General features: G+C 41.2%; 2 protein-coding genes across 3 annotated transcripts; one reads left to right on the plus strand and one right to left on the minus strand.

The window, feature by feature from the left end:
• Positions 1 to 963: 963 nt before the first annotated feature.
• On the minus strand, positions 964 to 74,289 carry msh3 (mutS homolog 3 (E. coli)). Of its 2 annotated transcripts, none has more exons than XM_041238148.1 (24): positions 73,795 to 74,289; positions 72,597 to 72,720; positions 71,198 to 71,421; positions 70,369 to 70,581; positions 69,713 to 69,829; positions 69,159 to 69,276; positions 67,262 to 67,410; positions 64,493 to 64,659; positions 54,160 to 54,275; positions 45,816 to 45,930; positions 44,038 to 44,122; positions 41,765 to 41,874; positions 40,107 to 40,239; positions 38,649 to 38,836; positions 37,879 to 38,047; positions 36,849 to 36,913; positions 32,867 to 32,983; positions 31,776 to 31,883; positions 30,601 to 30,715; positions 29,182 to 29,339; positions 15,176 to 15,362; positions 14,018 to 14,147; positions 6,822 to 6,996; positions 964 to 1,236 (listed from the first exon to the last, which is right to left on the minus strand). In XM_041238148.1, the coding sequence occupies exons 1-24, from the start codon at positions 73,957 to 73,959 to the stop codon at positions 1,155 to 1,157; spliced, it is 3,330 nt and encodes a 1,109-aa protein (XP_041094082.1). In that variant the 5' UTR covers positions 73,960 to 74,289; the 3' UTR covers positions 964 to 1,154. The 2 variants fall into 2 exon arrangements, with proteins under 2 accessions (XP_041094082.1, XP_041094081.1); XM_041238147.1 differs by having other exon boundaries at positions 70,369 to 70,584.
• Positions 74,290 to 74,384: 95 nt separating this feature from the next.
• dhfr (dihydrofolate reductase) lies at positions 74,385 to 98,155 on the plus strand. Its single transcript, XM_041238153.1, has 6 exons — positions 74,385 to 74,506; positions 74,799 to 74,848; positions 76,938 to 77,043; positions 78,306 to 78,432; positions 96,245 to 96,360; positions 97,375 to 98,155. The coding sequence occupies exons 1-6, from the start codon at positions 74,415 to 74,417 to the stop codon at positions 97,457 to 97,459; spliced, it is 576 nt and encodes a 191-aa protein (XP_041094087.1). The 5' UTR covers positions 74,385 to 74,414; the 3' UTR covers positions 97,460 to 98,155.
• The last annotated feature ends 6,086 nt before the right edge of the window (positions 98,156 to 104,241 follow it).

The following is a 104,241-nucleotide window of genomic DNA, read 5'->3' on the forward strand; positions in this document are numbered from 1 at the left end:
TTGTCAATAAGCAGATTTATTGATTCTAATTTTTATTTGCCACCTGCCGGTTGGCCTCCCTAACCCACGGGGGCGCCAGAGCCTATGCTCCTCTCGGACTCCCCAGCGAAAGCCGCGTGGAAGTAGTACAACCAAAAGAAAATAATTCTGTTGACAACAGAAAAAAAAAAAAAAAAAAAAACAAGCAAGCTATTTTTTTGTTTGTTTGTTTTAAAGGAGAGGAGCTGGTTTTTGGATAGTTTTGAGATTCATAAGAGAGGACTTAATGCATTATAGATTGTGGAGTAAACATGTCCATTAAATAGCAGTGCTTGCTTAGTGATTTAAAACAACAGCTACATAACATGTCTAAATAAGTGAACAAACGAATGAGAAACGTTTTCCAAATATAGTGATTTTATTAATATAGATGTTACCAAAGATATAATTGTTTTCCTGAAACATAATTATTTAGTTTGGACTCTGTCTGGGCAATTGCAAAAGATGCTATTAACATGCAACTTGAATGGGCTACCTTTACACAGAAATGTTTTGTTTTTTTTTTTTTTTTTAATAACAGATTAAAAGAATTCCTCCAAATTCACATAACTTATAACGGATATATTACATCACTACTATAAGCGCCAGTACAATATGTGTGAATGTAGAGTATGAACCAACAGATTTGCAAGGAATAGAGGAAACTCCATGGAGTACTGTAGTCATTCCACTCAAGAAGATGGTTGAATAACCCAAAGACCTCATTCATGAGGAATGGCAACACAGTTCAGGATGCATTGTGTTTCTGTAAGCAAGTACAATACATTGAAAATGTTTACACACCTGAATCAGCATGCAGGGTATTGATGGGAACTCTGCGATTTGCTCAGTCATATCGTTGTATTTGAATCAATGCAACGTACATTCAAAAATGAAATCCACACCCGGTAGCATTAAATACAAAACAAGTTATTCGACTCTAGGTCAGTTTCAGCATGTATTGTTTAATGTGCTATATTCACAATTATCACCGTCATTCAATGGCAATTCATATGCATTTGAGGGGATTATTTTAGCATGTTGCTGCATAAGCCAGCTCACACTGTAGATTCAAACCTTTGCCAGTCAGATTTTTAGACAAAGACAATTCCACCAAATCCTTGGAAGGGAATGATCTATGTATTAAAATGTATCCAGTTCTTTAATGCATTGCTGTCACATATATTCCAGGCTTCACAGAATGATGTCATGTATCTCCTGAAAAGAGATTAAAAAAAGACAGTCAGGTTTGTTTGTTTGATTTAACTGAAGTATGAATATCTAACAACATAGTGAAGGTGTAAGCTCCCAAATGAACACGCAGCATTCCTGCTACAGCTGCCTCCTGTACACGGTATATAGATCATTTACTTTTTAAACAGTCATGATTATTTTCATGTTTATTTTCACTTGTCAGGATTTCAGCCACAGTAATTCTACCACCCCACTCGATTTAGTGGGGCACTTGCATTTCCATGGAACGAGAGCCTCTGTCAACCCTCGAAACAAAGAAAAGAAAGTGTAAAAAAAATACTTATTCACACAAAATAGCAGATAGGAAAATGAAGGTGCTCCCTCAAAAAAACAAAACAAATGGCAGATAGTGAACTAGACAGCTTTTAAAATACATATTGTACATCTTTGTACACAAAGTCATCATGAGCATGAATTTTAACAGGAAATATAAAATCTAAAAGGCAATGAATTTGCCAACTTGGAGATGACGTCTTAAGAACTAAATTCCAAAATTAAAAATCTTGCTAAAAATTATCAGTGTTGGGGGAGGTTGCTTCTGTTACAATTACAAGTTACTTAAATCAAATTGTTAAACTAGTTAACAAAAATAATTCAAAGTAATAAAGTTACTGTAACTAGTTACAATGTTGTTCAAGTTACACAGTTACAAATAGCAGCTTCTCAGCTACAGTTTATTTTGTACTGCAGATGTGCTTTCTGGTATTAAAGTGCGCTCATGTGAGGTTTGTACTGCGGGGGTGCTTTCTGGTATTAAAGTGCGCTCATGTGAGGTTTGTACTGCGGGGGTGCTTTCTGGTATTAAAGTGCGCTCATGTGAGGTTTGTACTGCGGGGGTGCTTTCTGGTATTAAAGTGCGCTCGTGTGAGGTTTGTACTGCGGGGGTGCTTTCTGGTATTAAAGTGCGCTCGTGTGAGGTTTGTACTGCGGGGGTGCTTTCTGGTATTAAAGTGCGCTCGTGTGAGGTTGAGGTTTGTACGTACTGTACTGCGGGGGTGCTTTCTGGTATTAAAGTGCGCTCGTGTGAGGTTTGTACTGCGGGGGTGCTTTCTGGTATTAAACTGCGCTCGTGTGAGGTTTGTACTGCGGGGGTGCTTTCTGGTATTAAACTGCGCTCATGTGAGGTTTGTACTGCGGGGGTGCTTTCTGGTATTAAAGTGCGCTCGTGTGAGGTTTGTACTGCGGGGGTGCTTTCTGGTATTAAAGTGCGCTCGTGTGAGGTTTGTACTGCGGGGGTGCTTTCTGGTATTAAAGTGCGCTCGTGTGAGGTTTGTACTGCGGGGGTGCTTTCTGGTATTAAAGTGCGCTCGTGTGAGGTTTGTACTGCGGGGGTGCTTTCTGGTATTAAAGTGCGCTCGTGTGAGGTTTGTACTGCGGGGGTGCTTTCTGGTATTAAAGTGCGCTCGTGTGAGGTTTGTACTGCGGGGGTGCTTTCTGGTATTAAAGTGCGCTCGTGTGAGGTTTGTACTGCGGGGGTGCTTTCTGGTATTAAAGTGCGCTCGTGTGAGGTTTGTACTGCGGGGGTGCTTTCTGGTATTAAAGTGCGCTCGTGTGAGGTTTGTACTGCGGGGGTGCTTTCTGGTATTAAAGTGCGCTCGTGTGAGGTTTGTACTGCGGGGGTGCTTTCTGGTATTAAAGTGCGCTCGTGTGAGGTTTGTACTGCGGGGGTGCTTTCTGGTATTAAAGTGCGCTCGTGTGAGGTTTGTACTGCGGGGGTGCTTTCTGGTATTAAAGTGCGCTCATGTGAGGTTTGTACTGCGGGGGTGCTTTCTGGTATTAAAGTGCGCTCGTGTGAGGTTTGTACTGCGGGGGTGCTTTCTGGTATTAAAGTGCGCTCATGTGAGGTTTGTACTGCGGGGGTGCTTTCTGGTATTAAAGTGCGCTCATGTGAGGTTTGTACTGCGGGGGTGCTTTCTGGTATTAAAGTGCGCTCATGTGAGGTTTGTACTGCGGGGTGCTTTCTGGTATTAAAGTGCGCTCGCTTTCTGGTATTATGCGCTCATGTGACTGCGCGGGGTGCTTTCTGGTATTAAAGTGCGCTCGTGTGAGGTTTGTACTGCGGGGGTGCTTTCTGGTATTAAAGTGCGCTCATGTGAGGTTTGTACTGCGGGGGTGCTTTCTGGTATTAAAGTGCGCTCATGTGAGGTTTGTACTGCGGGGGTGCTTTCTGGTATTAAAGTGCGCTCATGTGAGGTTTGTACTGCGGGGTGCTTTCTGGTTTCCATGTTATGCATTAGCCATAGTACTTTTTATTTATTTAAAAAAACATAACACGTTTTTTCACATACAATGCAAAGTGTTATCACTTTTAGTTACCTGCCTGAAAAAGTACCTGTTAGTTACATACAGTGCCTATAGAAAGTCTACACCCCTTCCAAAATTTTGACCTTTTGTTGCCTTATAGCCTGAAATTAAAATGCATTAAAATAGTTTCTTTCTTCATTTATCGACACATCCTACCCCACAACTTCCAAGTGAAAAAAATATTCTAGAAATTTGTATAACATTAATTAAAAATAAAAACTGAAATAGCTTGGTTGGATAAGTCTCCACCCCCCTTGTAATAGCAATCCTAAATTAGCTCAGGTGTAACCAATCCCCTTCAAAATCACACACCAAGTTAAGTGGCCTCCACCTGTGTTAAACTGTAGTGATTCACATGATTTCAGGATAAATTCAGCAGTTCCTGTAGGTTCCCTCTGCTGGGTAGTGCATTTCAAAGCAAAGACTCAACCATGAGCACCAAGGCGCTTTCAAAAGAACTCCGGGACAAAGTTGTTGAAAGGCACAGATCAGGGGATGGGTATAAAAAAAAAAGGCCTTGAATAACCCTTAAAGCACGGTCAAGACGATTATTAAGAGGTTGAACATGTATGGCACCACCAAGACCCTGCCTAGGTCAGGCAGTCCCTCCAAACTGGATGACCGAGCAAGAAGGAGACTGATCAGTGAGACTACCAAGATGTTAATGGAGACTTTGCAAGAGCTACATGCTTTTATGGCCAAGACTGGTCAAAGTGTGCATGTGACAACAATATCCCAAGCACTCCACAAATCTTGCCTGTATGGTAGGGTGGCAAGAAGGAAGCCATTACTCAAAGCCCACCTTCAATCCCATTTGAAGTATGCAAAAAACATGTGCCATGTGTCAAAAAGTTTTGTGGTCGGACGAAACTAAAATGGAACTTTTTGGCATAAATGCAAAGAGCTATGTTTGGCGCAAACCTAACACAATGCATCACCCAAAGAACACCATCCCTACTTTGAAGCATGGTGGTGACAGCATCACGTTATGGGGATGTTTCTCATCGGCAGGGACTGGGGCACTTGTCAGGATAGAAGGGAAAATGAATGGAGCAAAGTACAGAAAAGTCCTTGAGGAAAACCTGCTGCCCTCTGCAAGAAAGCTGAAACTGAGATGGAAGTTCACCTTTCAGCATGACAATTACCCAAAGCACACAGCCAAAGCTACACTGGAGTGACTAAGGAATAAAAACGTAAATGTCCTTGAGTGGCCCAGTCAGAGCCTCGAAAAAATCCAATCGAAAATTTGTTGCATGACTTGAAGATTGCTGTACATAAATGCTCCCCAAGGAACTTGACAGAGCTTGACCAGTTTTGTAAAGAATGGTCAAATATTGCCAAATCTAGGTGTGCAAAGTTGGTACAGACCTATCCCAACAGACTCACAGCTGTAATTTCTGCCAAAGGTGCTTCCACCAAGTATTAACTCAGGGGAGTGGAGACTTATCCAATTATGATCTTTCAGTTTTGTATTTTTAATATATAATTTTTTTTCTCAATAAAAACTTTTTTCCCCTTAACAGTGCGGAGTATGGTGTGTAGATAAGTGGAAAAAACCTCCATTTAAATGCATGAAACTCTGAGGCACTGACACAACAATGTGAAAAAAGTTCAAGGGGGTGTAGACTTTCTATAGGCACTGTAATGCGTCACCCCCCAACCCTGGCTTTAAATGATTTGGGGAGAAAAACTAGAGTGTGTGGGGAGCAGATAGGCGGTTATGCATTGGAGAATTGTTCATACAATACTTGATCAACCAATATGAATAAAACATGTATAATCTACAGAGATCTGCTTATACAACTATACAAGCATTTAATAAACAAATAGTCCCGGTCTCAGAAATGGTATCGTCATGCTGGCTTCCAGAAAGCATTTCCTGATATTCTGTATATGTGGAGATATGTTTCTTTTCAAGGGATTGAAAATGATTTGATCTCGTGCTCTTCTGACAAATCACACACAAGAGCCAGGAGGATAATTGCTTCCTCTAAAATTCTCTCTGGAAACATTGGTGTCTGTTATGCTATTAATTATCTTGAATAAAAATTGACTTGGTACACCCTAGAGGTTGCAAGAACTGCATTCTTTCAGAAATGTTCACCTAATATAATCAAATGTCTGGTGAACTTATCTGAGCAGCAGATTTCATTAAAAGAATACATTAATAAAATGAATGATAGGTATACTCACTCCAGACTTGGACTTTTACTGAACAATGCAAGAGGTGATTATTGTGATAATCTGTTTTTCATAACAGAAGGAGACAGTGTATTCATGTAGATAGTTGTCATGTGTATCACAATTCTCACTAAATCACATCAGTAAATAAGTGAGCACATGAACTGGAAACTCAGAATGTAGCCTGCACTTTTTTTGGCATGTCATGTTGTTTTCCATTGTAAAACCCTGCATTGGAATCTTGTTTCCTGTGCTGGACTGTTGTTGCTATATAAATAAAAACTGAAAACAAAAGGACAGGTTAAATATTCAATTTGGTGTAGCTCATGCCTGGGTGCAGACACACGGCTGACACACACAGTACAAGTGGTCCATGCAGCAGGTACTGAGTTCAATATCATTTCTAGGAGCAGCATGCAATATAGATGCAGGAGTAGTTCATCAAGGTCCTTGGTCATCCTCCAGCTCTGAATCAATCTCTGTTGGTAGACACAGCTGCTGACCCTTATAAAAGTTTAGTGAAGTATTTTTGCAGTTTAACCATGCTTTTCCTGTGGTTATACTCTGCATTTACCAGAGTTTAGCCTGCTTTGCTATTTTTTTTTTTTTAATACGCTTCACCTTACCTTGCTGGCTTTTACAATGCTTACCTATGTTTTCAGTGTGCTTTACACTTTGCTCTGCTTTTACTATGATAAACTTTTATAAGGGAAGTACTCAGCAGTGGCAAAATACAATCCCTCCCCACCTGAAGACACCCTCAAGAAAAAATCCAGAAGTTAAAATGAAGCGACAGTAAAGGGAGCAATATAAAACCGTAATAAAGGACTCAATTTCAGGTCAGTAAAATGAAAATCAATCAAATTAAACACAGCTCTGCTGACAATGGGTATGAATTAAGAACACAGCACTTCAAGGCAATGCAACAATTCAAGATGAACACACATTATACTGCCTTGGGGACAGTAGGAGCCTGGGAATGCAGTTCCTGCGAGCAGGTTATTCATGTGTGTATCAGTAACCCGGTAAAACCAGCAGCACACCTTCAAACTTTCTTACTGTACCTCTTTGCGTTTACTAAACCCTCCAGCTCTTTTGATTTGCGAGCAGCTTTCCTGAGGATTTCTTCGGGGATCTCAGCCAGTTTAGCCACGTTGAGGCCGTAGCTCCTGCCAGCCGCTCCCTGTGTCAGCTGGTAGAGGAAAGTGATGAACTCAGGCTGCAGTTCAGCCCCGGGACCTGCAGGATTACAAGGGCAGAGGAGTCGCTCAATCTCATCATCGACAGCAAGACCAGCCTCACAGCAGATTAACATCTGGAATATTACTGACATCTCATGGAAGATCTAGTGCTGAGGGCAGCAAGGGCTGTAATAGTATGACATCACAATAAAATAGATCTCAAGTGGTCCCATGTGTTTGCTGCAGAACAGGAAGTGTCTGCAGCAGCATACTTTTGCTGATATCCCATATTTAACATATATAAGCCACAAGTGTTTGCTTATATAAAGTATACATCTACTTAATATAAACTTAATGTAGATATTATGCTAATTTTGTGGCATGTATACTTTGCAGATTTTTAATTAATCACAAAAAAAAACAACAACAACACAGAATTGGTCACAAATCCTGTTTTACAGTACGGTTCTTTTGAAATGCCAGATACAAATCGCTATGCTTCTGCTTAGCTCATTATTTGAAATAGGGATCATTATTTCAAAAGCAGATTGCGAGACAAGTGGTTAGCTGGCTGGTGGGGAGGGAGAACAAATACACTTGAGACTGATAAAAGGACCCTACTGTGTTTAGCAGAAAGCAATGACAGGAAATTGGCAAATTCGGTCAGAAAAGATTAATTAAAAATTAGGGCGGACGGTGTACGACTCCAATAATTTAACACATCAATGATTCAAATGAAGAATAATATTAATTATTTTCTTGTTTCAGTCCACACAGGTGAAGCGTGGTGCACTGAAGCCAGGGCAACATGGATGTGCCTCCTCACTCTTATTTTCCAAATAATACAGAATGCAGTTTGAAATTCAAAGTATTCTGATAAAACAATACAGTGTAATGAATAATGAACTGTGGATACAGAAGCACCTGGCAATACACTGTCAATTAGAAATGGCATTGTTCCCACCTGCACTACGACACACGTCTGTATTCAAGTAAGAGTCTGTGCTCAACAGAAGAAACGATATGTAACAATCTTCTGAGCTACAGCATGCCAGCCTGTTTTACACTCAGTGAGAACGCTGCATTAACTATCATTATCCTTGTACAAACATGAATGTATTCCCATGCAGGGGGAGGGGAGGTCGATGATGAGAACTGCGTGCTCTTTGAGAATGGATTCTGGAAAGGGTTTGGGGCGTTGGCGAGTTTTTGTTTTTGCTATTCAAGAATCCTTCCAACAGGCTGTCAGTTCCTCTAAAACACAGAGCTCATTGTGTTGTTTCTTCTTTCTAAACAGTTATATTGCATTACATGCTTCTCATTATGATGAGACAACACCACCAAACCAATCTACAGAACAGCTTATATTCACAACATACCCCCTGCAGTCAGCAGGAAATGCAAATTACCAGACGTGGCAGGGACAATAAAAACAACGGCATCAACTGTAGCGAAGAACAACGGGCAAATATTCAAAACACCCTGCGTGTGTCGCAAGGGGAGCTGTAGGGATTTCTTTTCCCTGCAAGTCCTTTTTGCAAAAAAAGTAGAGCTTCTGAGTGAGATTCAAAATAAATGCTGCGTTGGAAAAAATGGGCTTGCCAGTTCTGTCACAAGTGCTTTTCCCTCAATCTTGGGGAGATGTCATGAATAATCCCGCAAGTTCACCACCACAAGCAAAATTCAAAAGTTAATTTGCTCTCAAATCACAATGTTGCATGGAAATCACTTAAGACTGGACACTCTTAATTATTTCGCAGGAAGTACTTCAGGACAATCTCTTTTTTTATAGTTAAAGAGTGAACATTGCTTTCATACAGCTATATTTGAAAATGATTGCAGAGCAACAGAAAGAGAGGAAATATCATGTGGGCAGAATATACAGACAGCGTATAACATTCCTTGACTTGTCTACTGAAGAGGTCCTTAGTCAATGTATACTTTGATTAAACATAATAACATTTTGGTTTATTTCCAACTCAAACATTTTATTTATTTATTTGTGGTTTATTTTAAACAATACTAAGAAGCGCACATTTAAAATTATAAGGATCGCAGTAATGGACAAGATGTTCCAAACCGTGGCCAGTGAGAGAGCGCATAAAAAACTGTTTCCACACAACAGACAAGTCCCAGATTAATCCTGGGACTAATTCCCTGTATTTCATGGGCAGAATTCACAGAAGCGATCAAGGAAATTAGATCCCTACAAAGCTGTCCTTGCCACTTCCTGCTGGAGCTATGGTATGCCATTTGGCACCCCTTCCTGATGGTGAGATGCTACAGGGCTGTACCAATGTCACACAATGCATTTTGGCCTGAACATAAGATGGGTTTCTACAGGTTGTAATTTTAGTTCATTAACATTACTGTTAATTGTCGCAAATAACGCTGAATCAGCTAGGCTGGTCAGTAAAACATTGAATCCTTTTGTATGGAGAATCTCAGTAGCTAAGGCTCACGGTTCATCAACTGATTCAGATTCAGCTGTATTGAGTTTGCCCACTAATGATGATAAACAAACTACAAGTTAGGTGCCTGCTGATATGAAAAACAGTAAGTTTTGGCCCCCTACTGTATTCTGGATGAATGGCATCCCTTCTAAAGTGACCTTGTGTGAGCAGAAAGAAGTGTACAGTAACAATGTGTACAGATCCAGAACTATTGTACATGGTGCAGAAGTAACCCTGACACATAAATTAAAACATAATCCTCTTATTAATTGTGTATGTAATATGTGCCAAAGCAAGTCATCAGTGACTGGGCTCAGACTTTGTCCGGCATGCAGTCATTTGGCTAAACACTGTAGAATCTTGTTTGAATGCAATGATTCTGTAGGTGTTTCTTTCTCTCATTTAAATGTAAACCCAAAAAGATATTAAGAGGATTGAATGCATGAGTTGTGAAAGGGTCACTTAGTAAAATGGGCGCATCTGGGAAAATTAGAATGTGAGGAAGGTGTCCCTACTAAGCGTGTACAAGTGTCTTGTAGGTACAAAGTCAAGGCCATGGCGACTCACACCTGTGATGCAAGACGATGGATTCGAGAGCCTATTGTCGTGTTCACTGAGCCTACCCGAGTGGAACCTGAGACCGAAGTGGAGTCCTGCTGGGAGCGAGCTGAAACCCCAGATTGGAGAATTTAAAATGAAATGTATTAATGCAATAATATGTGTTATAATCCTTTGTATTGTTTGTATAATCTTTAGTTTGGAAAATTGTGTAAGTGTGTAATCAAAAGTAACGCGTAATGCTGTTTTAGTCAGTAATTGTGAAACTTATGTATTTTCTTTATATAAAATCATGCAGCAGAAGCTGGTATAGTTTGATACAAGTGGCCAGTTTTTAGGCAGTTTCTTATCAAGATGGGCTTGATTCCCAGAATTGAAAGCTAAGTTTCTGCAGCTCCCTTTTTAGCTTAAGAAAATGTTGTTAAATGTTGAAATAAGGTTTAATATGCTTGCTTTTTACTATAAACTATTTGTGCATGTAAGACCATATGCTTAACACTGCCTGTTATATACATTAAATTGTTTCTCATCAAGATAGGTTCGCATTTAAAATAGTTAGTAATCGTGTTCTATGGGGAGTAAACTGTCTAGTTTGACTCTGAGTTAAAAGATGATGCAACATAAACAGATGTTGTTTGAAATATAAAATAAGAAGCTTAAAAAATAATTAAGAAAAAGAATAGAAGATGGGTTTTAAGAAAGTAAAAACTTTATAACTTGCTGTGAGCCTGTCTTAAAGTCGTGCCAGAAAGTAAAGGGATAGTTGGCATGAAGAGTGGAGTTCTCTTATCAAACAGCGTCAAGGTTAGAGTGTCTTCTTGCCATAGAAAAATTGGAAAAAACCTTGATTATCGCTGGAAATTGGAAAGCTAAGCGCACAACTAGAAAACTGGTTTTAGCTGGTTTTTGTGCAGCTGAAAAAAATAGGAGGTCGTCCACAGTTCAGCTGAATTTGTGCTGTTAGGAAACTCATATGACAGAGACATTACAATCTTACACTTAAATAAAAAACAAATAGATCATCCATGAAGAGAAACTCTATATTGGGAAAAACATAAGATGGAAGTTCCCTATAATATCTGTTAAGCACACGCCTGTAAAGAGAGAAGGAAAACTAATTTGAAGAATAGAATGGTATGAGGGAATATTAGACATTAATACATATAATCAATATAATCATAACTAATAGTGTTGTATATACTTTAAACAACACTCATATATTCAAAATAATATTATTTTCTTTGTTTCACCTAGCTTTTTAGATAGAGGAGGGGTCGAGAAATGAGCGGGTGAGATCATGATCGGATGTGTAGACCAGGTGTTATATTTTTATTAATTGTTGGCACAAGGCTCTAAATTTTTAGGCTTTTGTGTGCCAAAGAGATAAGAGTTAGACTTGATAAAGATTCTCCATGTATTCCTATGGAGACGAATCCTATAAAAACTCACACTTTTCGCAAAGGGGTACCACATTCAAGACCTTTGCTTGACAGGGTGAAGTGGTCCATCACTTGCAGATCTCCACCAGACTGATTCCTTTGTTCACGCTACTTTTCCTTATAATAGGAGGTAAGCATATTACTAACATTATTATATCTTACATGTATTGGTTGCATTGCTATAATGTTTTGAAACTGTTCTGGTTTTAAGAGAGTGTTATATTGAATGAAACTGAAATGTAGACTGCATGTGTTGGAATTTGGAGGTCTGATCAACCTACCTTTTTCCAAATATTAAAAGCATTTTAATAAACCGAAGGAGCATTGCTCCGATTCGTAAAACTTAAAATGACTGAGTCTTGAGTGTCTTTCTTTTCGATTAAATAAAGGTTATATGGACTTACTTACAGCTCGTCCAGTGCTCGAACATAAAACCACTAGGAGTTTATAACATCTCTGTCCTCCTAACGTCTCCCCTGAGTTAAGAGTGTGCAGAGTGAACAGAAAATAAATAAGACCGAATAAAAAGAGTACGTGAGAATCTGCAAACGCAGCAGACGTGGCATAATATGCATAAATACTCTACTCTGAAGCATTATGAGCATCAACAATTTACTCAAAGTCTCCACTAGTGTTTTCTACTTTTATAACAACCTTGACTTGCATAAAGAAGGAAAAACACTAAGTGAACTAGCTTGCATCACTTGATTTCACCGTGTAATAATTTATTTTTTTTTGTTCCTGGGTAGTAAGTGATATTTCCTAATTGCTTATGCCTCAAAAGTATAGAAAATGGCTATTATTCCCCACAAACTTTGCTTTTGTGACCAGGACAGTGATATTTCAAAATATCACTATTTCCAATGAGAAAACGGCGAATGTGTCTTTTCGTTCACATAAAGTCAGAAAAAAACAATATATGAATCCAAATTAACATGTATTTATACTAAAGTAATACAAAAATGACTACAAAAGATTTAGAAGCGAGTAGTTTTTCGAGATTTACAATTATACAGTAAATACAGTATGTCCTGAATGCTGCCTTCCTCCAAATGCATACGCCTGTTGAATATTCTCTGCCTCGTTAAAATAATGGAATATGTTTGTACCAATATATAAAAATGAATATCTCCAATGAGTGCAGGAAAGTCTCATCTGTGTAACTCTCTATTAAATGATGTATGTGTGGTATTCTGTATGTTATTGATGTACCTTCTAGTGTACTACAAGTTTAATTTTGTTTGTTTAAATGAAAGGAATGATATCAATAATTGCCAATTTGTCATGAAAGGTGCATGCATTTAGGAATCAATTATCATTGCAAGACAGGTGGGTAATCAATATAATGTTTACTTGAGAAAAATGTAGCACTGATTAAAGAAAGAACCCTAGCCCACCATTCAGGCACATTGTAATCTTTTGCCCCATGACTGCTTTCCAGCTGCAAATCTGATTCAAAATAAACAAACAGACAGAGGCTGGCAGCTCGCTGACATGCACTCTCGAGCCAGAGCCGAGGGCTGGAAACATTTGTTATCTTAATCATTTGTCCCCACTGAAGCAGCCTTAATGGGTATTTTGGCCCAAAACCAAACCTACAGTGTGTTCTATTAATATTACTAGTTTATTTGATTTAGTTTATTATTATTATTATTATTATTTATTATTATTTATTATTATTATTATTATTCTTCTTATTATTATTATTTTATTTAGTAGATGCCTTTATTCACTTTCTGGAGAGTCAGCAAAGAAAATGAAAGGCTGAAACTCAGAAACATTTTGTTCAGTGAATAAACTGTATTTTGTATGATGTATCCAGTGCTTAGTACTACAATACAATTACAATGTGGAGCTGGGTTGCTAGTTGCTAGTTGCCAGTGGAGCTTGTGCATGCAATGTATTAAAACAGGACTGTAACGGATTCAAGAAGTCCAGGTCAAAAACAACATTTGCTTTAGTCTTGGTTTTATCTGGCAAAACATTGACGCTTTCCATTTATTTGCTACTATATCTTGTCAGCCTTTGAGTCATTAATAAAGCTGGGGCGATGGCTCCTTTTTTTACCATTGGAAAACAATGCATCAATGCCATGGAAAAAAGCAGTCATATTTAGAGCTACTGATAATACACTTTTTTGATAATATATAGGACTTATTTTCGTCTTCATTGGTGCCAAGTGTTAGTAAAAGCACAAAAACAAAAACATTCAATTAAACAAGTAAACCCAAGTAACGGTTCATCTTTCAGCAACAACTGAACTTATTTACAAAAACAGTCCTGTATCTTAGTGTCCATTCCTTATATTCTGTTTTTGTTAAGAAGCAGGACAGCATCTGTATTGTTTGTGTATAAAGAGGAACGGAGCTCATCTACAATCTGCCCAGCCTTGCTGAAAACCTGCTCGCTGGAGACTGACGTTGCTGGGATGCTTAAGATGCTTCCGGTCAAGGAGGCTACTTTTGGAAAACGATCAAGCGAAACCATGGATCAATGTATATATGCACCACCGCAGCCTTTGTCACTGACAACCCTTTTGATTCACAATGTGTGTTTGTGTTCTTCTGGTATAAGAGAGGCTATTTCAGTGCGCAAGCCTGTACAGCATTTTGTTCAGTACGTGACCCACCTTTGTTGTGGTCGCTCTCATGTTGGTTCAGTAGGAAGGCCATGTGGTAGTTCCCCACATGCTCTGGACACAGTCTCTCCAGCTCACACAGCAGAGGGTAGTGGGTCACAAACAGGGTCAAGGATTTCACCTTAAAAACAGGAACAAAAAATACAAGACGGTATACTTTAAGCATTACAATTTTGAGATTTTAAGATTAGCCTTTTCCTCAGTTTTCAGTCGTGTTAGGGGCTTTTCCAAATCAGTTTTAATCAAGATTGCTTTTTACAAACTTTGCACTAAATGCCTTTAGTAACTGAAGGTGGTGAAAGTTTGCTTCTTTTGTCCGCAAACCTCTGAATGAACAACTAAAACCCGATTGGGGGGGGGGGGGGGGGGTTTGAGGCCATTTTAGCTGCCATTACCTCAACTCTGATTCAGTCTGAAATAAATTTGCAGACGACCGCATGTCATAATCTCAGGGTATGTGGAGGCTGTCTGTGGGTCACTCTTACATTTTAACATGCATTCAGGAGGTCCATGTGATGCAACTTGCAAAATACATTCCTGAGTATCATAACCTGGGGGTTATTGAGGACACGTTATTAAGAGTATCAGAATACGGGAGCACAGAGAGAGGCATCCTGGCTGTACGTCACGGCTCCAACTGGCTCACTTTCTGGACCACAACAAGTGTAACCAAATGGGTCAGTGTTATCGACTATGAAAAGCAAGCTGAGAGAAAGAACTACTAACTAGGGACAAAATCACAATTAATAGAGGTTAAAACATGATTTATGATAAACTGAGATCATTTTCAACCGATAATCAAATTGAAAATGGTATTACTGTACAACAAATAAAATCTTTGATTCAAAAGAATTAATCCAGAAATGACAAAGACGTTAAAAAAAAAAAATGCATTATGAATGCCAAAATAGCATTCATATTTCAATGTGCTTTCTGTTAGACCTTTATCAGCAATGAAAGCACAGACTAGACATTTCCTTTTAGCGTCTAAACAGTTTTTCCACTGATGTTTTTGGTCTGGATCCTTTTGGTGCGTTGTCATGGAAAAGCAACAAAGTACTATTACAATACCCACACTCCTATGCGTCTTCTGAGCAGGAAGACAATTCGGGAAGCAATCCACACTGTAGATGTGGCACGGGTACTCACGTCTCTGATGAAATACTCCAGCGTGGCGTAGGCTATGGCAATGCCGTCGTGAGTGCTCGTCCCGCGGCCCAGCTCGTCTAGAATGACGAGCGACCGAGATGTAGCTTTCTGAATGATCTCCGACGCCTCTGTCAGCTCCTCCATGAATGTGCTCCTGCCCTTGTAAATATTGTCAGAGGCTCCCATTCTGGGAAACAAAGCAAATTACATACACAAATATATAAAATCCGTACTATGGATATTCTTTTAAAACTTGTCTGATATTTGCTGTGTTGTTGGCATATTTAAATTCGAAATTTCAACCGAATCAATTCAGACGCCAAAACAACTGCTGGACACATTAGGTGTTACTACAAAGCACTTGAAATAACATGCTGTCTTTGCTCTAGTTCTCAAATCAATGAATGTAAACACATAGCCAAGGCCACTTTCTATCTGCCACTGTGATGGAGGAAAGTCATTTCAAATCAGCCCTGTTTGTTGCCATCAATAGCAAAGCAAGGTCAAATGGGTTTGAGTTGGGGCTCTGTCAGCTCTCTAACTCTGAAGGAGGACGCTATCTACAAAGCGTCCAATGTGAAGGACACAAGAGGGCTGTCAATTAATACGACTATTAGAGAAATATTACTTGCAGATCAATTCACTAATAAATAGTAACTAGTGATATATGAAGGTGGTCTTTATGTAAGGTCTGGCTGCTAATTTGATTGCAGACTGCAAATGGAACAGGCAGCATGCAGGCAGCCTGAGTTTCATTGCCGTTTTCCACACTGGTTTCACGGTGCAGCTAGAAACACAGCTAGAAATCGGTTGAGAGTTATCAATACAAAGTGAAACACAAGCAGCTTTCAAAGCAAAGCTTGCACCACATGTTTGGACAGATATTCTAATATCCTCCATTTAATTTAGCTCTGTTGAACTGAGGATCGAACTGGCTTCATTCATGAACATTCACTTATTACAGACTGCTTATGCTCCTGTCTAAGTGTGCAAGGGGGAAAGTGAGATCGGTGTTGGATTTCCTAAACAGCCGCATGCTCTCCCACAATTCAACCATCAACTCAAATCTTAAATCTGTGTCGCGTTCAATACACAGGACTTGTGGATATTTTAATCCAGCCTGCTGTAGAACTGGAAAATCAGGAAAAAATATTTTTCCTATAAAAAAACCCCCAAAAAACCTAGATTAAGCGGCCCAACTGTATATGCTTCAAGCAAACCCAATGAGCACTCGAGCTGTCAGCACTGCCAAGTCCCAATCCAGCACCATTCATCTTAGCTGTAGCTCCCTTATGATCATTATTTATCTGTTTATCTGCCTAGATTTCCAGTTTTATTAGAGAACCTATTATATTGTAGCAGCGAGAGGACAAGGAGTTCAGCTGTATAATGAGCTAGAAGAGGCTGCAAATGCTCTTCCACTAGTGAACCAGAGTTCTGCGGGCATCTACAGAAAGAACATGGTGATATTTAATAGCCCACATACCGCTACTGACTATCATGCTCAACACATTATTATTTATCCATTTTTATTTTATTTTTTATAAATTAGACCGATAATAAATCTGTATAATTTAATTTGATAATTCAACCAATTTGTGCCGGCCCAAAATCCTAACCTAGCCCTATATCTCATCCAGCCCTGGAAATATCTGGAGAATACCTCAAATCAACTGTGCCAGAGGGAAACATAAATAAGGCTACAGTAGCGTGTGACAGGCTCAGTGACATAAAACTAATCTCTCTCACACATAGAGAAGTGACCGTTATCTGCTTTACTGAAGCCAGCAATGCAAATATAAAAGTGTGTATCCTATCAGCCAGTGCACAGCTACAGTATGAGCACCAAGAGGAAGCAGAGGTGCTGCATACAAATACACATACAGAGAGCTGTTATAATGTTACTGGGGCCTAAACAGCAACGGCGAGGGAAAAGTATTTGGTCTCACACAGCACTGAAATCTGGTTACTACTGATGTTTTCCACATAGTGGCCCATAGTGAGGGCTGTGCATTCTCTTCTGATACAGTGCTCCCTTGTTATAAGGCGGCTCTTTATAATGCAGAACAGGTTGTAAGGCAGCATAGCCATGGCTTATGCTTGTAATTACACTGGCACATTCCCGTTATAAGGTGGAACACAGACTGCATGGTCTCTTACCTATGGCTACCAAATACAGCATTATAAAGAAGGAGCTGTTATTGCATTAGCTACCATCAGTGCTTAAACACATATAGGTTAGTCATGTCCAGCACATGACAATCTTGGAATAAGCAGAGCACACCTTTGCAATGCCAATGAGAGCAATGATACTGCAGCTTCTAGAGCTCATCGGCAGGAATCAAGAATGACTTGAGACACTTGCAGTGATGATGCTCTGCTCAGCTGCTTACAACATCCTGCCAAGAATGTAACTGAAGCAAATGAACATCTGTGATTGAAGCAAACCGAGATCTGTGATTGAAGCAAATGGACAAAGCAACTAGACTGAATCTGCTGAATGGTGGAAGACAGCACTTCCTACAGGCCACATCGTGTCTCAGCTTTACATGCTAAATTCCAGTGCTCGGGGACTACAACCTCTTCTCATGACATGCTTATTTCTGGCAACAGGTAAATGGGCTGAGCCACTGTAGATCTGTTCACAGGGGCGGCTCGACTTTACCATTCAGAAACAATACCACTATACATGGAGGAGCTTTGTTACAGGCTGCAATGGGCAAATTCATCATGTGTGACCCAGGCTGCTCTTGAACCCAGAGGGCAATAGCTAATGCATTAATAAACTGCGCTGTCTAGTCTCCAAGGTCAAGCATTACAAAGTACTGCAGAAGCACAGCAATCAGATGAAAAGGAAGCTACCTATAATGTATTGATTATTTTACACTGTGAAAGACCGACCAGATGGTTGCCACTTATTGGACCTGCCTGTCATGTAGCTTAGCAACTCTTACTTTACAGTCAAGAGAGCACTACATGTTGTCAAGGGCAACAGCAAATGGATTTTCAAAACATTCTATAAAAATTAATCAGAACTGTTCAAAAACAGGTTTCACTTGGAAAATGAAGATGGCCATCCAGACTCAATCCTTCCTCTCTAGGGTGGAAAAGGGGGTGCACATGTAGCGGAAATGCATGTAGGCTTCTCCACACTGCCCCACACTGAGCTTGTTTCAAGACTGCCCATGTGGGAGGTTCCTCTGACAAGGATTAAGGTTAGAGTCCTGGATTTAGCAGCGTGGCTTTTTGTTCAATATATTCCAGAACTTTCAAACTTAAATAGCAACTACTTGGCATAGCTATGAAATTTCACAGCTATTTTAACAGATGTATTTCAAATTTTATGTTATTTAGATTAAATTTGTATCAATTTCTGCTTCAGTCCTCACATCCCGGTGTTTTAAAAAGTTTATGCATGCCTATGGCCCATGTCCCATGTTGACCCAGGTGGTTTTGGAACACCAGAGTGGAACCCTTGTACTGGTCCGCCTGCAATACCCTGCCTCTGGTGGTCTGCAGCGTGAGTTTTTAGTCTGCCACTGTGTTGTGGTGGCATCATCTATCACACAGTGGGTGTGTTACATAACTGAGTCGCTCAGAGAAGCTCAGTGCAAGAACCCACTTAACGGTATGTTCAGATCCGCTCCTCCTCAGAGCACAGCAGAGTAGGCTTCACCCGTGATCTGCGCAAGCAGAAAAAAATCTCCACGATCGCTTACTAACGGCATCCACCATCTGCTGTTGATTTCTACATACCCAGTGACTGAAAACTAAATTTCATTGATAGCTTATGAAAGGCTTGATGGCTCAATGATGCATCGGGGTTAAGCAGAGTACAGAGGAGCACAATGCCGTGATCATCAGGGTAAAGCAGAGTACAGAGGAGCACAATGCCGTGATCATCAGGGTAAAGCAGAGTACAGAGGAGCACAATGCCGTGATCATCAGGGTAAAGCAGAGTACAGAGGAGCACAATGCCGTGATCATCAGGGTAAAGCAGAGTACAGAGGAGCACAATGCCGTGATCATCATGGTAAAGTGGAGTATAGGGGGCACAGTACCATGATCATCAGGGTTAAGCAGAGTACAGAGGAGCACAATGCCATGATCATCAGGGTAAAGTGGAGTACACAGGAGCACAATGCCGTGATCATCATGGTAAAGTGGAGTATAGGGGGCACAGTACCATGATCATCAGGGTTAAGCAGAGTACAGAGGTGCACAATGCCATGATCATCAGGGTAAAGCAGAGTACACAGGAGCACAATGCCGTGATCATCAAGGTAAAGCGGAGTACAGAGGAGCACAATGCCGTGATCATCAGGGTAAAGTGGAGTACACAGGAGCACAATGCCATGATCATCAGGGTAAAGTGGAGTACAGAGGAACACAATGCCGTGATCATCAGGGTAAAGTGGAGTATAGGGGGCACAATGCCATGATCATCAGGGTTAAGCAGAGTACAGAGGAGCACAATGCCATGATCATCAGGGTAAAGCGGAGTACACAGGAGCACAATGCCGTGATCATCAAGGTAAAGCGGAGTACACAGAAGCACAATGCCGTGATCATCAGGGTAAAGTGGAGTATAGGGGGCACAATTCCAGGATGGCACTTGTCCAGGCATGTGGGATTTTGCTTGGCTTATAATATATTTAACAAACCAAAAACTCCAAGAGGTGCAATTGTAAATGGAAATTAAGAAGTCTATCTAAAAACAGAATGTGTACACAAGAACACCCAGGACACTAAACATAATCAATCCCTCAAAAAAAAAAAAAAAAAAAAACCTTAAAAATACAAGATGGGTAACAAACAGTAATGACGTAGATGTGGGGGAAAAAAGGAAACAAAACTGCAGCACCTGAAAAGGTATAAATAGGATATCAAACGTTTAACAACAAATCAAAAGTTTAACAACAATCTCTTAACACAGAGAAAGGTGAGAGAGCAGATTAGAAACATATAATCTATGGCAGATAAAGATGAACCACCTGTGCAAACATGTACCTTACTGGATGTACCTTACTGGAGGAGCATGAATGTGTGCATTACAGTTTGTACACTCATGGGGGCGCTAGGCATAAAGGTGCTCTAGTTGGCTTTGGGGCCGATTTGTTCAGCTCCTGGTGGGTTTTAGAGCATTTTAAGGCACAAGTGATGTAAAATCCAGCTGTGGTTTAACCAGCACCTTATTTTCTTTGATGTTGTACTGAAGGTTTTGGGATTTCTAAATATCTCGATACGGTACAAAAGCAGCAGGACTAAGGTCAAGTAGACAGTCTATCACCAACATGTGGAAAACACACAAAATATGTTCAAAAACCGTACAAAACCTGCAAATCAGTTTGAACAAACAAAACCTCAACCAACAAGGAAATCAAAAGAAAATTCACAGCAGCACTGAATTTAACTGAAAGTCAATATTCTGTTTCTGTCACTGTTCAAAGATGCTTTTAGTGTGAAAACAGCTCTTTTTTTCTGTTGCATCAGTTAAACAAAAACTCTGTACACATGCAGAAGATAACCAGCACAAAGATACCTTATAACAAAACCCTTTGTGACGAACGAGAGTTATTTATCATTTCTAATTCCACCCTCCTGTGAGATCTATGCATTTTCCTCAACACTCCCTGTGATTATATCAACCACAGGAAGGATTCAAATCCCTTTAAATTGTGTTTGACATAAAAACAGACTGCACATTGCCAGCAAATATGTAATGAAAACTATGCATTATGAAGAGGCTCATTGAAGTCAAATCAAAGAGCGGCACTGCAATGTTACATGTAGCATGCTGACCCATTTTGATTTGATAAACCACCGCGGAGAAGCACAGCTGAATTTCTTTAAAAGATGTTGTGCATTTTTGAGCACTGGGTAAATCTTAAAGCATATACAGATGCATGACTCTATAACCCTGAACTATTTCTTTTTCTGGTGAGTGGCAATGGCATTGTTTTTTCAGTCCATACAACATACTGAATTGTACACCTCAATATCCATCAACAGAGATGGAACCAAGACTCCTGCTGCATAGCAGTTTCAGCTTTATTACAAGCAGTGTATAGATAACAAGCTTAGGTGTGTCCCATTAAACTCATAGTAAAACCAGGAATGCATCAAACTGCTATGCAAAGGGAGTCTGAATTCCATCTACAGCTTAATTTTCTTGATAAGTCCAGCACGTTTTCTAGATTACTAATGTGGGAATCTGACTGAAAAGAAACTGAAGAAACTGTGCATATCCAACCTGAAATGAAACTTCAGACTTTAATGCTCTTCAATGCGAGCAGCAGCTGTAATAATGACATTGAGTTTTGCCAACAGTCACTTTGGCTCCAGTGCCCGCTTACAGCAGATGAAGCCCTTGCACTAAAGCCCTTACACGAGGATATCATATCCAGCTGCACTGGCAGTGGCAGGGGGAAGGCAGGTTGTGCTAAGCACTTAACCCTTTCAGAGCTACCAGAAGCCAAGCAAGGTATCATTTTGTTTAGTTTCGTTCTGCTATTCATTTAAATATCGACCACAAATGATGCGTCACTGGAAAAAATAACAACAAACTGCGTGAACAACAAAACAAGCTACCATGCCATAGAAACATCAGAATAATAACATGCATGAGACGCGCTAATACTAGGTACTGTGAGAAAAACTAAATACATTTAAAGACCTGTGGTTGCATTTAAAAAGTGTTCTTTCCTCGGTCAATAAAAAATACAAAACATGGAGGCTGTAATCTATTCCCACATTGCAAGAGGGCATCCATATTTTGGCAAACTAACTGCAGCCTTATCATCGTCAGGTAAAGTATTCCATAAGCTGGGTGCAGAATATCCAAACGAGAGAGCACCAATGTGATCTGAATTCAGGGACAGTGCAAACACAGCTGTCCGCTGATCTAAAGTAATATGCTACAGACCTTGTAGTCATAAAATAGGAAAGATATTGCGGAGAAAGACCATTTAAACACTTATAGCAGAACCAGCAGGTGATACCCTTTTCTTCTTCCAATCCAATGAAGCCATGACAGAGATCAGCTCACCATGACACGTTAATGAGGAAGGGGAAGTTCTTTTACGGATCAGAAAGTAACTGCTTTTCACGCATACCTACAGAGATTAACCAAAGCAGCCACTATACAGGTGTTCCATACAAGCTGTACTGCCTCTTCCAATTAAGATAGAAATGCACTAAAACTACCAGTCTAGTTATCGCCCCCCTGCTTTAACTATCCTCACTGAGGTCTCGTTTGTGTTCCAAACCCTGCAAGCCCTGCATTCAGATCACTCCCCCCAGGTCCGCCGACAGTCCTGTCTGGGGCTCCTGGGTAGACACCTGGGAAGACAAGGCAATTGAATCCCGGCTGATCAGACAGCGTTCTCTCAGCAGACAGGCTCCATTGTTTGTTAAGATGGCAGTGTGGGTGAAGCCATTCTCTATCTCTGAACTTATCAGAGTGTGTGGGCAGTGCAGGCCTCACAACACAGGCATTCATGAGTGTTCCAGCCAGGATCTCTGCTGCTGCTGCTGCTGCAGGAGTAACAAATACCACTCTGATGGGGTTTTCAAGTTTGGCTTTATTTTAGCCTTGTCTCTAATAAAACACACATGCAATAATTCATCATTAGACAGAATGTAGCAATTTTTTATTATTACTATCAGTATGTTCTTTTCAGAAAGCTACAGCAATGGTTGCTCCTCTATGGGACAGTGTACCTTTAAATCATGCAAAAACTACTATCATGGGGGTGTCTGTATGTCTGTCAGACTACCTGTCTGCTGAACAGTATGTCACAACAGATTTGATTTTTTTTTTTTTATCTACAGAATTCTTTGTACAGTTCTAATGAAACACGCCAAGCACATTCTTAGCACACATACATGAAGGCCGTCTGTCTGTCCTTATGCCTGCCTGTATCAAACAACAACTACATACAGCTGTAATACTCCACTCGTTAAGCAATCTTCTCAGATCTCTAACGAGCCTGCTGATCTGGCACAGCGCTGCCTCAAAGTAAATGCACAACAGTGCTAATCTGTGAGGAGACTGTAATGCCTGTTAAACACAGAGCAGCACCAGTGCCATCTCAAAACTGCTCCTTCACTGACCTGACACGTCGCTGACCCCCTCAGCCTCCCGGTCATGTCTGGGATACAGAGACAAGCCACTCTGAGCAGACAGGACACATTGCGCCAGCCCAACACAGCCGTCTGTCAAGCTCTGATCCTGCTGTGGCAACATGCATTTGCATTTGCTTATCTGGCACTTGTCTCTTAATGTTTAGTGGTTTCATGTCACTAGGAAAGAGTATTCCTGATCACCCAGATACCTGCCAAGGTGCCATCATGAGACCCAGTTCAGTTAACAAGATATACTGTATTGCATAAGTTCATGCACTAAATAACAGAAACATGGAGCAATTGTGAATTGTGATTTGCTAAGAAGATAAGCAAAGAATCTATATAAAATTGTCGCTGTCTGTTGCATCAATTTATATCATTCACATTTTCTTCCCCTGGCAAACAGTTAACTGATGTCCAAATCACTGGCCTGGAGTGACAGTAGTGACTAAGGACTGCTGTTCTATGCTGTATGTTCGAATGCCACAATGTTTCTGAACAGATCTACTAGACACACACACGCACAGCTTTCCAACATGAAATCACACGTAGATATATACTGTATATTTTAATATTTACAACGTAGATAAGATATTGAGTGGCACAGCTTTGTAAGGATAAGAGAAACTCAGCCCACAGCTGCTCAGTCCCTTTTGTAATAACAGTATTCCATTGCATGCATTCTCTTATCAATCTGCCAAAAGGGACCTTACCTTTCTATGCAATCTGACTTTTTATAAAAACCTCACTGAAACGAGCTAAACAGCAGTTATTCTATAGTGTCGGAGCCATGGTAACCGCGGAATGTACCGACCACAGAGTGACAAGTTAAAAGGCATTGGAGCGCCTAGTGGGATTGTTTTAAATGGCCCAATATTGCCCGAAGGAATGATTTAGCTGAACACACACACTATAGAAAACTCAGCACACTAAGAGGCTCCTGCTGTGCTGGTATCTCTTGCTAGTAATTTATACAGTGCAGTCAAAACATAAATGAAATGAGACTGATCGGAAGATGCTGTGGCTTGTACAATTCTCATTTTGTTCACATGGAAATTATTTTTTCCAAACCAGTTTTACTTCAGGTACTTGTGGAACAAAGTGCAAGTTGTAGTTTATTAACACAAAGCCAGACAACCCTTTTTTTATTGAGGACCATTTATCTTACATTTTGGAGCTAGATGTTTGAAACCTTAGTAGACCTACAGTATGTGCCAATTGGGAATGGTGATTTTAAAAACACATGCCTGGTTTGACACAAGAGTTCACTTTACATATGACAAGGGATTTAAGAAAACTACCTTATTTAAGCTGGGTGATGCAGAAAGGCCAATATACTTCACCAAGGATTGCACATCATTGTTTGTATTGATCTGCAAGTCCTACTATTACTCTTAATATTAACAATCATGACATAAAGCCCCATTAAGTTCTGAAGGTTATTAAAATCAATCTGAAGTACCCGTTATCAGTTGAGGTGAAACAGCTAGATTACAATAGAGACGCACAGAAGACTACATTACACAGCGGCACAGGACAGTGGGCAATTCAAGAGCAGATGGAAGGGCATTCCAGATAGGTGTTGGTAATATCAGTAGGATTGCTACGGAACTAGGTGGCACAGTGGGTGAAAAGAACAAAGTCATTCTAGTAAATCTTATCAAATTTAAAATTACTGCGACTGCGCAGGTCTGACATTTTCCGATATGAAAAGCTGTTTTGCTGTACCTCTGCCAGCTGTCCCAGCAAAACCTTGAAAACTTGTCTTAACAGTATTTCATTTTAGTTAGTGCTCATGATGAGGATTACCAGAATAGGCAGAAGTACTACAGAAACACAGCAACCTCGTTGTGATCCTGAGGTTAGGAGCTGAACGCTGGGAGCCAGAAGATCTCTTTTCTTCCTCCATGTTATTTGCTGTATAACGCTCGTTTCGTTTTGATGTAAAAACTGTACGTCAACAGCACTATAAAACAAGACAATAAAGTAGGGTTCCTATTACAGAGCATGTTCCCGAAGCAGAGGGGTTCAGGGTCGGTGTGCACAGAGATGCAATGCTGAAGTGAGTCAGGCTCTCTATATGCCAGAGTTCACATTCTGCAAGACAAGGGGTCTTTTCAGATCAAGTAAGTGGATTGTAGCCTGTTGCTTTCACTTCCATCCCAAGCCCGGGGGCATTATAGTTTACCCATGGCTAAGCTCAAATATTGAGTGGTTTTCATGCCAAACACAAACCTGATCATACCTGCAAGCAAGAGAAAAAAAATTGGAGGGAGTAGTTAATAAGGACTGTATTCACTGAATAATAAGATAAGGAAAAGCTATTTGACAACTGAAATAAATACAATTTGATACAAGGTGGGGCTGTTTTTGGTTACCTCATCACTACGACCCATTTACAGACTACAGAGGACTGAAAATAGGTACCAAGCTTCTAAACTCTGGAGGCAAGAGCTGAATCCGACTACTCTCTTACTGACCAGTAGGGGTCGCTTTAGCATAGCGAGGAAAACTAACTCCAGCTGTTTTTCTCCCCTATACTACATTGGCCACTAGATAAAGGCAATGCAGTGCCATATGGGTCCCCAGCCCCGGTGCGAGCAGGATTTCAACTTTAAAGGCATGTTCAACACAGTACAAAAAGCGTATAAACTTCATATAAAAAACTTTGATCAAAGTTGTGTTACCAGCAAAACTTGTCATTGGACGCTAAATGTAGCGTATAGATGTACAGTGAAAATATCAAAAATGAAGCCAAGGCATGCTCAACAATGGGCCATTGCAGGAGAGGACGTGAAGTATAAAAATGAACTCATTCTGAAAAAAAGGCACGTGTCGCAGAAATATTGCAATGCTTATATTTAATATTGTCAGCAGTTTGATCAAATGAATAGGAAATATCTTAGCTATGTAATGTAGGAAGGGAATCCATTAAAAAATGGAAAAATACAAACTCACAGGGTAAAAACAGGCAAAAAATGAATGTTATGCCCCTAGAAGCTGGAATAATTTCAAGAAAGTTAGTTCAGCCAATTACATTACGAATGGCAAAAGTTTATTATTTATTTTTTTTGTTAATTTGTTTTTGCCCTATCTCTGATATTCCAGCTTCTCCTACAGAAATGAATATCTCCCTGCTGGTTCTTATCAAAACGAATATCAACACTAATGATTGGTTAAGGAGAGGCTAATAAAGAATGCACAGGGAAATGAAAAATAAATAAATAAATACAACAGGTGGGTTTTAATTTAATTAACTTTATATTAATTATAGGCTTTCCATCAAAATGAATGCTTTTCCTCCCCAAGGAAGGAGGATATCCTTTGGACTGTGCTAATTAAAAGACCGCTCTCCCCTCTCAGTCTGGGTTGTAAAGTCTTAGCGAAGAGGCTAGCCATTAGAGTGCGAAGAGTGCCTGGTTCTTGACTTACTGAGACTTCTGTAGGATGTTATACAGCAAAGTCACCTTTCTAATTGTAATTTTCACAATAAACCATACTACAGAAGGTAAAAAAAAAAAAAACCTGTCCATCAGATGGACAGGTTTTTTTTTTTCATCCTTGAGAAACAGACAGACCCAACCTAGTTGTTATTATGTTGTGTGTAGGATGTCTCTTATAGTGGAAGAGATACTGGGCTCTTGTTCTTGCTGCTCAAACCATGAAAAAAAAAAACACAACACAAAAAACCCTACAATAAACTGATGTAGCGGAATTCTGACGGTGACTGGCGGTTTACTAATACATGATTTACAGTTCAATTTCTAGTCTGACTTGTAAACTTACCTGTATCTCTTCTTCCAGATTTCACACTCTAATAACCCAATTAACTTTGATACAAGCAGTTGGAATTAACACTATCTTTACGCTGTGGAATCTGAACTGAAACACCTTTTAAAAAGCATCCCAAGCTATTACTTTAACACTGATAACTTGTATTCCAAACTTTGCACTGGAGCAAATACTTCACAAGACATTTACCGTGGCTAACCCCAGCAGAGAGATCCAACAATGTAATGACTGGTTTCCAGTTACCGCTGGGATCGATCTGAATGAGTCTGTGGCTGAACTTGGTCTGCCACCGTTTTCAGCAGCAAGGAACAATTCATATACCCCTGGATTTTTACCAGTGGGTTGTGAAATAACCACAGCACTCTAGGAGCGTTCATGGAGCATTCTGTTCATGGAAGTATCGTTTATCCAAAATAAACCCTATTTAACAGCTGAATTTGCAGGATTACTTTCGCATCTGCTTAGCAACGCAATGCTGTCATTTGGAATAGCGCTACACATCCTGGTTATTCTGCCATTGTCATTGTAAAATAAATTGAAAGGAGCTCAACAATTTCCAAAAGGCCTGTGCTGCAAGTGTTAAAGACTGGGAAACAAATAGCCCCAAAGACATAAAAATGGAAACAGGAGGAATCGATAAGGAACTTAATTTACATTGTTCATATTATTGCCTCTTTATCATGTTCCACATTTTTTATTGTAATTACTCAAATGTTGGTGTTTAACTGAACTTTACTGTGTTACAGGTGCTTTGACCGAGTTCAGAACCTGCTGTTGACTTGACGTAATCAGATTCTCTTTCACCACAGGCCAGATCACCAAAGTGTCGGTTTAGGGTTAGAGCTAGCGCCATCAAGAGAATCAAGTTCCCTTATGCGTTGCTGTCAATATGCCATACCTGTTAGCTGGAACGACTGAAGAATAACGGAAATTTAATTTGAAAATCTTTACTCTTTAATAAAGACATCAAAACGCCTCCTGACGAGTTAATGACTATGATCTGCAAGGCACCTTCATTTAACTTCACCAGTGCCCTTTAAATGTCACAAGCACATTCTGTCATGAGTCACACTGTTAAATACACTCCAGACATCCCCTAAATTAACAGTGTCGAAATGGTAGTAAATTGTTGAAATTGCAGATATTGATCTGCTGGTGTTAGATAGTCCTCCATTACCGGTGACAGGCAGTTTTCACCTCTGTCAAGGAAGAGTGGAAACATTATTTCCTTTCACAAAAGTCAAAATAGACACAACACACAAAATGTTTGATAATTATGTGAATTGAAAACATAAAAACAGGTGGTTCTAAAATAACCCTTCAGCAACATCGTAGACGGCAGATCCACGGTTTGGTTTGGCCACCTTCCTCTCTGTCTGAGCTGGGATCATCCATATGAATATGTTATAGGGATATGCAGATCATTTCATTTTTCAAGTATCTCTTTTTAAAAAAAATATTTTAAAATTACATATACCGATTTAAGAGCTTCTCACTCTGACTGAATCATCTACCGATGGTAAACACCAGGAGATGCATTTGTCTGTTGAGTTTAATCTTACTCAGGACTGCTACCCTAATTCAATGCAGAGTGGACACATTCATGAAAATGAGAAGAGGAACTGAAACGGTTAAAAGAAAGGGGCAGATCAAATTTTGTTTTCATCACAACAGGTCACTATATATAAATTACTGTCAATCAAAAATTGTGTAGACAGAAGGCAAACGAGGGAAAGTATGGTTTTGTGTAATTAAGAATTTTAAGAGGTTTTATTCTCTTTTATTAATACCCAACAAACTTATAAACATTAAATGCAGTCACTCAGAAACCCAAGTATCCACACACCCCTAACATTCTTACTGTGCACAGACCCCAACAAGAACGTTCCGCTTGACTTGGACAAGCGCTCTGTGTCGAATTGGAGTCGGCAGCAATGAGATGAAACGAGTTACCTGGTGAAGATGCCATCCACAATCCCAACGACAGCCTCGTCAGCAGCAATGAGATGAAACGAGTTACCTGGTGAAGATGCCATCCACAATCCCAACGACAGCCTCGTCAGCAGCAATGAGATGAAACGAGTTACCTGGTGAAGATGCCATCCACAATCCCAACGACAGCCTCGTCAGCCGGCACGAAGGAGCCTATCTGAGCCATCATGGTGATGAGAGCCACTTGTCTTATATAAGAGCTCTTCCCGCCCATGTTGGGTCCAGTAATGATCATCACCCGCTTACCATCCCCCTGCGTTACAGGAAAAGTACCGGCATTACAATACAGCTTACACTGTGCCAGCAAGGTGCTTATTAAACAAATAAGAAAGACAGTTTAATACATTCTGCATCACACTGTCTGCTACTAAATCCAATGCTGTAAATAATAAGAATATATATACATACACTCAGCATTGGTGTAATTACTGTATGATCATTTACTGGTTTACACTACCAGGGTTTGCTTCCGATCCTCATGTTATCTCATTTTATTTCATTGCATTAACCCCCAAGCATTAACCTAATCGGTATTAACAGGAAAAATTACACCATTACAAACTGATGTATAGCGGTGTAAACAGCACTGTATGTTGTGGTATTTTGGTTTATTAGCAGTAAACTATGGTCCTTTGCTGATCCCAGAGCCTGTGCAACGCTCCCTTCAGAATCCCAGCACAGACTTCACACAGTCAGAATGCAAACCAGCACTGGATGACTCGCCCTGCACGCCACACAGCTGTGCTGTTACCAGGCGAGCCACTCGGGGACCCCGCTAAACTATGGACAGGACAGGTTTGGCTGTAAATTAGAGCTGCAGGAAATGATTATTTTGATTATTTAATTGAAGGAAATAGCTGCTTAAATGTGTCGACTGCTGCTTTCCACAAAGCTGTCAGCTATTCAAAGCCTCTGTGGAGAGCAGCAGGCTGAATCAGCACAATCCACATGACCGACCCTCACCTGGGTGTGATCACTGCTTGCTGTGGAGGAGGGCTCGATCCGAACAATCAGATGATCAGTTTGCACAACTCTACTGTACATTGTTTGAAGAATATAAATTTCAGTAGCTTCTTTTTGTCAAGAGCCATTTCAATAGCAACGGCTCATAACTATAAAAGAAAAACATTTTCTACATTTGTAACAATAGGGCGAGGCAATCCACACACAGACGGAGAGCGGGCACGAACCCGGAACCTCTTGGACTGAAGTATAGCGCCGATACCGCTGTACAAAAGAGCCGGCTCCTTTGTAAGGAGCGTTTATCAGGCTTATGTCTTTGTATGTGATTATGTCACCTACCAGCCCCTCCTCAAAGCTCAGGACAGAGTTACAGTATAAAAGAGAAATATTGTTTTAGGCCTTGGATAGAATTCATTATTCAAGGCACGCATTCCGGATCAAAAAGAAAAAAGAGTCTAAAAAGATAAAGTCTTCCAATGAGAGCAACCCTCGCACACTTCTGAGGAAATAACGCATGACTTGCACTCCTTCATCCCCAGTGCAATACTCACGAGGAGTTCAGTGCTGTTGGGTACATACTGGTCCTGTTCTCCCATCAGTACATCAATAGCAGGGTGCCGGCCATTCTTTATTATAATCTGCCTCTCATCGTCAAGCACCACCGGTCTAGAAAAAAAAAAAGATAAAATAGCAAAAGAATAACTGATGCAGGAAATCAAAAGCCTCTGTATGAAGTAACTTGATGTTGTAGGGGAGAAAAAAAAAAAAAAAGCACTCAAGCATGGAGCCACTCCCCACTATGAAGTGTGCTGGTCAGGCTTTCAAGATCGATTTGACATTGTCATTTCATGAAGTGTTAGGACCAATAACTGCAGTTTCCACAGTTGTGGTTGTTTGATACTTTTTAAAAGCGGCTATTAGGATAATCCAAGGACAATTCAAATTGCCTGGCTGCTTTGTTTTCACGGACCCCAATACCTGCTTTAAGACAAGTGGCTTCTTACTGTGGAAGCTTTCTGAGAGTTCTTACCGCTCCACATTTTTATACTGAAGAGCTTCCCTCTGCTCTCCATTACACGACACAGGCTATCACACTCATACACTGGTGCGCAGGGCACGACCAAAAACATCTTTAAACTACAAGCAAAACAAAAGCTCTGTATAGTTGTCAATATGGTTATGCTCATTAAAATAACATCAGACGAAATCATAGAAGTTACATTTGAGCATTGCTTTTCATTAATTTAGGCAGGAGCAGGTAGATGAGAAGCAAATGGGATGTGCTATTCCTGTACTCTTGTTTATGGTCTTGAATGCTGGGAATCTGGGAGTTTTTTATTTTTGTAGTCTGCTTTGACTTTTGGAGGCCCACCTTATCACATGCCCCCAGTATTACAGTGATTACATCCCATAGGTTACCAGTGAAGAAGCATACAGTAATTTCTTTCAGCCAAGCTTTTAAAATTGTGATAGATAGATAGATAGATAGATAGATAGATAGATAGATAGATAGATAGATAGATAGATAGATAGATAGATAGATAGATAGATAGATAGATCCATCCATCAGGATATTTGAGAAGACTTTTGTCAGCAGGCCACTCTGTCATGCAAGCATCTTGCTAACGGCTGTGTGTCTTTAGAACACTACCTCCAGAAAGTTCTAGAATGTCACAGTTGGTCAGTCATTAACTGAACGAGATAGAATCAAGACTTAATTAGTTACCTGCAATAATTGCTTTGCTTAGCAACTTCCGCCAATGAGAAGATGCAGTCAACTGTTGCTAGGTGACAAACTGCTTTCCTGATTGTGTGGTAGTGCTCACCAAATTCGCTGTGAAGGGAAAGAACAACAGGAGTAATATAAAATTACATTATTGAAAGCAACTGCATGCAAGCATTCCTAACATATACATTTAAATTATAAAAATACCTGTAAGGTTGAAAAGTAGCCTTCATAATAAACAAAATCCAACATGCCACTGACTTTTCTATGTGTCACTGCTGTGTTCTTTCCTTTTGCACGAACCAGCCACCCATCCATCGTAACAAGAGCAAACTTAACACTGCAAATAAGACTCCAACGGTTACTAAATGCACACACCGCGTAGTAAACCAATAAACAATGTACATCACCAGACGACAGCGGACTTCGTCAATAATACGCAAGCATAAATAAAGGGCACCAGTCAGAAGCACAGCGCCAGGTAGAAACATTGACATGCCAGGATACATCACACTGGTCTGACCAAGTTCCATCACTTTGGGATAAAGGATCTTATATTCAATAAGTTCCATCACATTGGGATAAAGGATCTTATATTCAATAAGTTCCATCACATTGGGATAAATAATCTTAAAGTTATTCAGTCAGGGGGGGTTTTAAAGTTTAATGAAAAAACACAGAACATGGGAACCCAGGTTAAAATATGCTAAATGCACAGAACATGGAACCAGGGATAAAATATGCTAAATGCGTAGAACATGGAACCCAGGTTAAAATATGCTAAATACATAGAACATGGGAACCTGGGTTAAAATATGCTAAATGCATAGTGTATCCATTGGAAAGGCCTGGTAAAACAGCAGAAATACCACGGTAAACTTTTATAAGTGGAGGCGTTACAAACGGCAAAACCCTTTTGAATGTTCAGATTTGTACTGGGACCAGCCCTCCCATGGTTTGAACAGGGAGTGTCCCGGGAGTGCGCAGACGTACTGGAGGAAGCAGTTTGAACAGGGAGTGTCCTGGGAGTGCACAGACGTACCGGAGGAAGCAATTTGAACAGGGAGTGTCCTGGGAGTGCACAGACGTACCAGAGGAAGCGGATCCACTCGCTGCAGCAGTCGAGGGCGAGCTGTTCACGCAGTTGGCCGAGGCGCCGGCTCTTCTCCACTATAAAAGGCGTGTGGAAACGGCCCACTACCTTTGTGCTGCAGAGAAAACGGAGGCAGGTTACTAGGCAATGAGCAATGTCATTCTTCACTTTATTATCAACCCGCCACCGAGACCTTGGGATGAATGAAACCAAAAATTAAAGTGCCATTAATATAGAAACTCTGTTTGTTTTCAGCGCCGACAGATTAGGTTAGCACTTGGTTACTAAGAAGCTGGCACTTGAAATCCAGGAGAAAAGCATTCCTTTCACATAATGAGAATTCAGTATGCAAGGGACACACACTACTGTGAGATTTCTGATCTGAATAAACAGTAAATCCTTTTGAAAAACACAGCTCGTTAACTGTGGTTTTTGACAGCTTCTAATGCAGTCTTAATTATTTAATGGCTATAAAGCAGCTCAGAAAGACAGATTTAGCAATCATGCGTACAGTATATTGGGAAAGGTTCATATTTTTCTGCAGCAATAAATGGCTAAAAATAACTGAACGACACAACTGCTACAGTGACAAAGAGACCGATTAAAAAAATTATTAGAGACCAATTAAAAAAAGGATGATAAAAAGACCATCTTAAAGATATTCTAATATAATGCAATCAAACCAGGTTACTACCACCCTCTGCTTAGTGTCACAACAAATGTCTTGGCCAGGATATAACTGGAGTCAATGGGGTTACTGTCACCATGGTGATCATCACACTCGGTTGTATGACTGTTTAATTGTGAGTGATATTAACCAAAGTTCCACTTAATATTACTTTGAGAAATAAAAGTGTAAGAACAGGAGGTTTACAAGTACAGTGCTCCCCCTTCATAAGGCAGCGCGTTACCCACAGACCAAAGACAGCATGGCCGTGGCTCCCATGTATCCCACAATCCCATTCCACTAGCACTTGTGAAGATATGGTGGCACGATACAGCACAGCGAGCACAGCAGAGTGTGTGTTTACAGCTTTGTGCTATACATGTTATGAATAACAGAAATTGTATTAATAAAACTGTGTTCTTGCTATAGTTGTTGAAAGTCAACATTTACACCCCGTCTCTCAATTTATATTAAAAGTGTTTGACTGCAGTGTGAACCTCAATAGTACATATCCTTATGAGTGACAGGTGGCAGTATTTCATACCTAGGGGTAGGGGGGTCAAGTTTAAACTGCGTGATTTAGTTTAGTTTACTAAGCTGAACTCTGATATCAGTCACTAAAAATATTCAGTGCGCATTTGTTGTTACTTCAGTTTACATAAGTACATTCTGTACTGCTTACAAAATAGGAGTTCTGTTTTAAAAATACAGCACAATGTTAAAAAACTAAGGAGGTGTTTTATTGGTTCCAGGTAGTGGTCTGGTTAACTGGCAATACAGTTTATAGACTGTATCATTGACTTTCACTGTACACAACTGTAAAAGTAGAGCTGGGACAAATATTCAAACCACCACAGGAATGACCACGTTCACATTCATTCATATAACAAAACATACGATGACTGTATCAAAAAGATGAAAACCAAGGCATAAAAGATGCTTGAAATAAATAAAACGCATTGTACAGTACCAAAGAGTGCACTGTAGGTAATTTACTGTATTATATTGTATAAATCATAGTGCTTTTGTTTTCCAGCCCATTCAAAATATCCATAGTTTAAAACAGTTCCACTGATGGCCCCCCCCCCCCCAACAATACAAAAATAAGAAAGAGGCGGTGTGTCGGCCCTCCCTCACACTAATGTCTTATTGCCAAAAACACTGGTTTAAAACATATTTGTAGGGCTGCATTTGAAGATAAATTCTAAATCTCTCTTAGATCAAACTAGGGCTTATTCAACAGAAAACACAATAAACTAGTACAACATACTATAAACATATATTTTCTTTTCATCTAAAAAAAAAAAAAATCCACGTAAAAAGGAAACAAATGAATGAAACTACAGTTTAAAAGCCATCGAGTTCCTCTTTCACAATAAATTCCACCCAATTCATCCCTCCCACCTCGCTTTCACTCTTTTCTATAGTAAAAGAAAACAATCCCATTTTCCATTTCTCTCCGGCACTGAAATCAGCTCAAGCCAATGCCACTCCATTCAGGCACAGTCCATAGATCCGCCCCCTCCCTTCTGAGTAGAATCGAAATTCCGTCCTCCCACACATTTCCCACAGTAGAGGATATAAAGTGTACGACGACACACTCCTGAGTGAATGCGAGGCGAGCGAGATTACGGGAAGCAGCGGCGGGGCTGAAGGTCAAGGCTTGAAGCTTAAAATTTAACCATTTCTTGTGCTGAAACTCTGCATTTCAAATACATTCTTTGATGGTTACAAAATGCTCAGAATCTCGAAGGCCATTGCAATGAGAATACAGAGGATATATAATGGGTCTCAGCGATGTATCATATCTTACTAAATGTCGGTTTTAAAATCCGTCTTGTGGCTTGTTAAAACACCATCACGTTTATAGTTGGGCCCACAGCCCCTCGAAGTTCTTAACCACTGTCGGTCATAGCAACAGCACACACAGTTTTTCCATAACAGCAGCACATATTCTCATAGCGGGTTTTCCTCAGATTTCTGAAGGAGCTTCAACAAATTCTAAACAAAACGCTAAAAACAAAGTCTACCGTCATCTTTGAGCAATATCTCCCCCCAAAAAACACATACAGAGATTTCATATAGAAAAAACAACAAAACAAAAATTGAATGGAGAAAAAAAAAAAAGGAAAAAAGAAAAGTAGATAAAGCTGTTTTTCAGTTTATAAAACAAAAACAGATACTATAATCCCCAGTCAGACATCACATCCTTCTTGGGACAGTAGTTTTCCACTATTCACTCCAGCCCATATTTGTATAATATTAAACCCTTCGATTCCAACTCATACCCTCATTGGCTACTGCAGGGCCCCATTGTAAAGAATTGGTATCCGAGTACATTGAACTGGCTGGACCTGAACCACCACATGGTTCAAAGACGATTGTCTCCCATTCAGCTGAAGAGCAAGCTCTGTAGCCAAGAGGGAAGTATGTGTCTTATGCCGATATCAGTATTATTAACTCATCAGCCACTGAACGAATCCCAGAGACTGGGTTTCATTTCATCATTTACTGCACTACGTCTAAATCCCAGCAGCTTTGGAGAAACTGGGAAAAATCAATTTCCATCAGCTGCAATCACTACCTGTTCTACTCCAGTCTCAATACACATACACCAGCATGATACTGCTTTATAAACAGCAGACAATAATTCAAATTCTCTACCCCACCAAACAGATACTGAGCTGAAAAGGTAAAAACACAAGAACTGATGGCCCAGCTTAAAACCCAATAACCCTTTAGTACAGAAAATATGGTACCAGCAGTCCCAGACAGAGGCGTGCTGTTTCAGGATAGCTTTGAACTGATGAAGTGTGTGTTTTTTAACCTCCCCATTCCGCCTGACCACAGGTTAAAACAAATACGGCTGTCCGGTAACAAATGTAATAATATTATTATTACTGCAGTCGAGACAAACGTGACAGTCGAGTGACAAATGTAACAAACAATAAATACAGTGTCGTGTGTGTGCGTGTGTAGTTACAAAGATACAAACACTGCCACTATATCCCCTCATCGTCTGGAATATGCACCCCGACGTGGGATAAAAACTGTCCCTAAAGTTCTGACTATAATTATGGGGGTATTACAGGGGTAATAAGGTACCTGTGTCTCTATGGCAGATGAATGTAGAGTACGTGCAAACCTCAATCATTTAAATGCATCAACAAAAAACATGATTCTTCTGTCAGTAGCAGAAATAAAATAAAAAATTCTTAGAAGAGCAGCAGTCATTCTAAGTAAGGGTTTCTTGTCCACAATAAAACAGTGAAACAGTTTGGTCACACAGAAAATTCACACACATTTCAAATACCTGCTAATTTTGACCCAGTCAGCTGGTACTTTTGACATCATGTTGTTCTTGATCTCGATAAGAAACTAAAAAAAGAAAAGCACTGGTAAATGAAGTTTCTCTACACATAATATGATACATACAATAAACTCACTTCAGAGAAAACAACATTAATCTCCTGCAACTTTACAGGCCTGTCCAAGACATCTCAAAACACAATGGCTTTTAAAAGGCAGACTGCTAAAACAAAGGCGGATATCCCTTCAAAGGGAGCGAGCGTAAAAGACAGTGAGCAGAGCCGACTGGATACACAGGCAATACACAAGGCATGTACACACAGAGTGTGGATAGAACAAGCATACCATTTACTGCATGGGTTACAGTAGCAGTGCAGCTCAATTAAAAACATGACACGTGACACTGTACACATACCGCTATAATCAAACCCCAGGTTTGCATGCCATGCTGTGGAGCCGTACTTTATACTCTGAACATTTCAATACTGTACAGCAACTTACTTCTAATTGTATATTTCCATTGCTCTTATTGCCCATGGCATGGAAATCAGATAAATGTGATGGATATTAAAAGAGATATGATCTGGAGCATGATCTGGACCACTAATATCCATTACATTCTAGCTGTGACATTTCAAATAGGTGATAATATGTGGAATGGGACATTTACAGGTAAGCCAATTCCTATCAGGCTGAAGGAACAGCAATTAATATTTGAGTAACATAAGGCAAGGAAGCACGTTGTGAAAGAATTGATTTACAGGCCCTGTACCCCTCACCGCTTCAATGTGGAAAGGGGTACCAGACACAGGACGTTTTGAAATACCGGCACCGTTTCTCCTCAGTTCGCTAACCAGGTCTCTCTCGTTTTCTCAGCAGTCAGAGTATGCCAGCTAGCTGCTGATTTGATTAAAATCCTTGAAAATGTGAAAGACTGCTCCATCTAACAACAGCACAGAGCCCTATATCATGATCATATACTGGATCATGCAGCCTCAGTGACAAGAAGAGGGTAGCTGGTTCACTGCTGGTACCTGCTGGCCTGACACAGTCACGTAATCCAGGGAGGGGTTTTTCAGAATGAGCCGGATCTCTCGCCGGTGTTCCTGGATCTGGGACAGAACATCCTGGATCTCCTCCTTCCGCTCTCGGATTACAGGGAAATCTGTCAGGTCCGCAAACAGCTCAGTTTTATCTCCAGTCCTAGAATCAAATGAACCAGAAGCAGAAGCTAGTATCTCCTGAGTGTTTATTTCTGTCCATAGTGTTATTGACATTACATTCTGCAGGTTAACTTCATTGAAACATCATTACAACCCATTATACAACCCATTAATTGTGCAACAGGAAATCGCCTTGTCTGAAACATGTAGGAAGCCCACTAGGTCCTGGGATACTCATTTTATTTTTTTTATTTTTAAGATTTATACATGAGAAGATAAACTTTTAAATCAAATAATTGCAAATAAATATGTGGAAGTTCATATTTTGTTTTCCATCTCAGGGATGGAAATTAGACTCCAATTGCATGACAGTTTCACCCATTTCAGGTTTTACTTTGATCCTGATTAGCCACAGTGTATAGGTAAGACGCTCAGGTGTGTCTTAATAGTAAAACAAGGAATAGATCAAACCGCTATGCAATGGAAGTCGTATTTCCACCCGTTAAATAACGATTAAGAGGAGGATCTGTAAACCACTGCTCTAAAAAAGGCAAGTAATTCATTTTGTTGCGATTTCCTCCAAAATAAAGAAAAGGGAGTAACCCTTCAGTAATAAAGTTCAGAGCAGTTGTGATCCTCACTTGGCTGCCTTTTCATTGAGCACCCTGAGGTAGTGATGCACTGGGGCCAGCAGCTGTGGGGTCTCCAGCAGGAGATTTCTCAGCAGGACCGACTGCACCTGGGACTGGGCGGCGGGGAGCAGAGAGCGCAGCTCCACCTCCAGACGGGACAGAACGCTGGCAATCAGGAAGAACTCCTGCGTGGAGCACTGGAACGCAGAGGGAAAGAGCAGCACAACGGTTAGACACACACTTGCTCCTTTTACACCTCTGTCCTTTCAGGGCCACTGGAATAGATCACTTAGCTTTTACAGGAACACGCAGCCGACTCTATTGAAACCTTTTAATCTTGCAATGGGTTGCAGGGGCTTTGCTACTTTAAATCACTGCAAATGAAAGCGGGGTCCACTATACATGAGGGTTTCTTATTGTTGACTTTGGATACCTCACGATCGCTGCCTCACTCATCATGGTGTGTCATCAGTTCAGCTGGTCAGTGCAGGTTTAAAGGTGTTTCAATGGAAAACGCCACCCAAACATGTATTCTAAAAAGATGAGTGATTTACAACATACTTTGTGAAAAATAAATATAAACGTTGAGAGGAAGCAAGCCTAGCTATACAATATGTTCATTCACCATGTAACTTCCACCTGTAGGATTATTTGGAACTGTGAAAAGGGGGGTTGTGGTATCCACTGACAAACAGAGTGGAACAAGAAACTATTTATAACTGAAATGACAGGTAGCTGCTGCTAGGGTACCTGCGGGCAGGGTCAGAGCAGGAGCAACCACGTGACTGGACCAACAGTGGAATAGAGCACAGGAAAACACACACAGACACGCAAGCATAGATATACATACACATAGGCAACAAGAAAAAAAAATTAAGGCAAAATAAAAAAACACAGTGGGAAACTTCTAAAAGCCTATAGTTACTAACTGCACAATCCAGATCACTTGAAACACCCTCAGCTTTTACTAGAACTAGCAGTATTGATATACACTTATTTATTTATTTTTGGACAAGCCCCGTAATGTAAGCTTATTGTGAGAATTATAGAACACAAGTGTGTACCAACAGTAAAGAAACAAACCTAAAGCACGTGAATCTGTCCAAATGGATTTAGAGGTGAAAACAATGTGGCAGGGAACCTGTTCATTACAGCACCAGTAATTGAACCTTATTGAGACAACCATGGAGTACAGTGGCTTAAAGCTCTGTGTTATACAATATTTCAGAGGCTTTTTTCATGTACCTACCAGAAGCCAGTGTCTTTACAGTTGTTTGAGTGAGAATGCAGGTCCACTAACAGCACCTGCACTGCTTTGTGGATTGACAGAGACAAACCATGATGTTGATAAAGAGACAGGTGACACAAAAAGACTGAACAAGCTGAACTTTTCTTAAAAGCATTCAGAGAATGTAGAATATAACTTGGCACAGAACGCAGGCCTGTTTTGTTATTCATTTGCTTTACCTTTTTATGATAAATGCTACAGATGCCTCTCTCCAAATCAGGCAGCTTGCCGAGCAGGCTCTGCGTGGGTGCCAGGACGCTGGACTCCGAGGAGAGGATTTCAGCCACTGCGTCCTGACGAGTCTGGATTTCCCTGAAACAGCACAGAAGCTCAGCATTACAAAGGCAAACAAAAAACAACGAGGAAAGGACTGGGAAGCGGCGCGAGGTAAGAGCTGGCGAGGCCGTGGCACAGAAGAACCTTAACCCAAACTCCCTATTGCTATATCTCCAGCCCGAAACACTGTAGCTCTGCTCACGTCAGGAGAGCTATGAGCCAGAGTTCTCAAATTAAGGAGTAGACTTCCAGGCACGGTTTATTTATTTATTTATTTATTTATTTATTTTTTATTTCATCCCTGTGTGTCAACTTTTTTTTTTTTTAAAGTAAATCCAGTATTTACAGATTCCTCAGGGAGTGTTGCATTGGCTCTGGCGCTCCTACGGGTTACATCAGCAAGGACAGTTTCTCCTCAGTTCGCTACAGTGGACCCTACTGGCCAGGTGGCTAGTGCGCTCAGGCGCACACCTGCAGCGCTGGCCTTTGTCCTCCAGAGGCCGGCAGCTCACCAGCACCCGCTCGCAAGCTCCTGGGTGTAAAAAGGCAATTGGCCTGGTCGTGGGATCGGGGGACGCACTCAGTTCTCTGTTGTGGGGGGATTGCTGTGTTGAGGAAGCATAACTGGGCATTCAAACGTGAGAAAAAAACAGGGTAAAATAAGGCACTCTAAACTAAATTTCTTAAAAAAGGACGGAAAGGGTTAACAACTAGAAGTATGGGCACTTTATATAACATTTCTGTCAAACCGAGCACACTGTCAAAACACACAAAGGTTACGAAGCCCAGCATGTGCATATTTTGCATAATTCCAGCTTCAAAAAGTTAAGATGTGCTTTACTCATCTTCGCATATGGCTATGTGAGCCCTGGTAATTCGTAGGCAGAATTGCCAATCTGGAATAATCCATAAAAGCTGATGAGTCAGGAAAAATACCTCAGGACTGAAGCCTCACTTAGTGTCATATTAAAAAAAGACCCCAGCTGTGACAGAGACAGAATGAATCTTTATGATAAATCTCCCTCCCGACCTGTGAGGGTGCTGTGTAAAGGGAACAGAGTGCCCTGGACTGGATGACCTGACACTTCATTCCCAGGGTTATGCAGAAGTCACTAATCTAGAAAGGGGGCACAGCTGCGGTACATTAAGTCATCGCTCCAGAGGGAAAGCAACGTGGCAACCGTGAATTGGAGAAGCGGCTGCACTCGCTAACCAAGAGGCGTAACTGAAGGTACAAAAGGGGACATGGCTAGGTAATCTGTTCCTTTGTAATGGTTAAGAGAGAACCGCTAAAATAACAGTGAGTGTTTTGTTTGTTTTGTATCGTCGAATTGTACTGTTTGTTATTATTAGACAGCTAACATGATCCGGAGTTGTCGCTTATCACATTAATTGGATCAGCTGCTACCAAACAACTTCTTTATTTTGTGAGTAATGCATACTTCAACTCCCCATGTCATATTTCTGAATTATTCAATGGAACTTTATGTGGCTGATATTGTCAAAAATTAGATTGTATCTATTTTCTGACATCTCCGTGTTTACTCTAAAGCAACCTCACCTTGCCGATATCAGGGGCTGGGTCACCCACTTCCTCATCAATCTCCGGCCAAAGGGGGTCTGGGTATGGTCGAGGACCCACAGCAAGCTGCCCTTTTCCCTACAGTTTGTCTATATAAAAAAATTAAATAACAAAAAAAAATTAAATATCTAGGTGTGCAAAGTTGGTAGAGACCTATCCCAACAGACTCACGGCTGTAATTGCTGCCATAGGTTTTTCCACCAAGTATTAACCCAAGGGGGTGGAGACTTATCCAATTATGATCTTTCAGTTTTGTATTTTTAATATATAACTTTTTTCCCCTTAATGTGGAGTATGGGGTCTAAATAAGTGGAAAAAAATCATCATTTAAATGCATGAAACTGAGGCACTGACAACAAAATGTGAAAAAAGTTCAAGGGGGTGTAGGCTTTCTATAGGCACTGTATCTGCTTGGGGATTGGTCAGTGTTACTAGAAGGAGGGACCACAGCTGACACTTCTAGTCAATGCAGATTTCAAGTTCAAACAACATGTTTTGTAAAAGACAGTATTTTGGGAATTTATATATATATATATATATATATATATATATATATATATATATATATATATATATATATATATATATATATATATATATATATATATAGTGGCTCTCAAAAGTATTCACCCCCCTTGGAATTTTCCACATTTACATGACATGCAACCAACTGGTACAACATGGAATCAAAATGGATTTAATTAGGAGTTTTTGCCAGTGATCAAAACAAATTGTTCTAAATTAATTACAAATATAAAATAATTGATTACATAAGTATCCACCCCATTTGCTATGACACAACTAAATAAGCTCTGGTGCAACCAATTGTCTTTAGAAGTCACCTAATTAGTTGAATGGGTCCATCCGTGTGCAATTAAGGTGTTTCACATGATTTCAGGTTAAATACACCTGTCTCTGGGAGGTCCCACAGTTGGTTAGTACATTTCCTAACAAAAACTACATCATGAAGACGAAGGAACATTCAAAGCAAATCTGGAATAAGGTTCTTCAAAAGCACCAATCAGGGGTAGGATATAAGAACATTTCCAAGGCATTGAATATCTCCCAGAGCACAGTAAAGTCCATTATTAAGAAATGGATAGAACATGGCACATCTGTAAATCTGTCTAGAACAGGCTGTCTTCAATAACCGAGTATCCGGGCAAGAAGAGCACTAGTCAGGGAGGCCACCAAGAGGCCTATGGCAACTCTAAAGGAGTTACAGTCTTCCACGGCTGAGCTGGGAGACACTGTGCATACGGCAACAATAGCCCGGGTGCTTCATAAAACTGGCCTTTATGGGAGAGTAGCAAAAAGAAAACTATTGTTGAAAAAAACTCACATCAGATCTCAGCTAGTGTGCCAGAGGCATGTGGGAGACTCTGAGACCAAGTGGAAGAAGATTCTATGGTCTGATGAGACCAAAATAGAGCTTTTTGGCCTCAACGCTAAGTGCTATGTTTGGCACAAGCCTAACACTGCACATCATCCTGAGAACACCATCCTTACTGTGAAGCATGGTGGTGGAAGCATCATGCTATAGGGATGTTTCTCTGTGTCAGGGCCTGGAAAGCTTGTGAAGATAGAGGGCAAAATGGATGCAGCAAAGTACAGAGAAATCCTGGAGGAAAACCTGCTGAAGTCTGCAAGAGACCTGGGACTTGGGAGAAGATTCATCTTCCAGCAGGACAATGACCCCAAACACACAGCCAAAGCCACACTGGAGTGGCTTAAAAACAAAAAGGTCAATGTCCTGGAGTGGCCCAGTCAAAGCCCAGACCTCAATCCAATTGAGAATATGTGGAAAGAGTTGAAAATTGCTGTTCACCAAAGGTCCCCATCCAACTTGACGGAGCTTGAACAATTTTGCAAAGAAGAATGGGTAAAAATTGCAGTGTCCATATGTGCAAAGCTGGTAGAGACTTATCCAAATAGACTCATGGCTGTAATTGCTGCCAAAGGTGCCCCTACCAAATATTGACTCAAGGAGGTGAATATTTATGCAATCAATTATTTTCTGTTTTGTATTTGTAATTAATTTAGAACAATTTGTAGATTTTATTTTTCACTTTGACATGATGGACTTTTTTGTGTTGATCAGTCGCAAATCCATTTTGATTCCATGTTGTAACACAATAAAAAGTGAAAATACTTTTGAGAGCCACTATATATATATATATATATATATATATATATATATATATATATATATATATATATATATTTTAGCTTAAACACAGTAAGTCTCATACCTGGTTCTGCAAGATCTCCAGGTTCTTCATGGTCGTAGCACTTAGCACCATACACTCAGCTTCATTAGAGAGCTGTCTGAATGCGCTACAATATAAATGAAGACATAGCATTATATTATTAAATGCACTATGCAAGTTTCACTTCTGGGTCTTCATTCTCAAACATTTTTGATGATAAAACCGCCATGCATCAGGACAGGCCAATCACAGCAAAAGTCTTTCCATTCATTTATATCAGCGGCAAAACTGCGTAACAAATGTGAAATCAGGGCTGCTTCAATGACCTGCTGTTTGATAAAGGGATGGACTCAAAGTGGGTCTACTCCAAGGTATTCCACCTTTACTGATGCAAATGAAGTATTTCCACTGGTCTCTCTCACACACACACACACACACACACACACACACACACTAACCCCCAGTGCATTGCAATTAGACCCTGAACTCTGAATGGGTAATGCAAGCTGTTTCTTCTGATAAGTTCCCCCTAAGACACACAGATATACAGTGAACCCTACCGCACGCTCACACCTTAAAACCTATACACCTGATCAAAATGGGTCAAACCCCAAATAAACCATTTAGAGGTATTTTTTAAACAAAGACACAATAAGATAATTAGAGCATTTTACTACACTATGTAACACAATTTTTGTTCCTGGGTAGTAAGTGTTATTTCCTAATTGCTTATGCCTCAAAAGTATAGAAAATCGCTATTATTCCTCACAAACTTTGCTTTTGTGACCAGGACAGTGATATTTCAAAATATCACTATTTCCAATGGGAAAACGGGCAAATGTGTGTCTTTTCGTTCACATAAAGTCAGAAAAAAACAACATATGAATCCAAATTAACATGTATTTATACTAAAGTAATACAAAGATGACTACAAAAGATTTAGAAATGAGTAGTTTTTCAAGATTTACGGTTATACTGTAAATACAGTAATCATAAATCTGGAAAAACTACTCACTTCTAAATCTTTTGTAGTCAATTTTGTATTACCCTCTAAAACAGGACAGTAAATGCCACTCCCCACTCTTCTGAATTAATAAGAAATCCCTCATTAAAAAAAGAGGCAGTTAGCTATATCAGGGATACCAGCATATTTACACCGACGAAGGCAGAAGCCGAAACATTCGTCTATGGAACTTATTTATGGAAAGTTTAATCACAGAATCTAGGACTGAGTGTTTCTGAGGTGTGGAATCTGCCATTCCCTTTCCCTGGAACCAACAACAAAACAATGCAGGACAGTTTGGATATGCAAACGTCGGGAGTTAGTTGGTGTCACAGTAACAGCAGCCTGTTACCTAGCCAAACAGGGCAGCAGTTACATTACTTTTGTTTTGAAAATCAGGACCTTAAAAACAAGAGACTAACAACTATAGGCCACTTCGAGAGTAGTTTGGAGACAACAGCCTCCCTTGACTCCGACTCCAATTCTATCCACACTGAAGACTGTGCACTCGATAAGCACTGTACCACACTGATGACTGTGCACTCGATAAGCACGGTAGCTACGACATACAACATATTTAATAAGCAGTAGGGGGAGTGGGGTTGAACAGAGAACTCCCCCTGACCTTGTGAATTTGCTTATCTAGCGCAATACTTAAATTCATCTCCACTATATCGCAGTCCCCAGCTGGGTTCAATAATGACTAGAAGAAAGGCGTGCAACCCCAGAGTGCAGAATGCCAGGACGCTAATGGACTGATGTATTGAGTGTGTCCTCAGAGGACGAGCAGCCAGGTGAATTGAAATCCCTTACTCACCCGGTACTGAGGAGAACCTTCTCCAGATTGAAGCTGGTCAGATATGTAATAACCCCCGCCAGGCAGCACACCACCGGCCTCTCAAGACCTATTATACTGGAGAGCTTCTGAGAGCCTGCAAAGACACACAAGGGAGCTGCACTTCATAAAGGTTATCAGCACCGCTTCGGTGCACTTCAACAGCTGCAGGATTTTATAAACGCTGGCAATCTTCTACCATCCTTTAAGCATATTTTATTACAGTTAAAGCCAATATACTGTGTGTATGAGGTTTCTTACATAAGGGAATACGTACAGTTAACCACCCCCCAGTCTCTTATGGTTTACAAGTGTTTTCTCGTGAGTACGTGTGCAAGAGTTAATGCCGTACCATGATTCCATGATTTATCCATGATTTATCATTTTAAAAGAGAAGGGAGTTTGTGCAAGTTTTCTTTGAGATTCTCTCTGCTAAAACCGCAAAACAATATCTGTTTTAATAAGACATCCTACACACAACACTTATTATAAATCACAAAAACAAAGACTGTGCTATGAAACATAAAAAAAGGTGGCATTTAATTTGAGAATTGTGCAGCGTGTTCTATGCACCGGATGACATTTTGACTGTGATTAATGGATCTCTCATATTTGATTTATAGTTGTCCACAAACACACACAAAACAAACAAGAACACCAAATAAAGTAAAATTAATGAAGCAATCACTTGCTCTTGCCAACCAGTAAACCCAGGCAGGAACTGGCAACTGCTTAAATAAGGTTTCACTGTTTTGAAATACAGTTCAGTATGACCTTGTTCAGATCGGAGAGGGTTTTTTTTGTTTTTTTTTTAGTGATGCTTACTGCTGATGAGACCATTTGGTCTTCCTCTATCTGGGAATGGAAATAAGATTTCTATTCCAGGTTTTACTATGAGCTTGATTAGCCACAGTGCAACAGTGTCTTATTAAGCTCATAGTAAAACCAAGAATGGATCACACTTCTATGCAATGGGAGTCTTATTTCCATCCTTGCTTATCCAAGGTCAGTACAATACACAGCAATGGCTATCCTTAAACATGACTTTCACTATAAACACACTTTGCTTTTCACTTCTCGGAACACGTTCTGAATGGCTTTCATTTGTTGGCCATGTGGGACAGTGTTGCAGCTTAGAACTGCAACTTGCTGGTAGAAAACAGCCACTGGAAAAGCCGCCTGTTAAGAGTTGATCAGGTCATATTCCAGACACAATGAGTGTTTGCTTTTTATTGGTTGCAAGCGGTTACGAAAGAGCATGTGCATGCTTTATACATAACTGAAAATGAGAGAGAGAGAGAGAGAGAGAGAGAGAGAGAGAGAGAGAGAGAGAGACTAGTAAATGCAGGGGGTGTCAAATCTCTGTAATCACAAAACCCTCTATTGTGCAGTGAAACTGGGAGTTGAATTATATAAGACCTTGACATATAATTAGGAACCTACACAGCTATTTAATTACAAATCCAATTCGATCTTAAAGTGGTGGAATAGAATAGTTCGGTATTTTGTTTAGATACTTTTTTATTATTTTGGAGGCATAATAAAAACAGTAAGATTTTAAACCACAATCTTCTTAAACATTTATACATCACCAGTGTCGACCAGCAGATTAAATGGAGTCATTCATACTTTGTGTGTCAGAAAGCAAAGTGACTGCATCGGATTATTGATTCAGAACATGTGAATACAAATATACAATATCATGTGTTTTTGATAAATTCTTGGGCACTTAGACCAAACTACAAATTGTCACTTTTTACAAACCATCCGAGCTGAACTCCACCGTACAGAGATGCTTTATATGCTGCACTCCAAAGCCGTGGCGGCGACTCCAGTGACTCCCGGTGGTATTTTGAAGGGCTGAGTAAAGGTTTACTTTAGAAATCAGGCATTTGGATGAGAGTGTATTTCTACAAGCAGAAAACCTCTGCATTTTTTTTTTCTGTCAGTTGTATAACATTTTAAATCACATCGCTTTTATAAAACACTGCTTAAAAAGGAATAATTTATGCCCTCTGAATCTGCATAATATTTAATTTCTGATCGGTTTATTATTCCATGACATTTGCTCTTATTCCTAATTTATTACCTATCATAATCACCGGTTGTGCAGCGGGGGTAATGCGGCGGGGTTGTGCGGCAGGGGTTGTGCGGCGGAGTTGTGCAGAGGGGGTTATGCGGCAGAGTTGTGCAGCGGGGGTTGTGCGACGGAGTTGCGCGGCAGAGTTGCGCGGCAGAGTTGCGCGGCAGAGTTGCGCGGCGGGGGTAATGCAGCGGAGTTGTGCGGCGGAGTTGTGCGGCGGAGTTGTGAGGCGGGGTAGTGCGGCAGGGTTGTGCGGCGGGGTTGTGCGGCAGAGTTGTGCGGCGGGGTTCTGCGCGGGGTTGTGCGGCAGGGGTTGTGCGGCAAGGGTTATGCGGCGGAGTTGTGCGGCGGAGGTAATGCAGCAGAGTTGTGCGGCGGAGTTGTGCGGCGGAGGTAATGCAGCAGAGTTGTGCGGCGGAGTTGTGCGGCGGAGGTAATGCGGCGGAGTTGTGCGGCGGAGTTGTGCGGCGGAGGTAATGCAGCAGTTGTGCGGCGGAGTTGTGCGGCGGAGGTAATGCAGCAGAGTTGTGCGGCGGAGTTGTGCGGCGGGGGTACGGGGCGGGTTAACGTGCGCGGGTGGTAATCTCAAGACGGAGGAGGTAATGCGGCGGAGTTGTGCGCCGGAGTGTGCGGCGGAGGTACGCGGCGGGATTGTGCGGCCTCAGGTTGTGCGGCGGGGTTGTGCGGCGGGGGTTGTGCGCCGGGGGTGTGCGGCGGCGGGGGTTGTGCGGCGGGGGTTGTGCAGTGTTAAGCTACAATACAAGTACCAAGCTTGCTGGTTCTTGCTCCGGAGCTACACCTGGATTTCTGTTTGTCCCAACAACACTAGAGTGAAGCTTGCGATAAAGGGTCTCAAGATGAATCCCCTGGATCATGAGGGTAGAAACACCACAAGGTAGCATGGGTCATATTCACAAAACAACGGCCATCAGTGAACTTCCAAGCAGAAAACAAAACGCTAATGTTACAAAGCCTAAAATAAATAACTCTAGATGTTAATTTAAGAGCTTCTACTGTGTAATGGCAAAGATACATTATGATATTTTTATTCTCATTTAATATGTACTTCATTAAGTGCAGCAGATATGAAATGTTGTGCCCTATACAGAGCTATGTTATGACTTAGTAAAAAAAAAAAAACAAAGACACTACAGCAGATACCAATCCCAATTATGCAGGACTCGTGTATTGACTCGTACCAAGTCCCCTGGTTCTCCGGTCTCTGGTTGCCAATAAAACAAAGGATTGATTTTTAGTTTCTACTGACTATGTATTAAGCCTAAGAAGGCTGAAGTCCAGCATACATTAGGGAGTATTCTATGCTAACAGGCAAAATTCCACTGCACATAGCCCTTGAAATGCACCTTGTTCTTGCCAATAGTTTCTCTTCAATGTTCTTTAGCCCTGAATACAAGTACAAGTTGTGGATAAAAAGAGGCACTAAATGGCTGTTCCATCTGCAGCAAAGATGAACAGAAGGAGACGTGGTCTTCAGTACCACTCGCTAATGTCACAATTGTCACAGCCAGCCCACGGCCGTATTATTCAGTAATATTCATTTCGACAGCTCTCAAAAACACAGACAGCCAAAGCAACAGGAACACTGAGGTCTGTAATAGAAGTCAGAAGCCTGGTAAACAAAACTCTTCAATGCTCAGAGTATCTTCTACTTCTAACTGCTAAAGAAACATATTTTAAACTTGACATTCAAGGCTGCAGTGTGCTTAACAACCTCACAGAATGAGGGGCCTCATTTATCCACGACAGTCCAGAATGTAACAGGCAGCACACAGTCGGAATAAACAAGCCTGTCAGTGACGCACACACCCTGCCGCGGCTCCATGGCTGAGAACTCTAAATCAGAGCCACTACAATATGAACAACATGATGACCACATGGTACATCAACAGTGTGTAGGGAATTCTATAGACATCTGCAAAAACGGAAGCGCGAGATAGAGTTGGGTGGGTGTTTGGACAGACAGACAGACACTGCCTCATACCCCACAATATACTTAGAACGTTAACCCATTAAGATTCAAATCCACTTTTCTTTAAAAAAATCACAAGCTGTATTTCTGTCATTTGATACATTACACTTAGACTTCCCTTTTGCGGTTAATAAAACTAGAGTGAGTTACCATAATAATATAGTTAGAAGATTTAAACAACAGGTCGATGCCAGTTAAATGCTCCAAAAAGTGACAGACGTCTGTCCTCTATGAGGACAATGGCGTTCAATGGGTTAATACCAAGTTTAATGACAAGCTGATAACCAGGGGCCCGATTCATAAAAGCGATTTGCGACAACTCGCAAACAAAACATTGGGTTTCATACAACTTTCGCAGTGCTGCAATAGCCAGACAGCAGCCGTCGCAAGCAGCAATTTTCATCACAGAGCCTATTAAAACAGACAATGGCGCTCACACTGCTAGCTCGTCGTCTACATGGTAGAAAAAGCCGAAGGAAGAGTATTGAGGGGCCGTCAAATTCTCATGATGCATACACAAAAGTACCGATTGCCAAGAAGCGAGACAACTAATCTTAGGGTGGTATTTTTTGAAACAGAAACAAACCTAAATTAATTTTATTATTTAGCCTAACCAAAGATATTTGAAATGTACATATGCTGCATTTTGTAATGCGTGAGATCAAGAAATTTGCCATAGATGAATCTCAAATAGCAATTGTGTGCCCTGCTGTGAATGAGCACCTGTATATACAGGAAAGGTTTTAATTCTGTTACTATTCAAGCCGTCTGTGTTAGAAGCTGCTATCTGATACCCTGGGTGTACAAACAGCAGTTTCATTTGGGCAAATTGTGACATTGCCGATAGCTTTGCTAGTGGAGATCCTGGTGATGAGATATTGGGAGACAGTTGGTAAGACAATAATAATAATAATAATAATAATAATAATAATAATAATAATAATAATAATAACTATTTCTTTTCATTATTGCTTACTGTAGATGTTTTGGTTTTTTTTTGCTTTTTCCAATCCTCTCTCGATACCAGCAACAGCTACTTTAATTATACCCTCTCAGCCAAATGCTTGATTTCAAAAGCAAACCTTTACTCAGCCTTTCCAAATACCATGTGGTGTCACTGCCCTGGAGTTACACGGCTTTGGAGTGCAATACTTTTCCTCTTCATTTGAGGTCTTTCTCATCGCCCTTCTTTTAATTTAGTTCTCCTTGCTAGCTCTATCAATTTCTCTTATTTCAGGAACCGTTCTCTGCTCCACCCCGAGAGCATTTACTGCATCCCTGATTATCTGACACTTTTTTTTTGTCTTCGTTAGTTAAACTTCCAGACAACTTGCCAAATTGAACAGATTTGTGTTGGCCAACCATTTATATAACTTAGAACAATTTGTTTTCCTTTGCACCCTGCCATTTTGTAATTACCTAATCGGTCACTGTGCTTTAAAGTGGATTACCGAGTTACAAGTTTGTTTTTGTTTTTTTGTTTTTTAAGCGCAGATCACTAAAGAAGGATTGCAAGCGACAGCACTTGCAAAGTGCTTTATGAAACGCACGCAGTCACGACCTCAGCGATCTCACAAGCTCACCGTAACCACATTGCAATCGCAGGACTTTCACGAAACAGGCCCCAGGTCTCCGATATATGGAAATACATGAAGTGTGACATAAATAAAACCGCCTGCATTTCAGTCACCTGCGGAGGATAATAAACAATGCAAAAAGCACAGAAATACTTTAAAAAAGCAATATTCTGAGGTAAGATAGATACTGTACAAACAGAATCTCACCGCAAAGCCTAACCAAAGCTGTCCAAACAGTAAGATTACTCACTGGCCATATAAAATGCTGGTACAAGCCATCTGTGGGAGAGAGTGGCTCAGTGAGGAGTCATTTCTATATTTCCTGCAGTTATCCACAGTAAATGTGAACGGTAAATTTTGCAGATTTCACCATGGCTATACTAAGCTGTCACCATAGCTCACCCTGGTTTTCCATGTTTAATAATATGCTTTACCATACTTCGCTTCTTTACAATGTTTACCTGTGAAATAATGTAGAAAATGGTTACATTTAAAAAACAACAGTTTGTGGCATGAGGTGGTTGTTGTTTTTATTTTTGACCTCATCAAATGAATGTGGCCTGGCTGACTTCCAGCTGAACCTTCACTGTGCTGTCATGAGCTCATTAGAGCAGAAACGCAGCACAGGAACCTCCCCACACTTCACAACGAGAGGCCCTGTAACCGTGGCCAACGTGTTTCATGCTAAACGCAGAGCCGCTGCCCCCTTTGCACTGTTGCCCCGTGCTGTGCTCCAGAGATGCCTAATGATACAGCTGCAACTGGAATTAGTGCCATACAGCACGATTCATAATTCACACAATTCGCAATGCCAATTATAATTTGAGAAGCCTATTTTCACAGAATATTGCTAATTCCAATTCTGAACTGCAAAAACTGGAGGGTAAGTGGAGTATGAAATACAAAGAAAAAATGTCTGACAGGCGCCCTGCAACACACCGTTGGGCCACTAGAGGGTCGTTCAATAATGTCAACGTTTAAGTAGAACTGAAAACAATACAAAACAACAAGGTTGTGAAATATGAATGAATCATCCTGTATACAATTATTAAATAAATAACCTTCTAGATCATTAGTATGCATCTTCTGTACAGGTAACTTGCAATGAAGGCTCACAAGAAACCCTGAAACGGCTCAAATGGCTGTGCAGCGGGAGTCTGAAACGATACCTTGTATCTCAAGCTGAATCTAAGAAAACTGTCAAGGAGATGGTTCCTCTGCACGTTTTATTTGGTTTTACAGATCAAATTAAAAAACGCATTCCTGCCAATACACAATAGAACAAGCATGCGGCAAATTCAACTTGAGTGTGAATGAACTATAAAGGACTGATTACCATGCTTGATTATTATCCATATTTCATTTGGTGAAAGCACTGGTCAATCATAAAGCGGTTTAGCAGCATCCCAAACCAGAGCAAGACCACATTCTACCTAGGGAAATAAAGATCTCCCACTCCTTGCATTCAGTGTCGACAGATCTGTGTCAGGGCTTTAGGTCACATATAAAGGCATTGATCTGGACCTGTGCAGGGTTTCAAGTTGTATCTTCCTTTGTACTACGGAGTATCATATACCATTGCCCACAGAATAACCACAATACCCTGGTTTACAAGCCCTGCTGCACCAAAGAGGGGAAATCAATACCCTGGTTTACAGGCCCTGCTGCACCCAAGAGGGGCAATCAATACCCTGGTTTACAGGCACTGCTGCACCCAAGAGGGGCAATCAATACCCTGGTTTACAGGCACTGCTGCACCCGAGAGGGGCAATCAATATCCTGGTTTACTGGCACTGCTGCACCCGAGAAGGGCAATCAATACCCTGGTTTACAGGCACTGCTGCACTCAAGAGGGGAATCAATACCCTGGTTTACAGGCACTGCTGCACCCGAGAGGGGCAATCAATATCCTGGTTTACTGGCACTGCTGCACCCGAGAAGGGCAATCAATACCCTGGTTTACAGGCACTGCTGCACTCAAGAGGGGAATCAATACCCTGGTTTACAGGCATTGCTGCACCTAAGAGGGGCAATCAATACCCTGGTTTACAGGCATTGCTGCACCCAAGAGGGGCAATCTCAGCAGCATCACAGCAGAGAAGGGGGGGGTGAGGGGAGGGGGTATAGGGGTATTAGGACCGGCTGCAGTTTACATCTTTAAAACATAGAGCCCACTATTTATTGTTTAGAGAAGATTAAAATGTCCAGTTATTTGTAAATCAGTGAATTAGCACAATTATCCCGATTTGCACGTTAACAAATCAGACGATGTGAACTCACAGTGCAGTAGTGTCACGAATTACAGCCACAAGCCACAGCAGACTGGGATTCTGTAAAACAGGGCCTCCCAAACAAGGCCCCATCTCCATTAGGACAAGTGGAAAAAACTAATTAAACGTCTTCACTCATTACCAGAAGTCCCCCGATTCCCCTAAGGCTGCAGAGTGGGATCAGCCATTTAAAGGTTCGTCAGGAAATGAACGTGATGGTTTTTCAATGAAATGACCTTCCCTGAAAACTTTTAATATTTAATTTTAATTCAAACTGCCGCTGCCTTTACAAATCTAAATTAAAACTCTTATTTATTAGCACCAGCGCAATGAATCCATCTTCATTAAAAGGCAGTCTTCTACAGTCGTTGGCGTTTTTATTTCTGTTTCTTCCCGTGTGTTTTACCTGCCTCACCAGGGGCGGTGAAGGTGTAGAAGTCAGAGACAATCTTCAACGCATTGCTGTACCCAAAGTGTGAGCTCTCCATCCTCTCGATACGGATCCCCTCATCATCTTGCATGCTGTAAAGGGATCACACACAGAGAACACGTGAGCTGCTGAGGCACAAAGTTTACAAACAAACAGAACTTGGACTTTATTAAGCTTCTGTTTCTTGTGGCACAGAGTTGAGAGTGGAAGGCTGATGACATCACATTTGCTTTGCACTTCAAGTCCAATAGAAAGACAGAAGCATTACTTAAGCAGTTGGGGATGGAGGGGAACACGGTCAATAAAAATAACAGTGCAGAAATCTAGCTCTCTCCAACCGTTCATATCTGACAGTTAAATATCTTAAGCACAGCAGTAATTCAATGTGACGTTGCCACGGGAGCTTCATTTAGTCTGGCTGCATTCAGACATTTCTCCATTTGCAAGGACGTGTCTGCATTGTGATAGTTCCACTGTTACCAAGATGACAGAGATGACAGCAGCACCTCCAGCCCTGCTTCGCACAATGGCAGGGAGCAGGCACAAGCAGGAAGAGCTCTCGTCAGCAGATCCCATTTTTTAGCTCCCAGGTCCTGTCCCATTTGTAACCAGCCTCTGCAATTCCTTTCACAAAACAACTTGGATGCCAATGAAAACAACCCCTTGATTGATTCAAACAAACTGCTGGCTGTAACCTGTCAGCAATTCAAAGAGTAGAAAATGTCTTTACCTTTTAAGAAGTTGAAGTGGCGGCATCATGCGGAAATGCAGTCTCTTTTGAATAATGGACTGCACTTTCAAAGATTTTACTGCAGTCTTGAGTTGGCTCCTACTTTTTTAAAGAGGCAAAACACCCATCAAATTTTACAAATCAACCATGTTATAGATTTCAAATCCTCTAAAGGATTCTCAAGGTGTTTTGCTATTCATTTTGTAACATTAACATGTGTGATACAGGAAGACCGATTTTCTGCTTATATTTTTCTTACCAAAACTGGATGGTTGCAATAGAAATGTAGCCAGGAATTGTGTTACTCTTAATAAATACACATGCATATTTACAATCCTCAAAATACATTTCATATCGCTTTAAATCTGGTTACAAATATTTTATCCATGAATATTTCTGACCCTATCGCTTTAAATCTGGTTACAAATATTTTATCTGTGAATATTTCTGACCCCCTCAAGGGGCTCTCCCAGTCTATAAGCCACTGGAGTGTATTTTGTCTTGTCCATGACAACCACTTTAACAAATAAATAAAAGCCAGTGGGTTCTAACCCTCAGTTTAGACAGTGCTATCTTTTTTCTCTCAATCTGATTGAGCTGGAGAACCGTAAGTGCCAGGAGTGAACAAACTCCATTATTCTATTCTAACAACATCAGCTCTGCCAGTGCCACCAACGCTCTGCCTATCTAAATGGAGTGTACATGGATACACTCTCATTGTGCAGCAAGGGGTTTACAGTCAAGGCTGCAGCCATCAAGACTCCTTCATAACGACAGTGCACTGCCTCACTGATTCCACAGGGGGTGGCATGTTCTTAACGAAACGCTAGGGCCTGCTGCTTTGAAAACCAACCCTTTATCTGGGTGCCCCCTCGATACGGGCTCTGGTTTCCAACAGCAAGAGAGCCATCATTATAAACTGAATGCAATTCCCCTTGTTAGATGGTGCTCATTTAACTATGTGTAGACCAGGCTTGTTTGCCTGACCGCTGTGTAGGTCCCTTCTTTCTTACAGGTTATTGGTTCATGACATTCCAACAAGAAAAAGCAGGTAGCCGGTCCAACTGAGGCTGAAATGGAGTGAAACATGACAAAGGCATTGTCCACTATTACTGTTGAATGCACAGGGCTGGAGAGTACCAGTGTCCAATTTCATCACAGAGAAACCAGAGTGTTTGGGCGATTCCCGTTGAACTGGACCAAATATTGAGGTGGTGTTTCCTCTATTTTTGGTTAATGATCCACCCATCTTTAATGGACACTGGGCAGCATAGTGTTGCACACAACAGGACAGATTTCTGAGGGGAGCTGTTTGGAGAACACAAGTGTTTGTGAAATCATAGTTCAGGTAACACAGGTTTTACTGTACCTAACAAGCCCCATTTTAAGACAGCACACTAAAATGTTTCTCAGTGAGTAACATTCCTGTTACTCTGATATTAATAAACCCTTCAGGAATGAACCAAGGGAGCCACAAGTGAAGCAAGGAGTCTTCACAAGTGAAGCAAGGAGTCTTCACAAGTGGCATATGCAGTAGCTGCAGCTTTAATTAAAAGGCAGCATAGCAACAACATAGCAGTTGCTATGCGAACACTTTAGCTCACCTATGAGGTTTAAAGAAAAGCTACAAAACATGTACAATATTTTACAAAACATTTAAAAAATGTATGAAATACAATATGAAGTGAAGCACCACAGTAAAAGTGTAGCAAAGTGTAAAAGAACAGTGAAAGCATTGTAAAACGTAGGGAAGCATTGTAAAGCGAGGTAATGCAAAGCATATTAATAAACATAGTAAACTATGGTAAATGCATAGTATAGCCATGGGGGGAAAAAAGCATGGTACCACTGCAAAAACATCATGGTACACTTTCATAAGGGACAATAGAACAGCTTTATCGTGGATGGGGCTCCCGAGTGGCACATCCGGCAAAGGCGCTTCGCGTGGCAAGCCCTGGAGAGCCTTCTGCAACTTACAAAACCGAGTACAATGAACACAGTGATAATTTACACGAAACACTCCAGCTGACAGGCACGCAGTGTCCCAATCTCACACCACGCTGCCAGTAACACCTCTGCTATTAAATTTATACTGCGATTTTGTTAATTGCACCGTTTAATTACACCGTGTAACAGATTTTTTAATTTTTTTTGGTTCCTGGGTAGTAAGTGTTATTTCCTAATAGCTTAAGCCTCAAAAGTATAGAAAATGGCTTTTATTCCCCACAAACTTTGCTTTTGTAACCAGGACAGTGATATTTTGAAATTTACCTATTTTCCAGAACACTCCAGATAGATTCAGTGCTGAGTAAACTTGGAGTAACTTCTAGAACTTTCTAGAACTTTCCAGTAATATAAATAGTAGTATAAATACAGGGGCCTTAAGCCCACCAGTTCAGTTTAGTTCCAGCTGCCTAAGTGGATACATATCTGCATTTTTCTGAGATGGCATCAAGAGGCTGCAAGCATCCGGCAGTCGCAATTTGCTATGTCTGCGGCCAATTTATCAAGACGAGCGAAAAAGTACTCCGTGGAAGCATCTGCTAAGATGTGTGAGGCCTACAAGGCATATTTCGGCATGCCTGTCGGGGATCAAGACAAACTCTGGGCACTTCATTTCACCTGCGAGCACTGCAAAAAAACTCTGGAAGGTAAGATGGACAATTGTTGCTCAGAATTTTATGTAAAAAAAATGTATTAATTGTTAAAATTGTAAAAGTTTTTAATTTTAAAATGTTTTACAATTTTCAATGTTATTGAAAAAATATATCATATATGAAATGTTGCGAGAATCTCTTACACATTCGTCATGGGTGAAATAAATGTATTTTTGTAGGATGGTACAGAGGGGAAAAGAGAGCCATGAAGTTCGCTATCCCAAGAATTTGGCAGGAACCCACTGACCACTCAAGCAACTGCTACTTCTGCATGGTGGACCCTTCCAAACGTCAGACTGGCAAGAAAGCACCTGCTATCACGTATCCAGACCTTCCTTCATCCATCGTCCCGGTGCCACACTGCCATGAGCTCCCCGTACCCACTCCTCCGGAGAGAGAGCAGCCGTCTTTAGAAGAGAGCAGCAAGTCAGAGAGCGAGGAAGACATTGTAGATCCAGATGACAATTTCAGAGGTGGAGCTGAGGAGAGAAACCCTTACTACCCCAACCAAAAAGACCTCAACGACTTGATTAGAGATCTTGGTCTCACCAAGTCCAACGTCGAGCTTTTGACGTCTAGGCTCAAGCAGTGGAACTTGTTGGATGAAAGTGTGCAAGTCGCAGATCAGAGGAAGCGTCTCCAACCTTTTTCCAGCTTCTTCACCCGTCAAGATGGGCTCTGCTTCTGCCACAATGTGACCAGTCTGTTCGAGGCAATCAGAATCGCCTGTTTAGGCAATTATGCAGTGTTCAATTACAATGATCCCAATTATACCGTTGGTGGAGATAGTATTGTATCACACATGATTATCTGCCTTTGCAAATTCAGGTCGCCCATGCGTTGCAGACAGGGCTCTTATGAGTACAGGGCCCTGGTGTTCACACAGTGTCTGCACTGACTAAACCGTATGTGGAACACACCAGACCTGCCAGCTCATGGAAACAGAAGAGTGCCTCCTTCCATTCAAGTCCTAAAACAACAGCACTCGCACTGGGGCGCCTGTCTGTATTAAAATCAACAGCACTCGCACTGGGGCGCCTGTCTGTATTAAAATCAACAGCACTCGCACTGGGGCGCCTGTCTGTATTAAAATCAACAGCACTCGCACTGGGGCGCCTGTCTGTATTAAAATCAACAGCACTCGCACTGGGGCGCCTGTCTGTATTAAAATCAACAGCACTACTGGGGCGCCTGTCTGTATTAAAATCAACAGCACTCGCACTGGGGCGCCTGTCTGTATTAAAATCAACAGCACTCGCACTGGGGCGCCTGTCTGTGTTAAAATCAACAGCCGTTTCAGGAGGGTAGAGACAATCCATTTTTTAAAATATAAAAAATGTCCAAAAATGCTCATGACCAAACAAAATTGCTTCTGGATCCAGTCTGAAGATGCAAACACTACAGGGATATAAATAAAACAAAGACGTTTCCCCCCATTCCAGGTTTTACTATGAGCTTGATTAGCCAGTGTATAGGTAACAAGATCAAGTGTGTCTTACTCACAGTAAAACCAGGAATGGATCAAACTGCTATGCAATGGGAGTCTTATTTCCAACCCTGATAAGTTACAGTGAAGCTGCCCACTGTTGTCTAGTCTAACATAGCACACAGTTTTTAACAACAGTCTACACACTGTATTAAAGCCAGGAAAAGAACCTATTTTCACAATTATAAATCATGATACTCTCAGCCTGTCAAAATGTCAGATTTCAGACAATTCTTGTACATCTGATTTGGTCATAAGTGTCGACTCACCTGCAGCAGAACACCAACTGACAGAAATTGCAAAGAGAGTTGGAGTGTAAGCTGGTTGAACTATTGGAAAGGTATTTGGATTATGATTTGGTTTTCATGACAAGGTAACAGGCCAAGCCTGCCTTGTTATTATTTAGGGAAACGTTTGTTTAGTTAGGGCCCGAGAACGGGTTAGGTTTTGTTTTGTTTATTTTTCTTTTTTGTAAACAATAAAAACACACGCTACAGCGTTTCTTGGCATCCTGGGTGTAAAGCGTTTATTTGAAGAAGGAAAACTGGAGACTGTGACTGGAGGGCAATCCATCACAAATATATATATATATATAAATCTCTCTCTCTCTCTCTGTATATGAGCGAGAGAGAACCACTCATCCTATTGTGATGAAACTTGGCATTCTTTTGCACTAGTTATTAAGAGCATCTGAATCTGGGGTATACAGCGGTGTCTCACTGTCTATATATTTACAAGCGATTACGGAAGATATAGGTCATGGGGAGTTACTTTTTCTTGACACTGAAATGTGTCAATAGTTTAAAGTTTAAATGTTTTCTGAGTGTTCAAAAAATGATATTTACAGCAAAAAGTAAATCAAAATACCATAACGTTAACGGTTTGATTGAGTATATTTTTGTACACGTGCAAAACTGTGCTAATTGCTTGCAGTTTGCGAGCTGGTTGAAAATAGAAAAGCGTCATGCCTCTTTTGTGCCGCCCTGGCCTTGGAGAGACAAAGCACACATGCATTTTTCATTTCCTGCTTTCTATAGAAAACAGAACAAATAGCTATTCACAGCCTCATCAGCACTCGCTACCTAGACAACTAAAAAAGTGAATTACCGAGCAACAAAAGCCTCTGTTAGGAAGGGAGCAAACACACTCTTCAAAGACTTCTGAAGTGAGGGCAAGGGAGCACTTGACACCACGGCTGAACCGGAAAAACATCCAAATAAACCCCTAGGGGCATGCACAAACTCGGACTCGTGCAAGGAACTGCCTTTAAGAAGCATTTATATGCACGGTATTCAATAAATCCATTCACTAATGTGTTGATTTCAAGACAAGAAACACTGTCCTACCCTCATGTTTACAACCGAGTACCAAACAACGACAAAACTTCCGCATGGAGTGTTTTAAATGCCAGTTTACAATGAAAAGCCACCGATTGGTACTCAATTGTAAACTGAGGGAAGGACCATGGGATAGCAATCTCCAGTTGTCGTACAATTTTTGGATTTATTCTACGCATAGGTATTGGATAACAGGAGTAGATTTCAGATCACAGGTGCACAGCTCACTAACAGGAGAAATGAAGAGGAGCGCTGGGACACAGCGGAGAATGAGGACGACCAATCCCTACACACCTTGACCACGAACAATCCTAACAACCTCCCAATAACGGTGCTGTTGCATTATTGCTTCATAGTCATCCTGCTTTGTAGTTTTCCATATACTTAACGAAAAACTGAATTGAAAAAGTGCCATTTGAAATCTAACATTTTTTTATTTATTGCATTTATATAGCACTTTTTATACAAACGTATCGCAAAGCACTGTACAGTACATAGCAGAAAAAAAAAAGAACAAACCATAATGCATTTGTATAGCATGTCACACATATAACTGCCACAGTCAGCCCATTTAAATAACAGTATACACAATACAAAAGCAGCAACTTTAAAGTTACATTAAAACCCACTAAGATTTAAAAAAAAAAAGCCATTTTATAAAAGTGCGTTTTTAGTCTTGACTTGAAATTTGTAACGATCCCAGCTTCCCTGACCAATGAAGGCAGCGCATTCCATAATTTAGGAGCTCTACAAGAAAAAGCCCTCCCTCCTCCCGTGTTGCTTTTGTTGACCCTCGGAATAACCAGCAGCCTCGCATCCTGTGATCTCAGAGTGTGGTTTGGAAGACACGGGGTCAGTAACTCCTGCAAATAACAAGGTGCTAATCCACTCAGGGCCTTGTAAGTTAACAGCAAAATCTTAAAATCAATTCTATACTGCACAGGGAGCCAGTGTAAAGAGGCCAAAACAGGGGTGATATGTTCACTTTTCCTGGTTTTAGTCAGAATTCTAGCAGCAGTATTCTGAACAAGCTGCAAGCGGGATACCACACATGTTGGGACACCAGAAAAAAGTGCATTACAATAATTAATTCTAGATGAAACAAAGGCATGCATTAGTCTCTCTGCATCAGATATGGAAATAATTTGTCTAAGTTTGGGTATATTTCTCAAAAGGTAAAAAGGTACTTTAGTAACTTCCCTAATACAAGAGGTCAGGATCAAAGATGACCCCTCTTAATTTCTAGTTTAAGTTTTGATGAGAGACTGCAAGGGTTAAGCTTATGTAATCCCACATTTCCTTTTAATTGGTTCTGTGAGCCCACTAGTATAACCTCTGTTTTATCTGAATTCAACATAGGAAAATTATGTGACATCCAATGCTTGATGTCTGTAAGGCAAGTAGCTAATAACACCCAGGCAGAAGAAATTCCTGGTTTTAGGGACAAATATGGCCAGGAATCATCAGCATAGCAATGGAAATTCACTCCATGTCTGTGGATAAAGTCACCTAACAGTAGCATATATAATATAAACAGCAAGGGACCAAGAATGGAGCCGTGTGGAACACCACACACAGCTTCCGATAATGCTGACTTTACCTCCCCAATAGAGACAAACTGAAACCTATCAGAAAGATAAGACTTGAACCAGGACAGGACAAGGCCAGACAGTCCCACTGTGCTTTAAAGATGATCGAGTAGGATGGAATGGTCTACAGTATCAAAGGAAGCACTGAGATCAAGAAGAATTAATACTGATGGAAAGCCCGAGTCAGAACTTATCAGCAGATCATTCACAACTAACAAAAACAAGACTGAAACTTCTCCAATATACTGTACTACTATCATGGCTTCCGGTAGACTTTTGCAATATCATTTTGTAGTTTCTTTGATTACATGATGTACATGATGAATTTTTTTTTTTTTTTTTTTTTTTTTTTTTTTTTTTGTTCTGTTTTATTATACCTCAACTCTAACATTCTAGTTGATGCTAAACTGCTGTATATGGAACAGGGAACTGTGAGTCTGGGTCAGGACTGAGGTGGCCCGACTCGTTCTCCTTCACCTTTCAAGAGCACCAATTCACAAGGTTAAAGAGCAAAGCTGGAGCTGTGTTATTTTGGGTACTACTCTGCAAAGCTCACTTGTGCACTGGTCTTCCTATGAACCCCCTGCCTTGTGCAACATACTGTACTGCAGCAGTTTGGACATGAAAGAGCCTGCTGTACGGTCGAGTGGCAATTACTTCAGCACCTCTGAGTGGAGAGAAGAGGGTGAAGCAGGACTGGAAAACGTATTGTGCATAGCAATGTATGTGTGTGTGCCTGTGTGTGCGTGTGTGTGTATGTGTGCGTGTGCGTTTGTGCGTGCCTTACTTGATTCTTATTCTTCACTCCCCATTTACTAAGCATCTGAGACGTTACAAAATAAAACATGTGCCATTACCTTGTATAATAGATTGTAAAATACATCCGTTCACAAACTATTATTATTAACAACAACAACGACGGTGACAAGAATAATGTTTATTTTGTAATAAACCAGACTGCAACAGTCTTACTATATAGTTCAAAACTTTCATCCATTAAAGAAGCAACCAAAAAGAAACAAAGTGCTCCAGATGAAATGTTCTTTTTAAGTGAGAAGACGAGGAGTGAAGAATAAGAATCAAGTAAGGCCCGCACAAACGCACAGGCACACACGCAGACATACAGGCACACACACACACACACACACAGGCACACACACACACACGAACGCACGCACGCACCAAGCTTAACCAGACCGAATGGGAGTAAAATAAAACCTACAGCCCGACCCGTATAAGAAATCATGAAATACAGATGGTGGTATCAGAGCCTTTACAGAAAGCTATCTCCCAAATCAACAACATTAAATACCCATTTAAAAACAAATGCTGGCAGCAATGGCATTTCTAACCTATTGCAACTGGGTCATCCTGTTTTCTGTGGCCCTGGCAGCTTGGGTTTGCTTTTCAATTTCTGTAATCAAAGTAATGCTTTTTGTCTATAAATATCAACTAAAGAACTGAAGAGACCTCAGCTAAACTGAGGAAAAGCAACAGGCCTGAATACTGTGTGGTGTCAGCGGTCAACTACTGCCACCTACTGTAGGCAGCAGGTATTGTTTCCACTGATCTTTTTTTTTTCTCTCTTCAAAATCATACTGGCATGGCATTCACTGAAGAGCATTCCCCTTTCTAAGTGTCCCATAGTAAAAGCATAGCAAGGTGTAATAAAGCACAGTGAAAAGAATTGGACAGCACAGGAAAGCATTCATTTAAACAACTTGGAAAGAACATGCTTGAGTGTGATCACTCCTGTGAGTGAAAAAAAAAAAAAATATATATATATATATATATATATATATATATATATATATATATATATATATATATATATATATATATATATAGATAGAGAGAGAGAGAGAGAGAGAGAGAGAGAGAGAGAGAGAGAGAGAGAGAGAGAGAGAGAGAGAGAGAGAGATTTTACAAAGCTTTTCTTCCGTAGCTGCGCATACTGAATGATTCAGAATCCTCTTATTGTTGGAAACTGGAATCACAGTGTCTCATCCTTTCTTATAGTCCTCATGTATCCCTCGTGGACATTGCAGAGGCAGACACAAAGGAACCCTGTTTCTGTACACAGGCCAAGGAAGCGGCACTAAATCTCAAATCCATAAAGATCAAATCTTACTCGGTCAGAGTTCGAATTGAAAATACACTTTCAGCTGCACTGGCAGGTATGCAGGGATATAATTAAGACTCCTATTGCATAGCAGTTTCACCCATTCCAGTTTTTAATACAAGCTTGATTAGTATGAACAACAAGCTCAGGTGTGTCTTATTAAACTCATAGTAAAACCAGTAATGGATCAAACAGCCTCTCAGTCTCTTCAGAGAGCTCCGAGGGGAGCAGCCTCTCGGTCTCTTCAGAGAGCTCCGAGGGGAGCAGCCTCTCGGTCTCTTCAGAGAGCTCCGAGGGGAGCAGCCTCTCGGTCTCTTCAGAGAGCTCCAAGGGGAGCAGCCTCTCAGTCTCTTCAGAGAGCTCCGAGGGGAGCAGGTATGGTACGTACCTCATGGAGACGATGCTGCGGAGCAGCCTCTCAGTCTCTTCAGAGAGCTCCGAGGGGAGCAGGAGCTCCACAGGCTGCACTCGTAGGACACGGCCTTCCAGCTCCGAGCGTGAACTCGAGTCCTGGAAGCAGTCGAACACCACGTCCCCAGTGCTGGGCTGCACCGCCTGTCACACACACACACAACAGAAGAACATTTACCAACCAGAGGAGGCCATTCAGTCCAGCAGTGCTCATCAGGTTACCAGCTGCGGATTCAAAACGAAGTGCCATGGCCATGGTCAGGATTACAGCTTTGTATTTAACATTGGAAATCCTCAAATGCAGAACATTAAACCAGGACTTGCAACACAACAAACTGACATCACTGAAAAACAAAGGCAATCAGCATCACATTTCACCTGGCAGTACTGAGTGGTTCTTCCAGGTCTGACGTCACCACACACGTCATCCTGTTACACACACTTACATTTTTGCATAAATCTAGAGAATATCTTATCAAACTAGGATTCACATTTCCATGCTAATTCTACACACACATTTACACAGAACAAAAATATACACGCAACATGCAACAATTTCAAAGATTTTATATAAGGAAATCAGTCAATTGAAATAAATTCATTTGGCCCTAATCTATGGATTTCACATGACTGGAAACACAGATAAGCATCTGTTGGTCACAGATACCTTAAAAAAAAAAAAAAAAAAAAAAGGTAGGGGCGTGGATCAGAAAACCAGTCAGTATCTGGTGTGACCACCACTTGCCTCATGTAGCATGACACATCTCCTTCGCATAGAGTTGATCAGGCTGTTGATTGTGGCCTGTGGAATGTTGTCCCACTCCTCTTCAATGGCTGTGCAAAGCTGCTGGATATTGCGGGGAACTGGAACATGCTGTTGTACACGTCGATCCAGAGCATCCCAAACATGCTCAATGGGAGACATGTCTGGTGAGTATGCAGGCCATGGAAGAACTGGGACATTTTCAGCTTCCAGGAATTGTGTACCAATCCTTGTGACATGGGGCCGTGCATTATCATGCTGAAACATGAGGTCATGGAGGCGGATGAATGGCACGACAACGGGCCTCAGGATCTCGTCATGGTATCTCTGTGCATTCAAATTGCCATCGATAAAATGCAATTGTGTTCGTTGTCCGTAGCTTATGCCTACCCATACCGTAACCCCACCGCCACCATGGGGCACTCTGTTCACAATGTTGATATCAGCAAACTGCTCGCCCACACGACGCCATACACACCATTTGTCATCTGCCCGGTACAGTTGAAACCGGGATTCATCCATGAAGAGCACATTTCTCCAGCACGCCAGTGGCCGTCGAAGGTGAGCATTTGCCAACTGAAGTCGGTTACGACGCCGAACTGCAGTCAGGTCAAGACCCTGGTGAGGACCACGAGCACGCTGATGAGCTTTCCCGAGATGGTTTTTGGCAATTTGTGCAGAAATTCTTCGGTTGTGCAAACCCATAGTTTCATCAGCTGTCCAGGTGGCTGGTCTCAGACAATCCCGCAGGTGAAGAAGCTGGATGTGGAGGTCCTGGGCTGGCGTGGTTACATGTGGTCTGCGGTTGTGAGGCCGGTTGGACGTACTGTCAAATTCTCTAAAACGACGTTGGAGGCGACTTATGGTAGAGAAGTGAACATTCAATTCTCTGGCAACTGCTCTGGTCGACATTCCTGCAGTCAGCAAGCCAATTGCACGCTCCCTCAAAACTTAAGACATCTGTGGCATTGAGTTGTGTGACAAAACTGCACATTTTAGAATGGCCTTTTATTGTCCCCAGCACAAGGTGCACCTGTGTAATGATCATGCTGTTTAATCAGCTTCTTGATATGCCACACCTGTCAGGTAGATGGATTATCTTGGCAAAGGAGAAATGCCCACTAACAGGGATATAAACAAATTTGTGCACAAAATTTGAGAGAAATAAGCTTTTTGTGCGTATGGAAAATTTCTGGGATTTTATTTCAGCTCATGAAACATGGGACCAACACTTTACATGTTGCATTTATATTTTTGTTCAGTGTATTTTATGGTCATCAGCTTTGTCATCATTTAGCTTGTTTTCAGCTAACAGCCATAGTGGGAGTTGTATGTTACTGACAATTTATCTGGCTTATGAATTGAGTTTAATACTCCCACACTCAAAACATAATTGGACTTTTTTTTTTTTCAATGTTAGGCACCACACTGCCACCTGGTGGTGGCACTAATAAACTGTCTGTACAGTGATTCAATCTGCATTAAGTATTTTGACGCTGCAACCTGTAAACTAGTCAAAAGATAACTGCACTCTAAACCACAGACCACTCCAGGAGTGTAGAGAGGATAACTCCACTCAAAACAACAGTACCAGCGTGGCTTCATGATCCTTAGTCATAAGCAGCAGGAATTATTGAGAGTTCAGGGGTTCAAGGTTAGTTCACACTGTTGTGCGTTTTGAAATTTCGATTCTGTATCATGTGAAGAGATACCATGCTAGGACCTACAATTGTTGGTACCCAAGCAACAGCTGATGTGCTGAAATACAATAAATAAACCTGGATGTCTACCTGCATCTAAAAGAAAACCCCCCTCTCTCTCTCTCTGGCTGTCTGTCTCTGTTGATCTGGTACCTTTCAAATTTTCAGTCTACTATCCCACAGAAGATCACGTTTGGCAAAATAACATGTACTGCAATATGTTGTGAATTGTGCCGTTCTGATTGTCTGAGAGTGGCTTTGTGCTACAGTATGCCTCCCTTACCACCATGCCGATGGTGAGTTCCTGTCTCTTCCTGTCCTTGCTGCTCCCCCAGGTCTCGCAGATGCACAGCAGGTAGTTATTGGGGGCGTCTTCCACAACCACATCCTCGGCTTCCTCCAAGTCACCCAGCTTCAGCAGCGGGTTCACATCTGATGTGTCATTAAGGGAAATCATAGGAAAACACCCTACACAGCACATGTCTTGTGTGAAAAGAATACTATAGAGACACGTCTATAGAGGCTAGGATAGCAGATTAAAGTGTGGTCAAATCAGGGCACTTCTCATATGACAGACAGGGTGACGGACACAATCAGTACATAAGAGTCCCCATTTTTTGAATGAGGAACCTAAACAAAAATCACTGAACGAGCATGAAGGGGTGGATTTAACTCTTTAGGGTCCGCCCCACATTAAAAATCCCGCCAGCGACCTGGCCCTTAAAATATTTTTATTCAGGCATTGTAAGAGACAGCCCTGCTTGTGGGGCTCAGTTCGAAAGAGAAGGCTTGAGGCTTTCCAACGAGGCGTATCCAGACATGTACCTGTAACCTTCTTAGTTAAAGAGTTATTGGCGCAAACCTAACAGTAATTAACAGGCGAAAAGAGCTTGGACCATAAGCAACCTGTACTCGACCGGGATCGCGACGGATAAATATTTTTGTGCATTTTACAGTTCCAGGGAATCCTGGACGGACGGTAACATCTGCTTATTTTAGCGGTAGTTAACATGTAGAAAACAGAAAGTACTGATTAGAGGAAAAACCTCAGAATGGAGTGTGGTAACCAGTGGTGTACCACAGGGATCAGTATTAGGTCCTCTGCTATTCCTAATCTACATTAATGATTTAGATTCTGGTATAGTAAGCAAACTTGTTAAATTTGCAGACGACATAAAAATAGGAGGAGTGGCAAACACTGTTGCAGCAGCAAAGGTCATTCAAAATGATCTAAACAAGATTCAGAACTGGGCAGACACATGGCAAATGACATTTAATAGAGAAAAGTGTAAGGTACTGCACGCAGGAAATAAAAATGTACATTACAAATATATGGGAGATACTGAAATTGGAGAAGGAATCTATGAAAAAGACCTAGGAGTTTTTGTTGACTCAGAAATGTCTTCATCTAGACAATATGGGGAAGCTATAAAAAAGGCTAACAAGATGCTCGGATACATTGTGAAAAGTGTTGAATTTAAATCAAGGGAAGTAATGTTAAAACTGTACAATGCACTAGTAAGAACTCATCTTGAATATTGTGTTCAGTTCTGGTCACCTCGCTATAAAAAAAGATATTGCTGCTCTAGAAAGAGTGCAAAGAAGAGCAACCAGAATTATTCCGGGTTTAAAAGGCATGTCATATGCAGACAGGCTAAAAGAATTGAATCTGTTCAGTCTTGAACAAAGAAGACTACGCGGCAACCTAATTCAAGCATTCAAAATTCTAAAAGGTATGACAATGTCGACCCAAGGGACTTTTTTGACCTGAAAAAAGAAACAAGGACCAGGGGTCACAAATGGAGATTAGACAAAGGGGCATTCAGAACAGAAAATAGCAGGCACTTTTTTACACAGAGAATTGTGAGGGTCTGGAATCAACTCCCCAGTAATGTTGTTGAAGCTGACTCCCTGGGATCCTTCAAGAAGCTGCTTGATGAGATTCTGGGATCAATAAAATACTAACAACCAAACGAGCAAGATGGGCCGAATGGCTTCCTCTCGTTTGTAAACTTTCTTAAATAATCCACGTCTTGCACAATCACTGTACAGTGATTAAAACAATTTTAAAAAACTGTCACTTATACTCAAATGCGTATATCAAATGAATTTATTCATGCAGTTTTGGAGTGCCACAGCATGAAGGGGCGCTCTATATAACTGAAGTTGTGAAAGGATACCTTCCCCCACCAGAGTGGACTTGGTGTAGAGGGCAGTCAGTTCCCTTGTGAAGAGGGAGCTCTTGTTTCCTCCTACAGCTTTCAGCGCTGTCGTCTCGGTCTGCTTGACCACTCCTACCTGGAGAACAACACCACAAGCACACTCGTCAGAATAACTCTACCCAGAAGAACACAAGAGCAGGGCAGTACTGCCTTCCACGCGGAATGGCACACTGTAGACTATTAAAGCTGACCGCTGAAGTGGTTGTAGCGAACACAATACTTTCATAAACCCTGCCTGTCCTGCAATTCCATTCACTATTTAGGTCTCAAATGTGCAGTTCTGAAACTAATGTGGTTTCACAAACACGTATGTTCGTTTTAAAAGCTGGTATTACAAAAGATTCTAGTAAATATGTTACAATTGCACTTCTTGGGTCTTGCAGATTTGTCTGAAGCACACAAACACAGTCAAGGTCTTTATATTTTGCTATTTATTTGAAATGTGTCTTTAATCAGTTTTGGGGAGAAGCTGGCCCAGGGGATACAGCAGGGTAGTGTTTGGAAGAGCTGACCTTGTGTCCCTTGGAAACCAAGCGGCGGACGTGCACAAACAGTCTGTGAGTGGGGATGCTCGCCGTCATGAAGCTGTGGTCGAGGTAGCAGTAAATGTTCAGTTCTCGGGATGCAATCTGCAAGGGGGGGACAAGATCAAATCAAACAGGCACAATTGTATTTTCAAAATATACGTGTTCCCCCGCTAAGCCCCACAAAAAGTAAAGCCCACAGACATACACACACACCTTAGATGTATTTCAGAGTCACTGAAGTCCATGTTATGTTTTTAACATAATGACACTGAAAATCAGTACAGATATATTACACAATCAAATACACAAAATGTAAAAAAAAAAAAAAAGTAGTAACTTTGTTCTTTCTATATGAAAAGATGTTTTAAAAACAAATAAATATAAATTGTGTGTGTAATATATATATATATATATATATATATATATATATATATATATATATATATATATAATATATATATAAATTTTGACCCATGTTATTTCTTACTAATGTATTGTTCTTTGAGTGCTGAGTATAGTAAGGGAACAGGTTAACAGTTACTAGATATACTATTAAAGTGTGCCTAAGTTGTTTGTTAGCTGTTTCTCAACATTAAACAGACAACAGTGTATATCCGAGTAGAGACCCACAGCAATCTTACCTCAGCATCTTCCCCAAAGAACCTGTACTTGTAGCCGCACTCGACACACAGCAGGACGTCCTTGTGCTTCTCCTTGATCTCCAGGACCTGCAGCTCCAGGGGGGTGTAGATGCTCTTGGTTCTTCGGTTGGGTGTGCTGCTGTCCGCACTGCTCTCCCTGGACACCCTGCCCTTTCCAGAGGCAAACTGGCTCAGATGGAAGCTCGGCCCGTGCTGCTGGGAGAGTAAGAAAAACAAGCTCTTGTGAAAACTGCTCCAGTAAATACAATCCGAGAGATGAGAACAAACGATATTCAAACAAGGACATTGGTGCTCGTCCGGTTCCTAGTAGCTGGTAAACCACAAAACGTTGAAGAATTCCAACTGGATCTTAAAGGAGCGCAATGGTTCAGTATTAACTACATGGCTGGGTAACCCATTCCATACCCTCACCACTCTGTGTAAAGAAGAGACTGTCCTACCCTCTGTCCTGAGTCTGTCTCCACTTCATTTCTAATGTCCATTTATCTCAGCAGTTTTAATTTGAAACTTATAGGAATGCCAACATTCACAATTCTATCGAATTTACTCAAAGCCTACTTGGAATCAACATTAGCTATCTGAGATCTTAAAAAATCTTGAGCTCTATTTCAATGATTTACATGGTGGAGAACCTGAACGCAGCCACCCTTCAACTATAATCACCCAGTGAAAGTCCAGTAAAAAAATCAACAGCAAAGCAATCAGGTATTAAGAATGCTGTTACACTAATGAGAAGTGTTACACTCATAATTCACTATTTAGCCCATTGCAATCCACTCCTACAGGAATGTGATGCTCTGTGCAATACCTGCTTTTTAGTTTTGGACTCCGTTCCCATTTCTTCAAAGGAGCCCTCTGCTGTGATGCTGCTGTTCAGCGACTCGCTCAAGCTGCTGTCGCTCTGGTTCACAGACCCTCTCTCCCTGCCTGACAGACCCTCCTTCACACTGCTGCTGCTGCTGCTGCTGAAGCTCTTCAGCCTGCCCAGCGTGGACGAGGAGATGCTGGCTCGGGAGAACTCCATGGGCTCATCTGTATGAAAGAAATCAAACATATCACAAGGTGTGCACGTCACATGTACGCTGCCTGACCACTTTATTAGGACCAGTCTACACTGGCCCTGGTGTGGGACACCTTCTCTCTGGTATACCCTGGGTCCCGTAAGATTACTCTGATGGGCTGAATGAATGCTGTATGAATGCTGTATTTATTTAAGCCTTGTTAGGGACCAAGTCCACCCAACAATGCTACACGTATACCCTGATGGTGATAGCAACTTTCTATACAAATCTGCACCCACCTGCAGTGCCAGACCTCTGCACAAAGGGTCTGAGGAGCATGGCAGAGACTGGCCACCACAATTCCACTGTGCATGTTTGGGGTTCATTTGAAAGGTGCATTCGTTATCTCTATCCCCTGCCTACCTCTCTGCAGCAACGGCATTTGATATTAACGATCTGCCATCCCTCGAGGCATCTTCCAGCACCTTGTGGAGTCTATGCTAATACAGGTTAAGGCTATGAACAAGGAGAAGATGGCCCAACCCAACACTGGTTCCCTTTCTTCCAACCCTGTACTAGAGATTAATTGAGTCAATTCAACCACCCAGACCCTGAAGTAGTTCATGATATCATTTTACCTGTTAAACCTGGCGTGGAATGGCCCACCCAGGACTCTTGGGCTAGACAGTGTACACCATTTACTGTCATTTATAGAATAAATCATTATTGTAAAAAAGAAGCCTTACTGGTAAGGCAGCCTTTTTACAGAGTTGGTCTTCAACCAAGCTTTTTTATTTGAAGGAGGACCATTTCTCTTTCTCCAAATTTGTACGATCAGTTTAGTAACCCTGTTGCAACCTAGATTCTAATATATCCAGTAACTTGTGCAGGGGAATGCTCATACAGTACAGGAATGGAAATAAGACTCCCATTTCATAGCAGCTTGATCTATTCCTAGTTTTACTATGAGTTTAATAAAACACCCCTGCGCTTGTTACCCATACACTGGGGCTAATCAAACTTGTAGTAAAACCTGGAATGGGCGAACCCACTATGCAAAAGGAGTTTTATTACCATCACTGACTCATACATCATTTTATTCAAGTTGAACCATTCTGAACTCTTCTCTCTCTCCATCTCAGGGGATATTTGTCTCACGCAGGAGATAAAAACCTGAACGAGGGGATGCTGTGACCAGCTACTTACCTTTAACCCCTTTATTCTGCACTGAAATACAGTCTTCATCACCCTGAGCTTGTGACAACTTTGTCCGTTTTTTGCTAGGTTCGTTTTCTAAAGAGTGTTTCTTTTTTCTTCCTGATCCCAGTTTCTGGAGGGCAAAAAGACATATTTCATTCATTGCAGGCCTATTAAAGATCTGCACCTTTAATTCTGTCAGGGAAGATGGAAGCAATGTATGTCATCAGTAGTTAGACATTTTCATGGGTAACGTCAGTAATTTGCAGTCTCACATATAAAAGAACATTCGCTTTTACTATGAGCATGATAAGCCACAGTGTACAGCTAACAAGCTCAGGTGTGTCTTAATGAACTCATAGTAAAACCTGGATTGGATCAACCTGCTGTGGAATGGGAGTCTTATTCCTATCCCTGAAATACTATATAAAACACTATTAAAATGTGACCAGTCATCTTCTTCAGCCTGCAAACCTACTTGATCCAGCTTTACACAGTACTGAATGTCACAGTTGCTAAATGTCCATAGCTAATTAACCAGATATGCTAGGGGCAGCCACACACACTAAAGCGTGTGCTACACGTCACATAATGTTCATTTAATACATGCTTGTTTATACATGTACATACATGAAAGGGAATATTGTATATAGTTAACACACATCAAAATGAGAAAGTATGCAACATACATGCAATTTTGTGGTTCTCTAAAATGTGTACAGTGCAAACTGCGAATGAAATCCGAATGGTGTGTGCGGCTGTTGATAAAGAAACTATTCTATTAGGGTTTTGCAGCAGTACAATAAGTTGCACCTCAACTCTTAAAATGGCTTTTTTCGCACTGGAAGTGGATCGTACAGTTAAACTGAAGAGAAGCACAGCGTTAAAAGATTAGCACAGTTACCAACATGCAGCACTATGAGCAATCAGATAACTACAAAGGAAATGCATGGAAAGTTAACTGTGGTCGCGCAAAGAGAAAAACAAACGCAATTTCATCAGCTCCTGAAACAGCGGTCTCATTCAAACTTATACTATAGAACAACACGCTGCTTACCTTCACTATGTGTGCAGGAGAATATGCATCTGGGATAACCCAACATGCACAAAACTAATACATTGTGGCATTCCATTGACTGGAAACATTCTACCCTGAAACCCCAAAGTTTTACCTGGCAATCGTATCCGGTATCGCCATTGATCTTACCTTGTCCCCGGACTGTGTTAATAACGATGTTGGTTTTGAGTTCATTCCATTGCCGGTTGAAGAAACCGCACTGCTTGTAACTTTATTATTATTATTAACCGGCTTAAAGAATTTACTGATAGCGGCCTGTTTGCCAGGACTCTTGCTTGTGTGTGCTTTTGGCATGATACATATAATAAATGGATGCACGCTTATTCCAGAAGGTAAATGAGGACATGAACTGAACGATGCTTTCAACAGACACTAGCATGGAGGCATTACAGAAACATTGGCGCGTTAATGACGTTTTCTTAGCCCGCCCAAAACCGAACTATATGGATTTAAAGACACAGACACAAATTAAATCAACGCTGGGAAAGTGCTACGCAATAATACCATGTTGTTCTGTTGCAACTTTCATTTACTTTAATGCTAACAGTTGATCCAATTTTAAACGGAAAAAAATACTGTTTGGGTATCTGTTAAGTATTGCTGCTGCTGGCGGCCTCACTTCACCTCATTGCAGGGTTCCGGTGCAACAGACAGGCTGGCGGGAATTCCTAAAGAGGGGCGGGGTTCAAAGTGCCCAGCGCGCGCGCTTTGTGCCGAGGCTGATCTCGAGCAGAGGTGTTGCAGAGAGCATGGCTCGCTCATTAAATTGCATTGTGGCCGTGTGTCCGAACCTGGGAATCGGTAACAATGGAAATCTGCCTTGGCATCCCAAGAGACTTAGGTAAGGTGGAAAGTCAAGTTTTATTAATACAGTGGTATTTGTATTACTGTACTTCTACATAGCAAATATACCGCTACATGTTTTGCAGCAGTAAGTCAACAGTACTGCAGCTGTATTTTTGTTTAAGGACCCAGATATTAGTACTACTGTAGTAGCCTAATTCCTGCTGTTGTCTGCATTACTTAGTGTTAACAATAAAGACTATTAGTTCAGGCAGACACCCGTGTTTACCGTGTCTATGACTGTCGGTTACACATTGTTTATTGTAATGTTTTTCTTCTTTCTTCTACAGCAATGAATTTAAGTATTTTCAGAGGATGACTATGACGCCCTCAGTAGAAGGTACGGCACACACCAGGGGCTTAATTGTAGCTGCTTTTATTCCGCCCTACACCTCTTGCCCAGCTGATTGAAAGGAAGTCAAGGATTGGTGATCATACTCCCACTGTACTGTGATTGTATAGTACCGCCCATATCTTTCTCATTCCGTCAGCTTCAGCTGCAACCCTTAGAATAGTGCGTCATAGTAAAAGCATAGCAAAGTTTAACAAAGCATCGTGAAAGCATGGAAAAGCATAGGTTAGCATTATAAAGCACATGTGCAAGATGGGCTGGCCTCCTCTCGTTTGTAAACTTTCTTATGTTCTTAAGTTCTTATCAACTACACCACCACTGCAGCAGACCTTCAGGAGCATCGTGACTGTATGGGATGGAAATAAGACTCCTATTGCATAACAGCTTCACCATTCCAGGTTTTACTGCAAGCTCAGACTCAGGCGTGTCTTATTAAATTTGTAGTAAAACCAGGGATGGAACATGCTGCTATGCAAGGAGTCTTATTGCTATCCCTGATGTACTCTCTGAACCTTCACAGAGGGTGGTCAATGTTGCACCCTGCGAGTGCGGGCTATTTAAATAGAAGAAGGGCTATAGACACCTTTTATATCCAGCATGTATTTTCATTCATTTTCAGGATGTCAGAAGTGTGTTCAACTACAAAGAGATATTGCTTAAGTAATTCTTAAAAATCTGGAATATAGATCACAAAGTACACTTTTATGTTTGAACACTGAGGTTAAATGGTTTGCACCTCTTTAATGCAAGCAGGTGCAAAATGAGAGATGTCTGTGTATTTACTTTTCGGTAAGTATTCTATCTAAACTACTTTTACTGTGTAGTATGTATCCATTTCTTGTTATTTCCACCAGATGGCAGTGTGCCGCCGCTTTCTCTCAGCAGCTCAGGTTTATAGCTTGCCTGTAAATGCAGGCATGTGGTGCAGTCAGAAACACACTGCTTCAGAAGAGAGCAGACTGGGGATACTTCTCAGATTTACAGGAAGGGAGGAATCGCAAGTTGGAGCATTAGACAAGATTATAACCTTAGCTGTATAGCAGGGTGCTGCCCTGACGTGTCAAACCCCACCTTTGCCTGTCAGAAAATGTTTAGCTTCATTGCGTTCACTTCAAGAGCAGAAGGCAGCATTCAAGTGACCAGTAAGATTAAACATTTTACATGGACCATACTAGAGAAATTTCCAAATGACCATGTGTGGCAAAGCAGTTTGCAGTGTGCAGATGTAGAGGTGATGCAGTGCTCAAACAGATTACAAACAACAACATTCACGGTCCAAACAATCCTTTATTATTTTGTAATCCTGGTTGTTTGACGACCGTAAATAAGTCACTGGCAATACACAGCAATGTGTACTGCACAATTAAAACCACGGGGTTCAGCCCTGAAAGAGTAAACAGTATAAACACACACAGAACACAAACCTCCGACTGACCCTGGAATGAACTGCAAAACCATCCAGTCAGGGCACTCTGTTTCTCTTATATGGCGCCCTCACAGGTCGGAGGGTGATTTTTAACCAAGATTCATTCTTTCTCTGTCACACCATGTTATAACAAATACAAGTGAATAAGACTATACTGTATTGCTAGTGTAGATATACATGGATAATACAATACTGTCGTACACATTATGAACTCTGTGCAGCTCTGGATTTTCAAGGTATACAAACTGCCCAGTTCATACCATCGGCCCTTTTGTACAGAGTAAGTCTATAATGAAGTTGAGTCATAATTGAATTAACCTAATTCCAAACTACTCTGTGATGTTAACTTGTCGACATCCACTGCCTTCTGTGTAGAGCAATTGGGTAGTATGACGCAGTCGGTCCTAAATGCATAAACCCTGAGCACTGCTTCAGTCTGTGCTGTTTTCAGACAGTGGAATTGCCACAGCTGACTGAATAATTGTGGAGTATAACTTTTCTACTGTTTACAAAAAAAACACAGTTTTTTATCTGTATATAAAAAAAAAAACACAAGCAAAAAAGCTAACAATTTGATCACATTTAAAGGAGGAACAGTGATCCATTTTAATGATAGAGGTAATGTCTGACTGTTGTGTTTCCTTTTCAAAGGTAAGCAGAACGTTGTGATTATGGGCCGGAAGACCTGGTTCTCAATCCCAGAGCGGAACCGCCCCCTGAAGAACCGAATCAACATTGTCCTCAGCAGGGAGCTCAAGTGAGTACCAGCTAGGAAACCTCAAACATCAGGACCTAAAGGACAAGATGGGCAGAAATATTTACTGTAGTACATGTTTCACCTTCTGTCTACTACCATGGGGTGCAGAAATAAACCTGTCTATTGAATTATTCTTATTTTTTCCATAAGTATGGAATCTTATGTAGGCCCACTTGTGCAATTTAAGATCAGTTTTCCTACTTTTAATCAATTTATGTGAGCACCATCACAAACATTATATTGATCACATCTCATATAATGCTAAACATACTCAACATTGGAAACAATATTACCTTTTAAAAGAGACGAATTAACCAACTTTGCTTGTAGTAAAATCTTGCAGGCATCCTTTCTTTAGCAAGCGCTCCGCAGTTGGAGCCCTCTTCTCCAGCGCTTGTGCTTGTATCAGCCAGAGATGGAGGAAACACCTGCTCAGGATCTGGGCCAGGTGCCTTTGGTCTTGTATCATGATACATGCCTCTCTTACGATACGAATTATCATGTAAAGAAAGTGTCTTGATTAATCGTTACACCCCTAGAAATATCTCCCTAGAATTCAGCCCACTTGACCTGGAATGACATTTACTGTGCAGCCATGGCCAGTTTGGATGTGGAAATGTCAGCAAGCATTAATGCTGTTCTCTGTCCCTGTCTAGAGGGCTTCCATTTGGAAGACTGGTTCAAACATATTTTCTGAAATCAGGATTATCTGTATGCAAAGCACAGGGACACAGGGAACCCTCTTTCTCTTATCTGTTGATTTCCCCTGTATGAAAAGCACAGGGACACAGGGAACGCTCTTTCTCTTATCTGTTGATTTCCCTTGTATGAAAAGCACAGGGACACAGGGAACCCTCTTTCTCTTCTCTGTTGATTTCCCTTGTATGAAAAGCACAGGGACACAGGGAACCCTCTTTCTCTTATCTGATCATGCTCTTTTTCTGTTGGCATGAGGGGAGAAGTAAGGTCTCTACACCTACACAGGATGTTTCCTAATGCATGTAGAACTGCACAGAACATTTCAGGCAATTGTGTGCGCTGTTGTGCTGCAGATACAAAGCGATGAGTGGCACATGATTGTTGTGACTCTTTGCCACTGCTCAGACTGCCAGGGTGAAAGAAAGAATGAAAAAGAACAATTTCTCGAACACTACAAACATAAGAGTGTTGAAACTAGGCTCACGAAAACATGGCTTTCAGCAGACGGTGAGGTTTCTGCCTGAGTTTGCTAACGTCCATCTCATTTGAAATTTTATTTCCAGGGAGCCCCCGGAGGGAGCGCACTACCTGGCTCATGATTTCAGTTCAGCTCTGAGCATGCTGGAGATGGCAGAGTTAGCTGACAGAGCAGACCAGGTCTGGCTAATAGGAGGAAGCTCCATTTACAAGGTATTTTTTTTTTTATCCACTCGTGTTCCTTGAAAACTAATAACAAATAAAAGAGAAACCCCCCAGACATAAAACCCTGTGCTCTGAACCTCCTCCTCTCCCTCTTCTCCATGTAATCTTGTACTGCTGCCTTCTCTCAGGGCTCCTTTGGAAGTTAGGTGCTCCTTCGTCTCAAATGCTCCCTTTCTGGTAAAGGTTACATGTAAAATAAACAAAAAAAAACTCACCCGGCAATGACACTATTGCTGGTTGCTAGGTTACAGGTAATCAGAAACTATATTGGTGTTACTGAATCCCAAGAGGCTTTCTAGTTGAATGCGCAGGACACTGCAAGTAAACCAAATTAAAGGAAGTTAAAAATACTCATAGTATAAATAGGATCGCTGATTCCAGGCTGTTTCTGTACACTGTTTATCTAACCCGCTCCATCATCGCAGGCATGCAACACAGACTTGTATTTCAGTTACTGGACCTCACCTGTGCCCTTGAATATGAGCTACATATTGTGATGTCCTTGGATAGGTCCTTCCCTGCACGACAGCATTCCACTTGAATGATGTCACAGTTCTGCAACCTTTTCTCTGTGTATCTGATAGGGAAGTAGAGGTCCAGTTAATTGCATGCAAGTCTGGGGCATGCCCTTGTTCGATGTGACACGCCCAATACTTATGGTAGGGAGTTTATGCTGGCATCACGTATTAGATCACTAGTACACTTAATAGACCGGAATCATCTACCTTATACACTGCTAACCAGCTGGAGGTGCATCCATAACTGTAAAACACTCATAACGCTGAAATAAATTCATAAAATCCAACGACATTGAGAAAGACTTCTAGTCAGAACATCTTTGAACATCTTATGTTTCTTTTAGTATAACTACATATTCAGCTGTTCATTCATATTTTGTGTATATTCTTTCCTAAAGTCCTTCTAGCATATATACCTCCATGTGTAATACAGTGGTAGTGTAGGAGAACATGCGCTTGATAGTGCTTGTCTGAAGAGGCTGATTGCAGCTCACAGACAGCTGCATGAAAGCTGCTGAGGGTCCAGCACTTCCACTACCATTTATAAATCAACCTTCTTAACCTTATTTAGTCCCACCGTTCATTAACTGGCACTGAATTCATATTTTAGAGGATTGAAAATACTTAAAATCGTCAAATAAAAATGCATTTGAATAATGATGAATGTGTACAGTATGTAATGTGCAGGTGTTAAGCAATTAAGAATTAGTTAACAAGAGTCTAATGAAACAGTGATCCGGCACCTGGTTCCACTTAAATAGTTGTTTGACCTTTTAATTACAAGACAGTAATATCTTAACATAATAAACCATTGCAGGGAATTGTTGCTGCAGTACCTACTTCAAAATATACTTCAAAAGCCACCATAGCCATATTGCAGGCAAAACATACAGTGTATGGCCGATCTGTCAGGACCTGCGCCTAACAACATGTTGGGCTTCTGACTGGGGACGTGGCATGGACTCCACAAGGGGCTGGAAGGTGTACTGAGGGCTTTTCATCCAGTCGGTCCGTAACGCAATTGGTGCAGATTAAGGTGAAAGATTAAAGCATTTGCATGCAATTCTGGGGAGGTGGAGTGGTGCATTATGGTCTTGATAGTAACCATTGTTGACAGGAAATGTTATTGAAAATGGTGTTAAAGTAAGTGTAGTTATTAACCAGACAGATCCCTTCATTATAGATCAAGGATACTTTCTTAAACAATAAACAATAATAGAAACAATAAAGTCTTTCCATTGGAAATATGTCAAAATGTGTATATGTGTTAAAAGCATGGCAAAATAGGGCCCCCGTCCCCCTCTTATTCTGAACAGCAGAAGAGGCCTGATTATAACATGTTGTGGCCTTTTCTTGTTTGTTTTGTCCTTTTTTTATTCTAAGTTGAACACAAAAACAGTAAAAATAACAATTGTTTAAAGAAATAAATAAATGAAACCCCGACTCCGAACCCTCTATGTCCACAGGTTTTGCATCACCCTATAGAGCTGAATCGAATGAAACCTGCTGAATAACATTACGATAACATATAGAATTACATACTGCTTTGTAGTTTTCCATATACTTAACTGACAAAAATCTAAAAATATTGACATTTCTAAATCTAACATGAAACACTGTACTATTATTATAGCTTCCATTAGACTTTTGTGATATAATTTTGTAGTTTCTTTGATTACATGATGTTAAATAAAATATCTAAATTATCATATAGTTTTTATTTTAATTTTATTATGTCTCGATCCTAAAATTCTAGGTAATGTTAAACTTTTGGCCATAGCTGTACAGCCACACCACTCATGGTAGTCATGCTTGCATATTGTTGTCCATTGTTGGGACTCTCCACCTGGCCCATGGTCCATTGCTCCTGTGTATTCCTTACCTCAGCAGAATTGCAAAGTGGGCAATTGACTTTATAGCTGCTGTCTTATTCTATTCTCATCTTTATGCAGAATCATTATCTAACAGCCAGTTCATTAGAAGAAAGCTATCTGGCCCACTGAAAAGATAAAAGGGTTTATACTGTTGTGCAGATCGCTCTTTGGAAAAAGAAAACATTTGCTGTGATCCGAGCAGACGCAGCTGTCGCTTCAATATCTTATTGCATATTCACGATCCCAGGTGGGCAATTTACATATCAGGCAATTCAAAAGGACCAGGGGGAAAAAACAATTTGTGCAGAGGTTTTCATTATAGCTGCTTATTCCATGTAATGGGCAGCAGCAGCTCTGATCCTTACTTGAGTCTGCAGACAGGTCACATAATGGGGATTTATTTGAGAATGCATTGAGGAAGGGCTTCATTCTTTTAGAAGATCAGACCACAGAAGTGTCTTTCTTTCACTTTAAACGGTCCAACCACGGATCTGTCTTACAGCAGCTGTGTTCTACTCTAAAGTGTTCTATCCAAAGCGGGAAGCTTGGTTCAGTTCTGCAATTTCTTAGTTAAAGCAAGGGACACTAGGTTGAAGCCATTTACACTAACTCAACTAACAGTAGCTTAGTTCCTAGCTTAGTTAGTTAATGAGGCAGTGTGGTCCCGTGGTTAAAGTCCAGGGCTAGGCTTGTAACCAGAAGGTCTCGGTTCAAGTCTCACCTCTACCACTGACTGACCCACTGTGCGACCCTGAGCAAATCACTTCACCTCCTTGTGCTCCATCCTGCAGATGAGATGTTAAACCAATGTCCTATTGTAGGTGACTCTGCATATAATGCACAGTTCACAGCCCACCTCTGTAAAGCAGTTTGTGATGGTGGTCCCCTGTGGAAGGCGCTATATAAAATATAGATATTATATTAATATTACAATTCACTGCTGGCGTTCCAGCAGGAAACAAACCAGATGCAATGTATTCCTGTCAGATTAGTACATTCTGAATTGAGTACAATTACTAAAAACCTTGACAAATGTTACAGGTGATGGGAAAATGTCCTTGCTTGCCATGAGTAATGATGGAACATAGAGAAAGGGGAGTTTACTCTGTTGAGTTTGGTTTGTTCTAAACAAAGGGGGTTGTTTTTAGGGTAAAGACTGGGTAAGAATATAACAACATTTAAAAACAAGAGGAGACCATTCGTCCCATCTAAGTTTGTCCAGTTCCTAGTAACTGATTGATCTCAAAACATTGTCAAGTTGGGCCTTAAAGGATCCAAGTGTTTCTGCCTCAACAACATGACTAGGTAGCTAATTCCAAACCGTTACCACTTTCTCTGTGAAGAAGTGTGTCTTTCCTCTGGCCATCTCTGATTCATTTTCAGCTGTTGTTTTAGTTTTTTTTTTTCCCTTTTAAATGAATCCACTTTATTTTCAAGTCTCTAATCTGTCATGCTAGCTGAAGCAGTGTCAGTCTGTAGGCGGTAATATTGCCTGTCTGTATTTTCATACCTTTTCTTTATTGAACTTCACACAAATCAAAAGTCAATTTACAGAAACCTTTCAGCTGGGGTACAGAATGACTGCCAGCAAACCAAGCTGCCACAGCTGTCAGAGTACAGTTTACAGATCACTGGCGCTGAACACAAACAGAAACATGAACACGTTTTGCACGTAGCCTGTAAACAGGAATTAAAGGAGGAACACTGTTCAGCCTTGTTTTTGACTACTCCTGCTGCACAGCACTGTATAATATTCTCTGGGAGGTTCAGGCAATCACTGTATTTCATTCTCTCGGGTAACCCCTCGGCTATCTTGTGAGCAGATGCAGTTTTTGTTCTGATCAACAGATGCATAATCTCTTTGTATTCCCAGGGCTTGCCACATGTTATCTGCCCCCCTCATCACTGCTGACATTTCACAACGCATGTTTTTACCACACTCTTGTTGTTCCTTTGTTTTGATTTTACTGACATTTTTAAAGCTGAAGTCTCCCTCATTCCCTCCCTCCATTTCTACTCTACTTCCTCAGGTCTGTTTAGCTGCCCTGTTTCTGTGTTTTACACTTATTTTTTTCAAAGTAGTTTATTTTTGTCAATCTAGCTCTTGCAATAGGGGTTTATAACAAAAAATACAATATGCACTTCTGGGTTGTGAACAGTGCAGTCATTCGCTTGCTTTATTAATAACCTTGAGGTAATGCACAGTGCATTAAAGGCTGCAAAACAAATGAAGTGTTCAGAAAAGGGACAGTGTACTTCTGTAACATTCAAAACTAACATTAGGACAAAGGAGTAATCTGAATACTCAACTCGTTAAAAGAAGCATGCTGCACAGGAATGGGGGCAAGACTCCTCTTGCATTCCTGGTTTTAATAGGAGCTTCATTGGCCACAGTGTATAGGGAACAAACTCAAACACAGTCAAAATAGGAATGGATCAAACTGCAATCAGTCTTATTTCTGTCCCTGTACAACAGAGGTTTTCAAGCTGGGGGGCATGCTTCCTAGGTGGGTGTGACAAGGTTATCAGGGAGGGCGCAAGTCCAGACTGGTAAATATTTGTTTCAGATTTCTTGGTGATTGTAAAACAAGGTGCGTCGTACCAAAGCTTCATTGAACAATATTCCATTGCCCCCTAGCGCCCAAACCAACGTGCGAATGTGACTCATATGTTATCACCCCTAGCGCCCAGACTGACGTGTGAATGTGACTCCATCGTCCCCTAGCGCCCACTGACGTGTGAATGTGACTCGGATGCTATCGTCCCCTAGCGCCCAGACTGACGTGTGAATGTGACTCGGATGCTATCGTCCCCTAGCGCCCAGACTGACGTGTGAATGTGACTCGGATGCTATCGTCCCCTAGCGCCCAGACTGACGTGTGAATGTGACTCGGATGCTATCGTCCCCTAGCGCCCAGACTGACGTGTGAATGTGACTCGGATGCTATCGTCCCCTAGCGCCCAGACTGACGTGTGAATGTGACTCGGATGCTATCGTCCCCTAGCGCCCAGACTGACGTGTGAATGTGACTCGGATGCTATCGTCCCCTAGCGCCCAGACTGACGTGTGAATGTGACTCGGATGCTATCGTCCCCTAGCGCCCAGACTGACGTGTGAATGTGACTCGGATGCTATCGTCCCCTAGCGCCCAGACTGACGTGTGAATGTGACTCGGATGCTATCGTCCCCTAGCGCCCAGACTGACGTGTGAATGTGACTCGGATGCTATCGTCCCCTAGCGCCCAGACTGACGTGTGAATGTGACTCGGATGCTATCGTCCCCTAGCGCCCAGACTGACGTGTGAATGTGACTCGGATGCTATCGTCCCCTAGCGCCCAGACTGACGTGTGAATGTGACTCGGATGCTATCGTCCCCTAGCGCCCAGACTGACGTGTGAATGTGACTCGGATGCTATCGTCCCCTAGCGCCCAGACTGACGTGTGAATGTGACTCGGATGCTATCGTCCCCTAGCGCCCAGACTGACGTGTGAATGTGACTCGGATGCTATCGTCCCCTAGCGCCCAGACTGACGTGTGAATGTGACTCGGATGCTATCGTCCCCTAGCGCCCAGACTGACGTGTGAATGTGACTCGGATGCTATCGTCCCCTAGCGCCCAGACTGACGTGTGAATGTGACTCGGATGCTATCGTCCCCTAGCGCCCAGACTGACGTGTGAATGTGACTCGGATGCTATCGTCCCCTAGCGCCCAGACTGACGTGTGAATGTGACTCGGATGCTATCGTCCCCTAGCGCCCAGACTGACATGTGAATGTGACTCGGATGCTATCGTCCCCTAGCGCCCAGACTGACGTGTGAATGTGACTCGGATGCTATCGTCCCCTAGCGCCCAGACTGACGTGTGAATGTGACTCGGATGCTATCGTCCCCTAGCGCTCAGACTGACGTGTGAATGTGACTCGGATGCTATCGTCCCCTAGCGCCCAGACTGACGTGTGAATGTGACTCGGATGCTATCGTCCCCTAGCGCTCAGACTGACGTGTGAATGTGACTCAGATGCTATCGTCCCCTAGCAGCCAGACTGACGTGTGAATGTGACTTGGATGTTGTTTGTTCACGCTAGTGTTCGGTTGTGTTAACCTTAACAGCAAACAGTAGGAAAGAATGGAGTGATAGCATGAAACAAAACTAAATAAAATGCTGTCTGGAGACCAAACATCCTGCCCTCAAAGATAAGCCACAAGATTTTGTCGAACGAAAGCTCTTTCAACTCAAAAGACAGAGGTTAATTGAAGAAAGCAGTGCTTCTCCTGCCAGAGCATGAAGCATTGTACACTATCTCCTATCAAATAGCAAGAAGTGGTAAACCTCATACAATTGGTGAAGATCTTGTGCTGCCAGCAGCGGTTGAAATGGCATTGATAGTATGTGGAAGGAAAGTTGCTGATCAGTTAATTCTCATTCCACTATTTAAGAACATAAGAAAGTTTACAAACGAGAGGAGGCCATTCGGCCCATTTTGCTTGCTTGGTTGTTAGTAGCTTATTGATCCCAGAATCTCATCAAGCAGCTTCTTGAAGGATCCCAGGGTGTCGGCTTCAACAACATTACTGGGAAGTTGATTCCAGACCCTCACGATTCTCTGTGTAAAAAAAGTGCCTCCTATTTTCTGTTCTGAATGCCCCTTTGTCTAATCTCCATTTGTGACCCCTGGTCCTTGTTTCTTTTTTCAGGTCGAAAAAGTCCCTTGGGTCGACATTGTCAACACCTTTTAGAATTTTGAATGCTTGAATCAGGTAGCCACGTAGTCTTCTTTGTTCAAGACTGAATAGATTCAATTCTTTTAGCCTGTCTGCATATGACATGCCTTTTAAACCCGGAATAATTCTGGTCGCTCTTCTTTGCACTCTTTCTAGAGCAGCAATATCCTTTTTGTAGTGAGGTGACCAGAACTGAACACAATATTCAAGATGAGGTCTTACTGATGCATTGTACAGTTTTAACATTACTTCCCTTGATTTAAATTCAGCACTTTTCACAATGTATCCAAGCATCTTGTTGGCCTTTTTTTTTTTTATAGCTTCCCCACATTGTCTAGATGAAGACATTTCTGAGTCAAGAAAAACTCCTAGGTCTTTTTCATAGAGTCTTTCTTTAATTTCTGTATCTACCATTTGATATTTATAATGCACATTTTTATTTCCTGTGTGCAGTACCTTACACTTTTCTCTATTAAATGTAATTTGCCATGTGTCTGCCCAGTTCTGAATCTTGTCTAGATCATTTTGAATGACCTTTGCTGCTGCAACAGTGTTTGCCACTCCTCCTATTTTTGTGTCATCTGCAAATTTAACAAGTTTGCTTACTATACCTGAATCTAAATCATTAATGTAGATTAGAAATAGCAGAGGACCTAATACTGATCCCTGTGGTACTCCACTGGTTACCACACTCCATTCTGAGGTTTCTCCTCTAATCAGTACTTTCTGTTTTCTACATGTTAACCACTCCCTAATCCATGTACATGCGTTTCCTTGAATCCCAACTGCGTTCAGTTTGAGAATTAATCTTTTGTGCGGGACTTTGTCAAAAGCTTTCTGGAACTCTAAATAAACCATGTCATATGCTTTGCAATTATCCAGTATCGATGTTGCATCCTCAAAAAAATCAAGCAAGTTAGTTAGACACGATCTCCCTTTCCTAAAACCACGTTGACTGTCTCCCAGGACCCTGTTACCATATAGGTAATTTTCCATTTTGCATCTTATTATAGTTTCCATAAGTTTGCATATAATAGAAGTCAGGCTTACTGGTCTGTAGTTACCTGGTTCAGTTTTGTTTCCCTTTTTGTGGATCGGTATTACATTTGCAATTTTCCAGTCTGTCGGTACCACCCCTGTGTCAAGAGACTGCTGCATGATCTTGGTTAGCGGTTTGTAAATAACTTCTTTCATTTCTTTGAGTACTATTGGGAGGATCTCATCCGGCCCAGGGGATTTGTTTATTTTAAGAGCCCCTAGTCCCTTTAACACTTCTGCCTCGGTTATGTTAAAGTTATTTAAAACTGGATAGGAACTGGTTGACATGTGGGGCATGCTGTCCATATCCTCCTTTGTAAAAACTTGTGAAAAGTAATCATTTAATATATTTGCTATTTTGTTTTTCTTCATTTATGATTTTGCCATTTGTATCTCTTAGACATTTAACCTCCTCTTTGAATGTTCTCTTGCTGTTGTAATATTGGAAAAACATTTTGGAATTGGTTTTAGCCCCCTTAGCAATTTTCATTTCTATTTCTCTCTTGGCCTTTCTAACTTCCTTTTTGACTTGTGTTTGCAGTTCCGTGTATTCTTTCTGTGTACTTTCTTTTTGGTCCCTTTTTAATGCTCTGTAAAGTGTCTTTTTTCGCTGAATATTTTTTTTAAATGTATCTTTTAAACCATTTTGGCCATTTAGTTTTACGTTTAGATTTGTCTACTGTAAGGATGTAATTGTTTTGCGCCTCTAGTACTACATTTTTGGGCCATCCTTTTTCTGTGGAAGTTTTCTCTATTTTACTACAATCTACTTCTGTTAGTCTCTGTTTCATAATCTAAAAATTTGACAAGAGCAGCTTGCTGAAGCAGCGAGGCAACGCGCTTCAAATCGACGAGTGCTGACAGCGCCACTGCAGCCCAAGTAATGCTTTATGTTCAGTACATCAGCGATTAAAGAGGACTTTATTTTGCCACTCTGCCCCACTGAGAACTACTTCTGAGGAGCTGGGAAAAAGCCATGAGTGGATGCAAAAGTGGATTTGCAGCTTGCATAAAGGCTGGTGCGCCACGCTGTGCATTGCGTCATTGTTGTATTCACAGGAAAGCACTTGCTGCAAAAGTAATGCCAAAAGAGCTGCAGGAAAAATAGTTATCTCCATAAAAGTTCAGCCACGGAACTCATGACTCATGTGCTATGTGAAGAGATGAGATGTTTGAACAAGCAACTTTTATTATTTTTTATTTAGTAATCGGCAATTATATTTTTATTATTTTCTCCCAATTTAGAATGTACAATTATTTTTAGGCTCCGTTCACCGCTACCACCCCTGCGCTGAGTCAGGAGGGCTGACGATGAGCACACGCTGTCCTCCAAAGCGTGTGCTGTCAGCTGCCTGCTTCTTTACACACTGCAGGCTCACCATGCAGCCACCTCAGAGCTACAGCGTCGGAGAACAATGCAGCTCTGGGCAGCTTACAGGCAAGCCGGCAGGTGCCCGGCTAGACTACATGGGTCGCTGGTGCACGGTGAGCGAGGACACCCTGGCCGACCTAAGCCCTCTCTCCTCCACGCAACGCTCGGTCATCGCTCATGAAAAAGTATAGAGCTTTTCTTAAAAACTTGCTTTGGAGTAGCTGTATGATTACAGATGATGTGACTATGTTCCCGACATTCTTCTGTCATTATGGATTTTGGAATGTTGGTTCTGGAAGTTAAAGATGTGACAAACGAGCATTTGTCTCTGCAAATTAATTGTAGCATTTTGCTTGGGTTCGAAATCCGTTTTCAGAGCACTTTGTAGCAAAGGCAAGATTTGCACTGTTCTGCTGTGGATGTGGCTTTTATTGCCGGCTTCTTGTTTCGTGCCAGCTGGTTACGCACCTCCAATTCCTTTTTTTTTTTTTTATTAAATCTCTCCACCACAAAACACGATTAAAGTGCCCTTTGATAAGCAGTAAGGTCACTGGAGACTTTGATGTTGTTCTTCTGCCAAAATTGCATTTCCATTCACTAAAATTAGCAGCCGCTGCAGTCCACAGAGGTGTCCGCTGTTTACCCCCACCCCCTTTCTTTATTTTTTAGTCCCAACAAAAAAAATGCATTGGAATTTTGGAGCTCACCCCTTCTTTGGCTTGTGTTATTTTTCACTCTTAACCCCCAAAATATGGTCTTCGTTTTACCCAAAGCTTTAACTGTTGCGTTTTTGTTTCAGAGTGTTTTTTCAAACTGTTTTTCTGAAATATAATACAGTCTGATGTGAAGCCCTTCTTTCTAGATTGGTTTCTTTAACGTCAGTCCTGAACTGTTCATGGATTTCAAACTGTATTCGTTCTGCAGTGATGTGCCTGTTTACAAGCTTGAAAAATTTTGTCCAACACTAATTGACACATACAATTTTTACTTGTCAATTATTGACTAAAAACGATGATTCATTTTAACTTCCAGAGATGCAAGCTTTATTTCTCATGGACACTTTTTTTTGTTCTCTGTGTGAGTGTTGTGCACTGGCTTTGTAATAAAACCATACCACAGCTCTTTACACATGGGACTTATTTAACACCCCCGAATCTGAGGCAAGCATACTGTATGCAGCAAGAGAAAGGAAGAAACCATATTCTGCAGGTAGCGCTGGTGTTTGTCTGTTAATGACTGTCATTAAACATGATTACACCCTTTTACTCTTTTTTCAAAACAATAAATATCCAATAACTATACATCCCGAGGGAAGGATAAAAAATGTAGTCGGAACACACCCCTCCCTTGACCCCGAGCTCCGAGCCAGTCTTGTGAGGCTGGAGTTTCACGGTTTGGTTCCCACTCGGCTTGGCAAATAGCCAGTAGAGAAGCACCCGTACCGTGAGAGCCCCAGGCTCTGATGTGCCGGTGGAAAAGGGGTATTGAAGCCTAATCCAGCCCTGCAACTTGCAGAGTGTTTCCTGTAGACTGCAGAAGCGTAAGCACTTTTCTAGTTGAACACAAATTAACATTATTTATTCTTATTCTCAGATTAAAGGCAACAGAATGGGTGTTGTAGAAAATGACTCTGTGGGGTGTATTAAAATGGCAGACAGCTCTGTGCTCTACCTTGCCAGCAAGCTCATTGATTTAGCCTTCTCCAGGGGAGGGGCTGACAGAAGGAAAGGTTACCGTGTGACTCTGGTTGCCACACAGCATGTAAATATTAAAGGCCTTCGCTCTTTAAAATCTCCGTTCAAAGAGCCCTGTTGCGTTGGAGTGAGGGGGTAGACACTCTTTGAAGGGGACTTCTAAGAACCTTTTCTGTGGAAAGACGTGGATACTGTGAATGCTAACAATGAATTGCCTGGTTGATTCCTGTACGATTTGCAATGTACAATTATTTTATTTATTTATTTAAGCAAATGTATTAATAGAGAAAATATTACAGATTACTGTTTACTTTGTGTGTCAAATTCCTGGTAAAAGTGATGGTTTACAAAAATAAAATAAAAATATTACAATGTTCATTTGAGTAATTTAGAAATGAACCTTCACTCTGAGATCCTCTCACCTGAATCTGCGCCAGATGACATATCTTATACATAGTGTTCAGCGTTTCCTGTTTATTCTGAATTTTACCAAAAACTTACAAGATTGTTTTTTTAACTGGACGTCAGTTTTTACTGATTTATACCCAATTTTTGTCTATTATTCAATATTACCCCAGTACTATTTTCTAGGAAATACACAATAATTTGATTAAGATGCTGTTTTATTTTGACTCTGACATTGTAATAAGCAACCCTACACTGTATCCTAGGATACAGCAGATGTTAAGATGTCAGAGGATCAAATAAAACTTACTTGGAAAGCATTGATGGAGATGTCCAGTGTGATTTTTGACGCATCTCCCGATGGCTTGCACCGCCCAGTTCTGTCAATTTTATTTAATTTTTATGATTTCAAGCCAAATTAATCTGGCTTGTTTTGTGCTGATGTCATGTTCATACATTCTGTACTGTTTCCATCAGCACAGCAAACGTTCATAAAGTTCCAGTTAACTTGGGAAAATGTGGCTTCAACTTGCACGGATTCTGCTTCATCATACACGCCAGGGACATTATTAATCAGAGACCAGAACTGCTACGCATCATATTCCACATGTAAAGTGTGTATACTGAGATTTTTTTCCCCAAAATTTTACAGATGTTTCAATTAAAAACAGTTTTTTACCGGTTTTATCCCTATTTAAATATATGTAAAGTAAAAATTCCCGGAAAATGTTTTTAAAGATAAAAAAACAAAAACGCGGAATACTACTTGTACAATAAGAGACACCCTGCACACCACATATTAACTGATAGTACAGCGACTCCCTGATAGTACAGCGACTCCCAGGAGACATAGCGGCTGCTTGTTGCTTGCAAAGGATGCTGGAAATGCAAGTTCTTCATTGAAAGCTCTTGATTAGAGCGCAGGATTCCCTCCAGCTGCTGGAACAGTGTAAACATTGGGGTTAAAGTCTGGATCTTTAAACTGCTGATGCATCGCACGACACACAGCGAATGCAGTGCCATTTTAAAGCAGCCAGACCAGCATAACCACCTGCCATTGGAAACAGTCTGAAACCCAGCAGCCTGGGTGGTCCCTTTTGAAGTGAAAAGGTCATGGAGAAACTCACAGTAAGTTGCCTCTTGAGCAGCAGCGAGTGCACCTGTGACGCTAGGAATATGCTGTGGCATCAATCAATCCAATGCGATGCTGCTTTTCTCCTTTTGGAAACTTGCTGATTAGAAGAGTGTTGCTATAGTAACCCTAATTCCCCCACCGCACCGCTTGTTAGGAGCTCGAAATTGAATTTGCGTGAGTATAGTCCCTGATGTGAGCACTTACTGACTGTGTGACTCGGGGTGATTCATCTTGTGAGGCTGCTGCTTTACATCCCGGCAGTAAAAGCAGATCGGTCAGAAATATAAGTTATTGCAGTCAGTAAGGGCCTAGTCACATGGGCTTCGTTTGGGCTGTCTATTGCAATCTCAGTGTGGTTCGGACTCTTTCCTTTTAACTGGAAGTATGATATTCATTCAAAAGGAACAGAATCACTGTCATTTTAATGTTATCTTTTTTTTTTTTTTTTAACAAAACTAACTGGGATACAAACCGTAGGTGACAAGCTCGTAATGGAATAATAAAACAAAGGTGGTGAAGTGGAGTTGTTTGAAATACTAAATCTACAGTATGGGTGCTCTGTGTAACCGGCCCATTCATTGGCCTTCCTTGGGGTTCACCTTTTGAGGCTGAACACAGAGGTCCGCAAAGAAGCAGATGTGCGATTTTGAGTGGTGTTCGGTTCCTCTGCTGTTCAGATCTTTTAAATGGAGGAGTGTGAAAACTAGCTTTGTTTTTCATCTAGGAGAAGGGCTTGGATTTTGTCATCTCTGTTACAGGCAGCGCAGGGATTAGTAACCCTTTCACTGCATCTGCACGGTCTGCCCGTGGTCCCCAGCAACAGGAGCAAAGTACGTTCACTTTACTGGCAACGCCACTGTAACTGCTCTTACAGACTGCTCAGCTAATCAGAGCGCATATTTCGCCTTCTGCATTCCACGACACATCACGGACCTCATCCGTGCCACTTTCAGTTCTCACCGTGCTGTGTTCTCCATATCGGCACCGTTGAAGTCACATGCTTTAAAAAGTCATACCTGAGGCACCTTTTCGAATTCCATTCTACTAAAAATTCCATTCATAACTGACATCACAATCGACCCTGTACTTCAGCCAATTAACAGAAAACTTACATTAGTAGTAAAGCAGTATATAATAGATTTATAAGACTTGTCTCCGTGGGCGATATCAGCACTCGCAGCTCGTAAACAGACTTCTGCTTTCAACCTCAGTCCGCTCACTTCTACTCTCTTCTACTTCTACCCTCGTACACAGACTTTCTCCATCCTGTAACCCTAAAATAAACAACATTTAATAAAGATCCTGTAACCTTATATCTCATAAACCATTTCATATTTCAGTGTCCTAGAAACTTTTAACTGTACCCTTCACTTGACTTTGTGGTTTCCAGACAATAATGACCTATTACTCTGGATTACTGGCTTCATACTTGGAACACAGCTGTACTCTGTGATTCTGTCGGTAGTTTGATTGTGAGTACCATGCAAGAAAGATGAAGTGGCAGCCATTTTACAAAACTACACTGCCAAAGTAGTAGTGACTTTCCATAGGATTATAAACACCCTATATGCTTACTGTGTTGTTAAACTGCCTTCTGTCCTAATACGGCTGCCATGTTGAGGTCACGTGACCAACATTTCTGGAGAACATTTTATTACTGGGAATAAAAGGTCATATCGTTTTTTACCTCCATGGATTAGTATAAAATTGAGCTTTAGGGTTAAAATATCACATGTCCTGTTTTCAAGGTTCCTTGTCTTTGTGTTTGTTTGTGAGTTTGGATGAGGTGAACGATTTGTGTCTCTCTCACTCTGTCTGACATGAAATTGGTTCAGGATATTAAACATCCTTATCAGAAAAATGAAGAACTGTGTAGTCCTGAGTTGCCCCCCATCCTTCATTGCAAAGGTCATTTCGGAATGAGATGGTGTCCTGTGAGTCTATAAAGAGCCTTGCGTCTGTCAGGCTTGCCTGGCTGTGTGCGCCACAGAGGAACCGAGGAGGAAAATGCACTGCACAGCCTTCCCACCAAGTTAAGACAAGTGAACGGCTCCAAGCAATGAAGGGGCGTTCAGAGCTGTATGTGTTTAGTATGTATATACAGGCGCTCCTTGGTACACGTTTGCAGTATGCATGACCGGTGCCAGGTCCGTATTAATGTACGAAGGGGTGTTTCTGTTTTTAATTAATTTCCTAAGCATTTAAATTGCAGTGTTAAGCATGTTTTTAAAAAAGTTTAAACGTTGACATATTGGGAATGTTTCTAACCAATCACAAAAGCCATCCTAAGAAGCCCTCGGCCACTGTTTTATAAATTGCAGCAACCTGCATTTGTGTACAGCGTTTAATTGTACATGGAGAAGTGTGCTTCCCTGTATTCTTGCTGCTGTGTAAACAGTAAGGCTAACACCTTCCTACTGTATAGTTGGCCTGCATATTTATAACAACAGTTAAACGTTGTGGCAAAGTGGGTAGCTGTGCCACTTCCGGGACCTTCCACACAGTATTGTAAGGGAGAAAGACTCGGAACACAGATTTTGCTCAACACGGTAACACCTGTAACAGTTACATTTTTAAGGTGGTCCATTTTAATTAATGTCCCCCATTTTAAAACCATGTGGACAGCATTTTCTTGTAACCCATAACCACACGCATATTTCATAATGAATAGGGGCTTCGAAGAATTTGAGGCCTGCCTTACCGCCCATCCAGGACTTTACCCCACACCTGACCACAACGCAGCGTTTAACACGGCCTACATTTAAACGTGTAAACTGCTAATTCCCATCGCTAGATACTCCTCCTGAAATATAACGTGTAGCATTAACCCTTTCTGGGGAAGTGTACATTGCTTACTAAATCTTTATTAGATTTTCTTTCCTCAAACGCTTAGTCATTAATAGCATCTTGATCTTGTAATTGTAATGCTGTAAAATGAATGTAAAACTTGCAAAATTACAACAGTGAAATATAAAGATAGCTTTAAATACTAAATCAGGTCTACTTTTTCTGTGAAAAAAATGAATGACTGTTTACACAAAGGGTTAAAACATTTAATTTAATGTAGAGGTGCAGCCTTAGACAAATTCCTTGCCACTCTGTTCAGCAGCCTGCACAGTTCAGAAGGACAGAAAGCACTTCCCAGAATGGGCTCAGTGGGGACCCCTGTCCTTTCATGTGGTAATCAGTTGCCTCTCTTTTTATTTGAGTATTCTTACACTGCAAATGATTAACATCAGCAGAACACAAACAAATCCCCGAATTCTTGGAATTCTCTGTGAGCCTTGCTGAGATTGCTTTCATCTCCATGGTGACATACTGTTGCTGTGGATTAAAAATGGCTTTTAACCTTTCCTCACCTTAGTCACTTATGGCATTTGCTTTTATCCACCTGTAAACAGCTATTTCTGAATTGAGGGCTTTTCACTTTTGTGATTTATTCATGGAAAATAGAAAATGGACAATAATAATGAATGTTCTTATTATTACTGTATGCATTGCCTCCCTTCTTCCAGTCCAAAAGCCCTTATGTTCTGACATGTTTATTAGTAATAGTTTTTCTCATTCCTACATAGCCCCGTTCCCAATTTGACCAAACTCCACTTTGTAGACCCGTCAGGGATGGCAGTAATACCCATTTTCCACTGGCATGTCCAAGCCATGCAGGTCCCAGGCCTCACGTTGCTGGCTGTTTGTGGAGCCGAGTAAGAATGAAACCGTGAAACTCTGGCCTCACAACACATCTGAATGTGTCTCGGAGCTGAGCAGGGCCAGGGCCAAGTTCATGATTTCCGTCATCACATTGCCGCGTCTAGGCCGGGTATCTTGCTCATCAGATCCAAATGACTGCTCTTTCTGAGAAGCATTTTCTCCTATTTGCGTAATCAGCCCGTTGTTGCAGTTCAGCTGTATTCAGTGACATGTGAAGAACAAAAACAGAAAAACATCCACAACCTCTGTCTACCATTCTCACCTTGAATACAGTGCGTCTTAACACTGCTTCATCTACATGTGATTCGACGCGTTCATTGTGTGTGACATCAGCTGCACGGCTCGGGCAGAGGAAAAACAACCAGGCTTCTAAACAGCGCTGGGATGGCTCGAAGTGGCACCAGTGTGGCTCGGTTGTAAAGTGGAAAAGAGGGAATAGTTTGATCCATTCCTGGTTTCACTATACATAAGAACATAGGAAGGTTTACAAACGAGAGGAGGCCATTCGGCCCATCTTGCTCGTTTGGTTGTTAGTAGCTTATTGATCCCAGAATCTCATCAAGCAGCTTCTTGAAGGATCCCAGGGTGTCAGCTTCAACAACATTACTGGGGAGTTGGTTCCAGACCCTCACAATTCTTTGTGTAAAAAAGTGCCTATTTTCTGTTCTGAATGCCCCTTTATCTAATCTCCATTTGTGACCCCTGGTCCTTGATTGTTTTTTCAGGTCAAAAAAGTCCCTTGGGTCGACATTGTCAGTACCTTTTGAATGCTTGAATCAGATCGCTGTATAGTCTTTTTGTTCAAGACTGAATAGATTAAATTATTTTAGCCTGTCTAAATATGACATGCCTTTTAAACCCAGAATAACTCTGGTCAACCTTCTTTGCACTCTTTCTAGAGCAGCCGTATCCTTTTTGTAGTGAGGCGACCAGAACTGAACACAATATTCTAGACGAGGTCTTACTAGTGCATTGTACAGTTTTAACATTACTTCCCTTTATGTAAGTAATAAGTTTAATAAGACACACCTGCACTTGTTGCCTGTACACTGTACACCTAAATCTGTCCTGTCCTTCCTGCTAAAGAAAAATAAATACAATTATTTCAGACAAGTGTCCGAATCACAATTCCAACACCACAACATCATAAACACCAGGAGCAGAGAGGCATGCTGGGATCCTTTGTGGGGCGTTGTGTACCTGTGCCATGCCAGCTCCCTTGGGATTCATTGTTTTGTTAATTTGGCACCTTTTTTTGAGCACCAGACTCATTTGACATCCACACATTTTGATTTGTTTGGTGGTGGTGTGTTTTTTTCTTTCTTAGGAAGTCATGGACAGCACAGCCAGGCACAGGCTGTTTGTGACCCGAATACTTCAGGAGTTTGAATGTGACACATTTCTACCGGAGATCAATCTGGATAAATACAAGCTTCTGCCAGAGTAAGTCAGATCGACTACTTTCATTTCCTTTCTTTCTTTTCAGAAACGTTCACCTTCGAAGGGCCAGTAAACAAAGTGAGTGAAGAGCAATATGTATCTTGGTTTAATTAACACAACATTGATCCCCAATCAACGCAAAATTGGATCTGAATTGGATGAATATTGAATTCATTTGTAGTAATTCAACGTAGCTTAAAAATAATTGCACTGATGGTGCACTGATGTTCACTAGATACTGTGTGTCTAACCTGCAGTTTGAAAAGGGGCATGTGCTGTAGCAGACATGCGCTTTCCTTTTAAAAAGTACACCTGTCACCATGCTAGGTTAAAGAAAGCTTTTTACACAAGCATTGCTTTCTGGTAGTCCAGCATTTCCTTTGTCATTTCACCTGGAGAGCACAACTGGCCGAGTCCTGGTCAACCCCTTATTCACTGTCACCAACCAGCTGCTTTCCCTATTGGCTGAAATAACTTGCAGCCAGTAAAGTGCTTTGACCTTGATGATGTCACTGCTGTGGTGAAACAAGCAATCTGTGGAACTGCCTGGAAGTAACACAAGCACATTGAGAAACCTTCATCCTGGTATATAGCACCAAGTAAGTTTTTCAAATGGGGAAGAAAAAAAAAAGCATATATAGGTAATACCACACTGAGTGTGAAAATAATTCTTTACCAGCACAGAGTTGCTTGTAGCTTCCAAAGACATGGATGGAAAAGAAAGAAAGGAAGGTGTGCTACAAATAGCCCAGCGCTCAGTTTAATTGCTGGTGCTTCGTACAGCTCACTGTCTCCCCTTCAGCATTATTTCCAGCTCATTTTCTTCAAGTTCATCATGTAATGAAGCGTCTCTTCCCAGTTCTCATGATCGTTCCTATTGGTAAGGCTGCTGCCACTGTCTGTGCCAGGGTGGGCTGTGGGTGTGGAACTGCATTGCGGGTGTTAATGGTTGGCATTAAGATCTCTGTGTGCGTTACCTTCACAAGACACACTGCGCCATTCTTTCTTTTCCTGCAGGTTTCCAGGGGTCCCCACAGAAATTCAGGAAGAAAACGGGATTCAATATAAATTTGAAGTCTATGAAAACACCGTCTCAGAATGATATGTTTAAATACTGTAATCGTTTCTTAGGTTCTTCTGTATAGACAGTTTTAACGCTAGTCATCTGGAATCATCATGCAATCTGTTTTTTTAAATGAAAACGTCCCCTAAAGAGCACAGATAATAGCAGTCCACCAATGTAACACATCCCAGTAATGTGGGTAACATGCCTGAGCCTGGGAACAGGTTAGTGGGTACAGTCTGGGGTACCAGCTGTACTCAGAGGTTAGACATGATTGTGAGAGCTGTGTTGAGGCCACAGAGGGGCTTTTTAAAAGAGTTTAAAAAAGACACCAGGATGAATAAAACACAACATGATACAAAGTGGATCTGAACAACAGAAACTCATTACTAATTGATATTTCACACCTATACCAAATGACTCTTTCAGTAGCTGTATTTTATGGAACATTTGCTGTTAGTGTAGTCTGAAGTCCAATCTGAACCTGATGCTGGCACCAACTGTGTTTACTGTGTGTACTCCGTACTGTTCCTCTAGCTGTGTTACTGTCCTAAAATGCAAACTGATTCTGTTAATGTGTGAGGATTGAAAGTGGCCACCTCCAACACCACATGGGCATCCTTACTGCAGCAAGTTAACAGGTCCTCATTGCTATTGTCTTGGTTGTTGTATAGTTTAATTCAGACAGCACACTTTCTTTTGTTTTTTAGTTGACAATAAATATCTTTATACTGTGACTAATGTCGATTAAATTGCATTGTTAAAAATAGCCTTAAATAAACGTCTGTCAAATCTGATCATTCAAATTGAAACACAGTACATATTTGCAGGGTTAAAATAAGACTATCCAATCAGCAGTATACTGAAACAAAATCCTAGAGATTTGAGAGTAATCTATCAAGCCGTGAAAGCTGAACCAATAGGGAATGCATGGCCTAGTTCTGCATTGCATACAGTCTGTGGACTCCACCATAAACACAGACCTCCTGAAAGAAAAAGGGTCGCACCGGAAGTATCTTTACACACACAGAATGAAACTCTCAGCACGGCAAGTTTGGATTTCTATTGCCATATGTAATTAAGGCTTCTAATTTTCGGTTTTATCCGATAACACACACACACACACACACACACACACACACACCCATACAAAAATTGGGTATAGCCAATAAACACTGGGAAAACGCTGGAAATGGTTACTCAATTCATGGTGAAATCACAGTGAAAAAAATAAATAAAATAACCTACAAAAATTCCAGTGCAGCTGGGCAATGTCCCTCCTTCCTGACTTGTATCTATCATTGATTCATTCTGAATACTTAAACCCACCCCAACTACTGAGTGGCAGCAAATTCTTACATTTCTGTTGGAGGATTGTAACACGCTTGCGGGATTTAAAACAAGATTACAGTTTAAAATGGAGCATTGCTCTTGCTATCTACAGGTAATTACAGTATAATTGTCAGAAAATATTTACACCTGTACAGAGTTTACAGCTTTACCCGTGTAAGATACCAAGGCTGCACACTGCTCCTCTAGTTAATGAACACAAACCTCATCACCGACTTCGTCTCAGTGAGGCTGTACCAACCAACCGATAAATCAAAATAACGTTCCCATTTCAAGGAGAACAAATGTGTTCAATAAGAAATTATGTTGAAAAAAACAGTGATATGAACATTTATTACGAATGTACCATTCAGAGAAGAGATATTCACCAACTTGTTAATTTAAAATAAATAAAATACTATGTTCTGTAATTTTTATCCCTGGTTTCCGGTAAGTGAATGAATATACTCTTTTGGGGTTATTGTGTCAGCAGAACACCTCAACAAAATGACAGCACATCCCTCCTGTGTTCTTTTCGGTGCACTTTAATTCTGATCCCTTGAGTTGCGTTTGATCCATGTAAGAAGATAACCTTTCAAGTGGGTACCAACAGGAGACACAAACGTTTGGAGAAAAAAAAAAAACTGCAGAGCTTCAAAATCTTTTCACAGCAATTATAAAGTGTGATGGACCATGAAAGACAATTAAAGATCTACAAAAAATGACCAAAATGTGTGAGGTTTGCATTTAACGTGGCTGTTTCTCCTTTGTCACCGTCTCTCTTGATGGTCCTGAACCCCACAGCTCTAACTTCATTTGCAAAACATCAAGCAGCCTACTCCAGGGGTAGGCAACCCTGGTGCTGGAGTGCCACAATCCTGCAGGTTTTGTAGGTGTCTCTTGATAATCAATTGCGAAATATCTGGAACACATGGTAATTCTAACCAATTAAGCCAATCATTAAATCAGTTCATTTATTAAGAGGCTTGGGTAAAACAAAAAGCAGAAGTGCCTCCCCCTGCTCTAATCTAAAAGCTAATCTTACGGTGCAAATTGCTTGCTGAAAATGAAAAACCCAGGTATTGCAGAAACAATCATGAAGTACAATTACAGATGAAGCAAACACCCATTAGGTCTGAAGTCAGTTGAGAAGGATCAGTGGTTCGTTACACTGATCTGAAAGGGAGCGTGGTCTTTAAAGGTGTGATGACCAAGGATTTCAAAGCATTTCTTTCCTGTCATTAGCAGTATGACGTTCTCCTCCTAGAAGCTGATTAGTTAATAAAATTGACAGTGTAAGATACGTATTTTCGTCGTTGAACATTATGGTTTGTGGTTCATGTCCAGCCCTTGCCTTTCCAATTAATTGCAAAGTCCCTTATTATTCCCTGCCTATAGTGAAGACATGTGTCTGTCCATATGACTTCTCAATAATTCTACCTTGTAAGTTGAAGGTAAGTCGGTGGTGATATGAGGGACGCTGGTGCATGTATGTCATGCTGAATTACTTTTTCATGATCCTGATGGCTGTTGTTTTTATAGCTGTATGTTACTGACACGCTTTCTAAAGCCGTGGTTAGCACACAGTTAAGGGTGCACGTGTGTGTGTTGATACGAAATGCTACAACTGCTGATAAACCTTGACTGAAGCTAATGCCAGCTTTAAATAGGTCATGTCTCAATAGATGGGCTGATGTCAGCTGAATCTGCAAACCAGAGCTTATTTTTAATGAAAAATAAATGAAAAAATTAGCCAGCATGCTGACAAAATGACATTTGTGAAATGCAGGAATATCTTTTCCACGTACCACGCTCGTGTCAGTAGACAATAGCCACTTGCTGGCAATCTTGTTAATTGTACTCCTTCAAAGCACTTCTCCTCGGTGAGAATGTGACCATTTTCAGAATTGTAGGGGTTTTAAACACTCCAGCAAATAAGATCTCCTGCGTATGGCAGAGTGGTCGGTAATTAGTTTAGTCTCTTTCACAGTTGAGGGCTGAGTGAATGGTTTCAACAAGGCAAAACATGCGCTGCACCAAACACCTCATCAGTGTTAAGCTATTAATCAGGGCAGCGAATAGCGTAACATCGAATAACTACTGCAACGCACTTGTCACCAAAATACTTTGTTGTGCATTACTCTGGAGTGGAAATGTTTTGTTTTCATGTGAAATTTTAAACAATAATTTAAAACATCAGTCGCCATTAGTCAGCATCCATATTTTCCCGTCTAGGTGATTTGTGTTACTGTTTAGTGTTTAGAAATAATGGCACAGAAGTTTCAGAATAGGTCAGGTCTGTAAGGGACTAGCAATGAAAGCTTTTCTTACAGGACAGACCTCACAAATTAGTACAGCTGATAAGCAAAAGCTATTGTGCATGACATTTTCTACAGTGTTTCTACATACCCAAAGGTTTATTTTCAGATGTGGAGCCGTCGTGGATTTGACCTCTGACAACAGTGAAAGGTCAGTGACCTCGGACAATGATAATTTGCTATTGTAGAACCATGTGTCATAATAACATGATCATCAACTCCCTAAATTACACAAATTTTATGTGGGTTTCTGTGTTCTGCAGACATCTACAGATTATTTTCAAAGATGATATTTGACATGTATTTAAATTGAGAGGTCAATGACCTTGAACAATGCTGATTTACAGTTGTCTGTACCCTGCATCATAGCACATATGTTTAAATGAAAAAAATTAACTACTTTTCTGAGAGTTATGGCGTTGTTCTGTCCCACAGAGTTTATATTGCTGTCATAATGACGTAGAAGTCTCCACATGTTTATCATAGTAATGGCCATGTGACTAGGACCCGGCCAGCACACCAAGTCACAGCTGCAAGTATCCACACTACTGCACCGAGCATATGCTGAATACACATCTGCAGCAACTGCAGCAGAGACAGAGCGTCCAGCTCGATTACTGGCTGAAGACGCTATCTCTGGAGATCGTCTTGCTGCTGTAAGTCAGATCTCTTTGTGAAAGTGACTTTCAACTGTACGTGGAATCGCTAACGAAGATCGTACCCAGGATGTTTGGACTGGATCACACACACTATTCCAGGTGGCTACCAGTACACATTCAGGACATGATGGTACTTTGAGAAGCATCCAGAGATCTTGGCAGAATTCCATACAAGGAAGTTTGTTGTGCACAAAACAAGCAACAAGTTCTCAGCAATGGCAATCGACCAGTGTCATGAACAGAATAATTCAACAGTGAAAGGATCCAGAGGAGCGGTTGGTCTGATGGACAATCCCGGGGCACTGAGACTTGGATGGTGGCTGGTCAAGAAGTTGCAAGAATAGTCACAGAATTCGAGGACTATGCAGTGGGATCACGCAGTCGTGACATTGAATGTCACCATCATGAACAGCATCACGGGGTGCAAGCTGCATTCTTAAAAGATGTCAGATCATTAACTGCAGTGGTTGATGGAGATGGGAAATCCATTTCTGGAAGAAAGCCAAGATCTCATGGTCCTTGACACCAGGGATATTTTTAACCCACCATCATAGTCACTGGCAGGCAAACTTCAGCTTGGTTCAAAGGCAGACGTCTTTCGCTGCCTTGAATCGGAGGAAACTCAATCAGCAAACACCCCTGGCAAATTACTGGATGGTGCTGCTGTGGTCTAGATGCTCAATCCTGGAACAGCAAGCACTTTTCAAGACTATGCAGACAAGGTGTTTACACCGTACGTATCCCCTCAGCTAGAGACAGCTGATCGAGTAGACATTGTCAGGGATGTGTACATCACACAGGGCTTGAAAAGCACAACCATGCAGGAGAGGCAAGGGTGTTCACGGGGATTGGTCCCCACTACAGTAATACCCAAAAACTGGAAAGATTTCCTACATGTGGATGAGAACAAAACCAAACTGTTCAGCTTCATGTCCCAAGAAGTGACAAGCTTCCCAACTGAGGTGGACAAAGCCAACTATGCAACTGATGAAAGGGATGTCTTGTGCTCCCTGGTTGACACCGATGTGACAAACCTGGCCCCCTGCTCCCACAAGGAAGTGGACACCTGCCTCCTCCTACATGTGTCAGATGCTGTACAGAAAGGGTGCATGAAAGCATATGTGTGAACCGTAGATACCGACGTTGTGGTGTTGGTAATCGCCATGTTCAACCAGATCAAGCTTCTCGGTGGCACTTGGTATTGGATTTCCAGTATATACCTGTATAACTGGCTGCTGTGATGAATCCCAGGATTTGTGCCACTCTCCCTGTCTTCCATGCATTCACAGGGTGTGACAATGTCTCTGCATTTGGGGAGAGAGGCAAGAAGACTCATGGAAAGATTTCCCAGAGGCTACTGAGGCATTCATGCAAAGTGACATCAGTGACTCAATGATGTCAGTACTGGAGTGGTTTGTGGTGTTGTTCTATGACCGAGTGACACCATGAAGGTCAATGAAGCCAGGAAGCAATTGTTCATGCAGAAGTCAAGGAGCCTGGAGAACATACCACCAACACAGGCAGCACTCAAACAGCAGATCAAACAGGCCAGCTACCAAGCCAACTGCTGGAAACAGGCCCTAACTTCCGACCCTGAGCTTCCAAGCTCATCATATTGGGGCTGGAGGAAGGACACCACAGGGTGGCAACCACTGTGGACCACCCTACCAGAAGCATCACAGTTGTGCTATGAACTCATTCACTGTGGGTGTAGGAAGGGATGCACTGGGCAATGCAAATGTGTCAAGGCCGCCCTCAAGCGCACTGCCCAGTGCTCCTGTTCTGGAGAATGTTAGCACTAAGCTAGCACTCAGATCATTACTCAGAGCTACCAGTGCCTTGCCTCTCTCCATTTAATACGTATCTGTGTGGCAGCTAATGTACATGTAGACACCAAATTTATAATAAAATGGTTTATTTGTGGCATTCATTACAACTTCCCAATCGGACAGCACATTTGAGCCCTGAGTGAGGTCATTGACCTCAAGGTCAATAGAGGTCAAACCTCCAGCGATTTCACATATGAAAAGTGTTCCAGGACACAGAAATGCACACAACTCTATGTAATCTATCATGTTGTTATGACACATGGGGTTAAAATAGCAAATTATCATTGTCTGAGGTCATTGACCTCTAACAGTCATCATCCAAGAACTCTCCACATCTGAAAACAAACCTTAGGGTATGTAGAAACACTGTGGGAAATTCCTGCTTTTATCATAACATGCACAATACCTTCTATATATGAGCTTATCAGCTGCACTAAAAGAACATTCATATTCACACTGTCCAATGTACCCAATCTTTTATATATCACAAAACCTGTGGAAACGCGGCATAATATGAAAAAAGTAATGTATTTATTAAGTAATTGATAAGGGATTTCATCTTTAATATGTAATATGTATACTGTATATTTAGCAAGCCCACTGTGTAGTAGCACCCCTTTAACCTTATATACCCCAGTGTCACCCCACTGTTTTATCAGCTCCCATCTTAATGTCCTGTCCTCCTC

Source organism: Polyodon spathula, chromosome 2, assembly GCF_017654505.1.
Source record: "Polyodon spathula isolate WHYD16114869_AA chromosome 2, ASM1765450v1, whole genome shotgun sequence".
Taxonomy (NCBI): domain Eukaryota; kingdom Metazoa; phylum Chordata; class Actinopteri; order Acipenseriformes; family Polyodontidae; genus Polyodon; species Polyodon spathula.

What these genes read in the sequence shown, in the direction of transcription:
- msh3 (XM_041238147.1), bottom strand. Translation starts at nt 73,959, where the DNA reads ATGCCAAAAGCACACACAAGCAAGAGTCCTGGCAAACAGGCCGCTATC. An exon ending in AACTCACCATCGGCATGGTG is followed by an intron (nt 64,660 to 67,261) that starts GTAAGGGAGGCA and finishes TGTGTGTGACAG; the next exon opens with GCGGTGCAGCCCAGCACTGG. An exon ending in CGCAGCATCGTCTCCATGAG is followed by an intron (nt 54,276 to 64,492) that starts GTACGTACCATA and finishes ATCCCTTTACAG; the next exon opens with CATGCAAGATGATGAGGGGA.
- dhfr (XM_041238153.1), top strand. Translation starts at nt 74,415, where the DNA reads ATGGCTCGCTCATTAAATTGCATTGTGGCCGTGTGTCCGAACCTGGGA. An exon ending in GTCCTCAGCAGGGAGCTCAA is followed by an intron (nt 77,044 to 78,305) that starts GTGAGTACCAGC and finishes TTTTATTTCCAG; the next exon opens with GGAGCCCCCGGAGGGAGCGC. An exon ending in GAGGAAGCTCCATTTACAAG is followed by an intron (nt 78,433 to 96,244) that starts GTATTTTTTTTT and finishes TTTCTTTCTTAG; the next exon opens with GAAGTCATGGACAGCACAGC.